At 39.7% G+C, this 117,343-nt stretch overlaps 7 protein-coding genes, 1 long non-coding RNA gene and 2 pseudogenes across 12 annotated transcripts; 5 read left to right on the top strand and 5 right to left on the bottom strand.

The window, feature by feature from the left end:
• Nucleotides 1-18,391: 18,391 nt before the first annotated feature.
• On the top strand, nt 18,392-43,213 carry LOC129777116 (uncharacterized). Of its 2 annotated transcripts, XM_055783188.1 has the most exons (5): nt 18,392-18,674; nt 18,736-18,850; nt 27,099-27,923; nt 34,725-34,745; nt 42,327-43,213. In XM_055783188.1, the coding sequence occupies exons 1-5, from the start codon at nt 18,538-18,540 to the stop codon at nt 42,915-42,917; spliced, it is 1,689 nt and encodes a 562-aa protein (XP_055639163.1). In that variant the 5' UTR covers nt 18,392-18,537; the 3' UTR covers nt 42,918-43,213. The 2 variants fall into 2 exon arrangements, with proteins under 2 accessions (XP_055639163.1, XP_055639164.1); XM_055783189.1 differs by lacking the exon at nt 34,725-34,745.
• LOC129777117 (uncharacterized protein K02A2.6-like) lies at nt 18,917-22,097 on the top strand. The gene is made up of 2 exons (XM_055783190.1): nt 18,917-19,167; nt 19,330-22,097. Exon 2 carries the CDS (start codon nt 20,807-20,809, stop codon nt 22,091-22,093), a length of 1,287 nt encoding a protein of 428 aa, XP_055639165.1. The 5' UTR covers nt 18,917-19,167; nt 19,330-20,806; the 3' UTR covers nt 22,094-22,097.
• Nucleotides 41,670-41,747, bottom strand: LOC129780864 (U4 spliceosomal RNA; annotated as a pseudogene).
• An 11,867-nt stretch (nt 43,214-55,080) lies between the features above and the next one.
• On the bottom strand, nt 55,081-58,085 carry LOC129773881 (uncharacterized). The gene is made up of 2 exons (XM_055777541.1): nt 55,808-58,085; nt 55,081-55,508 (listed from the first exon to the last, which is right to left on the bottom strand). The coding sequence occupies exons 1-2, from the start codon at nt 58,083-58,085 to the stop codon at nt 55,081-55,083; spliced, it is 2,706 nt and encodes a 901-aa protein (XP_055633516.1).
• Nucleotides 58,086-61,923: 3,838 nt separating this feature from the next.
• Nucleotides 61,924-72,636, bottom strand: LOC129778045 (ubiquitin-conjugating enzyme E2-17 kDa). Its single transcript, XM_055784694.1, has 3 exons — nt 72,114-72,636; nt 62,845-63,130; nt 61,924-62,788 (listed from the first exon to the last, which is right to left on the bottom strand). The coding sequence occupies exons 1-3, from the start codon at nt 72,155-72,157 to the stop codon at nt 62,663-62,665; spliced, it is 456 nt and encodes a 151-aa protein (XP_055640669.1). The 5' UTR covers nt 72,158-72,636; the 3' UTR covers nt 61,924-62,662.
• Nucleotides 63,595-63,672, top strand: LOC129780863 (U4 spliceosomal RNA; annotated as a pseudogene).
• A 4,165-nt stretch (nt 72,637-76,801) lies between the features above and the next one.
• Nucleotides 76,802-78,144, top strand: LOC129779586 (uncharacterized). Its single transcript, XR_008743709.1, has 4 exons — nt 76,802-76,900; nt 77,034-77,140; nt 77,198-77,642; nt 77,711-78,144. It is a non-coding gene; the product is annotated as an uncharacterized LOC129779586 (long non-coding RNA).
• A 6,995-nt stretch (nt 78,145-85,139) lies between these two features.
• On the bottom strand, nt 85,140-86,497 carry LOC129778179 (uncharacterized). 2 transcript variants are annotated; one of them, XM_055784918.1, is made up of 5 exons: nt 86,385-86,497; nt 86,074-86,210; nt 85,759-86,019; nt 85,651-85,701; nt 85,140-85,599 (listed from the first exon to the last, which is right to left on the bottom strand). In XM_055784918.1, the coding sequence occupies exons 2-5, from the start codon at nt 86,185-86,187 to the stop codon at nt 85,516-85,518; spliced, it is 510 nt and encodes a 169-aa protein (XP_055640893.1). In that variant the 5' UTR covers nt 86,188-86,210; nt 86,385-86,497; the 3' UTR covers nt 85,140-85,515. The 2 variants fall into 2 exon arrangements, with proteins under 2 accessions (XP_055640893.1, XP_055640895.1); XM_055784920.1 differs by having other exon boundaries at nt 86,265-86,402.
• Nucleotides 86,498-88,505: 2,008 nt separating this feature from the next.
• On the bottom strand, nt 88,506-100,074 carry LOC129776711 (iron-sulfur cluster assembly 1 homolog, mitochondrial). Its single transcript, XM_055782509.1, has 5 exons — nt 99,860-100,074; nt 99,754-99,807; nt 99,618-99,693; nt 88,877-88,951; nt 88,506-88,810 (listed from the first exon to the last, which is right to left on the bottom strand). The coding sequence occupies exons 1-5, from the start codon at nt 99,935-99,937 to the stop codon at nt 88,707-88,709; spliced, it is 387 nt and encodes a 128-aa protein (XP_055638484.1). The 5' UTR covers nt 99,938-100,074; the 3' UTR covers nt 88,506-88,706.
• A 90-nt stretch (nt 100,075-100,164) lies between these two features.
• LOC129776710 (protein prenyltransferase alpha subunit repeat-containing protein 1) lies at nt 100,165-116,355 on the top strand. Of its 3 annotated transcripts, none has more exons than XM_055782506.1 (4): nt 100,165-100,288; nt 100,354-100,483; nt 101,051-101,484; nt 115,236-116,355. In XM_055782506.1, exons 2-4 carry the CDS (start codon nt 100,386-100,388, stop codon nt 115,931-115,933), a joined length of 1,230 nt encoding a protein of 409 aa, XP_055638481.1. In that variant the 5' UTR covers nt 100,165-100,288; nt 100,354-100,385; the 3' UTR covers nt 115,934-116,355. The 3 variants fall into 3 exon arrangements, with proteins under 3 accessions (XP_055638481.1, XP_055638483.1, XP_055638480.1); XM_055782508.1 differs by having other exon boundaries at nt 100,184-100,293; XM_055782505.1 differs by having other exon boundaries at nt 100,191-100,483.
• Nucleotides 116,356-117,343: the final 988 nt, after the last annotated feature.

The following is a 117,343-nucleotide window of genomic DNA, read 5'->3' as shown; positions in this document are numbered from 1 at the left end:
TGAAAGATAGTTTTATCATAGAAACATTTATTGTCCCCTGAATACTCCATATGTCAAATTCGGTTCCGATTGCTCGAGTTATGCAGAAATTTGTGTTTCATTCGTATGGCAGCCCCTCCTTAGAGAGGTGGGAGGAGCGTTGAACCACCTTAGAAACGTTTCATGCCCTCTAAAACCTCCATATGCGAAATTTGACTTCGTTTGCTTTAACGTTATGAATAGTTATGCAGAAATTTATGCTTCATTTGTATGGCAGCCACCCTCAGAGAGGGGGAGGATATCTATTCACTATAGAAACGTTTCGTGCCCCCTAAAACCTTCACATGTCAAATTGGGCTCCATTTGCTTCATTAGTTCTTGAATAATGCAGAAATTTGGGTTTCGTTTCACGAGGGAGACCCAATTCCTGCACAAGAGATCATGGCCATCGACGAATCGACAAACTCCATGGATCCAGTTCCAGAAGCCGCCATTGTAACATATATCAGTTGACGGCCGCCGCCGTGTTCTACATCATCTCGGAGCGGTCGAGTCGGGCGTGAACAATATCGTCAAGTAGAATGTGTATACTCAATTTTGCGATTGACATGCTTATGTAACCTCAATTCGTATGGTGCATGGTGCATCGCCGGCGAGCTGGAAGCCTTTCTAATTGAGCACAATGAATTATTGAAAAACTTCAAATCACTCTTGCTACAGTACAAAATGAAAAATCCCAATAGAACACCTTGTGCGGGGGATCCTGCTCGGGTCTTCAAAATCTCCGACTTTCGCGCTAGCGGACGAAGGTCCTTTGTCGGGATTTCACTCTAACCCTTGAATTTGGGTCTTAATTTTTTTATTCGTCTAAAAAAAACCGCATTCCACTTTTATCGCGATTTTCCGACTTTCAACTTAAAAATTGAGACGCGTATAGCGCGAGTAAGTTGCCGCGATATGGCTACCCAGCAAACATTAAATCGTATAATTTTGCACGTGCTAAGTCTTACAAGACATCAGAATAAATCATAATCGCATATAATATCAATCAAAGTATGTATCGCATATTCATCCAAACTAATTCGGTAAGCATTTGCCATGTATGTATATGGCCTCCACTTTTGCATGCATATGCCAGTTAGGCGCATTATATGCCAACCAAAATTTAGGGCATATGATGTTATATATACGCTTGTTATGCGATTTAATGTGTGCTTTGCTCTTCTCTCACAAACATTATTACCCAATTTTCACACGTGGGTTTACCTATACTACTACAATGGCTAGCTTCCACCTTCACCTTAACCCTTTTCTTTTAGCGAATTCGGTTTTAAAACTGAGTTAGTGCCTATCTACCTGAAAAATGGATTAGTTTACTGTTTACTCTTTATGAATATGTTGATGGTTCTGAAAAGAACCTTTGGTGTTGTGTTTTTGTTATCACTCGATATTCCCATCTTGTTCGGTTAAACCTTCCTGTTTAGCTATTGCGTTTGCCACTCGCTACAGCTTTCACAGTTGGAAAATTTCTACCCATCCAGCTTGTGACATGTTGTTCAGTAAATTACATTTAATGCGACGTGCCGGAGAAACACTTTGCCACTCACTGAAACTAATTGTTGCCTTGATGAGCGCCGAACCGAAGCTGTTCTGTTCTTGATGCGGGTTTTCTGATTCTCGTGAGCAGCTTTGCAAGCCAACTCGAGCACTCCGACGGCCGAAGCTCTATAATCGCTGTTAGGTATACTGGTGCTCCGGGACCAATCCGTTCGGCCTAGTTACCCTTGCGGAGCAATCAGTGAATGCGACCAACAGGGAACTGGAGACCTGCACGGTTCGAGTGAGACTTTGCCTTTCCCTTAACTTGTCCTCCTTTGTTACGTCCACGATGCCGATGCCGTACAACCACACGGGTTTACGGTTTGAAAGAAAATAAGATATTTTTTTGGGGTCCGCGTGTTTTATACTCAAGCGGTACACACTCACAGGATAGAGACAAATCGGCAGACTTAAGCCGGGTTCAGACGGTGCGAGTAAGCATACGAGTCGGTCTAGTCAGTTACTGCAGTGCAGCTACTCACACCGTGTGAACACATCATGCCAGTTATTGTCATGTGTGATCCGGCGTGCGAGCTACTTCAAAGTTTTTTGAATTTACTCGCACTTGCATGCTTCACAACGTCAAAAACAGAATTTAGCGTTCGAATCAGTGATGCCAAATGTAATGAAATGTCTCTATTTTTAAGATATTTGAAAATATGTGAAGATATTTATAGACTTCAAAATTATTGGAAAAACAAATAAAACCCTCATAGTTTCTAAACGAAATAATTGTTATTTCGTTTTGCACGCTGGCGGGGCACGCTTTCTTTTTGAGATAGTTTTCTTGAGAATCTCTAATATAGAATCATTATCAGATCACAACTTACAAAAAAAAGTATTGTTCTAAGAAACAGAATACATATTCGATTTAAAAAAGTACATTTTCATTCATTATTAAAATTTTTGAAGCGTATTTATTGCACCTGCAAATCGACTATCATTTTCATTTCACAAAATAAATAAAATTAAAAAAAAATCTTTTAGACTACCATTTATAACATCACATCCTTTCGGAATTATCTGAGCTATGGATGTTTTCGAGATTCTAAAAAATATCGACAACAATCCCAACGATATTCCAAAACAAAGGCACATCAATGTCATTTCTAATTTAACTCTTGCAGGTACAGCATCCCTCATGACTGTATCTTGGCGTTGTATTCGTGGAGCAATTAAATCCAACAGTTTTTTCACTTGTTCAGGTGTTATTATCAACACTGCTCTGTAATCTCGGGGATCCTCATCGTAGAGTTCCTTCAATATTGTATTTGTTGCTCCTTTTCTTTGCATCTAATTCCTGGCCCGAATCCTTTTCTCTTTCTGCTTTTTCGGATAGTACCTTCAGTTCAAAGAAATTCAGCACAAAGTATGTATTTTTAAACACGATCAGCGTTTGTTTTGCTATAAAATTGTGTGATGATACATTCAACTGAAAACCTAAGATGAAAACTGCCAATAAAGAAGTCGATTTTGGACCAATCATTTGACAAATTCGGACCTGATTGCTGTTTCTGACTATTTGATGGACATTTGAAAAGTCGCCTGGCATCCCTGGTAAACCCGTGCCGTAGTATCTAGTTTCTCGCCAGCAGCTCACACTGTGTGAACGGACAAGGCGAGTCAACCAATTGTCAAGCGAGTCCACCGGGTCAGTAGCTGCTCATTGTCAAGTCAGCTACTAGCAACGTATAAATGGGCCTTTAGCCAAAGGGGCGAGTCCAACGAGACGAACGAATGAGCGTTAAAAGGCAGCGATGGCAAAAAAATACATTCATTACGATTTGTTCGCTCGTTGGATTCACATGCAGACTAAAAAGGGTCCTTTTCAGGATCACAAAATTATGTTCAATCTAAAGAGTTTATTGTTTTGTTAACACTCGATATCCCCATCTTCTTCGGCTGAACCTTCCTGTTTAGCGATTTGTTGCCACTCGAAACAGCTTTTACAGTTGGAAAATTTCTTCCCATCCAGCTTTGTGAACAGTGGTACAGTGTCGACTTTCAATGTGGGGTCATAATTTGGATCTCTATGTTTACAAAAATGTCCAACTAAATATGTCGCATTACATGTTCGTCCAATTAGCTAAATGTCGAACTAATTGTAAATTACTGTACACAATTTAAGAATTGGTGAAAATTGAATAATCAGGAAAGTCCCCAACTATCAATAAGCTCAGAACAACTGCCAAATTCACATACTCATCAGATCCTGGTCAACAAATTATGAAAAAATCAATTTGTGTTTTATTATTATTTTGGATATTATTTTAGAAAGCATTGAACTGTATTTCGTAAACTCTTTTTTGAAAGGTTTAATGGCCCTGATAAGCGCCGTGTTTTATGGAATGGTTCCAATTTAGAAAACTTAGTACTCGTGGTTTTGAAAAAAAGCCATTTCGAACACCCTCGCCTTGTTGCCGCCTTGTTCTGGATTTGCCACCAAAGCAGTTTGTATAAACAACAAACTTTTTTTCTTCTGCGTCTGCCTGTTGAGGTCTTGATGTCCACCGAACCAAAGCGCGAGCAGTTTTGCCAGCCAACTCGATCACTTCGGCAGCCGAAACTCTATAACGGCTGCTAGGTGGACTGGTGCACTGATACTAACGCGCTCGGCCTAGCTACCCTTGCGGAGCAATTGGCGAATACACCTACGGGAAACTGCAGTCCAACACGGTTCGAGCGGGATTTTGCCTTTCCTTTCACTTTTCCTCCTTTGCCATGTCCAGACATGGCTGCTTGTGTTAGTTTGATGATGTGATGTGATGCGAAACGATGTGGTGTACGGTTTGAATGAGAATTATCGTTACGGAAGGAAGGAAGGAAGGTATTGTATTATAGAGACTTTAAACTTTTGCAGTTCATTCGTCTCTAGCCTTGAGAAAGGCCCTTTGAAAACTCTACTCTACTCTATTACTCTACTCCAGCGCTACCACCTCCGCCCTCTTGCCTTGAGAAAGGCACTCGATCCCTCGCCGTCCAGCTCGTCCAGCAAAGATGTTGTCCAGTCGGTGTCCACACAAAGAATGATCGTTACGGCAGCGGAGCGGGGATTTTTAAACTGACTGGCTGGCTCGAGAATTACGCATGTGTGAGACTGCGACCAATGTTTCGTTCATTTTTTTCTTTTTCCTTTCCAATCGTGCTTCATTGTATTTCGCTGCTGCTGTGGTTGCCCGTTTTGGTCGGTACGATTTGAGGAGCACAAAATGGACCAATCAAAAATGGGCACATAGTGCATTTGGACAATGCTTGATATTTCACAATTATTCAATTATTTATCTCAAGAAAAATGAAATGTTATTCGTTATGATAGATGCGTAGATATATTTCCTATCAATTGATGAAAAAAAATTTGCGATCTATTGAGAAATGCTCGAGTTATAAGCGTTCCAAATCTTGCATTTTTTCCTACTTGTTCAGTGCCTAGATTTCCATTTCACCCCCTATATCTTCCGGTTAGACGTAGTCCTACGTCAAAAAACGTTTTCAGGTTCATGAATGCGCTGGTTTGTTGATGTGCGTTATGCAGTCTAATTTGTTTATATTTGCGATGACAAATGTAAAGTGTCGACGTCTGGTGGTGATGTTAGTGCTTGGGAGGTAATTTTTTCTCCATCAAATCAGAAGGGCCAAGTGCAGTTGAAAAATATCAAAATTTACTTCATATGGTTTGATTACCTAACACATATAGTCCAGACACTCACTTAACCATTTGTCGATGCATTTTCTGTTTGTTCCACAATTAATTACTTATATAATATAAATCATCATCAGACACAGTTTTCGTTCAATATGTTTTAGCAATTTCTGAAAAAAACCTCTTATTTCATCACATAAAATAAGTATTCGATTCGTTAAAGTAAATTTTCATTCATAATTTTAATTTTGAAAGCATGTTTATTTCACCTAAAATCCATAATTATTTTTGCCTCCCAAAAAAGCTTAATGCCGTCTACGCGAATATACTCTTCAAAATCCGAATCCGAATTGGATTACGATTCCAATAATACAAAAGCAAAAGCAGCAGGTTTTCTATTTTCATAGTCTTTATTTTTAGATTTTCCAAAAGAATACACGGAGCTTGTCAGTTCAGTATAGTTGTATTGGTGAACCCGAGTGCGGACCCGTGAAACATCTCAGTGCGATACTAAAAGCTTTCGGGTTGAAACTGGTGGGAAACTGGGTTAAAACTGAGTGAATAAAAAAAACGTTTTGACAGCAGTAAGTGTGGCACTGGGGTTGAAAATGAACAAAAACGAATTCGCTATATGTGTATCCTACTCGTATAAGGGTAAGGTGACATTGGTTCGGAGTTCGCACAAAAATTTGATTGTACGAAGAGAAACAAACAATTTTGTTCGATAGAAGCTGGCGAATTCGAATGAAGCAACGTAACCACACTCATACAACTCAATGTGTTGTTTACTTTCACTATTGCATACATTTCGTACGACCACTTTTCTGCATTCAGTGTCACCGCCGGCTAATAGTTTTCCCTACTATGGAGGGGTTGTGTGCAAGTATGGAAAAGTTCATTCGCTCATTTTTCCACACCTAATTATAAATCACTCTTGTGTCTGCTCGGAATAATCATGGCGAAAAGAATGCAGCAAGCAATCGTGAGATTGCACGATAAATCATTTTTCACTCTCCGACCATCTTCATTCGGGACTCAGAGTGAACATAACAAAACAAAGAGTGGAAAACAACATTTAATGAATGAATACTGCTTTGGAAGTAGTGATCCCCGAACGAATACTTTTCCGCAGTTTGTTATTCGATACGATTAATCGCCTGAAATAATCGATTAATCGTCACATTGAGAGAAATAAATAGTTAGACTAATATTTCTCATTTGCAAGAAAACCATCTGGAATCAAAAAAGTGTTTATTTCGCCTGAAAATCAATTATTATAGTTTAAGCTCTCCTAAACTCGTAAACGAAAGGGAACTCGGTTCGCGTTGACGGCATTGAGCTTCGTTTACGAGTTTAGGTGAACGTCAAAGATAATGAATGATTTTCAGAATAAAACTGCAGCGGCCGTACGTTTTTTTATCACTGGGTTTAGATCGATTAATCGACGTAAATTATTCGTTCGCTTCGATTATTGGTTGCGCAGTATTTTTTTTTATCCCATTTATTTATTTAAGGCTCATTAGCATTTTAGCTGTAACAGAGCCGAATTTTAATCGTGTACATGTCACATGGTTATCATATCTATAATTAGCACATTACACAGTTGCCATTCGCCAGTATTTCTTCTATACCATTACATATGGTACATTCACACAGTAGCCATTTAGGCGTAAGAGTATTCTTTCTGTTCTTCCATTATCCAGTTGGACCACCGGACAGCGGAGACAGTTGATTGATCATTGTTGAGTTATTTATAGAACAGCAGCCCGATGTGTCTGGCAGAGCAGAGCAGTTGTATGGATGAATCGATCTTATTTCGACCGTGGATCGATCTCCATCGCTGATGATTGTTGCGTGGACGTAGCTATTCTGTAACAACACAAAGATGGTCAATGAGGGCCCTGAGTTTTGAACTCACGATCGATCGCTTACTAAGCGAACGCGCAACCAATGTGGCTACGGAGACCCCCTGTTGCGCAGTATTCGTTCGAATAATAATGGATTTCTGTATGAAGTATTCGATTAATCGATTAATCGAACGATTTGGAAGGATTGCTCGAAACAAAATCTAGATCAACATGTCAAAAGGGTCTATCTTCTTTGATCGATTCTTTTTACCGACTTTCTCTTTCGATAACCACGGCCTTTCAAACAGATTTTGCTCCAGTTTTGTCATGTAGTTTGACAAACGAGGTTCCCTTTCACACTTCTTATCGTCGAACACATCAGGAAATTCTGTTACTGTTGAGTTCTTAATGAAAGAGAATATAGATGAAGAGAATCGATCAAAGAAGATAGACCCTTTTGACATGTTGATCTAGAAATAACGAGTGAGTCAAAATAGAGTACTCTTTTCCTTGTCAACATTCAAGTGCTGATGAATCTACCTTCCCGCTCACCAATAACTTGCGTTAATATGGTCTTTTGCGTTGATTTGGATCGTTTCATACTAGAAACAAATATATGTCATTGCAATAGGGCACAGGAAACAACTCGATTTCAACTATCTACCTATATTTTACTGCCACGATGGAGGCTTCAATGATTGCTATTTGAGTGAAAAACGAATGATTTTACAGACACTCGCTGGCTCAAGGAAAAGTTTCCAATTTGATTCTCTCACCATCTAACATCATTCCGAGAGGCAAATGAGAGAATGCAAAATTCTCTGAAAATAGATGGGCGGAATCGAGACAGTATTTTTCCGTTCAAATCGAGATTAAATTTTGCAAAGATGATAGGTGAATGTTTTCTGTCTCAAACAAAGTGAGGCATAAACGGATAATAGAAGGGTGAGTTTTATCTGTGAATAAGTGTTGTTGAACGAATTTCGATGCGATTTTGCCCATACCTGGGGTGACATTGCGCATTTCGAAACGAGTGATTATTGTTCGTTTCGACCATTTTGACATGCCTTTGACCAGCTTTGTTTACGAACCCAAAAATTTTACATTTCTCTGTGAGACAAATTTTGCTCTAAGGCTAAGCGCAAATTGAGAAGCGTATAGCGCTCGTGAGCTAGCACAAGACGACCAAGACGACTCATATGTACTGCAGGCGCTACACGATTCGTCCAACGTTTCACTCGAATGTTGGACTCAAACATTTGACTCGATGAATCGACAAATGTTGTGACGAATTCAATGCAATCGGTCCAAAAAATCGGCGAGTATTTGTGTTGAACTTCGATCAACAGGACTGAAGATTTCCGAAATAATATCCTCCGGGACGGAAATATAATTTACACGATCCGATTTTATATGGAGATATAATTTACCTATAAGTTAATTCATATTATAGTGATTTCGTTTATATATTAATTCAATCGTTTACGTTTAGTTTCCTTTTCAATTCTTCTAGTCCTTTGATTTCTGCTTCAACTAACTGACCAACTAGCGTGTAGTCCGTAACCTATATCATTAAGATTCAGCTTTTTATTATTTTATTTTATTTTGCTGTAGGTTTTAGAATTGGACTCACCACTAGTAGAATAATAGAAATTTTAATTATATACTATATATACTAAGTAGAATAATATAATTTTTAACTATAGAAGAAACGATCCTGTGATTCCAACTGTGATAATAGTTTTAATAGGCACTAACAAAAGACTCCTTCAACACGCAATGGTTTGTCTACTCCTTTATTCGGCTGTCATCGTTGTTTCCGCTTTGCTGTCAATTGTTTCATCGTTGACGCTAGGTGCAATACCTTTGACGGTAGGTGCGTATACAACAATTTGGATCGAATGTTTATTGTTTTTATTTACCATCAAAAACGTTAGGACGATGCGAGTATAGAAATTGCTGCCGTAGCAATTGTACTGATATCGGGTTGTAAATTAAAAATGCTTGAAATCAACATTATTAAACTGCAATATTTTGCCGAATATTTTGAATTTTATGAACCAATTTCATAGTTCCTTCATCTAAAACATGTAAACAAACCAATCTGTCAAAGATACATTCGGACGATTCGTGTAGCGATGTATCGAATGTCATCGAGTGTCGAATTAACGAATGACAAAAATTCTTTGACTCGTGCCACTCGCGTTATATTCGACGCGAATATTCGAATATTCAACTCTCGACATTTTCGTAGCTCGTCAGTCGACTACACGACTCGTCGAATCATCGAGCGTCCAGCATTCGAGGGTGTTCGTAGCATCTTGTAGCGCTGGCTTACCACAAACGCCGCGTGGCGGTGCGTATATTGAGCCAGACTCACAGCGCTACATGATTGTTCACCAACACAACCACCATAACCGGCACGACAAGCATGAAAAACCACAGTTTGGTTCAGCCACAGCGTCACGCGAGTCGTCTCTCACGAGCGCTGCGCCATCTCGGGTCTCCTCGCCAATTTGCACCGTTCTATCTGTTTTCATTAGCCACAAAAACAGGCGCTATATCGCGCCAAGTTACTCGCGCTATACGCGTCTCAATTTGCGCCTGGCCTAAATCTGGTACACCGAAAATATTAACTTGAAAAAGATACATGATACCAAAACCAATTCGATTTGAGTTCAAATTTTCTCGAAACGAGTTACTCGTTTCGAAATGCGCAATGCCACCCCTGGTTTTGTGCGCGATGGGAAATGAAAGGTGGGAAGATTTTTAAATCTGTGACGTCACAGATTTTGTTTATGTGTGTTACTTTTCTTATAATAGTCTACTACGTAGGAAAAGTGTTGTTATTAAAAGTACAAATAAGCAGATGAAATGAACGAAGTATTTTTTTTTCTTAATTCAATGCAAGCCATGGAATCCCAGATCATCTACGCTCCGATTATATTCCGCTGATATTTTCGTCAGAATATGGGAAAGTTAGATCTGATAAAATGTTCTTTACTGACGGTTCATGCATAAACGGGTCCACTGGCTTCGGTATCTTCAATGAAAATGCCAGTGCCTCTTTCAAACTCAAAGATCCTTGTTCTGTGTATGTCGCTGAAATGGGTGCGATATACTATGCTCTAGGGATCATTGGAACACTGCCCATCGACCATTATTTTATTTTTTCAGACAGTCAATCAAAAATCAGCTCAATAAAGGGTGTGTCATATCAAATTGCATCACGGAAAAAACGCTGTAGAAATTTAATTTTTAGGAATTATATCTTCAGCTTTCGCTTATAATCAGATAAGAGTGGATAGATAACGTTGGACATGCTTCACTGTCAATTTTTCGTAAATTTGGAAAAATGTCGTCGAACGAAAAAGAGCGTCGTGAATTAATCCTGCGCACTCGTTGTCACATCGGGACATCGGTAAGATGCTGGGAATCGTCCAATCCACGGTCAGCAGAGTACTTAAACGATACTTCGAGAACCTAACCATCGACCGGAAGGTGAAGAACGGCAAAAATGGATGCTCCGTCAGTGAAAAAGATCACAAGCGCGTAGTTAAGCAGTTTAGACGTGATCCGAGAAGTTCGGTCCGGGATGTCGCTAATAAGCTGAATTTGTCGAGTTCATTCGTCCAGCGGACCAAGCAGCGGGAGGGCCTGCGTACATACAAGGTTCAGAAGGCTCCTAACCGCGACGAAAGGCAAAACATGGTGGGGAAGACGCGAGCCCGGAAGCTGTACACCGAAATGCTGACGAAGCTGCATTGCCTGGTAATGGACGACGAAACCTACGTCAAAGCGGACTTTCGTCAGCTGCCGGGCCTGTTGTTCTTCTCCGCAGAGGACAAATTCAGCGTTCCGGAGGAGATTCGCAAGCAGAAACTATCCAAGTGTGCCAAAAAGTACATGGTGTGTACAAAGCGGAGCACCCCCTTCGTGATGACCGGCACGGTAAACGGGCAGGTTTACCTTAAGGAGTGCCTACAGAAGCGCTTACTACCACTATTGAAGCAGCACGAGGGCCCGACCATCTTCTGGCTGGATCTCGCTTCGTGCCACTATTCAAAGGACGTGTTGGAGTGGTACGAAGCCAACGGGGTCACCTTCGTGCCAAAGGAAATGAACCTGCCCAACGCGCCGGAGCTTCGCCCAATAGAGAAATATTGGGCGATTATGAAGCAGGCCCTCCGGAAGAACCCAAAAGTTGTCAAATCGGAGGCGGACTTCAAGGGAAAATGGATTTCTGTTCAAAAAAAACTACAACCTGACGTTGTACAGAACCTTATGGACGCGGTAAAGAGGAAGGTGCGAGCATACGGGCTTGGGCTCGAAGTATGAATAAAAAGAAAATGCCAAAAGTTGTTTAATAGTTTTTATTTTACTGTCTAAAATTTTCAAAAGGATCGGTCTACTGGGCGAATTTCTACAGCGTTTTTTCCGTGATGCAATTTGATGTGACACACCCTTTAGAGGCAATCGCTCATCTTATTTCCTAACAAGAATAAGACATCTATTGAGTGTTTTGGTCAAAAAATTATTCAAGATTACCTTAGCATAGGTTCCCTCTCATTGGTCGATTCCGGGGAATGAGAGAGCGGACTCGCTAGCTAAGGTGGGCGCTTCAGAAGGCACACTTTTTGAAAGGCAAATTGCTTATAATGATTTTTTTAACATTCCTCGTCAGGACACACTCGTTAGTTGGCAGCGCATGTGGAGTGAAGATGAGTTCGGTCGCTGGTTACACACGATTATCCCTAAGGTTTCGACGAGTGCTTGGTTTAGAGGATTGAATGTAGGTCGTGATTTCATTCGCGTGATATCTCGGCTTATGTCCAATCACTACAACCTAAACGCGCATCTCTATAGCATTGGGCTCGCAGCAAACAATCTTTGTGATTGTGGCGATAGCTACCACGACATCGAGCATATTGTCTGGTCGTGTATCCGGTTCCATGCTGGTCGCTCTCAGCTCTCTAGAGCACTGAGAGCAAAAGGCAGACAATCGGATATCCCCATCCGGGATATCTTAGGTAGCCGTGATCCAGATCTTCTGCTTCATCTATACCTGTTCCTCAGAAACGCCGATGTCAACGTTTAATGATGTTTCCTTCGTTGTGTCCCTGTTTCATATCCCTCCTATCCGATCTATAAACTTTTACTTAGTCGCGGCAATACATACACACACTCTTTACAGATACACGGGTCAAAGGTTGTGCAGTCCACTGATCATTCAACAAGAGCCAAAGGTTGTACCGCTCATGACAACTCTACACGAGCTGATGTTTGCGCCGGCTAGTGACCATTCCATTCTGGATTCCTCGAGTCGAGAAGACACACCACGCTAGATATGGGGTACAGACTAGGGGGCGTTGCTGATTAATGGTCAGCTGCATCCCAATAGGAAGTATCCCGTGTTGGGCACAGGTACAGAGCATTGAAGACAGCAACATCACAATTACGAAAACACTTGTAATACTAACCTCGAGCCAACCGCGAGTAATCGGTTACATATTACTAACATAGTTGTAAGGCAAATATTGTCGAAATATTGAACTCCCAGCCTCGTCAGGTTGACGCCATATGAGCCTTAATAAAAATATATATTTTGGATAAAAAAAAAATGCAAGCGTTCAAAATCATCAGGGCCCAACAGACATTTTAGCAGAAACCAAAATTTCAGTATTATTGAGGTGTTCTAAAGTTAATTTCAATTCATTTTTACTTTTCGTTACGTCGACCAAAAACGTAATTGGACAAAGTCAGAGTCACAGAATCGTTTGTTCCTTTGACGGAGAACCATTTGACAGTGCATGGGAAAAAAGGTTGCAAGTTATTTTCATGTAAAGTACACTTGAAAAATAAATTTAATTGACTCCGTATGACTTAGATTGAGACGAAAAGATAATTGCTGACACTAGATATACTTCCATGAAGTTGATGTGCAATTCAAACATAGTAGACATAGTACTAATTCTGATATAAGAAGAAATCAAAGAATAAATGAAACATTTTAGTTCGTGACACGTTCTGTTTTTTTAAAAAGATTACATATTCCATATAGTGCACCCGTGGCCGAGTGGTTAGCGTCTCACATTATCATGCCGGGTGTTCGGATTCGACTCCCGTCCTGGCCGGGGGATTTTTCGTCAGAGAAATTTCCTTCGACTTGCACTGTGGTCACGCGTACTCTAGAGCTTGCCCCTCTGAATACATTCAAGGCGTGTTATTTGGCTTAAGAAATCTCAACTAAGTATTAATAAATGACGCTAGTTAATGCATACGTTGAGACGGCAATAGTTCCATAGGGAACGTTAACGCCATTCAAGAAGACATATTCCATATAGGTTGTCTACTACTAGGCGTCAAAATTTACTAAAGTCTTTTTAAAACGACTATGCTCGTGTGAAGTCTCAATGCGCAAGCGTTCCTGGAATCATAGTAGGCGACTGCCTAGTGACGCTAGAAATTGTGATTCGAAGAAAAAACAATATTCTGGATTCCATCGTTGACACACTCGAACGACTGCGATTCCTACGACACAATCAAAAAAGCGACGTGAGGAAAAAGATATTACCGTGCGAGACACTATTATGAGTAAAGCCGACACAGTCTTTTCTATCGGCAGGCCAAAACGCAATAAATTGTCATGACATTACTGCGCATGTGTACAAACAAACAGTCCGGTTGCATACGATCTTACCACCTGGATGTATTCGGTTGAATGGGAGAAGTGAGGATTACCTCATACACATTTGAAATTTCGTTAGTTCAATAGATATTTGGGTGGAATGAACTCGCAAAAAACAATAATTTTAAATAAAAATAAGCTCTACATATTAAATATGTGTTCTATGTAAAAATGTAACACATTCTCTGCAAGTGGGGAAAAATGTGTCTGATGATGTTTTATATTGTGAATGAAGTTTTGGTAAAAATGCAAGAAAATTCATAAAAAAAAGTCACAGGAGGGTTGTGTCCGAGACACGACCGCATAGTTGACGTAGGATTCCGTTAGGCTGTCTGTTGCATATTGATTTTGGATGTGTTTGAAGAATTGCATCGTGAAACTCTTTGGAAATGATTTGGTGGCCCTGAAAATGGCCGTTTTGTTCGGTTGTTGGGTATTGTATGTTCACTCCACCAGTGTTTACAACCGAGTGATGATTGCAGAAGGATGGTAATGAGTCGTTGGAAGGTGCGTATCACGATAGAAGATGCCGAAGTGCAATGAGATATGATGAAATCCGCCCTCTGTGACCCTAGAAGAGATGCCTCCTGTGATCTGTATGGATCAAATAATGAAAAAAAAAATCACTAATGTATTTTTTTTATCTTCGCTTATTTTTCGTCGGCCTATTTCCGCCACTTCAGTGCCAATCACCGACATCAGGGAGGCGACTCCACCTGTTCCTACCTATCAGACTCAACAACACATGAGCCGGGCCAACTTCTTTTACTTCCCCTCCGAAGGAAGACGTAACCAGAGATTTTTCGCCTCAGAAAATCCCAACGACGCCAGCTGGGATTGAACCCAGGCCGATCGGATTGTGAGGCTGTTACGCTAACCACTCAACCACTGGCGCCGTCAATCACTAATGTAATATAAGATAATTATCAATACCGAACACAATTATCATTTTTCTCATCAGTAAAAACATGTGAATTCATTATAGAGAAAACATATTTGAAATGGAAAAGGTAATTTTCTTTTATAACTTTTACTTTCTGAGTGTTTATTCAACCCAATGCGAATTTCAATTGAACTAACAGCACCTAATACGATATGTAGAGCATATGGGAAATCACTTTTTCGATATTTCTTCACTTTTCCATTTTTTCTCGCCTTTAAACTTTCCTTGGGTGAAAATAAATACAACAAAACAGGCAGCTTAAACCGGACGACACGTTCTCGAGCGGGAACACACATTGGTTTTTATTTATGAAAATTGAAATAAGTCGTTTCATATTTTTAGTCATGACATATATAATTTAATTCAATGTAAAAAATTGTTATGAAGTGACGAAATCGATTGACGCAAAAATCTCATCAATCCATCATGAAATGACAGAGCAATAAACGTTTGAAATTGGACAATTTTCACGATGTGCTCGATTTTCGATTTTCAATTTGTACCCCAATATGTTCCCGAAAGACGTAATCCTACGTCAAAAAGTTAAGTTAGGATTAGGACTATGTCTTCTATGTATTTAAACGATATCGAGTGATAATTTTCATTCAACTTTCAGCAATTCAAAATTTTTTTCGGGTTTGCCAATCTGACAGAGAGAAAATTTCTCCACGAACACGCATGATCTATTTTAACGTTTATAGTCGTTGATAGTTTTTGTTGATAGCTTTTATCGTCTTGCATGACAAATGGAATATGTAAAAAAGCATTTTCATAGAGATTCCACCAACGACACGATCACAAGTGTAGGCGAATATCCAATATATCAACGAATAAATAATGATAATATTACTTTTTACTCTTTACATTTAACTTTTAAGAGAGACATTTAACCTGTCAGTTACGTTAGCGAAATATGTTGTACCAAGAAACATCATACAAACTTCCGTTCAGGTAATTTAATTCGTTCTTTTTTATCGATTGATTTTATAGATCACTAGCTGACCCGGCAAACTACGTCCCGCCTAAAATTTGTTTTTTTGTTATTAATACCTTCAAACATTCACGTTTTCTTACTATGAGCAAGTTCATGGGTCCAATCGCAGAACTGTTTATTGATTGATCTTCTAATCGACCCCGTTGAATTTACCTTTCACTATAAAATTCCTAGTATTTCTACCAAAACTCATCATTATAATATCAGATTATTTTCGAACACAATTCTCGTTCAAGATTTTTCAACCACTTGCAAATAACATGTTTCTCCGTTACATCGAATGAATGTTTTATACAGAAAATATGTTAGAATAAAGACAGCTCTAAATCGGACAATTCCTTCCTCGAGTTCTGCTCTTATCAACATATTCGGTGATACTTTTTTATTGGTTTAAATAGAATAAGATATAGGAGTGCGTTTCATCACATTAAAATCCATTTCCAGTTTCGAACAAAGATCAATTTTGCTAGCGCAAACATCAAATAGACTAACAGCACTTGTCACTATGTAATTGTAGAACATATGGGAATTTATTTTTCCGAATTTTCCCTTTTCCTTCAGAGTTTTCCGAAAATTTTCAATTGTCATGTTTGGTTGGAATATTTTTGGTTGAAATATGTGTCATATTTTTATGGGACCCCCTCTCCACTCCAGAGGAGGGAGGAGTATCATACCATCATAGAAATATTTCTCATACCCAAAAACCCTCACATCCCTAATTTGGCTTCATTCGCTTGATTAGTTATCGAGTTATGCAGCAGTTTGTGTTTGTATGCCCCCTATAATTTGTGTTTCATTTGTACGGCAGCTCCCCCTTAGAGAGAGGGGAGGAGTATCTAACCACAATAGAATCATTTATTGCACCCTAAAACCTTCACATGCAAAATTTGGTTCCATTTGCTTGATTAATTCTCGAGTAATGCAGAAATTGGAGTTTCATTTTTATGGCATATATATATATATATATATATATATATATATATATATATATATATATATATATATAAATAGCATTCAGTTATGGTATGTTCTGATTCTTACACCAATCTCCATACTCCATACTCCATCGATTAATGCGCTTTCATGTTTTTCCTTACTTTGTTTTTTGCTTTTAATCAATAACAGGAAAGAAGTCGAATTTCGTTATTTGTGTTGGAGTATCAAAAATTACTCTGTTTCGAGGAGGCTGAATAAGATAACTATTAAAACTGAATGAAGGCGAAGAAAACATATTTTTTGGAGATTTTTCATTCAATTATACCCTACTCTTCAAATAAATACCATTAAAGCCTACAAAACACACATTAGCAATATTACAGAGAAGTTCAACTTTCGGTCTGTTACACCGTGCGCGAGTATACGAGTTATGATTTTGCCAGCAAATACAGGAGGGTTAACACCCACATTACTTAGCAGAAAGTATTTATATGGCAGAACTACATTTGCCGGACCAGCTAGTAACTCTATATATTAGTTGTCTCCAAAAATGTGAAAACATTTTATCGTTTGTTTTAAAACCCTGTTGTAAACCTTTACATAAACTTAAGCTCGTTGGAAACTGGTTTGCCTTGGAACGAAACTGGAAGGTGTGATTGATAAAATAACCGAGATTCGAAGTAATGCATTAAGCTTGTTTTCCAACCCTTCACAATGAAGACAAATTTACTCGAATGTTTGCGAACTTTTTTGCAGAACGAAGCGCGGGATCACTTACTTGAACTTCCCAAGCTTTTGCTGCTAAAAAAAATACGAATTCGCGTTGCTTCAACAGTAGCCTCCATCCACATAATGTATCGATGGAACGATGTAAGCAGTATTCAAGCTTGCAGCAGGATAATAAATAATTTTTCGAATTTATATTTATACTCTACTGAATTTTCTAATATCAAATTGTATCGAGTTCGAGATATACCTGAACTCACATTTCTGAGTAATATGAATTTGTCTCACCAATCTCGTACAAATTTTTTTCGTTGTAGGAACGACAGTTTGACAAATTCGCATGACTTCTTAATTCAATGTGAATGGCTTTATCAAAAACATTTCGCAAGTACCAATTTCGTACCTGAAAAACTCGCTCATTCTATAATGCCTCCTTTACAATGCGGGATTTCAATTGCATGCGATATACTCACTCGCGATATTTTTCAGTGTAGCTCTTTACAATGGTGCGCGATATCGCGCGATAATATGTCATAATCTGTCTGTCAAACCTACATCCCTCTAATCATACTGCCATTATTCGTCATGGATAAAGTCGTACTAGATTATTGAAACAAAATCATATCATATCGCATTCAGCAAGTATCAAATTCAAGATAATTCATAATTGAAAAACTAACAGATTCAACCGGATATTAGTAAAAATGTGTAAAAATAATTATGATTGTGCAGCAATACGCTGTCTCCTGTCAAAGCAACACGATATTCGTAGCCAAAGCATGGAGAGTTCTATCTTTTATCGCACTTTCATGAGCAATTACGCGCTTTGCTCTGATTGGTTGGCGGATAAAAAACATTATTGAAGAAAAAAATCGCGCTTATTGTGAATGATTGTAAATCCGGCATAACAAGCATAAGCAAGCTTTATGCGAAATATTTTTTTCTTCGCGTTGGCACAGACCTACTGATCTATGTTTGCCAGTTGTTGTCTGCGAAATATTTACAGTGTAAATGTTTGAATATTCTTTGACAGCAGTGCATTTTGCATGACATTACCATCAGAACTTCTCTCGTGGATCAGCATCGTTTTTGTGGTGAATTTTTATACTCCTATGTTTTGGTTAACAGTAACGGTTGTTCCATCTATTGTTAATTGATTTGCTAAGACAAATTGTTGATTAAACAATGGTGAAACGCAATAAAAATAAGTTTAAATCGCTGAAAATAAAAATATCCCCCTCTGCTTTGTTTAAACCGTCAAGTGCCAGATCAGTGCGTGATATTTCCCCCAAAGTGCATCCGAGCACAAATGATTGCTATCCGTATGTAAATTCTCATCCTGAATTGCTTGAGTTGACTTTCAAATTGTACATTATTTTCCAGGCTGAACAAATTATGTAGGTTATGCCTACTCTCGAACACCAATATGGAACCGATATTCTCATATCCAGGTGACAACCTCTTAGCCCACAAAATCGCTCAGTGTACAGGTTTGGAGGTATGTATTTTTTTATCTTTGGGCACTCAAAATTAAGTCCGGAAATTGTATTTATCTATAGTGAAGTAATCCGGAAAATAATCATTTGTAGGGAACAATTATAAAAAAAAAAGTTGGTAGAAGCTCTGTCCCTACTTTTTTATGATACAATAAATATTCGCTAACTGGGCGAAAAGGGAAGATCAGTTATCGAAAATCACGTTTTAATTGGTCCGGCATGTAAAACGTCAAACAAAATCGAGGGGAACTTCAATGAATTGTTTGATTCTCGTTGATCTTGAAATTGGACAAACAAAAGGTTTCCAATGGAAAAACAGGTATTTGAGGAAATTAGGTTTCTGTAATTTAATCAATGTTTTTGTCATGCGAAAACAATGTCAATTTTAATAACATTTCAAATTACATTCGAATGCCCCTCACAGCAAATCTTCCATTTGAATATTGCATCTATTGTTTACGAAATTCTTCTTTTTAACCAGTTAACGTGCGCCCAGTTAAAAAGCAGACCAGTTAAACCAGGACCAGTTAGCGGACAATTACTGTTCATAAAAACATACGGTGGCAGGTATCCAGAATTACAGTTTTCAGCGTGGACATTTTCGTAACCCCTTCCCCCCTAAAGTTGTCCACGTGGTATGTGGACAGCCCCTAATGATATCCATAACAACTCGTCCAAGATTATGTGGCGAATCTTTTCTCGTTGATTCGTGCAAAACAACGGCGCTAAACTCCATTGCAATTCTGTTGAACAAGTTGAAAATTGTGACTCTTTCGCAATACATGACTTTAGTACCGAATGCTTCGTATACAGCCGATACACAAGAACATCTTGTTGGATTGATGGACTTGCTATCGGAGCGGCGAGAAGAATGTTCAGCCTAGAAATTGGACAATGAAGCAGCATCGACATCATATCGAATTTCAGCTTCATCTTATTTTAGTGAGAATGTGGATGACATGATTATTGAATTCGACTATGAGTACACCGTCGATGAAGCGAAAACTTTTCTCGACAGAACAGAACAAAATTCGTTCTTCTATAGCTGGTTACATCATCAAAATAAGTCAACGGGAAAGAGCATGTCAGCAGGAGCGGTATATGAAAACAGTACGGAAGCACGCAGAGGGGGAATTACTTGCTTGAAGCGTGAGAGAGACAGACTGATCACGAGCGAGCATGGGCACAGGCGTATTGTGTTTTGTTTACAAACAAAACACAGTAGACTTCCAAGATGGCTACAGAGTGGTTTTAGCATATTAGCCCACCTTAGGATTTACTTCTAGGCGCCTTGGTAATAATTAGTCCTAGGCAAGGATGCCAGGTGATTTTTTCAGATGTCTTCAAATGGTACGAAAAAATGTCTTCAAATGTCTTTACAATCATATTGGAGGAAACTAAAATTCATAATTTAATTTTGAACAATGTTTGATAGATTATTCAGTGTTTATTCTAATTGATATTGTTAAATGTCGAGTTTCATGAAACTTTCTTCGAGATTTTGAACTTTATTTCAGAAAATATATGAGTATGTTGCGCAACGGTGAACTAAATTTCATGAGTTTAGAAATTGTTGGAGACAACTGTATTCTGTTGGAGTGGCTCCACCTATGAGTGGCTCCCTACGACGCTGGGCTCTCGAGTGACAGTTGCCTGTTACTCCGACGATGCTGTAAGGCGCATAGATGTGTGTGATGACAGTTGTCACATTGTCTAGACACTTCCGTTTCAATCGTTAATTGTAAGGTCTGCCAATGTAATACCTCGTGTTCTTTTACAATAATAAATTATATTTTAATGTGTTAATGGCGCGTCAGTATTCCCAATGAAAGACCATTGTATTTACAACTTGACACCTCTCAAATACAAAAGTGGCGACGTTCGGTTCGGTTTTGTTTCGATTTTCGTGATAATTAATAATTCCGTCACCCCCGCGTAAACGACGGAGAGTAGAGAGCATGGAAAACGGACAGCAGCACCATTCGGATGCGGATCGTCTGCGGATCCAGCAGCAACATCAACAGAATACTCATGCAGGAAATCCCAGTCAACCGGTCCCCCACCAGCAGCAGCAGCCACCGTTTGTGCTTTCTCCTCCGCAGCATCAGCAGCAGCAGATCCCGATCCCGGCAGATAACCTCCTCACACAGATGATACACATGATGCAAAAGCAACAAATACATTATCAGCAGCAGTTGAACCAGCTTCTTCTCCGGCAACAGCAAAACGAGCAACGGGCGAAAGAATGGCAGCAGACATTCCTTCGCAGTATAACGTCTTCAATCAACGTTCAGGTTCCACCTAACCCCGAACAGATTCTAGATTCTCTTGCTGGATACATCAAGGAGTTCCATTATGAGGCGGAGAGTAATCTGACCTTCGCTTGCTGGTATTCACGCTATGATGACCTCTTCGAAAAGGACGTTTCTCGTTTGGATGACGAAGCCAAAGTACGTCTACTTCTACGGAAAATGGGTACCGTGGAACACGAGCGGTATGTCAGTTATATACTTCCACGGTTGCCAAAAGACTTCAGTTTCGCGCAGACAGTAGAAAAATTGAAAGGACTGTTTGGACACCGGGAAGGATATTGTACCAGCGCAAAGAAGTCGCGTGGATCTGCGAAGAAACGGAAGAAGTTCTCGGTAACCAGCAAAGTGGTTGTAGTAAAAGCATGCAGTGTGGATAAAAGAAGGAAATTTGTTCCTGTTTTATTCCCCGGAGGTGAAATAAGGTTACAGCTTGATACAGCCTCGGATATAACAGTGATTAGCAAGAAGAATTGGCCGACGATTGGAAGTCCAGTGTTAGCCCCAGCTACAGTGAAAGCGAAAACCGATTCGGGAAATGTTTTGCCTCTTGTAGGCGAATTTAGTTGCAATGTTAGCATTGCAAAGAAAACCCACAAAGCAGTGATTCGTGTGACTGAAAAACATTTGCAACTTCTTGGATCTGATTTGGTAGACAGTTTTGATCTCGGATCCGTGCCGATGGACACATTCTGTTGTCAGGTATCCAGTGCACCCGTGTCTACCAATTCCCTGAAGAAAACATTTCCGAAGGTGTTCAGTGAAGAACTTGGTTTATGCCATAAGATTAAGGTGAAGTTGAACCTAAAAGAACAGTGTAACCCAGTTTTCTGTCCGAAACGCCCAGTGGCGTATGCCATGCAGGATGCTGTGAATCAAGAGCTCGATCGTCTAGAGAAGATAAATATCATTTCACCGGTAGATTATTTGGAGTGAGCCGCTCCGATAGTTGTGGTACGCAAGGCTAATGGTTCGATCCGGATCTGCGGAGACTATTCGACGGGTCTAAATGCCGCCTTACAGCCTCATCAATTCCCGCTTCCCCGTCCGGAGGACATTTTCGCAAAGCTCGCTAACTGTAAAGTATTCAGCCAGATCGATCTCTCCGACGCATTCTTGCAAGTAGAAGTTGATGAAGCAAGTCGTGGTATGCTAACAATAAATACGCATCGTGGGTTGTTTCAATACAATCGCCTTCCACCGGGCGTGAAGATTGCTCCAGGAGCATTTCAACAATTGATCGATACTATGCTCGCCGGTCTCGAGGGAACGTCTGGTTATATGGACGACGTCGTAGTCGGTGGAAAAAGCGATCATGAGCATGATTGTAATCTGAAAGCAGTTCTACAGCGCATCGAAGACTTTGGGTTCATGATTCGATCGGAGAAATGTTCATTCCGCAAACGTCAGATCCAGTATCTGGGCCATGTTATCGATCATCAAGGGCTACGTCCAGATCCAGCAAAAATCGAAGCGTTCGCAAACCTATCGCCTCCCATTGACGTTTCAGGAGTCCGTTCCTTCCTAGGCGCAATAAATTTTTATGCGAAGTATGTGCCGAATATGCGGATGTTGCGCTATCCACTTGACAACCTACTCAAATCGGATGCAAAGTTCGAGTGGAACAAGGAGTGTCAACAAGCATTCGAAAACTTCAAGAGAATTCTCTCTTCAGCTCTGCTTCTCACCCACTATAATCCGAAGTTAGACATCATCGTGGCGGCTGATGCTTCATCCATTGGTCTAGGAGCAACGATTAGCCATCGATTTCCAGATGGATCAATAAAAGTGGTACAACATGCTTCAAGAGCACTCACCAAGGCGGAGCAGAACTACAGTCAAGTAGACCGTGAGGGTCTGGCCATAATATTCGCCGTCACCAAGTTCCATAAAATGCTGTTTGGTCGGCGCTTCCGTCTACAAACTGACCACGCTCCACTACTTCGAATTTTTGGATCCAAGAAGGGCATTCCCGTCTATACTGCCAACAGATTGCAACGGTTCGCTTTGACTTTACTACTGTAAGACTTCGAGATTGAGTATGTGGCGACAACAAAATTCGGTAACGCCGATATCTTGTCACGTCTCATCGATCAGCATGCGAAGCCAGAGGAAGACTACGTGATTGCCAGCATCCGTTTAGAGAATGATATCAGGTCTGTAGCATCATGTACAGTTAACGCTCTTCCTCTCAGTTTTAGAGTCGTCGCTCAGGGTACACAGTCCGATCCACTCCTACGCAAGGTATTCCGGTATGTGAGAGATGGTTGGCCGCAAACGCAACTCGCTCAGTCTAGTGGACGGTTGTATTCTGTTTGGAGAACGACTCGTGGTCCCCTCGCAATATCGGAAGCAATGCCTGAAACAACTACACCATGGGCACCCTGGAATCCATAGGATGAAAGCGCTCTCAAGAAGCTATGTGTACTGGCCTTCGATCGACGAACAAGTGAAGGACTTCGTCGAGACTTGTCAGCATTGTGCGTCAGTAGTACGATCTCCGCAATCAGATCCTGTTCCATGGCCCAGAGCATCTGGTCCGTAACAACGTGTGCATATTGATTTCGCCGGTCCAGTATATTATCTCGTCGCCGTCGACAGCTTCTCCAAGTGGCCTGAGGTGGTTCAAACTCGACGGATCACTTCCCACGCTACCATCAGCATTCTCCGTGGACTATTCGCTCGTCTTGGGATGCCCACAACCTTGGTATCGGACAATGGAACCCAGTTCACCAGCGCTGAGTTCGCAAACTTCTGCATGGCAAATGGAATAGAACATGTAACTACTGCACCGTTCCATCCACAGTCGAACGGGCAAGCCGAACGATTTGTGGACACGTTCAAACGCACCGTTAAAAAAATTCGAGAGGGGACAAAAGCTATCGAAGAAGCCTTGGACATTTTTCTGCTTACGTACCGGAGCACGCCAAGCCGCTCCCTGCAGGATAACAAATCGCCAGCCGAGGTCATGTTCAATCGTCAAATCAGAACGTGCCTCGAGTTGCTTCGTCCACCAACAGTTCATAAGCCGGAATCAACTACAAAACCTGATAAACAGCCGAGGTTTTATAGCAAAGACGATCCAGTTTATGCCAAGGTCTTCACTAGAAACAGTTGGAAATGGGTACCTGGCATCGTATTAGAACGACTGGGAGACGTCATGTATAACGTATGGTTAGAAGGCGATCGACTGCAGCGCTCACACATCAATCAGCTACGAGGTCGAACCGTGACTGATTCAGTACCAGATCAGTTGGCAAATCCAGGGAGCAATTGCGATTTAAAGCTACTCTTGGATGTTTTACTTGAAGCCTGGAACTTACCAGAACCAGGTTCGACTACTCAAGGTTCATTTCCCACTCCTGCAATACCACCATCTCAACAAGCATCCTTATCAGGCAGAACATTGCAACCTTCTATTTCGCAACAAGCATCGTCTACTCCGCGGCATGACCAGCTGCACAGTCCTGTGTCTAGTCCTTTGTCGTCTGGCCAGTCCCCATCAACGTCAACATCATCAGCTTCAACCGAATTTGAATCAGCAGTTGAGGCAGATCTGGTGGTAACAGTTCCTCGGCGATCTTCTAGGAATAGAAGGACGCCGAAGTGGTTCAACCCGTACCACATTTATTAAAAAGGGGAGATGTTGGAGACAACTGTATTCTGTTGGAGTGGCTCCACCTATGAGTGGCTCCCTACGACGCTGGGCTCTCGAGTGACAGTTGCCTGTTACTCCGACGATGCTGTAAGGCGCATAGATGTGTGTGATGACAGTTGTCATATTGTCTAGACACTTCCGTTTCAATCGTTAATTGTAAGGTCTGCCAATGTAATACCTCGTGTTCTTTTACAATAATAAATTATATTTTAATGTGTTAATGGCGCGTCAGTATTCCCAATGAAAGACCATTGTATTTACAACTTGACACCTCACAAATACAAAAGAAATGATAATTGTCTTGCTGAACCATTGATTGAGCGAATGTCGCTCCAATTCTTCCATAAAAACGAAACTATGATGTGTTCTATTAAGGTGGACTGAAATGCCCAAAAATAGAATGGATGACTCTCAACTCTCAATGTAACTCAAACCTTGTCCTTCTTCTTGAATGGCGTAAACGTTCCCTGTGGAACTTTTGCCGTCTCAACAAATGCATTAACTAGCCATTTATTAATACTTAGTTGAGATTTATTAACTATTATATTCCGAGGGGCAAGCTCTAGAATACGCGTGACCACAGTGCAAGTCAAAGGAAATTTCTCTGACGAAAAATCCCCCGGCAAGCACGGGAATCGAACCCGAACACCCGGCATGATAGTGTGAAACGCTAACCACTCGGCCACGGGTGCATTTATCCATATAACTAATTATTGAAATGGTATGTAATCGGAGCACCTTCGAATTGTGAATTGGTTGGAAAAAAGCGAGAGAAGGACACGGAGACAAAAGCCTTACTTCTTTTGACAATTTTCGACCAATAATAGGTATTTTATGGAAATAATATCTTCCAAAAATCAACATACACTATCAGACTGAAATGTACACATACTTCACATATAATGTCTTCAAAAATCAAATGTCTTCAAAATGAAGACATGTCTTCAAACCTGGCATCCCTGGTCCTAGGTTCCAACCAAGGTGCTTATATAAATGTATAATGTGGTATATATATATATATATATATATATATATATATATATATATATATATATATATATATATATATATATATATATATATCTATCTATCTATATATATAAAAATGGAGTGATGTCTGTCTGTCTGTCTGATTCTTATAGACTCGGAAACTACTGAACCGATCGACATGAAAATTGGTATGCAGGGGTTTTTGGGGCCGGGGAAGGTTTTCGTGATATTTTGAGACCCCTCCCCCCTCTCTAAGTGGGGGCTGCCATACAAATGAAACACAAATTTCTGCATTACTCGGAAATTAATCAATCAAACGAAACCAAAGTTGGCATGTGGAAGTTTTAGGGTGCAATAAATGTTTCTATGATGGTTAGACAGTCCTTCCCACACTCAAAGGGGGGGCTGCCATACAAATGAAACACAAATTTCTGCATTACTCGAGAATTAATCAAGCAAATGAAACCAAATTTGGCATGTGGAGGTTTTAGGATGCAATAAATGTTTCTATGGTGTTAAGATACTCCTTCCCCCTCTCTTAGAGGGGGCTGCCGTACAAATGAAACGTATTATATATATATATATATATATATATATATATATATTTATATATATATATATATATATATATATATATATATTTATATATATATATATATATATATATATATATATATATATATATATATATATATATATATATATATATATATATATATATATATATATATATATATATATATATATATATAGGTGCCTTGGTTCCAACCTGTTCATCTCTGAGGCTGGTCCAACGGGTAATAGATTCAGGATGCTCAAGTGGCCTTTGTCCCCATCTAGCATTTTTTTCCATCTTTTGAGCCTTAGAGTGCTTTTCTTAGCCTCTCTAGCTGAACATGTAGGTTCAAAGGTAAGGATGAAAGATGAAGAAAGGTGAAGGATAGCCTCCAATACCTTTGAGGGTGTACTTCGCTTTGCTCCTGTTATTGCAACGCATACCTGTCTTGGAGTTTGACTAGCTTTTTTGTAGCTATTGTCTCCTTAGTCTTTGGCCACCATACTGATGAGGCATAGGTTATCCTAGGGCGCACAATGGAAGTGTAGACCAACATAATCATTTTTGGTTTAAGGCCCCATGTTCTTCCTATGCTGGCCTTACTGATGATTGAATCTAAGTGTGCGTTCCAGTTCAATTGAGCATCTAGAATTACGCCAAGGTATTTCACTGAAACATTCATATAATACGTATATTGACATTCAATCACACACTGTTTTTTTGCTTATTCATTACAGATAACCGAAAATACTGACCAAGGAATACCATCTTCGATCTGTGGTCAGTGCAAGAAACAACTTGAGCAATGTCACGAATTTCGTCTTCTATGCTGGAAGAATAATGAAGTTTTGCATAATCTCCACGCGATCCTCAGCCCGAAGAAACCCAAGCCACCAGCGCTGCGTGCGAATCCTGTTGTTCAATTGGAGAAACTTGATCTTAATAGCAGTCATTTGAATTGCAAAGAAATAGACTTGCAGCAACTGTATTCTCCTGTTAAACAGACTCGAAGTGCTGACACGCCTCAGCCCAAAATACCTAATCTTAAAACGCCTAAAAAGAATGAAGAACAGCAGGTGAGAAAGCTGTACTCCCCCCTTAGTAGCAACAAAAAAACCAAGAATGCTCCTGCTCTTTCAAAAGAACTGGTTGTCTGTCTTACTCCTGTGTCCTCGGCATTGATCAACAAATATAAGAAAGCCCCCCTAAAGCCAGTAACCCAAACAAAAGCTGCTGTTAAATCCTTCCCTCTGCAGATAAAGAGCAGGGGAAGGCCACTTAAAATTGTTCGCAAGCCGGTTATTAAAATTGCAAAACGTACATTCAAACCGCTGAAGCCATCCAAGCCCGCCAAGCCAGCCAAACCAGCTAAAACTCCGGCTACACAAGCAAAGAAACAGAAGGCGAAACAGGTTGAAATTGCAGTGCCACCGAAAAAGAGGAAACAGAATTTTGAATCTACACCTGCAGCAGCTAGTGTTGTTACCGTGACCTGCACACTGTGCACGCAGACGTTCAACAATGAAAAGAATCTGAACCGTCACATGGCTACCCATGAGAATGTGAGTAATACATAGTACTAATAACTTTTCGATTTAAGTTGCAATGTTGTTACTTTGCTGTTTGAACTGTCAGAAATGTCAGAAAATAATGCTAATTGGCACAGTTTTATTTTGATATTGCGATTCATAGTTTTCATGATGTTTAAAGATGTCTGTAGACTTTTGAAAGCGTGTGAAATTTAGTGATTTACTTACGTATTTGAATGAGTGTTATTCTCTGGGGATTTCTTAAGAATAGGTAGGCGCTGTTTATTCATGATCAACAAAATCAAATGATCCGGACGATCAAAGACCTTCCCCAATGTACTGGAAAAAAGGTAATGAAGATGGTAGAGTTTCGAGCGACATAGCATGCGCTGCCATAACTATTTTCAAGTAGTGTCGTCAGTCGTTGTGTTTATCTTTGATTGCCCACCGCATCCATGTGAAAATGCTATTTTCAGGAAGTAATTTATCAATTAAAAACGTATAATTTTACAAGAGTTCCCGCTGAATATGAGGCTAATGTGATAGCTTGCAGTGAATATTTGTGAAATCACGTCGAAAAAGACGGATAAAAGTGATATTTCCATGTGCCATTTTCACTCCCTCACGTGCATAGAAACAAACGAAGTTTCATTATTTTAACGTTATGAAGTGATTGTTTCGAAGGCTCTCAGTGTCGGTGTGTATGATGTGAGAGAATAATCGCCAATTATTCAAAATTTCACCGAAAATGCTACTGCTCTCGAGAACTAAGCATACGACTGCTCTCTGGGCCTTTTTACCACATAGATAATCTAAATAAGGCACGATACAATTCTCATCTGTTAAAAAACAAACAGTTGAATGATTTCGTAAGAATTTTGGCTTAAATTATCATGCAACCATGACTACTTTCAACATTGTTTTATTTCTCCATATACATTCCAGATTGAATGCAAATATTTACGACACAATATTCTGCTTGCCAATACATATATACTTCGCCTACCGCTCCATCTTGATATGTCCCTCGTTGGACCTTCCCCATATTTTTAAACAGATTTCTAAAAGATTAATTTTTTCTTTATATCAATAAGCCAATAGTATAAAAATAATTTATTGAAGCTTAATTACACAAGAAAAACCTGGGAACAGTACCATTAATCGTGTGGCAACCGAACACGGAATCAATAGGAAGACAACGCGTGGGTTTTTTTTAAAGAGTTGTGGAACGCTCTACCAACCTTATCTGAAAAGGGTTAACCCAGACATCCAGTGGGGCTCTGACCCACTAAAACCAAAACCTCTACTCGTAGCCTTATTCCCCCCAGAACCACATCTAGACTACTTCGGGGGCGACTGTGCTCTTGCACTTCAGCTGTTGTTATTACTCTTTTTCTTTCTTTTTTCGTGTCATTCCTTTTATGCCAACATCCGTTTACTCGTTGACATATACACCAATTAGTAATTGACCTCCAACATGTCGCGCAGCCCATCATGGCCACCTTTGCGGATTTCTCTGCCCAACAAAGCGCCGATTAGATGGCGTCCTCCATCATGACGCGCACGCCGTCACAGCTACTCACGTGGGGTACCACCTTTCAGATTAGGCGTTGTCAGCACGCTGGGCGATCCTCCACTTCCGCTGCAGTTCAGACATGATTTGTGTGATGGCACTGTTCACTGCGTTCCAATTGCCCTCGTTACGACACATTTCATCCACTATATTCCACTATATTTGCGGTGATTCTGGAGCATACGAAGACGACGTGCTCCGCTGTTTCCTCCACATCTCCACACTTCGGACGAAGGGGTCCCGAACCGATGTAAGTATTGCCTGAAGCAGCCATATCCAGACAGGAACTGCGTCAAGTAAAAATTTACTCTCTCTCTCTGCCTCCTGTTCAACCAGATTGATAGAACCGGTAGGAGCCTGTACGTCCATCTACCGTATCCCATTCCTGCTGCCTTTGGTCCATCGACACCACTCTCATTGTTTTCCGGATTCCTCCGGTTACCCTCCGCTTGTAGCACTCGCTGTCTTCTGCCAGAGTGATGCAGATGGTAATCATCGCGGCGATTACACACACAGCTTCTGTCGAAATTGTCCTATAAGCGCTTACGACTCGCATGGCCATGAGCCGGAATGTGCTGTTCAGCTTCCTTCGATTTCGGTGAGTTTCCAGAGCCGCCAACCGGGCAGGGCTGCCGTACCTCAGTATCGACGAAAATACACTTGCCAAGCGCCTCTTGCTGCTGCTTGGACCAATGATATTTGGCATGATCCTTTGTCGCCTTCACACATGCATATTCGACGTGCTGGTCGAAATTTAAGCGGTCGTCGATCATAACTCTGAGGTACTTCACTGCCCACCTCGAATCGATGGTATGTCCTCCGACCGAGACTTCTGCCCGCAGCACTGCTTTGTGATTGCTCACTAACAGCACCTCTGTTTTGCGGTAAGCCATCTGGAGCTTTACACTGTCCATCCAGCTACCGATCTGCCTTAGTCGCCAACATTTCCACTTCCTGTAACGTCTCGCCGATCACTGTTGTTACAATGTAATCCGAGAAAGCTACGATCTCCACACTTTAGGATAGCTTCAGCATTAGTACACCGTCGTACATCGTGTTCCAAAGCGTTAGACCTAGGATGGAACCTTGTAGAACGCCGGCAGAGATGTTCTTCAGTATCTGTCCCCTGTCTATGTTGTATACCAGGATTCTGGAAATAACTCCTCAGTAAGATAACTCCTGTAAAGGTAGCCAGGGACCTTTAATCGGTGTAGTGCCTCGGCGATGGCCTCCCATTTGGCACTATTGTAGACGTTCTACACGTCGATCAAAACCACCGCGCCGTAACGATCACCTCTTCGATTTGTCTAAACATGACCTGAGCTTTTTCGGACATAGCGTCCACTGTCGACTTTGCTTTCCGGAACCCGCACTGCATTCTCGACAATCCATGATCACCCTCCCTGCATTTCCCCAAGCCCCTTTAAGTTGCTATACGCTGATGATCTTAAGTTATATCGTACGATCAACTCGATGCTTGATTGCTGTGCACTTCAAACTGATATTGCTCACCCTTCACTCGTGGTCAGTCGCCGATCAGATTCGAATATTCGATGGACCAGTTGACGCTTACGATTCTATAAACGATCTTGGACTGATGTTGGACAGCAAACTACGATTCAACGAACATATATCCATGTCGATCGCGAGAGCCAATGCCATATCCGGTTTTTACGTCGCAACACTGCGCAGTTCGACGACGTTTATGCACTTAAAACATTGTATTGTTCGTTGGTTCATAGTGTTCTAGAATATGGACTACAAGTTTGGGCTCCATACCATGCTGACATTTCACGAATTGAACGGATTCAAAAAAGATTCATAAGATTTGTGTTACGCCGACTTCCATGGTCTAGCCCTGACAATTTGCCTCCATACGAGCAGAGATGTGCGCTCATCGGACTACAAACGCTATCGAGTCGACGAGACGTTTTACAGAGACTCTTTGTTTTTGGCGTCGTTCGTCATTATATTGGCTGCAGTAGTCTGCTACAGGACATCAATTTCCATGCTCCAGCCCGCCAGCTTCGCAACACTAGCTTTTTATGGATTCGAAGACACCGTATTGCCTATGCCTACAATAGCCCACTTGACAGATGCGGCAGACTTTTTAATGACGTATGTAGATTTTTTTGAATTTGATGTTAATAGGGCAGTTTTTAAGAATAGTATCAAGTGTCCGTAACCAATCTGTGTGACTTTGTGTCAAAGATGTCGATAAATAAATTTCCATCCCGTTTCGTCCATTTCTAGGCTACGTTGGGGATTCCATCGAGGCCGGGTGCTTTTTTCACCTTTAAACCTTTTGCCACCATGATGAGTTCTTCGTTAGTGATCTCAGTGATGAGTTCTTCGTTAGTGATCTTAGTGATGAATTCTTCGTTCTCGGATTCGGCCTCACTGTACAGTGTGGGTGGCCACGTCGGTGGGTCGTGCTGTGGAAAGACTCCATTCACGATGACCTCGAGTTTTTCCGGACATAATTTTTTCGAGTCGTTGAACCACGGATTTTCGCCATCCCGATTCGATATGCTCCATCCCATGGATTTGCATCGATGTCTTGACACAGCTGCCTGTAGCAATTTGATCTGCTCCTACGTATCTCTCGCTTCAATGCGGTTCTGGATGCTAGGGACAACATTTGGTGCTCCTCTCTTTCTACGTCTGATCGTGTCCTCTGCACTCTTCTTCTGGTTCGTAGACAGTTAACGCGAAGGATGCTGAGTGTCTCGTTCCACCAGTATGCTGGGCGTCGTTTATTCATTGGGTCCAGTCTTCTCGGCATCACTGTGTCGCATGCCCTCACCAATGTTCCTGTCAGCTCATTGCCGCTCAGACGAGGAGTTCTGCTATCTATTTGTAGTGCATAGACGAAAATCTCCTTGTCAAAACCTTTGTCCTCAATTCCCGCTCACAGGTTGTTGGTCTTCGTATCACCGCCGAATTCCGGTGGCCGACGCTATACAGAATTGCCTACAGTCCATAGCGACAATGTGTATCCATCCGACATTCTCCACTTCGTGTTTGCCACCAGTGATAGACTGCAGAAAGTTACATGGATGATGGATTCACGGCCATTCTTTCGAAAGGTGCTGCTGGTGCCTACGTTCAGAAGTTTGATGTCTAGTTTTGCGAAGGCTTCTAGTAGACTGTACCCTCTGGCGATGGTACATCTGCTTTCCCATTCCTCAGCCCAAGCGTTGAAGTCTCCTCCGATGATGACTGGATTTCGGCCGAGGACCTTACCTGTGAATATGTCCAGCATCTTATGAAGCTGCTCCGCTGATCATCTCGGGGTTGGATAGCAACTACACATGAAGATTCCGTTGATTTTGGCGATCCTGAGACCTTCCTGTGAGCTATCTACCACTTCTTGGATATATATGGTATTATTTGAATATGAGGTATCTTTCCATCACCAGTGTTGCAGCCATCCCTGCTTTATCCCCCCAGTTACCGTCGCAGTGAACTCGATACGGTTCTGCGATCATTGCAACGTCACACTTAGTCCTCGCCTAACGACTTCTCTACGAGATGTTCGAACGCAGATCACTTAACCGCTGGGTCTCAAAGAGCATCTCGCCTTCCTGGGTGCACCTAATTTTCGCCACATTCTCGCCCAATTCCTGAAACTCCGGATCGGCTATAACTTTCCGTGGGATCGCTGCGTACGTCACTCCTTTTGTCACTTCAACGATCATTGCATCGCCCTTACTATTCGAGGCATAAATTTTTTCTTCTCTTGTTCCGTTTTTTTTTATTTGCCTTCTGTTTTTTACTTTTTCCGTCCGGTTTTCGACAATACGCCAACCACTGCTTTCATTTTCTTTTGCATTACCCAGATTCTTCCTCTTCTGGTGTGTCACTCTTTCTCTTGTCCGATCGCGGGTTCAGAGGGCCCTTCGGCGTCTCCAGTACCTCTACGGTTTTCTCCTTAGCTACAAGCAGTGCCTTTTCAGCAGCCTCTGTTCTCAGCTGCAGCTCCTTCTGCTCGCGTTCAGCGGACATAAAGGCGGATTTAATGCTTGTCACTAGCTGCTTAACTGGACGTTGTTCTTATCTTTTGCAAATTCATAGAGCTCGCTCGCCTTTCTTCTAACCTCCGTTATATTGGACCTCCAAAATTGGAACCCTTCTTGGGATGTGGTTTGGTTGAGGTCGGCGTGAATACCTTTCTTGGTACAAGTTCCTCCTAGAGTGCTTGCTTCTCTCCTAGTAGTATGTTACTGCTGGCACTCGTTGTGGCCACTCGCACAATTCACCCATACGCCATTTCTGGAAGATTTCATTCTTCCTTACTCAGGGAACAGGATAGCACGACTGTCAGTTTTTAGCGTTAAAGCTCACTCGTTTCTATATCATGCACGGCTCTCTACGCTGGTGAAAATTTGTTTGGATGTAATGTACACCCAGCAGTTTCTTAAGTACCCGGAATAAATCCGATTCGAAATGGTATCTTTGAACTAATAAATATAAAATAATATAAATAATATAAAATATAAAACATGGTTTTCGTGTTTGCACCTCAGTCAGCAGCACATTAAAGCACTTAATACTGACATTGCGATTATAATACAGCAATTCCATGCCAAACCAATATAGTGGTTCTCAAATTTTCGTGAAAAGTGGTTCCTTAGCGCATAATATTAGCCCCGCTTTTTTTCTATTTTTTCATTAGAGCGCCCATGCTCCAAAAAATAATTTTCCTCTTTTTTTTCAAAAATGACTTATTTTTTTAGTTTATGGCTTCTGCACTACTAGACAGATTCAGATGATCGACATATCAAATTTAAGCCAATTAGCCAGGTGTCTATGGAGAATGGTTTTCCAATGCCTAATTCTGTCTAATAAGCTACCGCAACCAAAACATCTGAACTAAATCTAAACTAAACATTTGTCTCGCTATAAAAAATATAGCGCCATGTAAGCTATAAAAAACAAATACAATCAATAATGACGAAAGCAAAACCTTTTTTTTTGCAAGTATAACATTTTTCGAAAAAAATACTAATTGGCTTTAATTTGATACGTCGATCATCTGATTTAGTGGTTCAAAAATTGTGATATTTTGAAAATTTCTTTTTGGACAAAAGGGGAAAAAATAACCTTTCGGACCACCCTAATATTTGGCGATAAGGAGCAAAACCTTAAATTTTCACGAAAATCTGAATATCACTATACAGGTTTGGCATGGAATGACTGAATATCTATTAGTTTATTCTGTTCCGTTCAATATCTACTAATGTTTGATATTTTTGTAGGACTTGCTTATTGATATATTGGTGAGTGTAAATCATTTAGTTCACTATTTTCTTCTATTACTGCTTAGACTCCACAATGGTCCAGGGAACACATTTAAGTGCAAAGTTTTAGCATCTAGAGCTCGACAATTATTTTCTAGACAAAAACTGTCTTCGACAAAATTGTCATATATTACGGAGCGCTCATTTTCATTTCATGTTGTCAAAATTAGAGTGACTAATATTTTAGGTGAAAACAAAAATCTAACTCTTTTATCTCTATAGATGCAGAACTTAATCCTAATCCTACTCAAAGATATTCATATTTTTCCCCAAAATTACGTCCTTTTTGATTTGTTTGTCGTTGTAGTAGTATTGCGACCCACCCTTATGCAAATTAGAAAACGTTAAATGTATCTCTTCAAATTCGAGAAATACTAGATAAAGTCATGCCCATGTTACATAAATGTTAAACGTTTCTTCAGTCGCAACCTATTTTTCCTCTATTTTTTCTAAATAAAACTAATCTATAAAAACATTGAACAACCTAATTTCGTTGGGAACAATTCGATCTTCCGGCAATGTGGCATGGATTTTGAACGACTCGCTGAAGATCAAGTGGAAGAAAAGCCGAAACCCATAACCATTACAAGCTGAACCGCTTTCCAAATACAAATTTCAAATTTCCAAAAATGGAATATGGGAATGAGAATGATGACATGACAGGTGTTTTTCGATGAAAAAAGATCAAGTTATTCTAGCACATTGAGCTATTTCAGTTCTTGAAGAAACTCAACGCTGAAATGTGCAGGAATAATCAAGGAGTCATCTTGACGAACGGATGTGAGGTGGTCGAAAGGTGGAGAAACCTGAACATTACGCAGACATTGTGCGCCAAAACATACCTCTTCGTACTGCTCAATTTATTTGACGATTTGAATCTGTGGGGACTTCAAGGCCACTGTTGGCGGATGAAGCAGGGATGGCTGCAATACTATAATGGGAAGGTACCCCATTCAAGAAATGGTAGCTCACAAGAAGGTCTCGTGATCGCCAAAATCAACGGAATCTTCATGTGTAGTACCTCCCGAGATGGTCAGTGGGGCAGTTTCACCAGATGCGGGACGTACTCACAGATAAGGTCATCATGCTTGGGCTTGGGGAAGCTGATGTATCAACGCTCTGTGCTCCCGTGGCCGAGTGGTTAGCGTCATAACTAACATGCCGGGTGTTCGGGTTCGATTCCCGTTCTGGTCGGGGGAATTTTTCGTCAAAGAAATTTCCTCCGACTTGCACTGTGATCACGCGTATTCTAGAGCTTGCCACTCAGAATGCATTCAAGGCGTGTTATTTGGCATAGAAATCTCAACTAAGTACTAATAAAAATGACGCAAGTAATACTACGTTGAGACGGCGAAGTTCCTCTAGGAACGTTAGTGCCATTGAAGAAGAAGAAGAAGATGTATCAACGCCAGAGGGTACAGTCTACTAGAAGCCTTCGCAAAAGACGTCACACTTCTGAACGTAGGCACCAGCAACACCTTTCGAAAGAATTGCCGCGAATCCATCATCGATGTAAGTTTCTGCAGTCCATCACTGGTGGCAAACACGAAGTGGAGAATGTCGGATGGATACACATGGTCGTTATGTGATGGATTGCAAGCAATTCTGTAAAGCGTCGGCCAACGGATTTCGTCGATGGTACGAAGAACAAGAAATTTGTGAGCGGAAGTGGAAGACAAAGGTTTTTGACAATGAGCTTTTCGTCGAAGCACTAGGTATAGACAGCAGAACTCCTCGTCTGAACGCCAAACGAGCTGACAGGAAAATTGACGAGGGCATGCGACACAGCGATGCCGAGAAGACTGGACCCGACGAATAAATGACGGCCAGCCTACTGGTGGAATGAGACACTCAGCTTCCTCCGCGCTTACTGTCTACGAGCTAGAAGATCTTTGGAGTGGAGTATATCAAATCGTGATGGCGAAAATCCGTGGTTCAACGACTCCTATCGGGTTGTGTCCGGAAAAACTCGAGGTCATAGTGAAAGGACTTTTTCCGCAACACGACCCACCGACGTGGTTACCTGCACTTTACGGTGAGAAGGAAGCAGAGAACGCACAAGTCGCTAACGAAGAGCTTATTGCGGTTGCAAAAGGTCTGAAGGTGAAAAAAGCACCCAGCCCCGATGGAATCCCCAACGTGGCTTTGAAATCGGCGATCCTTGCTTTTCCCCGACATGTTCCAGATGGTACTACAGAAATTCCTGGACGACGGTCACTTTCCTGTGAATTAGAAAATCCAAAAGATGGTGCTGCTGTCGAAGCCAGGAAAACCACCAATCTCAACAGATTGGGGAAATGCACGGAGGGTGTTCACGGATTGTCGAGAATGCAGTTCGGATTCCGGAAAGGAAAGTCGACAGTGGACGCTTTTCGAACAGTTATCGAAAAAGCTCTGGTTCCGCTGAAACAAAAACGAAGACGTGATCGTTACTGCGCGGTAGTTTTGATCGACGTGAAAAACACCTTCTATAGTGCCAGCTGGGAGGCCATCGCCAAGACGCTACACAGATTGAAGGTCCCTGGCTACCTTTACAGGAATTACCTTACTGAGGAGTTATTTTCAGAGTCGAAACATGGTATACAACACAGACAGGAGACAGACACTGAAGAACATCACGGCGGGAGTTCCACAAGGTTCCATCCCAGGTCCAACGCTTTGGAATGTACGATGGTGTATACACGCTGAACTACCCAAAGGTGTGAAGATCGTAGGCTTCGCGGACGACATTGTAACAACGGTGATCGGCGAGACGTTCCTGGAAGTAGAAATGCAGGCGACTAAGGCAGCAGTAAGCAGTAAGGCAGTAAGCAATCGCAAAGCATTGCTGCGGGTAGAAGTTTCATGTTTCGGTCTGTCTATCTGCATCACTCTGACGGAAGATAACGAATGCTACAAGCGGAGAGTAACCAGAGGTATCCGGAAAACGATTAGAGTGGTGTTGATGGACCAAAGGCAGCATGAATAGGATACGGTAGATGGACGTACGGGCTCATACTGGTACTATCGACCTGATTGAACAGAAGGCACGGACAGGTAAATTTTTACTTGATGCAGTTTCTATCTGGACATGGCAATTTCAGGCAATACTTACATAACTTCGGGCACGCAATGTCACACCTTTGTCCGAAGTGTGGAGATGTGGATGAAACAGCGGAGCACGTCGTTTTCGTATGCCCCAGATTCACCGCAAGGCACGATGAGATGTATGGTTACTTTTTGTGTATTAGAGATAGGAAATTGCGTTACGTAGGGGGGGAGGGGGTCCAAAATTCGGATTTTTAGCGATACGTAATTTGTGCACGACGCCTTATGTTGCCGACATTACCAACCCGTCTTTTTTTTGTTGCATTTCGAAAGTCCAATACAATATACACATTTTGAGACAGATTGTTGGCAAAAAATGAATTTGTATCACTTATGATAGATGATTTTTTTTAAATAAATTAGATACAGTGTCAGACAAAAGATTAATACCTCAAGCAAAAAAAGTGACAAAACTTTTAGAAAAAATAATCAAATCCAGTACTTCAATCCGTTTATGATAATTTGATGCAGTTATGATAATATGCATTGTTCGAAAAAAAATCGTAACATGTGTAGTTAAAACAATAATCATTCATTAAAAAATGCGTTTTAAGCCTACTTGGGGGTCTCCGTAGCCACAATGGTTGCGCGTTCGCTTAGTAAGCGATCGATCGTGAGTTCAAAACTCAGGACCCTCATTGACCATCTTTGTGTTGTTACAGAATAGCTACGTCCACGAAACAATCATCAGCGATGGAGATCGATCCACGGTCGAAATAAGATCGAGTCATCCATACAACTGCTCTGCTCTGCAAGACACATCGGGCTGCTGTTCTATAAATAACTCAACAATGATCAATCAACTGTCTCCGCTGTCCGGTCTAACTGGATAATGGAAGAACAAATAGAAAACTCTTACGCCTAAATGGCTATTGTGTGAATGTACCATATGTAATGGTATAGAACAGGAATGGCCAGACGGTAGTCCGCGGTCCACCGGTCGCCCGCGTAGGTATTCCTATGCGCCCGCCTGTGGGTCTAGGATAGTATCTCTGCAATAACATTGAGTAAATATCCCTTCACCTTCTGCCGTGATCAATTTATAATGTCTATCGATCTCAACAAGACATATTAATAGGGAGATTTTTTCGTGTAAGTTTCTAATTAAATTTTTTATGCTCAAATTGTTATTTATTTGATTCATACACATCCAGTTGTTCGACCAAAACAACTTATTATCTTATTTTGACTAATTGTGTAAAGTGTTGCTATCGATGTATATAGTTTTCTATTCATGACGGTGATGAGTGGGAATTTGGATTACACTAAAATTAAATGTTAATAGCATGCCTCTATCTTCATATTTTAACATATTCAACGTATGTCAATGATTTGGATGTATTTCTAAAGCCCTGCCCTGGTTACGAAATAAAGAAAATTTCACCCATGACGGAATGAACACCAATTCGTGTAATATCTCGAATTTGCATTCATTCCGTCATTTGTATTTGTATTTATTTCTTAATTCAACTGACAATTCTCGCCTTGCTTTTGAAAAGGTCCTATGTAACGAATGTAAACAAATCGAGTTAATGGGTGCACGCTATTAGTTTTCAATCATTGAACACATTACAAAAACAATGGTTCACGTATCTATCTTCTTCATCTTTTTATCGCCGATACAAAAAATATCCAATGTACAGATTCGGATTTTAAGCACCTCCGATGCTCGAAAAGTCCGAAGTAACAGAGCAGTCAAAACAACACGAAGTCGTGCTTCGGTCGTTTTGAGTTTTTGTTTCTTTCGGATGTTGTTAGCGATTTCAGTGCAATTCAACGAGTGATAACGATAATAATCTGTCTCTAGAACAAAATGTTGATATCTGGATTGTTATTTAGTAGTTAGTTTCAAATTCTTATCGTGCAACGTAATATGTCCAATGTGCAAACGCGGCAGTCAAAACGTCCAATGTAACATTTTTCGCTCCGAGGCCTCAACTTTAAGCAAAAGTGTGTATGAATCAAAACTACTTCACGTTCAGAGGAAAGTTTTATCAACAAACGTTTGGACTAAGCATGGGCAGCAAACTTTCCTCACTTCTAGCTGAAGTTTTCATGAGCGATTTCGAAGTAGACCTACAAGAAGAAAAGCTTTTCCTCCGTGTTTGGGGGCGCTAAGTGGATGATATTTTTGCAACTGTAAAAGAGCGCTATCTGCCGCAGACTATGACCATGTTGAATTCTCGGCATAGCTCGATTAAATTCACAGTTGAGAAAGAGTCGGATGGAAAACTCCTTTTCATGGATCTTAAGATCACAACAAAAGAGAATAATACCTTGAAATATGGCATCTACCGAAAGCCGACCTACACGGTCCGGTATATAACATCCGACTCCAACCATTTCGGCGCACAAAAGCAAGCTGTCTATCATTCAATTTCACATCGTCTTTTCAACATTCTGATGGAAAACCACGAATTTGAAGCAGAAATGAAGAAAATTCGCGAGGCTGCTTTCCTGAATGGTTATAACGAAAGCTTCATAAACAAGATCCTCCGGAAATACGAAAGGGAAAAACACCGCCAAAACGCTACCACACTTCAACCGCAGAAAGAGGAGATTCAGAGGAACAGTCTTCCGAAAGTGACAAATGCCATTCAAGGAGTCCTTAAACAACACGGGTTTCAAACAGTCTATCACGCCGGACGAAAAATCCGGTATTTACGAAATTCCGTGTAAATCTTGCCCGGCGATGTACATTGGCCAAACCCGTCGTAAGCTAAAGGTACGTTTGAGGGTAGCAGCTCACAACGCGAGACTCAAAAAGTGGATCAGGAAGGCCTCCCATCTAAATGCATGGGATTCCTTGTACATTCAAACTGCTGAGCCGCCGTTTATGAATGAGTTTGAAGCTCCGATTACATCGAATTTATTCAACTTGACCAAACAAAACATCCAGTGAAAACATTCTTGACGTGTACTATACCAGTACAAAGCTGTTTTTTTGTGTTGTAATCAGTCGGATATCGTCCCGTAGATGAGCAGCATCGAGCCCGAAACCGGTCGACTAAAAAGGTAAATTTACCAACCTTTTTTAATTTTGTAAGAACCATAAGTGTTGTGTTCTGTCGCGTTCCGCTTTTTTTGTGTGTACAGCAGTTCTTACGTTAGCACAGTATCTAAAAGTACTATTATTGTACTTTTTAAAAACTCAACAAGAAACGTGCATAAGTTCGCACAAGATGAAAAATAAAAGTAAAAAGTGTGAGCAAGTGTGTTTTACATTCTCTGTATTTGATAAATATACGCGTTTCACTATGAAGGAAGTCATGATCAAATTCATGTCCAAACAAACATAACAAGCTCTTAGGTTGCAAAATCATTTGCGTTCTGGAACTCATTGAAGCTTGAATGATACGCTCATCTTTTTAATTAATTCAAAAGATTACAGCATTATCTCCCTTTCTCTGAATGTTTTATTCGTTTAACGTTACGGGTTTTTCCGAAAATTAATTTCCTACTTAAGCATTTGTAAGTATATTAAGTATATTATTAATAATTAATAATTATAGTTGATATTTACTGAATTTAATGTCTATTTTTGATGAGAAAATGATGACAAGTTTATTCACTTAACCAACCGAAAAGTTTTTAAACTATGTACTAAGATTTTTGTATGAATTGGAAAAAAATATTGATAGAATTTTTAAAGAAAATTGGCTATAGGAGTCTGAGGTATCACTTCATTCTGAAAAGTGGGTCTCTTGCTCAAAATAGTTTCAGAAACCGTGATCTGGATGAAAGAACAGTTTTCCCTCTCTTCTCCCTATTCTCCTTTTCTCCTATATTTCCGCTAATAATAGCTCTTATACCTCCAAGTATTTTTATTTCAACTAGGAATAATCGCACCTCGGTAAAACCTCGAAGGTTACGATATCGCCACTGCGCAAAGTTTCTCGAGGTAATTAAGGCAAATGTATTTTATACGAAAATAAATGTTTCATGAGCATACAAAATGCCGATGACCTTCAAACATTTTCTGATATTTGATTTTGAGACTCTAAAAAAATAATATTTGACCTAAAATTGTTTATAGAATGATATATCATTGATTATTTATTAGTATTATCTATTTCTCCTTTAATTTTAATTTTGTTTCAGTACTATATTTATTTTCTAATAATTCGTTAATACAGTCAATGTTGGTAGACCGCAGCCTGACATTTGAACAACTAGTCGCCCACAATGATCAAAAGTTTGGGCATCCCTGGTATAGAAGGAATACTGGCGAATGGCAACTGTGTGTAATGTGCTTATTATAGATATGATAATCATGTGACATGTACACGATTAAAAAAATTCGGCTCTGTTACAGCTAGAATGCTAATGAGCCTCAAATAAATAAATGGGATAAAAAAAAGCCTACTTTACAAATAAATTGACGCAACAAAAAATAAGCTTAGCCACTCTCTCTAAACATTAAAGTGAACGGCACCCAGAATAATATTCTGTTCTCTCTTTTACATGTTCCAGAGCCGGAAACAAAATCGTGTTTTCAACTGCGATGTCTGCAACAAGGAATATCTGAAGGCATCTCAACTAACGGACCATTTGCGCAGCGCCGAACACATTAAGAACGCAGGAGCCAATGTACTGGATGAGGCGGATGTGTCAATTTTGCCGGATGAATCGGCTGAGATATCGATTCTACCCGACAATGACGAGGAATCAATCGGCCACCATGATCTTTCCAGTATAAGAGCTCATGATTCGGTGGGGCTATCGCGCGACGAAGAAATGGAAGATTATCAATCTGCGATTCGTTCTCCACCGTCACCAGACACGAACGACCTTTCCCAGCAGCCGGCTTCGATTGAAGACGAACAACAAGGTAATGGTGGCTTTCAGTCGGAGATCATTGAGCCATCGATAGAAGAGGATAATGTTGTGAGAGACGTAAGTCCCGTTGTAAGTGAGTCGTACATATCCCGAATTGGTGGGGTACAATACAGCGATGTTTGCTCCACAAACAATGCGGAGAATCTTTTCAATGGAAGCGGAGTGGAATCTTTGAATTCGTCACGCCGAGTAACATTTTCGGATATTACAGAAATAGTTGAATAACTATTGCGTTAGATTTTACCAACAAGAATGATAAAGAAGGGTAAATATAGTGTCGAGGAGATAGAGTATTGTGAGTTAACGTGATTCTAATGTTCAACATTTTAATCAACTTCATTGAAGCGAACATCAGTATCCGCTGTAATGCCATAGAACTAACTTAGGGCAGAATCTTTGACGAGGTTATTTCTTTCATGATTTTTATGATTTTCAGAAATTCTTAAGTTGTTAAGTTCAATTCATGTAATCATCTTGAAACTGCAGAAAACAGTCTGAATAAAATGACCCAATAAAATATATCTCAAGCGGTTATCTTCTTATACATAAAAGAAAGTCCCGCACAAAAAACTCAACATCACAAGTGATTGGATCGTCAGAATAGAGCTGTCTTTATTCCGTTGTGTCCGTCTTCGCCCAAATTAGAATGATACGGCGAGATAAACAATTACGATTTGAGCTTAAGTTTGTTGCGTCTCTGCCCGTAGAAAAATGGATTCCCAGAAAAAATCCCAAAGGAAATGAGTCTAACGGAAATAGCTTCAGAGAAGAAAGCACAATGCCACAAAAGCATACAAGAATATTATAACGCGGAAAAAACCTCATGGATATGAATGCCACGCAGAAAAACCCCAATGTGTTAATTAATCTCACATTTCCAAAACTAAAATACCTATAAGTGTGGAAATTTCCTCATCCTCCTATAAGTGTGGAATCTTCCTCATCCTCGTTAGCTAAGGTCTTCACCTCCATCACATTGACGTCAGAATAAATTTCATTATGAAAAAATAAATTCATATTAAATTTTTCTGGTCACGCACCACCAGATGTCGACACGATACCGTGTCATACAAATCATGGTGGAGTAGTAGGCGAAGTGTCAGTGCGTTGCAACAGTTTTCACTCACCTATGTTTATGCTGCGAACCCGTATCAGATTTTTTCCTCAGCCTGTAGTGAATCTCAATTGACGATTGCCGGTCGTAAACCCGGCAATGAGCAGCATTAGAGTTATTTGTCCCATTCTTCATGAAATCATGTGCGCAGTTGCGTAGTGTACAGGCGACAAACCCGGCATTTGCAAGGGGTGCAGGCACTTTGGGGCGCCAAAGACCAAAAATTTTCAATTGCAATTTCATCTTTCAATGGAGTAAAAAAACATCCATAATGAGTAGTTGCTTCTGTCCGTACATGAAACCAATAACCTTTCTCTGATTTTCGTAAAATTGAAACAACATCACATCAAATTATATAAATACCCTTTAATTTTTTTGCTACGTACGCCTGGGCGCCCCTCCATGCTATCCGTTGTTTTACAATTATTGCTTGAAGGCGGGCCCCTTTCTGGAAGGTCGAAAAATCATGAATTATCGTGATTTTTTTCCGGATGTTAGGAATAAAATGAAATATACGGGTATTTTGGTTATTGTTCAATGTACGAATGTCTGAAAATCGGTACCTTGGTATCGGGTGTCGCAGAACGAATTCCAATAAATATATATCTAAAGCGTCACATAGGGGTTTTTTGGAAAACCGGAAAAATGTCAAAATTGTGGCCATTTTTGTTAAAAATGAGTTATTTTTCATCAAAAATCGGTGTTTGAAAGCTCATAAGATTGCATTGTGCTCCTGTGGCCGAGTGGTTAGCGTCACTACTAACATGCCGGACGTTCGGGTTCGATTCAGTTCGGTCGGGGGAATGTTTCGTTGAAGAAATTTCCTCCTGAAATTTCATTAAAACATGCGAAGCCTTTTGATGACGATGAAAGGAGTTTTATTAGCGATCGTTCGTGAGTTCTCAAAACTCAGGATCCTCATTGATCAACTTTGTGTTGTTACAGAATAGCTCCGTCCACGCAACAATCATCAGCGATGGAGATCGATCCACGGTCGAAATAAGATCGATTCATCCATAAAACTGCTCTGCACTGCAAGACACATCGGGCTGCTGTTCTATAAATAACTCAACAATGATCAATCAACTGTCTCCTGTGTAATGTGCTAATTATAGATATGATAACCATGTGACATGTACACGATTAAAATTCGGCTCTGTTACAGCTAAACTGCTAATGAGCCTTAAATAAATAAATGGGATAAAAAAAAGGAGTTTTATTGCATCAGGAGAATTATTGTTTGATAATCTGAACAATGAATCTGAAATAATTGCTTTGATTAACAAAAAAGTCGCTGTCGTGACACACAATTATACGTAGAGCAGAAGTTAAAAGTTAAAATTTGGATGAGATGCTGATAGAAAGTATTGATGATTTCCGGTTGCATTCTTACAACTCGACGAATCAACTGATACCACATAGTTATGTTTATCCGAAAGGATGTGTTTGCAGGATATGTCTAATAAAGATGTATTTTAACAAATTTTAATCAATGAAGGAACAAACGACATATACAGCTCGTTCAAGTCCTTTATCACTAAAGCATGATTTCCAATACAAAAATTGGTATCGATTACGACTTATGGAGCTAGGTTGGAGGTCATAATGGATTTATGAATCATTGCAAAATTCATGATAATATCCCAAATTTTATCAACTACCATTGTATCCGTCAGCAAATACTGTACGCAAAAATTATGGAGTCCGATGATGTGAGGAATTTGACACTCAAAATAGTCAATATAGTTAGTTAAAATAGTAACTACGTATAAAAAGCAGTTTGCAGAAACGCGAATTCAGGGCAAGAGAATTGTGGATAAAATATCGGAGAATTATTATTACACCCAAGGTGCCAAGTATAAAAAAAAAGAATTAATGGCAACTGTCAATAAATCATATTCTTAATAAGTGGGTGCATGATTTCGTTTTTCATTGTGTCATAAAAGCGAATCAAAATTAATTAAATTTGAAATATCAAGGAAAAAAACTGAAAACATTCTTAAAAGCACAATTTAGGAGACGAAATTTAAAGCAATTCAAAAATATTGCAACTGAATAAGCGGATTAAAACACATGAATACCTATGAATACGATCGTTATGCAGATTTAATTTCTTTGTTACAAAATGACTTCGACAGAAGGTTTGAAGATATTTCAAAAATAATATAATTAATAATATAATTCATTTCATTTCCATCTAATGATGGAATCAACATAGAAGAAATGTCAATGAAATTAAAAAGCATTGATTGAAAAAGAAATCCTCAATTTTCATGGATATATATTTTTAAAATCAAGAGAGATGAATCTCTTGATTTCAAAAGTATTTCAATTCAAAAATATATTTACTGTACTTATTGGAATCTACTTTGCGAGGAAATATGTTGTTGATAATTTCTTTCGGATATACTTCTACCCGAAAACAAAACATCGCTCTCCTTTGATTGATTACTATTTGGCAGCCTGTTTGCAAATAAATTTGACTGCATTTGAACAAAAATTTGAAAAACATGTCGAAAATATAAAACCTAATGTTTCCAGCGTTTATCAGATACAAAAGAAACATTCAGGATAAAATGTGTTTAAAATAAAATTGTTCTAGTTTTTGAAAAGAAATTATTATTCTCGCCACCTAAAACAACATTCTACAATGAAACTACTACTTATGACCGGTGACTCAAAAAACATACTGTATTGGTAGGAAGGGGTGGTTAGAAGTTTGGCGGATAAACTGCTCAAAGTGAACGTTGGTATAAGTGAGTAGTTTTCCTCATATTTATACAAAATATCACAATCTCAAAACTGGTGAAAAATCGAAAAAGTGGTACTTTTTGGGGCGCCATTTTCATCCTTTGCCGAGCCGCTGTCTACCCTCACTGCGCCGCTGCATGTGGGTAACCCCAATCACAAGGGAATCGAACCGAGGGATTTTAAAAAATACTTTGGCGTGTCGCAAATGAAGTCCGATTGAGCTAATATTTTGCATAGGATAGTTTTTCGTGATAGGATTTTTGATGATGTTGGTCGCGTCTTCTTTGCCTACAGAGATTTGCCATCTGACGACCATTTTCATTGGTACTCTAATGTACAAAAATCAGAAAGAAGAGCGGAAGAAGCGAGTCCAAACAAAACGTCATCGTTCCAGACGAAAATTGAAGACAAGTATGATGGCTCTTCAGCTACTGCCAATACCTCAGGTAACTTCAGGTCCGCTGAGTATGATTCAGTGGCGGCATGTCATTTCTATTACTGCTCCATAGTTTTCTGATTGAACCGTTGAGGGGAAGTTAGGTGCCAAATCTGCTACTAGCAACTCTCCAGATAACATTCAGTTCACCTGACACGACACAGTGGAGACGCGTCTCCTCTTTGATTGAAACACGATTTGTACTGAAACCATAACTGAGCCTCTAAAAGCAAGGCTCTTGTCTATCCAGCCACTAACAGAACCTCAAGTAGCTTTTGAACGACTAGATTATAGAGCGCGGGAGACAGTAGCGAAGATGCAGGAATTGAATTTCAGGATTTAGAGTATCCTCCCTACTCCCCAATCTGAACCGAACAGATAATCACTTGTCTACGTTTATGCACAATCGTATGAGGAATAAGGAATACACTCGTGTCTATTGAAACAAACCAACACTGACTTCGGAAGAGAGCCACCCAGTATGTGGTTGTTCTGTCACGTACTCATCTTACGTAGGCTGCAAGATTGTGCTCTGCCTTGTGAACGCCCCCCAAGCACGGTCAATGCTCTGTCTATTGAACAATGACCCTTCCAAGACACACCTAGGTACGAAAAATATACCGAGAAGAAAATGATGGTACGACGGGCACTGTTACCGATTACGTTGAGTGAAAATTTCTCGATCGAACAAGTTGTCCCAGCTAGCGGTAGAAGTCTAGCAACCCATCCCATCAGTGATGGCTATAGTGAGCTAAAATAACTATGCGAGTAGACGTTGGCGATTCCATGTTTTACACTATTTAGAGGGGATAGCAGGGTATAGCGTGAAGAATGTGGCATCACACGTTAGGTAAGCCCTATTCTGAGATCCTGAGAGGTGCTGGAATGTGAAGTATGTGTGTTGCCGCTGGGTGCACTGTTCCAAGTATGCGTTCCAAATATGGTCACCCTAACTCAACTTGACGTCAAATGTCATCGACGAACGCGCGGCGTTAGAGCTGTCATCGAAAAGGAAGAAGAGAAAGAGAAAACGACTTCGGGCAACGAACGCTAAAAAGAATACAAGTTCGAATTTGAAACAGTGAAAAATATTTTTGTTGGATTTAAAACGTAGATTACAAAACTCGTATTTGCTCGCATATTGTAGTTGAGATACCGTTGTATTTGTTGAATCAGTGAATTTCTTCCAAATTTATTTATCGTAAGAACACCGAATGTGTAAGTAATTGAAAACTCCACTATGGAAGCCATATTTAATAAAATATATTTGCAGTTTAAAGCTGCACTAAACCTGGAAATAAAGTGTTTATTGCTGCTAAGAACCCGGTGGCCAAGTTAAAAATATCCGGTTTTCGCCCCAACAATGTGGTATCAGTACTGTTGCCAAGAACAAATGGAACAAAGCTCCGAAATTTTATTCGTTTAGTGCTCGGTATAAATTAAAAATTTCTTGCATGATAGGCTATGTTATTTGAAATACAATATACAACTTACGTTCGTGAATTCATACCTAAACTGGTGATGAATGTGCTATTCAGCATGGTGTCAGGCACTAAGGAGACGATTGGCCATAGAGGGTAAGAACTTTTGGAACAACCTAATAAGTTATGAGCATCAACCTTCCTTTGGCACGATCGATGTTGAACTTCGTGATTCCAAATTTTTCGGCCACATTACGAACTGGTATTCCTTTTTGCACAAAAGTTTGCTTCGATACATGTCATCGAAGAAAATCTTCTCCCCGTATTTTCTGATTGCACTGCATACCTTTTCACACCAACGGGCACGGAACGACATGACCATGATTCTGAGACGAAAGAAACGCCAACAGCAGGAGTGTGATCATGAGCAGCTGGAAGAGTTGTTCCATGTCAATGAAACGCGGAAGTTCTACGAGAAGGTAACCTAATCCCGCTGAGACGATGTGCCGCAAGTCGACACATGCAAGGATGTGGAAGAGAACCTGATCACGAACGAAGGCGAAGTGGTCGACAGGTGAAAACAGTACTTCGACGAACACCTGAACGGAACTTTGTGACGGTGGAGAACATTTACACCAGACTAAAAGCAGAAGCCAGGCGTATCGGACTGCTGATTAATGTGTCTAAAACAAAATACATGAGGGCAGGAGGCTCCAAGGAGAACAACATCAACCTCCCACCAGATAATCTTCTTTGTTATATCGAGTGTATGGAATTGCGATTGGTTTGATGGGTTGATCTAGCAGTCTAGCTTGCCAATGCGGAATTTAGGTATGTAAATCTATATACAGCCAATCACAAAATTGAGTATACAACTCGTGCTGGTTTGTTATTGTTGAGTTTTTCGGGGTTAAAAAATAAATGATTAAATGCGACTTATATTCATCGTAAAATCGATCCATTTTACTCTCATGTAGTGATTAGGAAAAAAAAAATAACATGGTCACATTTCTACTTCATGTTTAAAATACAAACAAAAAATCTCCAATTAAGACGTTGCAAAATTGAGTGTACTGTTCAAGTTTTTCTTAAAACGAAGATTGAAATCAGTTCAGAAATGTTAATAGATGATGACAAAAATCAATCCCCTAGTATTTGGTATAGCCCCCCTTTGACGCCCAGCACTTCCTGCAAGCATAGAGGCGAGATTTCTGGTCACTGTAGACGGAAGTACCTGCCAGATCTCCGTAATCGTCGTTTTGAATTCAGCTTCGTTTCCTGGGTTTTGATGGATGAATGGTTCTTGATTTTCAACTATATATACTTAATAGTGTTCAAGTTCAGTGATTTCGGAAGTGGAAGTGCTACCATACAAATGAAACACAAATTTCTGCATTACTCAAGAATTAATCAAGCAAACGAAACCAAATTCGGCATGTGGAGGTTTTTCTGCATAACTCGAGAATTAATCAAGCAAATGGAAACAAATCTGGCATATGTAGGTTTTAGGGGGAAACAAATGTTTATATGGTGGTTTGACACTCCTCCCCCTCTTTAAAAGAGGGGAGTGGGTGAAAAACTCGAGAACTAATCAAGCAAATTGAACCAAGATTTGCATATGGAGGTTTCAGGAAGCAATAAATGTTTCTATGGCGGTTCGACAACACAAACAAATGAAACACAAACTTTTGTATAACTCGAGAATTAATCAAGCAAATGGAGCCAAAATTGGGATGTGAGGGTTGTTGGGTACGAGAAATGATTTTACGATGGTATGGCACCCCTCCCTCCTCTGGAATGGAGAGGGGGTTCCGTAAACATAATACACATATTTAAACCAAACATGACAATTGAAAATTTTCGGAAAACTCTGAAGGAGAATTGTGTCTGAAAATAATCTGATATTATAATGACGAGTTCTGTTAAAAGTACTAGGAATTTAATAGTAAAAGGTAATTTTTAAGGATAGATTAGAAGATCAAGAATGAACAGTTCTGCGATTGGACCCATGATGGTGCGCTTAGTAAGAAAACATGAATGTGATAACGAAAAATAATTTTTGGGCAGGGCGAAGTTTGTCAGGTCAGCTAATCCATTATAAATACTGATCAGAATTGATGAGGAAAGGGATTTTGCCAACTAAAATTAATAGCTTTAGTTATTTACCTACACAAAAAAGGAAAATTATAAGCATAATAGTTTCACCCTTCTAGTCCCGTTGACTACGACTCGTTTAACTTCAGTGATAAATACTCAAAGGCTTCTCTACGGAGTAATGGTAATAGTAATGGATCATAATCATCGATACTCTATGAAATTGCAATGCATAACAATATGATTTGATTGCATATAGGTTGATTATAATTCAATGATACGCGCGAGTACCAATTCATATTGAAGGAATGTTGTCAGCCGAAACTCCCCAATCCTGAACTGTTATCTTGTTCGTGTAATTAGCTTGCGTTGACCACACTAGATCCACAAATCGACTGTTTAAAAACCCCGAAATCCTGCGCACGATTTAGTATAGCGTTCATAGCTATGGAAAATTGTTTGTTCATGGTTTTCCAACAAAATTGATTCGACCATTATATTAGCAGGGGAAGCATCTGGCCTTCCCATACAGCTGGGCGGTCCAAAATGAGAAGGATAAAATATTGCCCTTAGCTCGCACCAATGACGATAAAGAATTCTACGCGCAGCTACAGCGTGAATATGATCGCTGCCCAAAAAATACGACATCAAAATCGTCATCGGTGATCTGAACGCTCAGGTCGGCCTAGAGGAGGAGTTCAAACCGATAACTGGTAGGTTCAGCGCCCATCCGCAAACCAACGGAAACAGTCTAAGACTTATCGACTTCGCTGCCTCCAAGAACACGGCCATACGTAGCTCCTTCTTCCAGTACAGCCTTCAATACCGTTACACCTAGAGTTCACCTCAGCAAACGGAAACACAAATTAATCACGTTTTGTCCTACGGTCGGCGCTTTTCGAATATCATCTACGCCAGGATTTATCGTGGTGCTAACATCTATTCAGACCACTACCTGGTGATGGTCAAACTGCGTACTAAACTGTCAGTTTCCAATAACATAAGACATCAACGCTGACTACGGTACCACCTACGACGACTGCAGAAGCCGAACATTGCTGCAAAACTTGCAAAACTGGATGCTGCTCCCCTCGATGAATGCTGGAAATTGAAAGCAGCAATTAGTAGCATAGCAGGGCAGGGGCCGTGACGGGTGTGAACAACGAGGACAACGGAACGAAGGGTTGACGACGAGTGGCGAGCGCCAGGTCCATTTTAAAATCTGCATCTGCAAACATACATACTAGTTTAGTCGTGAAGTCGTCTCGTCTTTTGGAATAGGTCCCTAAATCTATATATATATATATATATATATATATATATATATATATATATATATATATATATATATATATATATATATATATATATATATATATATATATATATATATATACTGCACGCTGAGACAACTTGCAGACGATGGAGTTATTTCCATCACGGGTACTAATCCCGCCATTCTGCAAAAATCCTTGCAAGATACCCTGAACAACCTGTTCACGTCGGCTCTCAAGCTGGGTATCGAATTCTCTACGAATAAAACCGAAATGGGGTCGTTTTTTCTAGGAAGCACGAAACCGCCCAATTCCAGCTTCACCTATCCGGTAAAGCGATCAGGTACTCGATGTTTTTCAAATACCTTGGAGTATTTTTTGACTCTAAATGTACCTGGGGAATACACATTGCGTATTTGAAACAGAAATGCCAGCAAAGAATCAATTTTCTCCAAACAATAACCGGAACATGGTGGGGTGCCCATCCAGGAGACCTCATTCAGTTGTACAAAACAACGATATTATCAGTGTTGGAATATGGCAGTTTTTGCTTCCGATCAGCTGCCAGGATTCATATTCTCAAGCTGAAGAGAATACAATATCGTTGCTTGCGTATAGCAATGGGGTGTTTGCATTCGACACATACGATGAGTCTCGAAGTCTTGGCAGGAGTACCCCCGCTTACTCTTCGGTTCACAGAATTATCCTACAGATTTCTCATCCGCTGCAAGATCATGAATCCATTGGTGATTGATAACTTCGAAAATCTACTCCAACTGACTCCTCAGTCAAGTTTTATGTGTTTGTACCATGATTTCCTTACCCATGAAGTGCACCCTTCACCGGGCATCTCCAACCAATTTTGCTTCCCATACTTTTGCAATTCCTCTGTCAATTTTGATCTGTCCATGCGACAAAAAATCCATGGAATCCCAGATCATCTACGCTCCGATTCTATTCCGCCGATATTTTCGGCAGAATTTGGGAAAGTTAGATCTGATAAAATGTTCTTTACTGACGGTTCATTCATAAACGGGTCCACTGGTTTCGGCATCTTCAATGAAAATTCCAGTGCCTCTTTCAAACTCAAAGATCCTTGTTCCGTGTATGTCGCTGAAATGGGTGCGATATACTATGCTCTAGGGATCATTGAAACACTGCCCATCGACCATTATTTTATTTTTTCAGACAGTCTCAGCTCAATAGAGGCAATTCGTTCAATGAAAGTTGATAAACGCTCATCTTATTTCCTAACAAGAATAAGACATCTATTGAGTGTTTTGGTCGAAAAATTATTCAAGATTACCTTAGCATGGGTTCCCTCTCATTGCTCGATTCCGAGGAATGAGAAAGCGGACTCGCTAGCTAAGGTGGGCGCTTCAGAAGGCACACTTTTTGAAAGGCAAATTGCTTATAACGAATTTTTTCACATTCCTCGTCAGGACACACTCGTTAGTTGGCAGCGCATGTGGAGTGAAGATGAGTTCGGTCGCTGGTTACACACGATTATCCCTAAGGTTTCGACGAAAGCTTGGTTTAAGGGATTGAATGTAGGTCGTGATTTCATTCGCGTGATATCTCGGCTTATGTCCAATCACTACAACCTAAACGCGCATCTCTATCGCATTGGGCTCGCAGCAAACAATTTTCGTGATTGTGGCGATGGCTACCACGACATCGAGCATATTGTCTGGTCGTGTATCCGGTTCCATGCTGCTCGCTCTCAGCTCTCTAGAGCACTGAGAGCAAAAGGCAGACAATCGGATATCCCCGTCCGGGATATTTTAGGTAGCCGTGATCCTGATCTTCTGCTTCATCTATACCTGTTCCTCAGAAACGCCGATGTCAACGTTTAATGATGTTTCCTTCGTTGTGTCCCTGTTTCATATCCCTCCTATCCGATCTATAAACTTTTACTTAGTCGCGGCAATACATACACACACTCTTTACAGACACACGGGCCAAAGGTTGTGCAGTCCACTGATCATTCAACAAGAGCCAAAGGTTGTGCCGCTCATGACAACTCTACACGAGCTGATGTTTGCGCCGGCTAGTGACCATTTTATCCTGGATTCCTCGAGTCGAGAAGACGCACCACGCTAGATATGGGGTACAGACTAGGGGGCGTTGCTGATTAATGGTCAGCTGCATCCCAAAAGGAAGTATCCCGTGTCGGGCACAGGTACAGAGCATTGGAGACAGCAACATCACAATTACGAAAACACTTGTAATACTAACCTCGAACCAACCGCGAGTAATCGGTTACATATTACTAACATAGTTATAAGGCAAACATTGTCGAAATAATGAACTCCCGGCCCCGTCAGAGTGACGCCATATGAGCCTTAATAAAAATATATATTTTTAATCAAGCAAATGAAAGCAAATTAGGCAAATAAAGGTTTTAGTGTGCAATAAATCCTCTGGAAAGGAGAGGGGGTCCCATAAAAATAATGTACATATTTCAACCAAACATATTCCAACCAAACATGACAATTGAAACTTTTCGGAAAACTCTGAAGGTAAATGGGAAAATTCGAAAAATTCGATTTGCATGTGTTCTACAATTACATATTGACAAGCGTTGTTAGTCCATTTGATGTTTGCGCTAACGAAATTGATCGCTCGAAGGTGGAAATGGATTTTAATGTGGTAAAACGCACTCTGTTTTTTCACCAAGCAGTGGACTGTATTCTGCGATCATGTTTGTGCGTGTTCGATTGCAAATTTTCCACAGCCGCCCATGCGGCTGACACGCAAGATCAACGAATCTGCAAATCTCAACCAAAGTAGCAGTTATGCTACTTAGGAGAGAGTGCGTTTCCACGGAATGATTCCGAGCGGCCCAGTGCCGCGTGCAATGCGAGGTATGGAAAATTCCATACCACTTTGGTCCTGTTAGGGACCAATCCAAAACACAAAACTGTACCACGGACCGAATAAGGGATTAACTAGTTGATAGCAAATTAAAGTATTTATTACTTTGTACACATTTTATATTTACAGCAAAATTTACAAGATCAAATATCAAACTTTCTTTTAAGCTCTTTCTTCTATCGTGAGTTCAGCACATAAAATAAACCTCTTCCTTTGGCGGTTGAAATAGAACTCCCTCCCTGCACGCAGTGCAGTTTGCTTGCGCTCGCAATGCACTCTCCCACGGGTGGGGCGTATGTTGGTGTTTGTGTCCTCGCGATCGTCCTTTCGTTGCGTTCCTTCCTCTGCCATCCTGTCGGTCGTACTTTCAGTGCGCTGCGCTGAGCGGTGGACTGAACATACTCCCACGGCAGAAGAAAAGTCATTCTGTTGAATTATCCTTGTCCTCAATCGATGCGTTGTCCAAAATAGGTAGTGGCGCTGGTTTGTGGATCGGTCTTCTAAAAGTTGAATCGCCAACACCTATATCCACGACTTGAACTAGGCCATCAAATCCAAGGTCGGTTCGTGCGACTCGGCCTATCTCTCTTTGTTGAGTTGGAACCTTGTATTTCTTTGGGAGGACGACTGTATTGATAACCACGTTGAATTCCTTTTTTGTCCATTTTGCTCTCAATAGGAGGTCTACCAAATGTTCATGAGACCAGCGATTCCAGAAATACTGTCTCAGCTGCTGGATGCGTTGCAATCGGTACAATCGATTTATGGGAATATCTTTATAGGAGAGTTCGAGTATGGATATTAGAGAGCTACCAATAACCATGTGTTCAGTTATCAAAACTTCTGGGTCTTTTGGGAACAATGGGAAAATAGGGGTCATGAGTTCCTAATAACATAAAAGAGTCGCAAATTCCATTTTTTAAGGATAGTTTGTTTATAAACATGATTTAGAAGAATCGTTAAACTTTTTATTCCGGCCTCCCAATGAAGCGCACTTGAGGGAAAGGATGTCCATTCTTTTGCTCTAGTTTTTCGCTTGCGTTTATTACTCCTAGCATCTCTTGATAGTACATAAGTTTTGATATTTTTATCATTCTTCTTTTCGAAATTTAACTTTTGCTTGCAAAGTTGCCACTTTAGAATCCTACTTGCATCTGGTTTCTCATTTATTTCATAAAAGTGTTCTGAGCGTACAAACTCTTCTATGAACTTATCATATTGTTGTTGGCCTTCCTGTTGCTTGTATAGCTTGTATTTCTTTAGAACTCTATGCTTAGAATCTTTTAGCTGTCTATATGTCTTCTGCGATGGTAGTTGAACCATATCATAACCTTGAAAGTTGCGACGCAATGTAGACTGAGAGTGAGCTTCGCACTCATCAATCTCGATTGGCACACATTGCTTAGTGGCCACGTGATCCAATTTTCCAAAATTATGAATCTGTTGACTTAATTGCTTTGTTGAAAATGTTACTGTATGTGAATGAAAGGTAGAACCAGATACAGATTCGCTTTTAACCTTTCCACCAATTAGCCATCCAAATTGCGAGTCCATCAAAGTTGGCAATTTTTCTGAAAACTTCACTCGTCCGGGTTTAATGAGATCATCGAACCACTCCATTCCGATTAGCAAATCTATTTGTCCAGGTTTGTAGAATGAAGGGTCAGCCAATTGTGTTCCGGGCGGAATGTTCCATGAGGCTATATCTATCTCGTAAGTTGGCAGAATACCAGTGACTTTATGAGTAACCAAGCAATTCAAATCGATTTCGAAGTTGCTATATTTAGAGCATACTTTTATCCTAGCTTTGTGTTGAGCTTTGGATTTGATGTTGCTAACTCCGTTTACTGATATGTTTGCCTTTTCTTTCTGCACTCCTAGCCTATCAAGCATTGACTCTGAAATGAAGTTGATTTGCGAGCCACTATCCAAAAGTGCTCGACTTGTATGCGGATTTCCGTCTTTATCCAAAACTATAACTTGTGCTGTTAGCAAAAGCACTTGCTGAGCTGGTTTTCCATGCGTGTTGGAATAAGCAGCAGTAATATCCTGCATTGATGAACCTCTCGAAGTGCTGGGAGTGCAATGCTGTTTTTGATTCTCTAATGCTGTATGTCTTTTACCCATATTTGATGAACGAACTCCTTCCCTGTGAAGCAAACTGTGATGTCTACGCTGACACTTTGAGCAACATTTAGATGATGGACAATCTAACCCACGGTGACCTCTTCTCAAACAATTGAAGCAAACTCGTTTGTCACGCACCATTTTGAGTCGCTCATCAATATCCAATCCATGAAAACTTGAGCATTTGAATGCGAAATGGTTACCTTCACAAAACTCGCAATTAGCCGAAACTGTAGCTGTGTTTACTCGCGAATTTGGTTGTTTGTTCGATACTTGATTTCTTTTATGTGACATAGAATCTAACAGTTTTTGATTGTTACTTGTATCGGACACCTGACATCTTTCAAGAATGGAAATGCGATTTTTAAGAAATGAGATTGTATCATGATAATTCGGAAGCGACCCATGTTCCATTGTTGATTCCCATGCTCGTTTGCTCTCTTTGTCTAGAGCGCTAGTAAGGATGTGTACGACAACCAGTTCGGACACACCTGAAAATTCCTGACCCAGAAATTTCAAATTTTCGACATGACCCACACATGTATCAACAAGCTTCCGTAATTCGCAATGATCTTCTTTAAATATCTTCGTTATGCTTAACAGACCAACAATATGCATATCAATCATGCGCCTCTTATCCTCGAACCTCTCTCTTAAAATTTCCCATGCGCGATCATAATTGCCATCAGCAATTGTTTTCGCATCAATCAAACCGGCAGCATCCCCAATCAATGCTTTCTCCAAATGATAGAGCTTGATTCGTGGTGGCTCATTTGACTTGTTCACCACATCCCCGAACATAATCTTGAACTTTTCCCACTGCTCGTATTTGCCATCAAATGTAGGAATGGCACGAGGAAGCGATTGTTGCACAATCAACGGCTGTTGACTTACTGGTTGACCAGTAGCAGGACGAGAGTCAGGTGCGGCAAAATTCTCGAGCCACGTCTCGAGAAAAATCGACACATTATCGTATAGCGTCTCGAATTCAACGTACTCACAGTCTTGATCCTCTTTCCGATCATGCGCCACCACCGCCACGATCCGTTCATGGTAGTTGTGAAATTCCTTATAGGCAGCATCTAGTTTCTTTATGTACACCTTTACCTGTGGCGATGTTAGCTGCGTTTGTTCCTCTTCCACTCTCTCCAACATGTCGTATAAGCGGATGATTTTCCCTTTCGCTAGTCCTCGAAGATTGGACAGCGTGTTGTACTCTGCCATGTCGGCGCCATCGCCGCTACCGGATTGCGCACCGGTCCCGCCAGCAGCTCCACCTTTAGCATGCGTGTTCTTCATTCTGTAGCACTTGAAATCACTTCCACTTTAAGCTTTAATAGTTTTTGTTGCACATTAAATGTTTTCATAAATTTACCAATGTCCAATATCTTTTTCCACTAATCCAATATTCACTTTTTGCAATTTGCAAGCACTTTTTCCAGTCTTTTTGCGATTCACTATTTCAATTTTGTTTGCTACCAACCAGCTAATCCACTCACTCAAATCCATGGCACAGTTTGCTTGCCAAATCGTTGACCAAAATCCAAACGCCATCCATATGTCATCCGGCCTCCATCCGGCTCGAAGGACCAAATGTTTTTTCACCAAGCAGTGGACTGTATTCTGCGATCATGTTTGTGCGTGTTCGATTGCAAATTTTCCACAGCCGCCCATGCGGCTGACACGCAAGATCAACGAATCTGCAAATCTCAACCAAAGTAGCAGTTATGCTACTTAGGAGAGAGTGCGTTTCCACGGAATGATTCCGAGCGGCCCAGTGCCGCGTGCAATGCGAGGTATGGAAAATTCCATACCACTTTGGTCCTGTTAGGGACCAATCCAAAACACAAAACTGTACCACGGACCGAATAAGGGATTAACTAGTTGATAGCAAATTAAAGTATTTATTACTTTGTACACATTTTATATTTACAGCAAAATTTACAAGATCAAATATCAAACTTTCTTTTAAGCTCTTTCTTCTATCGTGAGTTCAGCACATAAAATAAACCTCTTCCTTTGGCGGTTGAAATAGAACTCCCTCCCTGCACGCAGTGCAGTTTGCTTGCGCTCGCAATGCACTCTCCCACGGGTGGGGCGTATGTTGGTGTTTGTGTCCTCGCGATCGTCCTTTCGTTGCGTTCCTTCCTCTGCCATCCTGTCGGTCGTACTTTCAGTGCGCTGCGCTGAGCGGTGGACTGAACACACTCCTATATCGTCTTCTATCTATATAAATAAAAATGGATCGCCGAATGTGTGGATAAGAGCAAAATTGGAGAAAGGAATGGTCTGATTTAGGGCTGTCTTCATTCTATCATATTTTCTGTATCAAACATTCATTCCATGTAACGGTGAAATATGTTATTTGCAAGTGGATGAAAAATCTTGCACGAGAATTGTGTCTGAAAATAATCTGATATTATAATGTCGAGTTTTGGAAGAAGTACTGAACTTTTATAGTAAAAAATAATTTTAAAATGTAGATTAGAAGATCAATCAATCAATGTTCTGTGAATGGACCCATGCGCTCAGTAGGAAAACGTGATGTGATAAAAAAAAATTTTTTTTGCGGGACGAAGTTTGCCGGGTCAGCTAATAACGAATAAATAAAGGGTTTTCAAGGCAATCGACTATTATTCAATCCGAAATGACGTTTACGAATTGTATGATTAACTCACATTACCCAAACTAGTTCCACACATCGACAGTTTGTAAACCCGGAAAACCAGCGCACGATTTAATATATCTCTTTCTCTTCCAAACGAAGCGACGGTAGGCAGTGCCAAATCGCGTAATTTCAAGAAAATCACGTAATTTGGAGTAAATCGCGTAAAAAATCGTGAATTTAAGAGAATCGCGTACAAAAGTAATCTAGTGCAGCGGCGTAGTGAAGGTAAACAGCGCCCCAGGTAAACTATGAAAATGGCGCCCTCAAAAATACATTCTTTTCGATTTTTTCACTAACTTTAAAATAATGATATTTTGAGAAAACTACTCAGTTATTTTCATCCTGAACAATTTATTCGTATTTAGAAGGCTAGTAATATCGTTACCAGCTTCGCTTACTCTCAAGTCAAATCTTTGCCTTGCGTGCTTTAACTGACGCAAAATGATCTACAATTGCATCTAAATCAAGACTTGCTAGCGATTCATTCCAAGCCATTGAGTCGGTCATTTCAGAGCGCAGAAACTGCGTTCGCACGATGTGCGATCTGTGCCTTTTTTCTTCAGTGTAAATCAGACTAGCTGGCTCTTTGATTTCAGTACAGAAAAAGGTTCAGTCTGGCCACGTTGCGAGGAAGGGTCAATAAACCCTAATGCAGCTTAAGCAATGAAGTCTGTTTCAGTTAGAATTTGGTCGCTTATTTTTATTTACTGCGGCGCCCCTAGTTGTCACATCGAGAAACTATTGACAGCGTTTTGATCTGGATGTTTTGTTTATTCAGTAGTAAAAATTTCATCAAGATTGAAGGACACATTTAAAAGTAATCGACGTTGAAACATGAAAGGCAGGAAAAAAAATTGCATAATCACGTCGAATACCCGACGTGGTCAGGAGAAAAGATTGCAAAATTCCTTAAATTTCCAAAATCGACTGTAAATACCATACCCGGAATCTACGAGCAGTCCAGAACAATCCTGGGCGAGCCACACTATAGCCAGGCGAATTAGTATGCAACAAGCGTAAAATACGTAAAAATGGCTTTCGGACAAATAGCCGGGTTCAAATTTGTTTACGCAGATAAATATGCCCGATGATTTGGCAAGGGAATCGTAGTTGTGGAGAGAAAACAATGGACCTGATTCTCGAATACACTTCACGGTGGAAAAGAAATAAACGGCCCGCCATTGAACTACGTGTTACGAGTTAGTGAAGTGTCGAAGATAATGATGAGTTTTCAGGCAGAATGAGCACTTTTCAAATAAAAAATCATTAATGAAAATTAACTTCTTCGTGGCTAACTGGTATTCAATTTGAGTGGAAAACTTTGTTTTCTTCAAGTAATATAATAATAACATACAAAAATTTAATCTGAAGATAATTTGATATTATAATGATAAATTTAGTGGGAAACTAATCTCGCATCCAGATGTCGACACCGTACCGTTGTCATCGCAAATGCGTTTCATACCGTTTCCGCCGTGAAGTGTATTCGTAGTGTATTCGAGAATCAGGCCCAATGCTTTTCATCACTGAGAAACGATGAAAGGAAACATTTACAAGGAGGAATGTCTTCAGAACAGGATTTAGTCATTCATTCGATCACATAAGGGTCTGGTGAAGTTTTGGCCTGACTTGGCAAGCTGCCATTACCGCCAGGATGTCATCTAGTGGTATAAGGAGAACAAGATCCATTTAATTGAAAAAACTATCAATCCACCAAATTGTCCGGTTGTTCGTCCCATAGAAAGATATTAGGCAATTGCCAAAGGCAAACTGAAGAAATGGGACAGAACCATAAAAAACCAGCTCAAATGGAAAAGTAGAAACCATCTCAATCAAATATATGTTTATCGGCAGTACTGTGCAGAAAATAATGGGTGGTACCACACGAAAAGGTCGAAAATTCATCCGAACAGCTGGAGAATAATTTTCATGTTTTTTCCCCTTAAAGTTCTTTGAAAAACCTACAAAATGAAATCCTTCCCTTTTTTTGTATGTTATTTCTATGCTAAGAAGTGTCCTATTCTATGCGACCGAATTCTAACTGAAACTGGCTTTAACTGTAAAACATCACGCAGCATGGAGGGGCGTCCAAGCATATGTAGCGAAAAATCAAAGGGTATTGATGTAATGTGATGTTGGGTGTTTCAATTTTGCGAGAATCAAAGAGAGGTTATTGGTTTCATGTACGAACAGAAGCAACTATTGACGGTGGATGTTTTTTCACTCATTTGCTATACAAAATACTAGCTGTAATGCCGGTTTTGCCACCCGCACACTACGCTGCTGATCCAGTGTATAGTGAACATAGCTATGGCAAATTGTTGGTACAAGATTTTCCGACAAAATTGATTTAACCATCATGCTAACAGGTCTTGCCCGCCCAGCTGGCCGGTCAAAAATGGAGAAGACATGGTGGTAGTCCCGGTAATTCCAAATTATGTGACAGTCAAATGTAATGTTCTCTAGATATTCTGTGTGAATTATACTCTTTTTTGCTTTATTTTTCTATTTTTGCCTTGAGTTTTTATAGTACATTCATTTTTTTAAATTAGTTGTTTATGGTTTAAATAAGGGTTATTACCTCAACGTTTTGACATTTCATTTGAGTCTAATTATAGATGTTTTAGAGTTCGAAAGTAGTATCATCTTGATTCATGTCCTTTTTCTTTCTTTTTTCGTGGTTTTTCTTTCTCTAGTAGTACGCATTTCTGGGTTTGCTCATACATATCAGTGTAAGCTTTTCTATTACCTTAACACTGCCTAGTCATCACATGAACATGTTTTTTTTTATTCTCATGTCAACTGTGATTTTGATAATCTTGTTTGTTTGTTTTTTACTTTTCTTAAATGTTTGACGAAAGTGGATAATGTCAAACAAATATTTTACAGCTTTGTATTCGCTCATAAATAACTGTATGACTTGAATATTACTGGTTTTATTAGTACTTGTGTTTACCCTTTTTCTGGCATTACGATTTGACAGTTTTATTTTTGTCACTACCTGCAACTACTAGCTTCTGCGTGTAGATAAGTATGAATTAAAACATTGGAAATCATTTGCAGGGCATGTTCAATTGTCAGATTTTTTTTAACTGAAGGGGACGTATATTAGACAGCAACGGGGGGATTGGGGAAAGGATGGGCAATGAGTAATTGCTGTAACAGCATTGCTACACGGGTATTCGTAACGGCTCCAGGGGGAAAGGGGCTAGTCGATAAAACTCTGCTCGACACATGCTTTCACTCGCTTCTCATACTCTCGGCGATTTTCCTTGTAGAGTTGTGCGGCCATCGAATTTGCAGGTGAGTTTGGATTAGGGTCGCTTAGAAGAGACTGCAATGGAAAGTGTCATTCACTGTTGAACTGTCCATAAGACATAAAGAACTCACCTGTATCGAGGTCAAAATAGCTGACACATCATATGTTGGACTCCATCTGTTCTGCAAAATATCCAAACAGATGCCGCCATCCGCATAAACGTTCGGGTGGAACATTTTCGACACGAAGCGTACTGTCGGGGGTTTATTGGGATATTCTTCTGTGAATTCTATCGTTAGCTTGAATGTCCCATCCTCGAACGGTGTGTCGTGTGGACCAAAAATCACAGCATTCCATATCATAATATTGTTGTCTGTGGGCGCTCCGGAAACACCGGTTGGTGGATCTTCCTGGAGTCTAAAACGAACAAAAATAACCAAGTAAATTATCATTGTTATTTGGGTTGGGTTTTTTTCTACTTGAAATAAGCAAAAGAGAACGATATATTGTTTATAATCTTTTTGAAGCTCTAGAATGCTATTTTTTCATAACCAGAAAGCACGTAGAACAGGGATGGCCAAACTTTTGATCATTGTGGGCGACTAGTTGTTCAAATGTCAGGCTGCGGTCTACCAACATTGACTGTATTAACGAAAATAAAATAGTACTGAACGATGAAACAAAATTAAAATTAAAGTAGAAATAGATAATACTAATAAATAATCAATGATATATCATTCTATAAACAATTTTAGGTCAAATATTATTTTTTTAGAGTCTCAAAATCAAATATCAGAAAATGTTTGAAGGTCATCGGCATTTTGTATGCTCATGAAACATTTATTTTCGTATAAAATACATTTGCCTTAATTACCTCGAGAAACTTTGCGCAGTGGCGATATCGTAACCTTCGAGGTTTTACCGAGGTGCGATTATTCCTAGTTGAAATAAAAATACTTGGAGGTATAAGAGCTATTATTAGCGGAAATATAGGAGAAAAGGAGAATAGGGAGAAGAGAGGGAAAACTGTTCTTTCATCCAGATCACGGTTTCTGAAACTATTTTGAGCAAGATACCCACTTTTCAGAATGAAGTGATACCTCAGACTCCTATAGCCAATTTTCTTTAAAAATTCTATCAATATTTTTTTCCAATTCATACAAAAATCTTAGTACATAGTTTAAAAACTTTTCGGTTGGTTAAGTGAATAAACTTGTCATCATTTTCTCATCAAAAATAGACATTAAATTCAGTAAATATCAATTATAATTATTAATTATTAATAATATACTTAATATACTTACAAATGCTTAAGTAGGAAATTAATTTTCGGAAAAACCCGTAACGTTAAACGAATAAAACATTCAGAGAAAGGGAGATAATGCTGTAATCTTTTGAATTAATTAAAAAGAATGAGATTCAAGCTTCAATGAGTTCCAGAACGCAAATGATTTTGCAACCTAAGAGCTTGTTATGTTTGTTTGGACATGAATTTGATCATGACTTCCTTCATAGTGAAACGCGTATATTTATCAAATACAGAGAATGTAAAACACACTTGCTCACACTTTTTACTTTTATTTTTCATCTTGTGCGAACTTATGCACGTTTCTTGTTGAGTTTTTAAAAAGTACAATAATAGTACTTTTAGATACTGTGCTAACGTAAGAACTGCTGTACACACAAAAAAAAGCGGAACGCGACAGAACACAACACTTATGGTTCTTACAAAATTAAAAAAGGTTGGTAAATTTACCTTTTTAGTCGACCGGTTTCGGGCTCGATGCTGCTCATCTACGGGACGATATCCGACTGATTACAACACAAAAAAACAGCTTTGTACTGGTATAGTACACGTCAAGAATGTTGTCACTGGATGTTTTGTTTGGTCAAGTTGAATAAATTCGATGTAATCGGAGCTTCAAACTCATTCATAAACGGCGGCTCAGCAGTGTGAATGTACAAGGAATCCCATGCATTTAGATGGGAGGCCTTCCTGATCCACTTTTTGAGTCTCGCGTTGTGAGCTGCTACCCTCAAACGTACCTTTAGCTTACGACGGGTTTGGCCAATGTACATCGCCGGGCAAGATTAACACGGAATTTCGTAAATACCGGATTTTTCGTCCGGCGTGATAGACTGTTTGAAACCCGTGTTGTTTAAGGACTCCTTGAATGGCATTTGTCACTTTCGGAAGACTGTTCCTCTGAATCTCCTCTTTCTGCGGTTGAAGTGTGGTAGCGTTTTGGCGGTGTTTTTCCCTTTCGTATTTCCGGAGGATCTTGTTTATGAAGCTTTCGTTGTAACCATTCAGGAAAGCAGCCTCGCGGATTTTCTTCATTTCTGCTTCAAATTCGCGGTTTTCCATCAGAATGTTGAAAAGACGATGTGAAATTGAATGACAGACAGCTTGCTTTTGTGCGCCGAAATGGTTGGAGTCGGATGTTATATACCGGACCGTGTAGGTCGGCTTTCGGTAGATGCCATATTTCAAGGTATTATTCTCTTTTGTTGTGATCTTAAGATCCATGAAAAGGAGTTTTCCATCCGAATCTTTCTCAACTGTGAATTTAATCGAGCTATGCCGAGAATTCAACATGGTCATAGTCTGCGGCAGATAGCGCTCTTTTACAGTTGCAAAAATATCATCCACATAGCGCCCCCAAACACGGAGGAAAAGCTTTTCTTCTTGTAGGTCTACTTCGAAATCGCTCATGAAAACTTCAGCTAGAAGTGAGGAAAGTTTGCTGCCCATGCTTAGTCCAAACGTTTGTTGATAAAACTTTCCTCTGAACGTGAAGTAGTTTTGATTCATACACACTTTTGCTTAAAGTTGAAGCCTCGGAGCGAAAAATGTTACATTGGACGTTTTGACTGCCGCGTTTGCACATTGGACATATTACGTTGCACGATAAGAATTTGAAACTAACTACTAAATAACAATCCAGATATCAACATTTTGTTCTAGAGACAGATTATTATCGTTATCACTCGTTGAATTGCACTGAAATCGCTAACAACATCCGAAAGAAACAAAAACTCAAAACGACCGAAGCACGACTTCGTGTTGTTTTGACTGCTCTGTTACTTCGGACTTTTCGAGCATCGGAGGTGCTTAAAATCCGAATCTGTACATTGGATATTTTTTGTATCGGCGATAAAAAGATGAAGAAGATAGATACGTGAACCATTGTTTTTGTAATGTGTTCAATGATTGAAAACTAATAGCGTGCACCCATTAACTCGATTTGTTTACATTCGTTACATAGGACCTTTTCAAAAGCAAGGCGAGAATTGGCAGTTGAATTAAGAAATAAATACAAATACAAATGACGGAATGAATGCAAATTCGAGATATTACACGAATTGGTGTTCATTCCGTCATGGGTGAAATTTTCTTTATTTCGTAACCAGGGCAGGGCTTTAGAAATACATCCAAATCATTGACATACGTTGAATATGTTGAAATATGAAGATAGAGGCATGCTATTAACATTTAATTTTAGTGTAATCCAAATTCCCACTCATCACCGTCATGAATAGAAAACTATATACATCGATAGCAACACTTTACACAATTAGTCAAAATAAGATAATAAGTTGTTTTGGTCGAACAACTGGATGTGTATGAATCAAATAAATAACAATTTGAGCATAAAAAATTTAATTAGAAACTTACACGAAAAAATCTTCCTATTAATATGTCTTGTTGAGATCGATAGACATTATAAATTGATCACGGCAGAAGGTGAAGGGATATTTACTCAATGTTATTGCAGAGATACTATCCTAGACCCACAGGCGGGCGCATAGGAATACCTACGCGGGCGACCGGTGGACCGCGGACTACCGTTTGGCCATTCCTGATGTAGAACGAATTATTTAGATCGTCATTCAAAAAAATCGTTGAGCATTTCGATGCAAGTTTTTTAAACGTCATCAAAGTCGAACAGAAAACGAAATTACTTGGCACTCAACAGATGGGTTGGTTAATATTTTGGAAAGTGTTTTACAGAATCATAATGGTAGAGAGCATCATTTGTTTCCGCATTTGTATCGAAAACGATGGGGAAAACGAAACAAGGGCATTAAATTTTTAAAAAATAATAATATATTGATTTATTGGAAAAGAGTACATGTTTGCTGTTCATCTGTGTTATGAATGAACCATTTTTTCAACACTACGCAGCCAATACGTAATTAAACAGTGCAAAAGAAAACTAACACGGGATGCACGGTTAGACGACAGAGATTTGAAAAAATAAATATAAATAAACTTTGGCCACACGTTTCACATCATCCCACTCTTCTATGCTGTCGTTGCCAAATGTAGGTTTTTCGTTTTGCTTCATGGTGAGAAAGAGCGATACATCATCACAGTGAACAACGTATGTTTCACTGCTCAGCTTTGTTTTCTGTGTCACTGTGCCTGTGTGTTGTGTGTTGGTCCGTTTGGTCCGAATCAACGCAAGCATCTGTGTTCAAGTATCGAGCTTAAGTTCAATGCTACAAAGGATGAAATCGAATGTCAATGCTATGTTGAGTCTGTGAATATTGTGACTATTTTAGTTGTAGTGATTGTAATAGGCACAGATTGATTACCTTTTGTGGGCACCTAGTACTAGCATCATACAATTCTTGTTTGCCAATTGTCCAATAAATGATTTCGATTGAAAATATAACTATGATAATTAAGGGCACGCGTAAAAATATATATCAAAATGGTTCTTAGGTGTACGGCCCCCTTTAACAATAATTAAATTCACGTATTGTGTAGTTCTCCAAAACATTCCAATATTAATTTATCGGATCTGATGTACTGACAACTGTAAGAACGCTAGTTCCCTTTGTACATATTTTTTAGGAGGATAACGTCCCAGCAAGAATAAAAAATATCCAGAGAAAAAGTGCTATGTCGATGAATATTAAGTCGTCGACACAATTTCCCTAGATCGCAATAAGGGAGACAAAGATTGTGACGAAGCAGATATGATGCACATTTTTCCGACAGTAAGAGATTTGTTTCTGGAGGACATCTCACCTTTCAATCACCCGATGTTCAATTATCACGATCTTGGTAGCTTGTGACTAGTGGGCGGAGGAAATGGCTTCAATATAGCCAATGTTTTGCATCTTGCATACTCGGATACAGTCTTGTTTTACACAAAATCGAAAGAATAAAAAATCGAATATTAATGCCAATTAAATGAAATCCATGTTGTAACAAACAGGAACAATATGATCAATGTAATGGGGCGAAGTCGCCATTTAACGAAGATGAGGAATCGAGGCGGTCTCTCGCACGCGAACCTATGTTCCACTGATTGCCCGGTTAGTTTGATAATTAGGATAGCAAGGACTGACCGAGCTTAACCCTTTCGCTACGGCAATGTGCTCCGTCGAAATGATACCGCTGAACGGAGCACTGCACCGAAAAGTGTGCCTATCGCGCTGATGTGATCGATGTGCAGTATCACCCTGATGTCTATAGGCTACGCTCGTACACACAAATCGTCGCGCGGATGTCGCCTATTGGCGACGCTTGTAGCGATAGGGTTAAACGAAATTATAATCATGATCGGCGACACAAACCAAACCTCCCTGGGCCTTATCAAAATGTTGAAGTCTGCGTCTGGTTAAACTTCCGCAATTACAGTGTAAATGTTCCTAGGATTCGCTCTCGGCATTTCAAAAGCGACTCATATTATCTTTTTCGAAGCCCAAGTTTATACTATTATATTTGCTCAGACAGTGTCCTGTTAAAAGACTCAGAAAATGTGCTTAGGCGCGATGCACAAATTACGTAAAGCTAAAATTGCGGTTTTTGGTGTGACCGATTCTGGCAAATCAGTCGGCCGCTTCATTCTTTGCGATGCCGTTATGACCGGGGACCAACATGAGTAGTGTCGGGAAATAGGTACTTCCTTAAGGCCTGTACCTATGGATGTTTGGATCTGGTCGCACCGATGCCATCAATGGCGCTCGCCGAATCGAAGACGATCAACAACGGTAACTAACCAATTCCGTCACAATTTTCACTGTCAGCTTATTGAATGTGATGGTGTAAATATAACTTGTGACTTTTTAAATACAGTGACGTTTCGTTTATATCACTTTCGAATTTATCACTGAAAATGTTTCGCTTATACCACGTTTTTCAACAAATACGGATTAAAAACTTCTAAACTTTCTAAAACAACGAGAACTTAACCCAACCATTTCTTCTGAAGATATTCACTTACAGACTGAAAAGTTTGCACCCAATTTTGAAGTACCTGCGTCGTTTAAGTTCAGTGGTGCAATGATGCGCAAATCATGGGAATCATTATTTGTTAGTTTACGTGTACATGTGATAAATATGGTAATAAATATTTTTCTATGAATATATATTTCACGGAAGATAATGTTTAAATCATACATATTGGAGAAAGAAAAAGATTTTTCTCTTAAAAAAAATCTGTTTCGAATATATCACGTTCCCATTATATCACGCGATTTTTTTTTGAGCGTGATATAATCGAGACGTTACACTATAACTTGTTTTGTAATGACCAAACATACAGAACGATTTCTCCTCAATTTACGACCACTAATTTTACAATCTTGAAAGGGATTCATGTTTGTCATCCCAGGTGTTTTTTGTGAGATTCAAATCATTGTTCATTGAAAAACATATTTACAAAATTTTTTTAAGATCGGATCGATTCTTTGTACTCCAAAAATCGTGAAGATCGATCTTTCCGATATTTTTGTTCATAGATTTTTTTTTTGTAAATTTGTTTTTCAGTTGATTTTAATCTCACCAAAAAACCACCGGACAAATTTCATAAACATAGAATCCTTCTTTCAAGGGTGTCAAATTAGTGGTTCAAAAGAAGCAGTTGTATTCAAGTATGAAAATGTTCATTAGCTCATTTCTCCACACCTAATTATAAATCACTCTTATATCTGCTTGGAATAATCATGGCAAAAAGAATGCAGCAAGCAATCGTGAGATTGCACGATGAATCATTTTTCACTCTCCGACCATTTTCGTTCGGGGCTGAGAGTGAACATAACAAAACAAAGAGTGGAAAACAACATTTAATGCATGAATACTCCTTTGGAAGGATCGCACGAAACAAAATAACGATTGAATCAAAATAGACTCAACCTACGTGTATGTATGATTTTAGTTTCTCTTGTACTCTTTTCCTTGTTAGTATTCAAGTGCATTTGTTATCAGCAATGCACATGAACCTACCTTCCCGCTTACCAATAACTTGCGTGAATATGGTCTTTTGCGTTGGCTTAGCTAATTTCACACTAGAAACAAAAAAATGTCATTGCAATAGTGCACAGGAAATATCTTGATTTCAACTATCTGCCTGGTGTGGCATTGCGCATTTCGAAACGAGTAACTCGTTTCGAGAAAATTCGAACTCAAATCGAAATGGTTTTAGTATTATGTATATTTTTCAAGTTCATATTTTCGGTGTACTAGATTTAGAGCAAAATTTGTCTCGTGGAGAAATGTAAAGTTTTTGGGTTCGTAAACGAAGCTGATCAAAGGCATGTTAAAATGGTCGAAACGAACAAAAACACTCGTTTCGAAATGCGCAATGTCACCCCTGTATCTTACTGCCGCAATCGAGGCTTCAATGATTGCTATTTGAGTGAAAAACGAATGATTTTACAGAGACACTCGCTGGCTCAAGCAAAAGTTTTTTGATTCTCTCACCATCTAACGTCATTCCGAGGGGCAAATGAGGGAATGCAAAATTTTCTGAGAATAGATGAGCGGAATCGAGACAGTATTTTTTCGTCCAACTCGAGAATGAACTTTGCGAAGATGATAGGTGAATGTTTCCTGTCTCAAATAAAGTGAGGCATAAACGGAGAATAGAAGGGCGAGTTTTATCTGTTGTTGAACGAATTTCGATGCGATTTCGCCCATACCTGATTGTATTACAAAACAAGTGGCCACATGTTATATTACACCATATCCAAAAATCGATTTTTTACAGATCGATTCTCTAGTATCGATTTAATAGTAAATCGATAGCTACGCCGTTTAGAAAATCGATCCGCCAAAGTCGATCTTTTTCTTTTTTCGCCCAATCTTACAGCAAGTTGTTTCCGGTTAATTATAACTTTCGGAGGCCAATACATGCTAACAATACAGAGGTTTCGACTTCTATTTTTTATATGACAAGCAACAGCTTTGAGCCCTCCAATAGATGGGAGGTCGATTCTAAAAAAAAAAATAGGTGGCACTTATTGATATACAATAGCACCCCTCCGTATGAGTCAACACGTTCCAAGTGTAGAATATTAAAATCGCGAATTGTGGTCCGTGACATTTGGGATGCGATCTTGTTATCAGAAATGGCGCAAATGGGAAACCGTCATGCAATGTAATTTTCTAATTCCTCGATTTAAAATCTCTACGTTGACTAACCACGATTGATCACGGCTAATTGTCATTTCTGTAATTTCGAAGCAGAACTTTGGAATATTTTCTTTGTCAATGCAGTATACTAATTCAGCGAAGACTGCGGATTCTTGGAAAGGGCATTCTTATGCGAGATTTGGTCTGCCGAACCAAAAAAGCCAAGTAACTCCATAAAGAAAGTCATACCTTCGTGGGGGAATATGCAAAGTCCTAGTGCGACTATCACTTATTCCCTGTGTGATGGAGCGAATTGACAGTGCACATATAGAGAACTGGAGTGCACTATAATAGAACAAACTAATGGTCGCAATGGTTCAAAGCTCTTACAGAAGAAGAAATCACGGTTGATCATTATCCGTTGAGAACCCTTGAGATCACTTGCGCGTAAATAATCAATAGTTCTCTGGCTTTGTTCTGGATAGAATGCGGAAATAATACTTTTTTTTGTACCCGTTGTATAGGGAAATTGTACAAGTTGTACAACGCGTTTGAACTAATAAAACAAGAATATTAGAATATTCACTCATTTTGGAGTTATTACATTATAATTTTAATTTCATGTCAAATATACACACATCATTCTTCATATTGCGGTTTTGGACTTATCTGTGCAGATGTTTGGCAACACTGAACACAGACGTATGAATGACTGAACTGAACGATCGCTTTTCATCTCAATATATAAATATGATTTTAAGGGAAATAAACATTTATTATAAAATAAAATCTATTCATCATTCCACAACGTTAGAGAGTAAACAGAACGGAAAGTCCCAATGATTAGTAGATGTTGTGAAAGAAGCAGCTGTTTTCGATGGAATGCAACAACAATGTAGTGTCAAGATGTAATGCAAAAATTGAAATAAATAAGAACGCAACTTTGGTTCATTGCGCTGTTATGAGTCATTACCCCTTTCGTTAGCAATTTACGTCTGTATGCCCAATAACCAGTCAGATGAACATTACCTTTTGAAATCTCTCATCAAACGTCTGCGAGCAGGAGTTGACATTTTGTAGCTTCGTGCAGTAGCTTGCTGGTTTCTTCTCGACTATTCCTGATTTGCTGCAAATTTGTGCAGAAGAAACAATGACGACTCTCAGCTGATGATTTGTTTGGTTGAAGGAACTGAAAACTCCTTGAGTTTTCTTTTTCTTTATATAATTTCCCCCTTGCTTCCTTGTTTTTCACAGCGTTTACACACACTGAGTGTGGCTAAAGCTTTCATTCGATTTTCCGAATGCTGCCACCTCCCCCAATCCGCTGCTGCTGGCCTGGAGCTACTCAATATCACAATTCCAATTTTCCAATGGTTCCCAAATATATATCAGCACATTTCTCGACAGAAGAGTTGATAGCTAACACCGATATCGCGGATCTGTTAACCTTCCACAAATGCTTATATATGATACTAAAATAACCTTTCTGTGGAAGATATAAAATGAACGAATGACGTTTTGTGTTGCAAATCCGAATGATGAAAATGAACAGCCCTGCAGGAAAACCGATTTTTTCTACTCATCAAAGTTTGATCGATTTACGTTATCAGACGTCAACTGTCAGATTGGTCCAAAATGCGCAAGTCTGATTGGCGATCTAACGTACAAATCTATACCTAGGCGGCGCTGCGGTGAAAGTGATGATGGATTTAAATTTTGCCATGTGAGCTTATGGAAGGTTTGTAGTTCTTTCCATAAATTACAATGTTATAATCATAAAATATTATTTGATTGCGATGAGTTTGTAAGAAATTTAATTCTGCGCAATTTTATATATAACATGTTATTTATTTACCTCTTTCAGTAGTGAAAATTATAAAAATGTTGACAATGGTTGAATTAAAGAAGGAAATTCGAGAGCACAATCAAACACAAGTAGAAAAATGCACGATTCCTGCATGTGAGAACCTGTGAGAACTACCTTGGAAAGCCCGGAAGTAAAATATACGTGATTTGTTTTTGGGTTTTAGGTTACATTAGCATTATTTTCTTAGTTCAAAAACAAAATCCAGATGTCGCACCGATCGTTTACGTTTTGCGTTAGATCGCCAATAGCATTTTTCATAAAACTCGTTGAAACAATTATGAATCGTACTTTGGTTTTAAAGAATGATTATTCGGACGAAATACATAACAGAAATAATTCAACGCATTTGGTATACGTTTCTTAGAATCAGTCTTCTAACAATTTTTGCGCTATTTGTTTCTACTGAGTTTAAATTATGTATACACTCAAAAAAATAATTAGTAAATGACCCCTATTCTGAAACCCGATCGGATTTGAAACTGGACTGGATTTTAGAATGCAAAAGTTGATCTCGTTTGGAATGCAGAATACAAAAGCCAACCCCGATCGGATTGCAAACTTTTAAATCAGTGATTATAACTAGATTTGTGTATATTTTAGCGTTTGTGAACATGAATGGTTATTTGCCTCTGCGATCATATCGCTTGAAATATGAATACCACGCATTCTGAGATCTGAACTTTCTGTGCCGCCGAGAAGACGACCTCTCGTTGATGAACCGTTGATGCATCCGTCGTTTCGTAGAATTAAAACATCAACCGCCAAATGGAAGGACCTAGCCAACACGTATGAGCAGCGAATTCTCTCGCGTCTTCGCATCGGGCATACGTAGTTGACTCATAACTTCCTAGCAAAGAAAGAAGAGCCCCCTGCCTGTTGCGACACCCGCCTGACAGTGGGGCATATTCTAATGGAATGCATGCGAACTGCGAACCTTCGTAGGAGGTACGGCTTAACCGGTGGCCTAGATATCGTTTTGCAGAACGACACACGGAAAGAAAGAGACACTCTGGATTTTCTTAAAGAGGCTAACCTGTACATTTGATACTGCAATCAAACTTGAACGCTTACACCCTGGTATTACGTAATAGGGTAATCTAAAAGAGACGCCTGCGTCCACCTGAAATCACTACCTACAAGTATTGCGTAACTTTGAGCGGTTGCTCCGGCGTGTGAAGGGGAATAAAGAGACGAATGACTGTCATACAGCACAAAGTCTCTATAATGCAAAACAACAACAAAATCAAGACGTACGTGGTCTTCGCACTCAACGATCTGTTTTTCGCATTATCCAATAGTGTGGGTGCGTATGCTTGTGTGGGTGCGATGCCAGATAAATCGAATTGAAGGAATTCAATGAAATTTTCTTCGTTATACGCTTGATACAAGCCTGGCCGTAGGCTTGTAGTCTTCGAGGATTTCGGGTTTTAATGATGTGTTCGGACTGAAGTTTTACACAAGAATATATTTCTCTTACCAACTAACTTACGAGATAGCCTAAAGCGGTTGCATAATTTCCTACCCGTGAGGTTTATAGTTTACTTGTTATCGGTTTTTCTGTTTTCTGTTCACGACAAGCGTCGAGCGGGGTGTTTGCTTTTATTGTTGTTATTTTATTGAAGGTCGCATAATGGGAAATGTTGGGACAGCTGGCGCATCATAATTAGCGTTCAGCCGGGGTTATTTATTTGTTTATTTGAGGGTCGTTAGCGGAATTTCCGTGAGGGTTATTTTACGGAAATTCCTTTATTATTTTAACTCAGGCGGAAGCGTTTAGCTTACCTGTGTTATGATGAGAGTTGCTAGAGAAGAAAACGGAAAAGTCTTAGACACGGATGTTAATGTGGTATACGGAAAAGTGGTTATGTTTGTTTTGGGATTTTAGGAATGCGGAATTGGGTCGCGATGGTTTTAGCGAAGAATTGGGTTGAAGTTAGCCTGTATGCTACACGCTTTGCTTGTTACCGTGGGATGGCTACCACCGTACGAGCATCGTTGTGTTCTGATACACATTCCAAGCTTGACGAGTAGACGGATTCTTCCATGGATGCTGTTTATTGATCCAAAATACAATAAGAGAATTCTGGTTGGACATCATCTGATGTTAACCTATATCATCACCATAATTAACTTCTATGGATGTTATAAAGGTTTCAACGGGTTTTCTCATTATTTAGATTAACGGAACATTGTTTGGAATTAGAAATAATTGTTATATGAAATTTGCCTAATGAGATTCGAGCCGGAGTACTTCTGCAACATGTGTTTTACTATCGACTGTCGAAAGAATCATCGACTTGATTGTCGCAACCAGTGCTTGGAAGTATCTGTTTCACATCAATCTTTTCAGCTGAATCTCCGACCACATTCGATCATTATACCATTGCATTTGGGATACCGAAGATGAACCAACGCCAAACCTCACAATCACAACAAGCCACTCAGAGTTGATTCATTCAGTTTCGTTCATTATCTTTTTCGTTCGGTTCTGCGTTCACGGGATGTGAGCAAAAGGAAACATTCCTAGTTTTGTCATTGATTGATATTAATATACCAGTTCATTCACTATTCGCAACATCCAGCTTTTCGCTACTCGGATCGATTCTGCAGAATGCTTCCTTGCCGTCCAAGCCTATGCAATCCTTAGCTGTGAATGTGCATGCAGATCTTGCTCTTTTGTAGACATTTCCGCTTGCGCCACCCATTTGTGTTGCCCTTCCGGAGTAACTTCAAAAATAAATGGCACAAGGCACTGTCTCAATGGAAAATTCACACACTTATCGGGATATTGAAAATGAACAGTCACAACATTCCTGAAAATTCAATGGCAATGAATAAATGTGAATGAATTCTCATGGCTCGAGCTTTAAGGAAAGCTCGATAGCACAGAATGGATATGAATGAACATAGTTATAAATTTGTTTGACGTCGAATGAATGACAGCAGCATCGACAAGCAGAATAAACGCATTACACTGGTAAAAATATATTTTCAATATTACTTAACAAGCTCAATATTACCAAGCCCTGGTAGCAACTATCGAGCTCAGTTCTGCGAATAGCAAGCTTGTTTTCAAGAGAAGCGCTCCACGACGGACCAAATGTTTACCCTGCAACAGATCCTACATAAGTTCCGGGAATACAACCTGCTGTTAGGCCGATTACACATTATCCGGTTTCAGCCGGACCGGCAAATTTCCTAAATGGCAAATTTCGACCGTACCAACCTCTTTACGGCGCCGTGATGCAGCCGTCTACTGCGACTACAATGTCCGGCGACCGAACAAGAATGATACGCGATGACAGTAGCACTGTGTCGACGTCTGGTGGAGACTTCGGTTTGGGAAAGCAAATCATTCTCTATACGCTTAGCAGATCTTAAGACAGTTTTAAGTTGTTTAAATTTTTAATGAAAATTTCTACTTTATGTTATTTGATTACTTAAAACCCGTAGTACCGATTCTTAATTAACCATTTTTGTATAATTTTCTTGACATTTTCACTAAAACTCATTGTAATATGAAATCAGTATCAAACACAATTATTCTTCAGGGCGTTTTCCCCACTTGCAAAAGAAGGTGTTACTCTATTACATAAAGAACATATTTCATAAGAAGAAGTTAATTTTCATTCATACTTTTATTTTTAAACCATGTGTTTACTGTACCTGAAAATCCATTATCACTATCATTTCCCAAAAGCGGAACACGAAACTCCATGCCATCAACGCGAATTGACAGTTGTTTGTCATGTCTGTTAGTATTAGTACAATTCAGGCAATTTTTATCCCCTTGAATTAGTATGTGTGTGTGTGCTATTGACGTTTGTTTGTTGATTTTGAAATCAATTCAGAATTTACAAGTGATATGGATGTCGAAATTTTCATTTCGCTTCTTCGGCAACGATCTGTGCTGCGGAACAAATTCGGTGATACAAGTTGCTGCACGAAGGTAAGCAATGGTCACAGGCGCACGAGATCATCATGGAGCATATTGCCGTGGACTGTGTTATCAACAGTGGGTGGTGTCTTTCGACAAATTGAACGAGTTCTTAAATTAACTTCCGTTTTTGTTTTGTTCACAGATTCGCTACTGAACGAGTTCGATGATGTCAAACAAATTTCCAACTGGTTAATCAAGGGGCATGTTTTGAGTGAGCTTATCGAGACTTTATGAGGTGTTTAGTTTGTGGTAATTTGAGCACACCAAAAATAGCTCTCTCCTAATATTAAATTCTTATTCTTTCAGACGATTTGACCTGACTCGAGACGCGATCGACTACGAGGTGGACGTGGCTCGGCTCGAGGATCTCAAGCCCTAAATGTCCGATCTGTGATCGGTGATCGAGATGTTTCCCTGTCCGACGCCGAAGCATCGGTTCTGTCAGAGCGAAATCACCCAATATATCTGAGTCGGACATTCTTTGCCCAAGATCCGCGTATAAATAGCTGTGCGTAGATTCACGCTCGAGTAGCTACTCCTGCCCCAGGAGTACGTGCTCGATAAATTGCGGTATATGCTGAGCACGTTTCTGGGCGAGGACCTGCGTAAACAGCAATGAGATAGAGTTCGAAGGAAAATTATGACGTTATTTTTATCATAAAGATTGTCAGTGCAATGGTGAAATAAAGAAAAAACACAAAAATATGGGCACACAATACATATAAATAACTTCATCGAGCTGATTGTGAAGGTGAGTTTTTGTTGATTTGGACACACCAAAATAGTTCCCTCTTCTAATATTCTTATTTGGTATTCCAGACAGTTCGACCTGACCCGGAACACGATCGACGATGAGGTGGCCGCAACTCGGCTCGAAGAACTCCAACCCAAACTGTCCGATCTGTGCTCGGTGATCAAGATGTCCCGGCGCTGAAGTATCGGTTCTGTTAGAACTAAATCACCCAGCTGTTGGCATATATATGATTTGGCCATTCTTCGCCCACGATCCGATGTGCGTTGATGCGAAATGTGCTCCAGAAGCTGTCCCTGCCCCAGTTGAACGTGTTCCAGGAATTGCGACACATGTTCAGCGTGTTTCTGGACGAAGATCTGCGGAAGCAACAATGAGATAGTGTTTGAAGGGAAATTATGTTTTTTCAATTAATTTATTTGTAAGGCTCAATCGCGTGTGAAATAAATTATGCTATTTGTGTATGTTTGAAAATAAAATAATTTAGCGTAGTACACCGCAACTGGACCAAAATTAGTTTTTGTAAGACTGTTGATGACACCTATGTGTTTTGTCCAGTAAGTTTTTCATTTTTATCATTACAAATTTACATTGCCGCTGTTGTGGGAACTGTTGTAGAACCATATGTGGCCAAGATAAACGTGTGTGTGTGTGTGCTGAGCGAATTACGGAAAATGCTCGTAAACGTATTCTGAAGTGGGCGTAAGAACACCGTCCTGATGCAGGGTGCGCGTAATGTCCTGGTTTGCCACACTCCAACATTCGGCCGTCTTTTCCAAGGGACGCAAATACGAGAAAGCTCGTAGTTGCCGCAGCAGCTGTGGTTTCAATATTTTTCGTATACAGTGGAACCCCGATTATCCACGAGCGGATGATAGTTTGCCTCATACAAACGTCTTAGATACAAACTAATGTCGTATCCAGACCATTCACCATTCCGCCGTCATCGCGGATATTTGCAGCAATGTTTATCTGTCATTCCGCTATATAAATGAATGCATGTATGTGTATGTGAAAGATGTACGGTTTTGTGTAGCGTGAGGTCTCTTTTACATTGTTATCCGGTTATCCGTCCAAACCCAGCGGCGCTTTTTGAAACCGGTCCGGCTGAAACCGGATAATGTGTAATCGCCCTTACGGTACAAAAAAAAGCAACAAAGAATCTGAGAGTAAGTTCAAATCCCTTAATATTACTAATACTTACCCAAATCCTTCCATCACCTACCTACCTGTAAGGCATTGCACGATGTCAACGCAAATTCAAAATGAAAAACATTGTGAAACTAAAACAATGTTAACAATGATTTGTAATTTGGATCTTTTTGGTCCTAAAGACAAAAAGGAGTAGAGGAGACATAATGGGCACCTTACACGATCAACCGGATTGACAATAAGTGTCTTCAATATCGTGACAGCTAGGCTTTCAACATCTGATCTAACCTCAATCAATATTTTTCCACCTTACACGGTCAATATCGCCCTCAACCCGAGACAACGAAAATATCCGCGATGGCTAGTGGCGACATTCGAGTTTGGGATCCAAACTATTCTCTGTCAGATTAGAAGGCTAAAAGGCAATTTTCATTTGGTAAAATTTGAATGAAAATATCTACTTGGTATTATTTAATTAGTTGAAGCGCGTAGTCCTAACCTTAACTTAACCTACTTCCTCTGAATTTTCAGATATTCCTCCTAAAATGTATTATTATAATAAAACGTCAATTTCAGACATAATTTTTGTATGGGATTCTCTCACCACTTGCAGAAAAAAAGTGATTTGCATTCACATAGAATACTAATTTGATTCGTAAAAGTTAATTTTCATTCATAATTTACACTTTAGAATTCGGTTTTTCTTCTCAAAAATACATCATAATACTCGTTTCACAAATACAGACTGTTCCTTTCAGTTTCAGAGATGCCAGATTATTTTAGTTTGCGAAAATATATGCAAGTTATTTTATCTGCAAGCAAATGTTTTTATTCCATAAATGAGACTATGACAGTAGAACCCCGATTATCCGCGAGCGGGTGATCCGCCCTGCGGATTATTCGTGACTGCGAGTTCCATAGTAAATCAATAGTAAATCAATAGAATAACAAATTCCGGAATTTGTTAGTGCCCATGCTCTTTTGTTGTGGTCATGGCTTTTACATTATTTAGCCACTGGTGTACACGACCTTATAGATGGATAGTTGATTGATTTTTGTATTGATAGAACATAGTTTTTATGTTGAAACATCTCTTTTCGTGTTTGCATTTTTTTGTCCTTTAATGGGTCATCGGGATATTCGTTAATCGCGGTGAGTTTGCCCGACTATTCCGCGGATAATCGGGATTCTACTGTAGCTTGAATTAACACATGATGTTTTTTCATCTGTGATTTTCCCAGATCTTCTCATTCTCCAAATTTTATAGCGGAGTGTGAAGAAACACACAACCCGCTCACTAGCGCAAAGAATGACCGAGTTCAACGTTAAAAAATTCCTAAAACGTTGTTAAGTTTCATCCACTCTCTCACCATCACATTGTCAGTTTACTTTGAAGTTTTGATTTGTATCGTGAAAAGTACCGTATTTTGCTATTCAAAGTATCGGTTTTCCAAACCAAAAGCTTCCATTTATGATTCCTACAATTTCAGTAGTTTATAAATTTTAATTGCAATCGCAAAAAAGACTAACAAAAATTAAATGTGCGCTTGCATATCTGGCAACTCAGTCTGGAAGTCCGTGAGGTAAAACGTCAACATCATGCATCTATATGAAATGTCACGATATTGATGCTCGAAAATCAGAAAATCCGGATTTCTGCGTCGTCGGCCATGTTCAGCTGTCATTATGCTCTCAAACGTCATCATATTGTCAATAAAGTTGACCGTGTAAGGTCCGCTTAAGAAAGAGAGAAAGCGGATAGAGAGATGGGATGGAAGAGAGAGAGGTGAAAGATGAATTCGAGCCGTTAAGGAAGACCCGAAAGGCTGGAATCGGTCTTAACTCACGGACTGTCAAATAAACCAGACCGATCGGAGAAAAGAACTTAGAAAAACTTTTTGTAGATCTGTGTTTACATCGATTTTACTCTCACCAATGACACTCTAAAAAATTTTTGAAGCATAATGCCAACATTTGAATTGCCCCTTTAACGATTTAATTCTGTACAAATGCTGACCGAGACAGAACTAGCGGCAGCAACTGAGGGGATTTGCTGTCACCAGTGGCTTATAGGATCACTGACATCGATTCCAGACGAAAGGTTATTCTTAAAAACTGGTGCTAAAATCAAGAATCGGCTTCGTGATAAACGTATGGCACAACTGGCTTTAATGGAATCGTCAGCTGAGTTACGGACAGTTATCAGTTGTTGGATTTAAAGTAATGTTTAATTAATGCTTAATAAAACGACTCCATGAGGTCACAAAATGCTTTGTAAAATATATTTTTTTGGACTTTAAATTGTTTTGTGGCATCCATGCTGAGGAATAAAACAAAATGCTTTTGATATTTGAAAAGAAATATGAAATTTGTATTCCATGTCTAAAGAAAACACGACACTCCTATAGAATAAGCAGATAAATTAGAAAAAAAATCTTGATTTTTCGAAGATCGATTCTTTGGTACCGATTTAATCAGTGGATCAATCCCTATGCCGTTTGAAGAATCGATTCGACAAGATCGATCTTTTTATAAAGATCGCCCAATCCTTGGACAGACGTACAGCTGTACTAGCGTTGTACGTGTACATCGTTTTACAGATTGTACAGGTACCATCGTAGCATGACAGACATACTTTTGGTGTACATTGTACCGCAGGCCAAACTGGCAATCAGGAATTTGACCAAATTTCACCACATATTTCAATAAAAAATGTTTTTATTTAGCATTCAAACTATCAAACACAACAAATTAATTTCCAATCTGAAATATTAACTCAAGAGAAAGTCAATGAAAAGAATGTTTATACCAGGGACAGACATACAGCTGTACTAGCGTTGTACGTGTACAGCGTTGTACAGGTACCACGGTAGTATGACACACATACTTTGGTTGTACATTGTACCGCATGTCAAACTGACAATCAGAAATTTGACCAATTTTCACCACATATTTCAATGAAAAAGTTTTTTATTTAGAGTCTAAACTATCAAATGCAACAAACAAGTTTCCAATCTGAGTTATGAACTCAAGAAAAAGTAAATGAAAAGAATGTTTACCAAGTGTTTTGATACAGTTTGTTAATGCTATCCACCACTAACCGTCTATGGCGCTGCATACAGTAGAACTGTCGCTATGTACAACGGTGAAACAGGTCGGTACAGGTACAGCGATTGTACCGAGATGCTTGCATGGTTCTAGCGCTGTACATGGTGACAGACATACAATTTTCGAAGTACAACGCTAGTACAGCTGTATGTCTGTCATAAGCAGACTTCCTGCGCGCGCTTTATTTCCGAGAGAAGAGTATCGATTTTCTCTTCCTCACAACCCTTCCATGGGGGTCTCCGTAGCCACACTGGTTGCGCGTTCGCTTAGTAAGCGATCGATCGTGAGTTCAAAACTCAGGACCCTCATTGACCATCTTTGTGTTGTTACAGAATAGCTACGTCCACGCAACAATCATCAGCGATGTAGATCGATCCACGGTCGAAATTAGATCGATTCATCCATACAACTGCTCTGCTCTGCAAGACACATCGGGCTGCTGTTCTATAAATAGCTCAACAATGATCAATCAACTTTCTCCGCTGTCCGGTGGTCTTACTGGATAATGGAAGAAAAATACAATACAGAATACTCTTACGCCTAAATGGCTACTGTGTAAATGTACCATCATATGCAATGGTATAGAAGGAATACTGGCGAATGGCAACTGTGTAATGTAATGTGCTATAATTATAGATATGATAACCATGTGACATGTACACGATTAAAATTCGGCTCTGTTACAGCTAAAATGCTAATGAGCCTGAAATAAATAAATGGGATAAAAAATGGGTGGGTTACATCTATGATATAACCGCAAGGTTGACGTGGGACTATCTTAGCTTAGTAACCATTTGTATGTATTGATTGCAGTTTGCATGTATTTGCAATGGCGATTTCCCCAGACACCTTGGTTTAGAAGTCTTTATAGGTAATCAGATTTCAGTCGGAACAAAAATACTCCCGACCTGCATGAATTTGCAATCCCAATTTCCCTGGACACCTTGTTTCTGAAGCCTGTGTTGGGGAAACATATTTTAGTCGGAACAAATTGCCCTCGACTTGCATGTATTAGCAATGCCAATTTTCCCTCGCTCCATGGATTTGAAGTCTGTGGTAGGGAAACACATTTCAGTCGGAACAAAAATGCCCCCGAATTGCATGTATTTGCAATGCTAACTTTCCCACGCTCCTTGGACTTGAAGTCTGCGTTAGGGAAACGCATTTCGGTGGGAACAAAAGCTGCCCCTACTTTCATGTATTTGCAATGTCGATTTCGCCAATGCTGCTTGGTTTTGAAGTCTGTGTTAGGGAACATATTTCGGAGAGAACAAAAGTCCCCCTACTTTCATGTATTTTCAATTCCGATTTCCCCAACGCTGCTTGGTTTTGAAGTCTGTGTTGGGGAAACCGTAAATCGGGCCAATCAAAACGAGGCAGTTATGGCGTTTAGATAACGCTTAACATTTTACAGTTATTCAATTATTTGTCTAATGAAAAATGACATTTTATTAATTGCGATAGATGCGTAGAAATATTCCCTATCAATTGATGCAAACATCTTTCCGATCCAGTAGAAAATGTTCGAGTTATAAGCATTCGAAATCTTGCATTTTTTCCTGCATGTTCAGTGTTTATGTTTTCATTTTACCCCCCATATATTCCGGTTAGACGTAGTCCCACGTCAAAAAAAAAACCCTTCCCTGTACAAGCGATGATATCTGGCTTTAGCACGCGAGCTTGGGATTGGCTCTTTCTCTTTTCTTTTTTGAGAGGTTTTCAGACTTCCTGTGCGCGCGGCCAAATTTCGAGAGACGAGTATTGATTTTCTCCTCCTCACAACCCAACATGACATGTGCAAGCGATGAGACTGGGTTTTAGCACACGAGCCTGGGTTCGGCTCCTTCTCTTCTTCTTCGCAAAATATTGAGGTGTGCTCAAGAATACTTCGTTGCACCTCAATATGAGTGATGCACATGTGTTGGTGCTCGCGAGACATTCTCGTGTGCCTGCCTCAAAGTGACATTTGGTGCTGTCGGGAGAAGTAATGCTTCTGGTGTTAAAATTTTAATCTTCGTAATATGGCACGTAGAACAATTAGTGATGAAGAACTATTTCACATAAATAATGCTGCTAGAGTCATCCAATCAATTCATTCATTTGTTGCACACAGCACGCAATGATTGTGTGAGATATGAGGTTGAATAGGGCAAAGCACATTGTATCTGCTACGTACTGTGCGAGATCTCAGAAGGCCTAACCAAATGTCACTTTGAGGCGGACGTTTCGGAGGTCGCAGTGCGGTGAGGTCTAGCCCCCTAGCCCCCACTCATCGTCACTTGGACCGACGAGACCCCGTGTGAGTAGAAAAAAACCCACCAAAACCCTCTCTCTCTCTTTCGCACAAAACCAACATACTTACCTGGAGTCAACCTGTTCCTATTCGACCGCAACGATTTTCTAACATACTACCATACCTGAAAAGAAAAGAAAAAATAGATATAAAAAAAATTACTATTCCTTTCTTATTATTATCATACTATCAACTATATCCATCACCAACAGCTTCCGTTGTATTCGGGACTCATTCTCGTTCCTAGGTAAGAGCCGACCCTGAGGTAATTATACGGTACAATCATCACAAAATCTCACATACTTCATGGTTTTGCGGATGACATCGATATCATGGGATCGACCATAAGGCAGTAGAAGAGGCATTAAGGCCCTTTAAGAGAGAAGCGGGAATCATAATCAACACTACCAAAACGAAGTACATGGTAGCTGGTAGAGAGCGTGGAAGTCCAAGTAGTGTTGATGTTGAGGTCGAATTGGATGCGGAACGATTCGGAGTGGTTGAGGAATTTGTATATCTTGGCACACTCGTGACATGTGATAATGATGTGAGCGGTGAAGTCAAAAGACGAATTGCAGCTGCTGAAAACATGAATGATGAAAGAAGCTGATCGGCGAGCATTTGGTGTATTTGAGCGTAAAGTTCTGCGTTCAATGCTCGGCGGTAAACTGGAAGATGGAATGTGACGCAGTGATGTGAATCACGAGCTGTCGTAGACTCCTGGGTAGGTCCCGCGCGCCCGATGGTTATATGCTGTAAAGAAAGATGCACGGTTCGTCGATGTTCGAGGCGATTGGAGAACGGCTGCCCAAGACCAACGGTACTGGACTTCGATAATTCATTCGGCGCTGGTTCGATAATCGGAATGTTGCCGCATAAGTAAAGTAAAAAAAAAGTAAGTTGCATAGGATGCTTATATGCTAATAAAAGAAAAGCAACAGACATTGTTTGAATAAAACAACTTCATTTTATTGTTTCGATGCGAAATGATGTCATTTCGAGTGGAATATAGTTGTCTTCAACACATAACTTACTATATATGTAGTTGTATAAATTGTTAATATATTTGTTGTTCTAAAAATATATAAAAAGAGCAATTGCAATAGTTTTGGACGGTACGAGTTGTTCAGTTCTATAGCTCAAATGGTTCATCAGTGTAAGTTACTAATTTAATTTAAAAGTACGAATGTTATATTGCTTAATTGCTTATTTTTTCCTTTGAGTGGCAAAAGTGCAGTGCAGTAAGAAAAAAATCCTCAAGCATGTTAACTTTAAGTTGTCACTCTTCACAAAAACATCATATTATTTGAAAATCAACGCTCACGGCATCAACAGTTCAATATTTGGAGATTGCATATCAACGAATATTTGATACTGCGAATAAACGCACATCCAGCAATAAATCTGAAAAAAAACATTATTAGTTGTTGTTTGAACATCCATTTTTACACTTACATTGTAAGCCATCCACAGCCAAAGGATTAAGCTGGAAAACGTTTGTTGAAGCTGAAATATATAATTATAGATGAATGACAACCCTTGACTGATTATTGGAAATCTTACATAAATGTAATAGCCTCCAATCAACCATAAACCAAACACTAATTGGAATAATATGCCTATGCCAAATAATGTTAGCCAGGGCAGCATCCAGCCTCGGGTCGTAGTTTTTAATGAGTAGCATATTCCGAATGAGGACAATATAAGTAATATGAAATAGGCAATAAATAATCCTCCTATCACTTGCATTGAGTCACGAATATCTGTTTCAAATAATGGTGTATACAGCTGGGAAGAATCACCCCCAGCCAACATATACGAAGTCTGAAAGGATATTTCAGCGTAATCGTTATAACATCATTACTAATTGATTCTTACCATTGTTATTAAAACTATACATATTGCTACAGTGTATGCTGCTACCGCATAGCTTCCAGTTTTGACAGAATTTGTCCATATACAAGGAGACCAACAGGATTCCAACCAGACCATTTTCACGGTTCTCTAAAACAAAACTAAAACCCGAAATTAAGTAAAAAAATTATTCATTCAGTCGACAAATTCATTACAATGGCTACGTGACGACAGACACGCCTATTAATGAATTGAAGTTTCTAGTCTCGCCAGTAATTACAATTTCATTCAATGAAATGGATCTAGCCAGCGCTCATTGTGCATGTTGTACTCACCACAATGTAAGTTAAATTGTTTTCCAAATACGTTTTGATTCATATAATGTATCTGCGAAATCTCAAGCTGCTTACGCTTGCGTATCGTTACGTTGTAAATAAACAATTAGTATACGGTTGTTCCGAGTCGACATAACAACTGTCAAAACAAAGGAGTGGTACTTTTCAGACGACATTGGTGAGCTAGCATATACTCTGAGAAATAATTAGTAAATATATCCCAATTTTGTGGTACCTATCATTATTTCGGTCAATAATACCGATGATTCATTGACCATCATCTCGATGATTTATTAGGCTGACCAAACGTATCGTTTTGAACGAAACGGTGCCATTCTTTCGATAATTTTTTTGTCATGTCTTTTTGTTAATTTGTACCGTATTTTCAGTATGTTTTAAAAATATTTTTTTTTTTGATTTTCAATAAATTATTTTCAAATGAACATCTTCAAAATGTAATCGAGTATTTGGCATTTGATATTGAAAGCATCGTTGTAAAAATTTATTTGAAAATTCAAAAGAAGGGATGTACTGTTACTGAAGTTGCTGGAAATTTTGATGACTCTATTAGAACTCATCAATTTAAAATAGAAGAAACCATAAATTAATTGTATATTCTTGAATGGCCAGATATTCAAAGTAGCATTAGTATAAAAATAGATTGTTTTCTACGATGACATCTTGGATGATGAAACCTACGTTAACATGAACAACAAAACTCTTTCTGGGGCACAACATATAGACATATAGAAGATATTTTTTGTGAAAAATGCGAGAAGAAAGTACTGGGGTGGCATTGCGTATTTCGAAACGAGTAACTCGTTTCGAGAATATTCGAACTCAAATCGAATTAGTTTTAGTATTATGTATCATTTTCAAGTCAATATTTTCAGTTTACTAGATTTAAAGCAAAATTTGTTTCGTAAAGAAATGTAAAATTCTTGGATTCGTAGATAAAGCAAAGTCAAAGTATTTTTTTTAAATTGGCCAGATGACGCGAGGTGGTAGAACGCTCGTGAGACACGAATCGCGTGACGCTGTGGTTGAACCGCAGTTTCTCGTGCTGGTCGTGCCGGTTGTGGTGGTTGTGTTGGTGAACAATCAATTATTGTATTAGTAAATAAATATATCGCGCAACTCTGTGTGAATCAGATATTGTAGACGAGTGGCACGTTATTTACACCAAACTGCGACTCAATATGCGCTCCACCACGCTACGTTTGTGGCACGTATGAGTCGTGTTGATAGTCTCGTGTTCGCTTACGAGCGCTATATGCTTCCCAATTTGAGCCTAGCCTTAATGTGGCATGAAAACATCTCCGTTTCCCTCTCGGGAATATGTATGGCGAGATTTACCGGAAGGAATGTCTTCAGAAGCGTGTGCTACTGCTCAACCGAAAGCACACAGACTGGACAATTTTCTGTCCTGATTTGGCATCATGTCACATGCTCGTTCGACGTTGAATTGGTATCGCGCGAACAATATCGAATCCTCCGAATTGTCTGCGAATGTAGCCCATTAAAAAACGAATAAAACAAATAAAGAATTGAAAAGTTAATTAAATAAAACAAATTCGATGTCTTAACCTGGACAGAAAATCTGCACTCTTTCTCGCTCTCATTGATGTTATAACTAGGGTAAAAGGGGGGGAATTTGGACCACCTAAGCAAATCGCCTAATATTTCCAAACCAATACGGTCTAAATAAAAAATGTCACATTGTATACTGAGCTACACTTGTTTTCTCTCAATAAATAATCATTATATAAAGGTTCAATCTACCAAATATATCATAAAATAAAAGAGATGATTTTTGGACATTAAAATTTAATGCGGGGCACCCCGTGTTACCCTATATAGTAAAATTTGTCTGAAACGCGATGGAAATATTGACGCAGCCTGAAAAATATTGACGCAGTCTGGAAATATTGACGCAGTCGTAAACGTATTTTAATTGTCGATGGATTTTATCCAAAAACCCTCTGTTTTTTGTCGTATGTACCTGAATCTAGAAAACCGTAAGACAAAAAAAATAGTGTAAACCATTTTCATAATTTTTAGGTACTGCTTAGTATTTATTTAGGAGACTTCATTATATATGCAACAAGACTACAGAGTATCTAAATTAAACGTATTGTATCTACATTTCACACTTTGCTTGTACTTTTCTTATTTTTGGTAAACTATTACATAGAAATAAATACATATAAACTATGTTTGCTATAAGCATCGTCGACTCTTGCTTCGAACCACGAAATGAAGCACAATAAATGAGCAGCCCGTTTATTTAGATTTTGGATATTTCAAATCACGCTCTAAATTTTAGATACTAAACGATTCGCCACATCCGCATGTTCCTTTGATGTTGGGATTATTAAAAACAAACTCCGCCGACAGCTTATCCTCTATGAAGTCCATTTCTGTTCCTTTAAGAGAGAGAAAGAAAAATATTACAAATTTGTAAAACACACATCGACACTTAAACTACTTGCCTAACAATGATAGTTGAGCCTTCTTATCAATCAACACTTTGACGCCGTCCTGTACAACTTCTTCGTCCATTTTTTCTGAAAATGAAAAAAAACAATGCATTAAAAGATCAGTTTGTTCCGAGAATGAAGCTTGATTCATTTAGAATCACGGTACCAGTTGCATCACGGGATTGGCCAATGATACAAAAAATGATTTAACCCTTTGCGATCGTTTGTCTGCCCTCAGCCACCACAGCAAAGAAGTATACTAATCTTGTACTTTATGCAACAATATATCAATTCACACTTTTTCTAGAATAAGTTTAGTGTCTAGTGAATCTGTTCACAAATCCAAACGGTGCTCCTATGTGTGATACATGACGGTACTCAGTATAAACAAAAGTTGTCACCCATGCTTGAAGAAAGGCTTAATGGAAAACCCCATATATTGTAAGGGATTGCTGAGATGGCCGCCTTGTCGTAGCCGGCATAGAAAATCATGAGCATATAATCATAACCTAAAATTATTAAACATAAAGTGCCTCGTGCGATCGTGCTGCAGTATTTTAATCGTAAATCGCAAAATAAAGCCTCCGGATGTATATCCAGGGTGTCGACTCAAAAACCGGGAAAAAATTCTCTGATATTCCCTGATTTTCCAGTTACTTTCTAGACTATTTCCTGATGAAAAATAGTAATCGAAAAGACCTTCTTAAAGTTGGCGCTTTAACTGTTGGAGCTCAAAAAAAAAAAACACTAAATCGATCAATATAGTTATGAGCGTTTCAAATGTTTTTACAGACCATTTTTAATCGTAGCCAAAGTCAAAATGATCAAGAGAAGATGCTGCTTTTGTTACAGGATAGTCAACGGCTATTGCTTCACGAACATGAAAGCCAGTGCTTTTAACATTTCTTTGTATTCCAGACGAAATTGCAGGCAACTAATTTGAAAAGGTCAGCTTAGTCAGGAGTGGCGAATTTTCCAAGCACTCGAATACATCAACGTACGATTGGTCCTTTTTGACGTAGGACTACGTCTTTCATTTCTATACCGGGGTGTAAAATCAAAGTTTCGAAAACGAAAGCGTTACGCCGAAGACCGAGATTTTGAGTGTTAATAGCTCCTAAAAAACTGAACGAAATGGTATGATAAACACTTCATTCGAAAGATAAAATGTCTACGCGTTCTATACTTGTTACTTTCTGATCCAAAAACTTGTTTCAATAGTCTTGAATTTGCTTTGAAAATAGGCTATTGAAATCACCAATCGATATATAAGCGAGCGCCGCTCGGAAATCCACTCAGTTCTAATTGAACAGCGATTGGAGCATGTTGTCGCTGTTGTGGTGAAGCTCTTCATTTATCATGAAAGCGCGGATGAACGGTGTCACCAAGAGCCTGTTTGTGCACCTTAGGCCAGAAGGGAATCCATCAGGAGGAGAGTGATGCTACAAACGGTTCCCCGGGAAGATCTCGAAGCAGCCGCTACACACACACACATACACGCACGGAATTCTTTCCGTTTGGATCGAAAAAGATCCGGAAAATAATCTGCCAGTTCCTCTAGGAATTTAAAAATACATTCATGTGAAAGAGTTTATTTGAATGTTTTCTATCCATGTAACACTGTGACCAAATATGTTTCAATCAAGTGCTATTAACAGATGGTTATCGAGTTAGCATTAACCACTGGTGGGCTTCCAGTATCGAGGAAAATGTGGAAATATCTAATCGTTACTGAAAATAATCTGCCAGTTCCTCTGGGAATTTAAAATTACATTCATATGAAAGAGTTTATTTTAATGTTTTCTATCCATGTAACACTGTGACCAAATACATTAGGTTTTGTGATTTTTCAATCAATCGCAATCAACAGGATAGCTTCTGAAGATTATTCTTCCCCATCAGTAGGATATTTCCGTATCCAATATTGGATGCATAAAACCTTGTGCCTCCAACGTAACGTTCTCGTTTTCGAAGTTCTCCAAATATTCATTCATTCAGAATGAATTCAGATTCAACTTCATACAAATGATCTCTAAATCAACGATAGTCCTACGTCACCCTTGCGGTTATACCATAGATATAACCCACTTCCTGTTTTTATATTTTTCGAACACCCTCAACAAACACGTAGCTTTACAGCTCTCTGAGCAACTTCTACATTTTCGAGTCCATCCCTTTGCCCAATCAAGAACTTCCTGGCAAATTTATCAACGAAAATGAACTTAAATTTGCTGGGGATAACTCCTCTGGCAGCCATTGGTTGCGCGTTCGCTTAGTAAGCGATCGATCGCGAGTTCAAAACTCAGGGCCCTCATTGACCATCTTTGTGTTATTACAGAATAACTACGTCCACGCAACAATCATCAGCGATGGAGATCGATCTACGATCGAAATAAGATCGATTCATCCATACAACTGCTCTGCAAGACACATCGAGCTGCTGTTCTATAAATAGCTCAACAATGATCAATCAACTGTCTCCGCTGTTCGGTCTAACCAGATAATGGAAGAACAGATAGAAAACTCAGTTTTCCTATCATTATTTTGAAGACTCCTGAATTCCATAGCTATCATCATTGTGACCACTGTTGCCACATTTTCATCTGCACTGGAAGGGTAAAAAACCTTTCTCATCTGTGCGGACAAAATTCAATTCTTTTCAGGCATCCAATTTTTGTTCACTAAACATGCATATGTGGGTTTTCTGCAACAGTGATTTTATCACGGAGCAATTTCTCTTCTGGGGCACGGTATTCGTTCTCAATCTCTTGTAAATCCCCATCGTAGCGACACAAAAATGATTCCATTATTACATTGATGCTTGTTAGATTGGGAGTATGGTTCGAATCATTGAAATCTAATCTCTTTCTCATCTGCTTGACCAACCCTACGTATTATAAATTTACCAATAAAAAAATCTGTACCTATCTGTACATTAGGACGAAAATCTGTAATCTGTACCGTACAGAATCTGTACTGAAAAAATCGAAATAATCTGTACCTTTACAGATACATCTGTATGTGTGATTGTGACCTCCTTTCACCGAAGGATCCAAGGTTCTTTTGATGGTCAAAGCAACCAGGCTCAATCGTAGTAGCTTCGCGGAGCCGCCGATTCAATTTTTGTTTATACATATTTATATCTAAATTCTACGTTCAGGATTCGACCGATTACTCACGGTTTACACGAGGTTAGCAAGGGTAACATTTTGAGGGTTTCAGGTCAGGAATGGGTCAGGTTAGGGATGTAGAAATGGGACAAGGTTGTCTCAACCGAGAGTTGCCGCACGTACTGTAGCGTTGTGCATTATAATCAGGGACTGCATCTGACGTTCGACTGGCTGTCGAAGGAAGCAACGGAGAGATGAGGGAATAAGAGAAACGAATTCACGAAATAAATTAACACTATTCGACACCAAATTCGACTGTCTATAGTACATGGCATTCGTTCTTTGTATTGTCGTTGATGAATTTTCTATGCAGTTTGCTGAGATAAAATTGGATAAAACTGACAATTACGGTTTTCGACGTTGCGACTTTACGGTGCTGAACACTATCATTTCCGCTATAAACTGAGACATGATTTTCCACGGCCATGATACAGACGAAACGGTATGTTTATTTTATGACAAAGTGTATGAAATTCTGCATCAGTTTGTTCCTCGTAAACGGTTCAGACAGCATTCTTGCTGGACATCCGAGCTGCAGCATCTTCGCAACGTTGTACGAAAATCTCGAAAGCGCTTTTCCGCGCAAGCACAGACGATAATCGCAATCATCGTTCAATGAAAACTGGGCTGATTCGCCTCTGTAGTGACGGCAGTAGACATTGCCGCAAGGAACAACAACTAACATTAAATGTACATAAAATGACTGCATAAATTTGACCTTGCAATAACAAAATTCAAGGACAAAAAAAAAGGACACACTGAAATATTTTTAATATAATTAAACAAAAAAATACTGGTTTTTGGCCAATTGCCACTTGTTTGCTGAACCAGATGGTAAGGATGTCCTCGGACCATGGTTCCAGGCCAGTGGAGAGGAAACCGTACCGTTGAAGATGCCGATGTGTTCTTATGCTCCTTCATCATGGAGAGGAAGGAACAAGGATCTTCGTGGCTGAACCATTGTTCATGCGATAGATCCTGAAGAATAGTTCGGCATCTTTTGAATAGCAAAAAAGTGCTGCTACTCTCGCTGGGTCATCGCTTAAGATATCTCGTACACTCCCGCAGATTCCGTAGAGATTTCGCAGATCGTCATATTCCGGACAACCACACAGGAAATGTTCGACGGAGTTGTGGATTTGGCAGTGGTCGCAGATTAGTCGGAAAGGTCCTCCGTTGAAGTCGTGCGAGACCGAGCGATGACCGATTTCAGTCAGGATTCGTTGTTCTCGCATCAGTTTTACTTCCTCGAACCCTGCAGTTGCAATTTTTTTTTTTTGCTGGAAACTAGTCTGTTGTTACCGTCGCTTACCGTAAATCCAACTCCTGATGGTTCTTTTGAGCCGTCCGTATACCTGATTTCGTGGAGACGGGCTGCTATAATGGCCTTGAAATGTTCTGGCAGACCGGTTTATGTTCCCGATACCTTTCTCCACGAAAGTCGTTGGGAACCTCCAATCGCTCCTAAACCAGGATTGTTTTGCCGCCGGATGAAGGTTGGAATGCACCACCCGCTGCAGGATCGTGTTGCTAAGGGTGGTCAGGTGGGTCTCCCCCCTACCATTGGTTTTCGACAAAGAACTGTCAGTCCTAGATACGATGACCAAGATGATGATAAGGTTGAAAGGAGGTTCTCCAATTTCAACTTAGACAGAGGCAGCTGGCGTTGATGACAAGAGGCCGGAGACAGTCCGTAGTGCCTTGTTATAAATCGATGTCAGAGTTTTTGGGAGCTTGTCTCCGGCCAAACACGTCAGCTCGAGGCCATAGGTGAGGCGGCTGCTGATGATAGCTTTGGCTAAGATTGTCGACTAAGTCGACCAACACTCTTAGGATCCTTAAGGTTTTCGACGAGGAATGTATACTTTGTATAGTTGGATCCTGGAAGTGGGGTCCTGATGTCTGGGGCCGCATATAATCAGAGGCGTCTCGTCCGCCTGTTCAAACTGTTCATAGGACAGGTAGACAATCTCAGAATAAAATGTATATTATTTCATTTTTGTAACATGTATGAGGAATTATCGAAGGTATTTTTTTGTGATTTCCATGTTATGCCGAATATCCTTATTATATTTTCTATTTCGGTGGAACTCAAACCCACCGTGAAGAATATAATCTGATAATTACATTTGAATACACCCCAACCCGCGCGCAACACAGCTTTAACGCTACGAAATAAACAGTAATGACTACCGGGTTCAAAACATTCATTTGAACCCACCGTCATCCAAACCCAGGGCAAACACAGTCAACTAAGTATGAAACGATCACTACTACTGCAAACGATGGAAAATACACACCACCATTCTTCAGTGTTTGTTCGTAGTTGCATCGTTTCCCTTTCTGTTTCTTTTCCTATTCCTGACGTCATTAAAATTTGAGAGAGGGCACGAGGCCGCGAGAGTACACAGCACCAAACACCCCGAGCGAGCATGATACAAATATGGCGCTTGCAGCGTGCATATGTATTAGTGATCTGTTGGGCAGGCAAAAGAGATCGCTGCATAGGATTTTGATTGAGATTGAGCTTTGTTTAAATAATTATTTTGGCGGAATAGTTATAGAAATTACGCGCTACACTATATTAACAACATGCGAATATATGTCTCTTTACATAAAAATATTTACTTTTAGCGTCAAAGCCATATACACTGAGAAAAATAGAAATTTCTGTTATGGCTATGATCCATATCAATGGAAGCAGATTGATTATTCAAAAAGTTTCACAGAAACAATGCAAATCGCACATTGCGATTGTGTAGCCGGATTAGGTAAAGTGTGCTCCCATTTAGGCTTTGTGGTTTTTGCCCTGGTCTCGTGAAGAAGTAAACTATAATGAATATTCGTATGAAGATATCCTTAATCGGTGGTTATTTTCGCCAAAAAAGCAGATGATTATGTTGAAATTAAGAACATATTCAGCCAGAAAGATCAACCAACCCTCAGATATGATTTTCGGGTACCTGAATGCTCTGCGTAGAAGTGAAATATGGTTATAAGATCGGAAAATAAATATGGTTATAATGATCGGAAACGAAGAAAATCTATCAATTGGCTAATTCATGGAAAATACAAGGAAACATTCGAACGTAAGCTCTAGCCTCTGTGTCTTGAATCTAGGCCCGAACATGCTGATAATCCTTTCCTGTTATTTTTCGATTCAAATCTAGTGGGAAAGTCGTCAAATGAACATCGCGAAATAGGTGCTAGTAAGTTAAGCAATATGCGTCACACAAAAGCTCTGGTTCGGTAAATAGCTTGCCTAACTGTTTCACAAAGTTAATGTTAGTTCTATGAAATATTTCGCGCTAATAGAGAGATTGCAACTATATTTAAATCATCTACAATAACGTCGATTGATAATGAATCCGCTTCTGCTGCACAGAAGCTACGAATGTAAATAAATTATGTTTGCCCAACATATGCTCTGCATGTATGTGTAGCAAGAGCTCTATAAAAGAACGAACCAATTCATTCATGATTTCTGTAGATGTGGTGGTGTTCTTCGTTGATGTGTGGTTTTAATTCAAGCGTTTTCATCGATTTTGTTCATTCGACAACTTGAACCCGGTACAAATAGTACACGTATATCTGCTTACGTTGTAGAGAGGAATGAACTCCCAGGGTTTAAAGTCTCTTTAATCCATCATCATCATCATCATTGCTTACGTTTCAAAACCTCCGATGCATTGGCCGGACATGTGGATGAAATAGCTGCGTACTTTGGTCTTAATGCTGACAAAATTGTGGCCCAGAGCTATGATGGCGCTACTGTAATGTCCGGAGATAAATCTGGTGTGCAAACATTGGTTATTCACTGGATATATTCACTGTCGCGCACACGTATTGAACATGGTTTTGCTTCACTCGTGCACAAACAACAAGAAAACGTCAAGGTTTTTCAATACGATCTCATCTCTTGCGGCATTTTTCTCGCAGTCGTCAAAACACAGCGAGACATTGAAGCAATTTATGGAGACCAAAATAACAAAAAATAAATGATTTGAATTATGCACCTATCAATGAATGTTTGGGTGAGATTTAGCTTGGTGACAGTGTCTTTGATGCTGAAACTTTTACTACATCCAGAGGTCCTCACGCATTCATGCTTGAGTTCAACACTGTATACTTGCTAAAACTTTTTTCGAATATTTTTGCACATACGGATGTTCTTTATCAAATTTTGCAAAAAAAGGAAATAAACGTAGTAGAATTTGTGCGTATCGTCAAGGCTTGCATTGCTTCTACAGAGGAGCTCAAAGCAGGTCATCATTCCGATAGTACGCTCAAAGATACAATTGATGTATCTGGAGAAACTATGATTGACAGTAACGTCATCAATTGTCGTCGTTTATATGAATCGATTACAGACAAAATTATTGACGAAATGACGAAACGGTTTAAGGAACAAGATGAATACAAATTCGTCGCTTTGTGGAATCACAAAAAAATTGCCGACTTCGATATCGCATTACCTACTGTGAATTTGAAAATGATTATTCCATACCACTCGAAATTCGATGAAGCGAAGTTTTGTAAGAAGCTGACGGTTCTTTTTGAATTAAAGTCATTATTCCGATTATCGTTGGCCAAAACCTGCATCAAACCATCTCCGAAACGGCTGGCCAGAATTATATTGACATTGCCTAATACAACGGCATCCGTTGAAAGAACTTTTTTTTGTTGTTCGACGGATCAATTATACTGTTATTTTAATGTTGCAAATGAAATTGAACAGGTAGCTCAGTTGGTCACGCGTCGCCTCTGCATATAATGGCATAATATGACCGCTCTTCTGCACTGAAGGTTTGAGTCCTCTCTCGGCCGCCCACCGACCGATGACGTTAGTAACTGCCTGTATTCTATTGCGTGGAATCGTGTGGATGTCACTCACTGCTATCAGAAAAATGTCGTCCGCATAGACGAATAAGACACCCCTAGGCTATTCATGGCGACGAGGAAAAGGGGTGACGGCTAGGACGAAACCTTGAGGTACTCCTGTCTCGTGGAAAACTTGGGAGCTGATGTTCCTAATTTTGATCTCAAAGGTTCGGTGTGTGGCGAAGTTCTTGATGAACTGAAATAGTTTACCATCAACACCCTAACAACAGAACATGGATTCCGTTAGTGCGAAAAACTCTGGCAGATGAGTTTTCCGCACTAACGGAATCCATGTTCTGTTGTACGCCTTTTCCAGGTCCAGTACAACCATCTCCATGTGCTGACGGTACCTGCTGGCTTCGGCTATCCAAGGGTCGCGAAGTAGATGTTGGTGCCGTAGGACGTACGGCGACGAAAAGATCCTCGATGGTGAAATTCCGGCTGGAAGGATTATTTGAACGGCTCACCGGAATCTCGAAGTTGCTGACTGGTGTGGTATTCGCTCCCTGTCGGCGTATGAACTCGGGATGATATTCGGAGATAGAGGACAGTCCCGTAAAATATTCTCCGAGCGTGTTCGAAGCATCTACCGGGTCGCTGAGGGTTATATCGTCCACTTGAAGAATAGGGTTGTTAACTCTACGCCAAAGATCCGCCGAGGACTTGTTTTCGTTGATAGACTCCAGAAAACAAGTCCAACTGTCTAATTTCGCCTTTCGGATTAATCGCCGTACCGTGTTGCGCTCAGTACCTGTTCATGGCAGCTTCCTTCATAGGGTATCCGCGTGGTAGTCGTTTAGCCGCACGGAGGAACTTCCTCCGCTTCCTGACCTCCCCTTTGATGTCCACGGACCACCAATGCAGCGCTTTTTTGCCCGGAGTGGGTTTCATTATTGAGATGGAGGCTTCGTGGCGTTGTGATCGGATTGTCCCTAGTTAGCAGCACGTCTTAGGTTGTTCGATAAGCTACCCAGTCAGCCCTTTCGAAGATCCGTCTGGGTCTTCGAGTCGTTAGCGTCAGCGAGCCGTTGAAGCTAACGTTTATCGGGTGGTGGTCGCTGCCATGAAGGTCATCGGCTTTGTTCCACTCTAGCTTATCCACCAAGTTAAGACTGGCTACTGAAACATCAAATGGCTGTGTTGCTGGTGCCTCTGCGGAAAGTATCCGTGCCGTCGTTTAAGACCGAGAGCTCATCCAAGAGGTTGGCGTTGATATTCCTCCTGACGTCTGGTGTTTGCATACTCCAATTGCGGTGATGAGCGTTTTTGCTTCAAATCGAAATCGAGTTGCTTCTTGTGCGCAAAGGCCAGATGAATATATTGGGTTGGTGGAAAAAAAAAAGTCGTATATTGTCAATATATGGCAACACTTAAACATATCTTGTATTGTACTTATCGCATCGGGTCATATTATACGGCTATTTAAAAAAGACAATCTGTGCTACAAGTGTCGTTTTGACAGTGTTGTGATTGTCCTTTTCAGTCTTAAGTTATAGATGGAGTCCACCAAGCAAAAAATTCGCCATATTTTACGTTTTTACTACCTGCGAGGTAAAACTGCAACGAAGGCGGCCGAAAAAATTCGTGTAGTTTATGGACCCAATACTGTAACGATTCGCACAGCACAGCGTTGGTTTGATCGATTTCGTTGTGGTGTAGTGGCTGTCGAAGATACACCCCGTACTAGTAGGATAATCGTCGAGAAAACCGATAAAATCGTTGAAATCATCCAAGTAGACCGGCATGTGAGCACTCGCTCGATTGGCCAGGAACTGGGTATAGACCATAAAACCATTCGGAACCATTTGCAGAAGATTGGATTCCAAAAAAAGCTGGATGTATGGGTGCCACACGAGTTGACGCAAATAAATCTTTTAGACCGAATCAACGCCTGCGATGCACTGCTGAAACGGAACGAACTCGACCCATTTTTGAAGAAGATGAGCCGGCCCAAACCATCGCCAAGCCCGGATTGACGGCCAGGAAGGGTTTGCTGGGTGTTTGTTGGGATTGGAAGGGAATCATCCACTATAAGCTGCTCAACTATGGCCAAACCCTCAACTCGGTTCTCTACTGTGAGCAGCTTGACCGTTTGAAGCAGGCGATTGACCAGAAGCGGCCAGAAATGATCAATAGGAATGGTGTTGTTTTCCACCAGGACAACGCTCGGCCTCACACATCTTTGATGACCCGCCAGAAGCTACGGGAGCTCGGATGGGATGTCCTATTGCACCTACCATTTAGTCCAGACATGGCTCCAAGTGATCTGAGTTTTTGCTAATAAGGAGCAAGGTTTTAATGAGGGGGGGGGGGCTTTAATGAAGTTGCCTTCTAAATGGCAACAAGTTTGCGAACAAAACGACGCATATTTGACTTATGTTGGCTTATATTGGATAATTTTAAGTATGTTAAATAAAGCATCAAATTTCGATCAGAAATACATTTCTTTTTCCCCAACCTTATATGTGGAAAGCAACGCTAGATAATCATTTGTTCTTTCGTTTCTTGTGTTATTGAGTTATGGTCAGATGCTGATTTACCATTATTTATGAATGGCTATTATAGAATATTTATCTGATACGGAAATATAATTAATATTTTCAAATGTGTTTCCCCAAAATCCATCGCGAGAATAAAAACGATCACGCGCAATACCATCAACGCGAAGCGAGTGCTCCTTCTTATATAAACAAATTTCTTACCTTTGCTAGTAGCGTAGTCTAGCGTATAGGATAACCCATTGCATCCTCTTTGACGCACTCCGACTTTCAGTCCAATCTACAATAAGACAAATATGATATGCTTCGGGTTATGCACGAAATAACTTTAGAATCATACATATTCGGGTTTTCCTTCCAACAGTTGTTTTACTCGTGTAACGGCAGCCGGGGTCTAGAAATGTCTAAATGAATCAAAACATAATTTTCATTGAATCTTACCTTACTAGAGTCAGTGCCGCACGGATAGGTCTACGACCTTTCATCGCTCTCACAGTGGCGGTCGCCACAATTTTTGAAGCCATTGCACTATTCTCAACAATAATTTTCTAACTTTCGTATTTATGTGCTCAAAACAATTGCTCTGTTACGAAATTCTTCGAATCGAACACCAGCTGATTATCACTTGACGTTTATTCTGGCAGTTCAATTCCACCGATTCCACCTGTTTCAAAACATTTGGCGAAAGACAGAGAGACCACCAATGTCGGCAAAGCTGTTGTCCCGTTCTAATGTCAAACACAAATGCCTTCCTCATTGGATGCAGCATAGGTATTATTTATTTGGTACGTGCGGACCGCAAAGTGAACCGCAACATCACATATATTCGGAATATTCACGACAATGTTGATCATTATTTTGTAGAATTTGGACCTGTAAAGTTCGTTTGCTTCGCTTACAGAAGCAGTGTTCTAATTTTAACATTTATTTTTTATGTTAGAAAGTTTTACAAGAAAGAGCAAAACTGACAAGATGAGTTTGTTGGAAGCTGTAAATTTGGACGATAGCAATGCATTTTGCGAAAAGATCATCAATGAAATTCATTCGGTGTTTCTCAATGATACCGAACTGTGAGTATATTCAGGGTCATATAGAACTTTAAAGCAGTCAACAGTCAATTGAAATTAGTTATTTAAAATTGATATTGATAACTGAGAAGAGATTTTATTTAAGAAATATTCGGAATAGTGAAAATAGTTCATGGATTGTCATATCAATAAAATTCGTAGTTTGAGACCAGGCACGATAACGGATAACATCTAGAAACTGAACGATACCATCGATCATTTGATCATGAATGAAGAGGAAAATTAACTTCCCATCTTCATTTCTCTTGATTCATTTTCTTGTTTACGGTTCGTTCGAGTCGAGAAACCCGCGAGCATATTTCAATTGACCGTGTCACAGCATTTTCGTAAATTGGAATTAATTCAAAATAATTGGTGATACAATTTGCTTCGTTAACGTTTGCGTAGGTTTGCCGCGAAAGAATACGTTGTTCCTAGGCAGCAGCGAATACGTTTCTGCTGAGATCAATCTGATAAAAAACTGACTAATAATGAATCGGCAGTCTTATGATATCTTAAAGGGAATGATCAGTGTTTTTCTTCTAATTGTGAATCCTTTTTTTATTACAGGTCAGGTTTCGAAATCATACCGATGCCTTCCAATACGAACAAGTCGCCCGTTATTCACGTAGAGCACAATTTAGGGTTGCAATCTTGGTGCGTAAAATACATTTACGAATACTCTCATCGAACAATTCTTCGGCATAAATCTGATTATCAAAAAATCTCAGGCGGGTCTGTCCCTGCGAGTGGTGCCGCGAACAGCAGCGGACACTGCTCACTGTTGATGACCGGAAACGGCAGCAATTCGATCGTTAAGTACCTGAATTGCGCTATTCTGATTAACCCAGATGTGGCGACATTTTGGAATTTGAGGAGACAACTTTTCGCCAAGAACAGACTCGACATAACGAAGGAATTTCAATTCTCGACGGTGGTGTTGAGCAAAAAACCGAAGTCAAACGAAGCGTTCGCCTACAGGCGATGGTTATATCTTTTCCAGAGTGAGTATATCTAAGCCATCATTGTTTTCAATTGAACCAATTAATAAGATCAGACCTAGTCTGTTTTTTAAAATCTTTACGTATTTAACAGTTGCAATTTTTGCCAATCGCTGTGCGAATTTATATATTAGGTGTACAAGAGAATGATTTAACGTTTTTATAATGTGTGACCAATGTCATACTATTGGCATTATGTTGAAGTTTGTAATTCATATAGTACAGATCATTTTAAAGTGTAAACAATCAATACTTTTATCGAATTAGAAACGGTGAAGCTTCTACCAGAAGAACACCTTTTGAAGGAAGTTTTATCACATAATTGTTTAAAGAAAAGTGCGGTTGATATTAAACGTTATGTTGTTGAAGCTTAAGGCTGGTGAACGGGAACAAATACTTTTTTAAAATAATTCATCAGTTCATATATAAAACGCGAGGAAAACATCTTGAAACGATAGGAAGAAATATTTTCTAGTTGAAAAACATATTTAAACGAAATTCATATTGATAAAAGTGGATTAATTCTATATTTCACAACGATTCTGAATTTCCACCGTGGAATCGAGATGTTGGTGAACTCACTATAGACTTCGGTGAACCTGAACGTGAAAACAGTAGTAAATATGAACGTTAAAATATTTCCCCGTTTATGTTCACATTCGAATGTCCCAAGGCATTCTGAAAATTATTTCGCCGTGAACTGTAAAAGGATATGTTTAGCATCTCTCGAGTTTTCAATAAAAATTTCGGTATGGATGCAATTTCATTCAATCGGATCTCTGCATGGGTTGAAAACTTAGTTGCTTCGGGTTGATTCGTGAACAACTGTATATTTTATCCGAATTACTTTATTGAAGTTCGATGTTTATTTACTTTACGTTTACTGGCGAACATTTAATATGAACGTGAACGTGAACGAAAACATTATATTCACCCCGATTTTTTGAGTTGTTTGTCTGCAATGTCGTTCACCGTGAAATGATCATACTATTCCACCACCTGTTTATGTTCACGTTCACGGGAACTCTAAACCGGCCTTTGCAATGAATCTGTTTAATGAACAAGCATGTGTGGAAAGTGACATACCATCCCCTACGATAAGTGAAGTTAAAGAGACCAATAAGCAGCTAGAGAACCACAAAACAGTTTGCAAATGAAAATGATAGTGCGACAAATGTAAGGATAGCCTTGCAACAAAACTCTTAAATGGAGATCCGGCAAAACTTAAGCGGTATACGAACTAGTTGATAGTCAGCATCTGGGACGCGGAAAAGCTATCGGAGGAGTCCATCTGCCCCATCTATAAAAATTGTGGCTAGGTGACAAGAATGGTCCTACAAAATACTCTTTCAGAGTTTATTGCCAACAGTGAGCCGAATTGTTCGACGGTTGCTCGACGACGGACGACGACGGAATAGATTCATATACTGCGGCAGATCCTCTAAAAGTTCCGCGAATATGAAGTCCCTACACACTATATCTTTATCGACTTCAAATCCACATATGATACTATTGTTCAACGACAGCTATGAAGAATCATGGAAGAACACAGTTCTCCTCGTAAGATGCCAAGACTGATTCAGACAACGATGAACGGCTTTCGGTGCAGTATACGGATCTCAGACAAGTCCAATCAGTTTATCTACTTCGTCGATGCGACGGTTGCGGACTTGTATACCCGACTGAAACGGGCTTGGAATCAATGCGTCTTTTTTTTTTATCTTCGCTTATTTTTCGTCGGCCTATTTCCGCCACTTTAGTGCCAATCACCGACATCAGGGAGGCGACTCCACCTGTTCCTACCTATCAGACTCAACAACTCATGAGCCGGGCCAACTTCTTTTACTTCCGCTCCGAAGGAAGACGTAACCAGAGATTTTTCGCCTCAGAAAATCCCAACGACGCCAGCTGGGATTGAACCCAGGCCGATCGGATTGTGAGGCTGTTACGCTAACCATACAACCACTGGCGCCGTCATCAATGCGTCTTTGTCTTCATATAAACTAACCAGACGTCCCTCGTTGCGCGGGAGAGTCCCGCATTTCAACAAAATGTCCCGCGTAAGATTACGTCCTGTGAAACGTCCCGCATTTGGCGAAAAAAAGAAATCGTCGAAAATGTCCCGCAATATCAATATATTTCAATATTAGAATTTAATCATGTTGATTTTCTTAAATGGATGAACCTCAAAAAAAAATCTTTTATTCCTCAGACTGTTCAAGAACGCTTCCAATGCATCCGAAGATTAACACGTTGAGCTGGTTTCATCGCTCCGACAGTGAACTTTTTGTTTATAGAGTGTCAACTGGGAACGACAGCAACAAAATTGGAAAATGATTTGAAAGCCGGAAGAACTGGTGTATGCTGGACAGGAAGAGGCAGGGTTGTTGTTGAAGTATCGTAAATGAAGTACCGGGCGGCCTTACTGAAGTTGTCCGGAACCTCAACCATGGTCGATGAAAATATGTATGTCGGCGTGTTCTTTAGCCTTTTCGTTGCTTTAGTGGTTAGCTGTGGCCATTCGCTCAAAAGTTTTCTTGACGGTCTTCCCTACAATCTCTAGCCGAACCAGTGATCTTTTGGCATAATGGGGTGATGCCAGGTTCGGCATAAGGACCACATCACCTTCGCGTGATACTTATTAATGAAGGCGGCAGCTTCCGGTAAGCACTTCGTACTGTATATTACCATAAGACTCGAAAGAAGAGCGGCTTGGACATTCCCTTCTCGTCTGTCAGAGAAGGACCATTTTCGAGAACTTGGTGTGGAAGATATATTTGACGTCATCACTTACTTGGGCAACGTAATGTACCCGGTTTCTTGCCATTCGTTGAATTCGTCAAGTACGTCTCGTCTTTCATTATGAGCACGACATAGCGTTTCGCCGGAAAAATGTTTTTCTTCAACACTTGAGACGCTTCTGATGCTTTCGCATAAAAATGTCCATTTTGGCTAGATTTTTCTTCACCGTTTGGCCGGTTGCTTCGATCTCCCATCTTAAAGAGCGGTTGGGAGAGGATGTTGTTAATACCAGATCGGTGATATCCGGCGGATGTCCTAGGATGTCTAACTCCTTCGCTGTGAAAGTAGGTTTAGAGTTCCCGTAAACGTGAACGCGGACAAACACTTTTTTGTTAATAATTCATCAGTCCATATATAAAACGCGAGGAAAATATCTTGAAACGATAGAAAAAAAAAACCATTTCTAGTTGAAAAACATGTTTGAACGTAATTATATTGATAAAAGTGGATTAATTCAATATTTCACAACGATTCTGAACTTCCACCGTGGAATCGAGATGTTGGTGAACTCGCCATAGTTCACCGACTTCGGTGAACGTGAACGTGAAAACAGTGGTGAATATAGACGTCAAATTGTTTTCCCCATCATGTTCACGTTCGAATGTCTCAAGGCATTCTGAAAATTATTTCACCGTGAACTGTGAAAGGATATGTCGAACTCTCGAGTTTTCAGTGAAAATTTCCATATGGATGCAGTTTCATTCTGTCGGATCTCTCCATAAGTTGAAAAACTTCGTTGCTTCGGGTTGATTTGTGAACAACTGTATATTTTATCCGAATTACTTTATTGAAGATGGATATTTATTGACTTCACATTTACAGGCAAACTTTTAAAATGAACGTGAACAAAAACATTCTATTCGCCCCGATTTTGTGAGATGTTTGTTCGCAACGTTGTTCACCGTGAAATAATCGTACCTTTTCACCACCTGTTCATGTTCACGGGACCTCTAAACCTGCCTTGAGGTGGAGCTGGCAGTATGAAAATATCATCAAGTTAAGGCTGGTTTAGAGTTCCCGTGAACGTGAAAACGAGCAGGTGGTGGAATAGTACGATCAGTTCACGGTGAACTACATTGCGAACAAACAACTCAAAAAATCGTGGTGAAAACAATGTTTTTGCTCACGTTCACGTTCATATTAAAAGTACGCCAGTAAACGTGAAATAAATAAACATCGAACTTCAAGAAAGTAATTCGGATAAAATATACAGTTATTCACGGATCAACCGGAAGCAACGAAGTTTTTCAACCCGTGCAGAGATCCGATTGAATGAAATTGCATCCATATTGAAATTTTCATTGAAAACTCGAAAATTGCAAAACATATCCTTTTAGTTCACGGCGAAATAATTTTCAGAATGCCTTGGGACATTCGAACGTAAACATGAACGGGGGAAAATTTTGACGTCTATATTCACCACTGTTTTCACGTTCACGTTCACCCAAGTCGGTGAACTATGGTGAGTTCACCAACATCTCGATTCCACGGTGGAAATTCAGAATCGTCGTGAAATATTGAATTAATCCACTTTTATCAACATGAATTGTGTATAAATATGTTTTCCAACTAGAAAATGTTTCTTCCTATCGCTTCAAGATGTCTTCCTCGCGTTTTATATATAGACTGATGAATTATTAACAAAAAAGTGTTTGTTCACGTTCACTCTAAACCTGCCCTTACTTGATAGTGCTACAGCTGCGAATCAACAGCCATGAATCATTTTTGATGTAGGCTGAATAAACGTAAGATTTAAGGAAAATTTGTTCATTGAATTATCTTTTGGAGTTTTTCTTCAATCGCCATCCGAAATTAGTCCATTTTTTAATGCATGCTTTAACACTAAAATCGATGATTTTAGTGTGTTTCAAGTATTCCATTCGGTAATTTGAAGAAAATGGTAGAATTTGAATTTGAATTTTTTTTCAGGCGTGAACAAAATCTAGACCACCAAAAGATCACAACTAAGTGCCGATACTTTGAAAGAAATAATACAGATAAGGTTTAATTGCATGGACACATGTCAAGAGTTTCACGAATAAATGAGATTCGCTAAACTATGGCTTATGCTAAGATAACGTATACACATAACGTTTTTTTTGGTGTCCCGCATTACACATCTGATCATCCGGTCACTCTATCTTAATACATATTAGCAAGAGAGTCTGACCATAACAGAACTCCTCTTGGTAGTATTGTTGTAATCGACGGCGACGAGCTAGACGTGGTCGACGAGCCTATCTACCTCGGCTTGTAGATAATAACCGTGAAACCCTCAACGGAAGTCATGTCTATTATGGGCATCACAAATCACTAAGATCTAACAAACTCCGACAAATCCCTGATACGACCTCTAGTCCTCTATGGGCACAAAGCATGGACGATGCTCGAAGAAGACTCGGCATAAACATCAGCTCGTGTAGAGTTGTCATGAGCGGTACAACTTTTGGCCCGTGTATCTGTAAAGAGTGTGTGTATGTATTGCCGCGACTAACTAAAAATTTATAGATCGGATAGGAGGGCTATGAAACAGGAACACAACGAAGGAAGCATCATTAAACGTTGACATCGGCGTTTCTAAGGAACAGGTATAAATGAAGCAGAAGATCAGGATCACGGCTACCTAAGATATCCCGGACGGGGATATCCGATTGTCTGCCTTTTGCTCTCAGTGCTCTAGAGAGCTGAGAGCGAGCAGCATGGAACCGGATACACGACCAGACAATATGCTCGATGTCGTGGTAGCCATCGCCACAATCACAACGATTGTTTGCTGCGAGCCCAATGCGATAGAGATACGCGTTTAGGTTGTAGTGATTGGACATAAGCCGAGATATCACGCGAATGAAATCACGACCTACATTCAATCCCTTAAACCAAGCACTCGTCGAGACCTTAGGGATAATCGTGTGTAACCAGCGACCGAACTCATCTTCACTCCACATGCGCTGCCAACTAACGAGTGTGTCCTGACGAGGAGTGTGAAAAAAATCATTATAAGCAATTTGCCTTTCAAAAAGTGTGCCTTCTGAAGCGCCCACCTTAGCTAGCGAGTCCGCTCTCTCATTCCTCGGAATCGAGCAATGAGAGGGAACCCATGCTAAGGTAATCTTGAATAAGTTTTTGACCAAAACACTCAATAGATGTCTTATTCTTGTTAGGAAATAAGATGAGCGTTTATCAACTTTCATTGAGCGGATTGCCTTTATTGAGCTGAGACTGTCTGAAAAAATAAAATAATGGTTGATGGGCAATGTTTCAATGATCCCTAGTGCGTAGTATATCGCACCCAGTTCAGCGACATAAACGGAACAAGGATCTTTGAGTTTGAAAGAGGCACTGGAATTTTCATTGAAGAGGCCGAAGCCAGTGGACCCGTTTATGAATGAACCGTCAGTAAGGAACATTTTATCAGATCTAACTTTCCCATATTTTTCCGAAAATATCGACGGAATAACATTGGAGCGTAGATGATCTGGGGTTCCGTGGAATTCGACAAAGTGCAGTAGATTGAGGCGATCTCATTCGAGCGAGCAATGGGAGGAATGGCAACTTTGGTTGCAAATTCTGGAGTGGAGTGAAGTGGAATCCGTCAGCGTACCCATGAGTTACCGAATAAATCAAGCACAGCCGAACAAATCGAAGCACAACTAACGAGCATGCCTACCTCCGTTTTGAAGAAAATGGCGAAGTGGAAAGTGCGCTCGTATGTGAGAAAGCGAAGGTAATTCCATTGCGATTCGCGTCGATTTCCATCCTTCTAGCAACAGTTATCGGAGCCTGCATGGCGAACCGCATCGTGAAGTTTTATTTATTTATATATTTGCAATGATGCTACTTCGCATGAAGAGATTGGATCTTATTCACCATATCGTTTCCCCATGAAACCCGGTCCATGGCTGCAGTTCTTCAACCTCTGTCGGTACCTCAATTTATCCCAAATCTTGCTCTATCTAGTCCAACCACTTCGCTCGATGCGCTCTTCTTCTTCTTGACCCCATCGGATTCGATGCGGACAACATCTTTGCGGGACTGCTGTCCGGTAATCTTGCAACACGTCCCGTCCATCGCACTCGGTAGACAAATTCCTCGACCACAGAGCTTCACAGATACATTTCGTTCCGTTCTTCTTAATGTTAAGACAGTGCTTTTCTAGTAATTTTATACGAAACACCTCGAGCAAAACAAAAGTATTACAATTCGGTTCATTCTGCACCCTTAAAATCATGCACCCCTCCACGACCGCAGAAAATCCGAAACGAATAGACGCTCGAGCAAAACGACCGTCCCGATGCAGACGTCAAATCATCTGGAAGGCGCGGCTGAGGTTCGCGAAAGATCACTTCGATTAGATCGCATTGGAGAAGGAAAAGCAGGGGCGAAATACTGTGAAGAAGAATACTGTGGTCGGATGAGACGAACTCAACTCTATCGCAGAAGGGGATATAGTCATTATAGTTGACAATGCGTTACCAAGGAACTGCTGGTCGAAATGACGAATGGTACACGCAATTCGGTCCAAGGGTGGACAGGTTCGTCATGGGTAGGTACAGATCTCGACAGGAGTCCTAGAAAAACTAGCCATGAAGAACGCTGTGTCTAACGTAGGTGCAAGTACATAGGATCAATGCCTCTAAGCGTGGACCGTATGTGGCGATACACCCACTTCCAAATACCTTCTTGGCAAAAGTAACATGTTCCTTGAGACTTCTCCAACTTTCGGCACGTTACTGTGTTCATCGATGATCAAAGGACGAACACCAACAATGAGAAAAACCCCAAACAATTACCTATAAATAGTGTGAGAGAGTCTTTTATGAAAGCCCCATTCGTCATCACCACCATTACTGTGAACATGAAATGAACGTTTAAAAATTTGGAAAACTGTTTCTCTTTCACTGCGGCAGCAACAAATGTAGCAGTATGTATTGTGTTTAAAATTAATGCCAGTTTATCAAAATATCCGTGAAGTTATCCTTCTTCTTCTGTAGTAGCCTTGAACCACTGCAACCATTAGTTTGATATATTGTAGCGAAAGTCATATGTGCTTCCGTAGCCGAGTAGTTAGTGTCAACCTAACACGTTCTGGTCGGGGGAGTTTTTCGTCAAAGGAATTTCCTCCGACTTGATAGTTGATGAAAACGGGACACGTAAGCAAAAAAATAAGCAAAATGCAAAATTAGGAATTAGTAAATATAACCGGGAACAAAGCCAAACAATCAAACTTTCTTAGATTTATCTACTTTGTTCTCTACAACAAATTTTATTCATTCATATGGAAAGGCTTTGTGAAGCAGATCAGAATTTCTAGAAATTATATCATAGAAATTGTCACATTTCAGATCGTAGTTTTGTTTCACAATTAGCTATGCTATCAGGGATCCAACATTGAGTCGCGACTTTTTCGTTGCCCACATAATGCTCATTGTACAAAAATCCTTTCAACTGGACCGTTACTACTAGACAGACACAACATATAATTAGTAAGTTTCACGAATTCAGTACACTCTACAAATTTGTTTTCCATTTCTGAAAATATTTGCACCCAACGATTTGGAACTAGTACAGATTCTTTGTTCTAATTTTTTATCTCAATTATTATAATTTCTCTGATCATTGTCCACTAATTATACAATATGTTCATATCTATCTCATTTGAAGTCTTTTTTTACAAACGCTACTTTCAATCTCTCATTTATACTTTAGTGTTTCTCTAGGCTAGCCTTTCATTTTTCAATGTAGTCCAACATAGTATCGTAGAAAACTTCCCCCTTTTGTACAACTTCTATGTAAGTGATATTGACAATTGCCTTACACAAAATTGTAGCTTAAGACAACTTGCAGATGATGGAGTGGTGTCTGTCGTAACGAGTCCGATCTGCAAGAACCCTTACAAGATACTTTGAACAATTTTTCAACCTGGCCATTGGGCTAGGGATCGAATTCTCCACGGAGAAAACAGAGATGGTGGTTTTTTTTCTAGGAAGCATAGACCAGCAAAACCAAAGCGTCAACTTTTGGGTAAACCGATCACTCATGCTATGTCATTCAAGTATCTTGGGGTATGGTTCGACTCCAAATGTACTTGGGGGCCCATATTAGGTATCTGAGTAAAAAATGCCAACAAAGAATAAACTTTCTCCGTACAATTACCGGCACCTGGTGGGGAGCACATCCAGAAGATCTTATAATGTTGCGAATGCGAATTCAGTATCTTTGTCTCCGTATTGCGTTGGGATGTATGCCCTCAACGCATACCATGAGCCTCGAGGTTTTGGCAGGCGTACTCTCACTAAAAGATCGCTTCAATTTATTATCTCTTCGGTTCCACATCCGGTGTAAGGTTATGAACCCAATGGTGATCGGAAATTTTGAGCAGCTTATCGAGCTAAATTTTCATTCTGGATTCATGAGCTCATATCATGATCCTTCTTCGTACACTTCCAACCGTGTTTGTTTTCCTGACTACATCAATTTCTCTGTACATTTTGATCTGTTCATGAAGGAGAAAATCCATGGAATTCCAGATTATCTTCGATCGGGGATCGTTCCTACGATCTTCAATGCAAAGTATGGGCGTATTAATTGTGATAATATGTACTTTACTGATGGGTCCTCTATGAATGAGTCCACAGGATTTGGAATGTTAAACGAATTTTTTTTAGCACCTCCCACAGTCTTCAGAATCCTTGCTCAGTGTATATTGCTGAATTGGCAGCAACACATTGGGCGCTGGACAGCGTCGCCTCACGAAAAAAAAAGAAATGAGAAATGTCGCCTCACGAAGATAGGCCTGAGAATTAAATATGATGAACGTGAGTGCGAATTTGAGTGTGAACATTGTCAACATATCCTTATATCCCTTCTTTTTCCTGAAAAAAAAATTGTCACCCTTCTAAATTCGAGCAAACCGCGAGTAATCGGTTTTCTACTTCATTAACATTAGTATTAATGAGAAATGTTTATATATACTTGTAACAATACAGATAGGAGTTTGGCTCCTTCAAACTTATGTAACTGAGCCTGTAAAAATAGACGATTCAATAAAAAAAATCTGCGTCACAACAGCGAAAGCGTTTGCTGCATTCGGATTTGTTCGTCGTACCACAATTAACTTCAACGATGTCTACGCTATCAAAACGCTATACTGTTCGTTAGTCCGCAGCATTTTGTAGTATGCTGCCTGCGTGTGGGCTTCGTTCAACACCACGCAAATCATTCGGATGCAGAGAGTGCAACGTAGCTTCATCCGATATGCTCTCCGACGATTGTCTTGGACTGAACCAAACCATCTTCCGATCTACGCAAGCCGGTGCAGACTGATTCTTTGTTCTAATTTTTTATCTCAATTATTATAATTTCTCTGATCATTGTCCACTAATTATACAATATGTTCATATCTATCTCATTTGAAGTCTTTTTTTACAAACGCTACTTTCAATCTCTCATTTATACTTTAGTGTTTCTCTAGGCTAGCCTTTCATTTTTCAATGTAGTCCAACATAGTATCGTAGAAAACTTCCCCCTTTTGTACAACTTCTATGTAAGTGATATTGACAATTGCCTTACACAAAATTGTAGCTTAAGACAACTTGCAGATGATGGAGTGGTGTCTGTCGTAACGAGTCCGATCTGCAAGAACCCTTACAGGATACTTTGAACAATTTTTCAACCTGGCCATTGGGCTAGGGATCGAATTCTCCACGGAGAAAACAGAGATGGTGGTTTTTTTTTCTAGGAAGCATAGACCAGCAAAACCAAAGCGTCAACTTTTGGGTAAACCGATCACTCATGCTATGTCATTCAAGTATCTTGGGGTATGGTTCGACTCCAAATGTACTTGGGGGCCCATATTAGGTATCTGAGTAAAAAATGCCAACAAAGAATAAACTTTCTCCGTACAATTACCGGCACCTGGTGGGGAGCACATCCAGAAGATCTTATAATGTTGCGAATGCGAATTCAGTATCTTTGTCTCCGTATTGCGTTGGGATGTATGCCCTCAACGCATACCATGAGCCTCGAGGTTTTGGCAGGCGTACTCTCACTAAAAGATCGCTTCAATTTATTATCTCTTCGGTTCCACATCCGGTGTAAGGTTATGAACCCAATGGTGATCGGAAATTTTGAGCAGCTTATCGAGCTAAATTTTCATTCTGGATTCATGAGCTCATATCATGATCCTTCTTCGTACACTTCCAACCGTGTTTGTTTTCCTGACTACATCAATTTCTCTGTACATTTTGATCTGTTCATGAAGGAGAAAATCCATGGAATTCCAGATTATCTTCGATCGGGGATCGTTCCTACGATCTTCAATGCAAAGTATGGGCGTATTAATTGTGATAATATGTACTTTACTGATGGGTCCTCTATGAATGAGTCCACAGGATTTGGAATGTTAAACGAATTTTTTTTAGCACCTCCCACAGTCTTCAGAATCCTTGCTCAGTGTATATTGCTGAATTGGCAGCAACACATTGGGCGCTGGACAGCGTCGCCTCACGACCTGTTGAACACTATTACATTGTAACGGATAGTCTGAGCTCTGTCGAAGCTATTCGTTCAGTGAGGCCGGAAAAGCACTTGCCGTACTTCCTTGAGAGAATACGAGAAATTTTGAGTGCTTTATCCAGACGCTGTTATGTCATTACCTTTGTCTGAGTCCCTTCACATTGCTCAATTCCGGGTAATGAGAGGGCTGACTCATTAGCAAAGGTAGGTGCAATTGAAGGCGAAATTTATCAGCGTCAAATCGCCTTCAATGAATTTTATTCTTAAGTTCGTAAAAATACCATCGTTAATTGGCAACGCAAATGGAATGAAGATGAATTAGGCCGGTGGCTCCACTCAATTATCCCTTAGGGTAGTCTCAAACCATGGTTCAAAAGTCTGGACTTTATTCACACCTTCTCTCGACTCATGTCAAATCACTGTTCGTTAGACGCGCTACTCTTTCGTTTTAATCTTGTCGATGGCAATATCTGTGCTTGTGGCCAAGGTTACCACGACATCGAACACGTTGGTTGGTCGTGCGAGGTGTATCTTGTTGCCAGATAGAATTTAGAAAACTCTCTTCGGGTTAGAGGAAGGCAGCCCAATGTGCCGGTGAGAGATGTGTTGGCTCGGTTAGACCTTGATTACATGTCCCAAATATATATCTTCCTAAAAGCTATCGATATTCGTGTGTGATTGTCCTTATATCCTTATATTCTCCTTATCCTTTTCCTTCGTGAGAAATCAAATCCCTTCTTACTAACAATAGAATAAGGTGAAATGTAAATACATATTATATATAAAGCCTGGTTTAGAGTTCCCGTGAACGTGAACTTGAACAGGTGGTGGAATAGTACGATCATTTCACGGTGAACTACATTGCGAACAAACAACTAAAAAAAATCGTGGTGATTAGAATGATTTTGTTCACGTTCACGTTCATATTAAAAGTTCGGCAGTAAACGTGTAGTAAATAAACATCGATATTCAATAAAGTAATTCGGATAAAATATACAGTTGTTCACGAATCAACCCGAAGCAACGAAGTTTTTCAACCCGCGCAAAGATCCGATTGAATGAAATTGCATCCATACCAAAATTTTCATTGAAAACTTGAGAATTGCTCAACATATCCTTTAAAGTTCACGGGGAAATAATTTTCAGAATGCCTTGGGACATTCGAACGTGAACATGAACGGGGAAATATTTTGACGTCTATATTCACCTCTGTTTTCACGTTCACGTTCACCGAAGTCGGTGAACTATGGTGAGTTCACCAACATCTCGATTCCACGGTGGAAATTCAGAATCGTTGTGAAATATTGAATTAATCCACTTTTATCAATATGAATTGTGTTTAAACATGTTTTTCAACTAGAAAATGTTTCTTCCTATCGTTTCAAGATGTTTTCCTCGCGTTTTATATATGGACTGATGAATTATTAACAAAAAAGTGTTTGTCCGCGTTCACGTTCACGGGAACTCTAAACCTACCTTAAGATAGGCCTGAGAATTAAATATGATGAACGTGAGTGCGAATTTGAGTGTGAACATTGTCAACATATCCTTATATCCCTTCTTTTTCCTGAAAAAAAAATTGTCACCCTTCTAAATTCGAGCAAACCGCGAGTAATCGGTTTTCTACTTCATTAACATTAGTATTAATGAGAAATGTTTATATATACTTGTAACAATACAGATAGGAGTTTGGCTCCTTCAAACTTATGTAACTGAGCCTGTAAAAATAGACGATTCAATAAAAAAAATCTGCGTCACAACAGCGAAAGCGTTTGCTGCATTCGGATTTGTTCGTCGTACCACAATTAACTTCAACGATGTCTACGCTATCAAAACGCTATACTGTTCGTTAGTCCGCAGCATTTTGTAGTATGCTGCCTGCGTGTGGGCTTCGTTCAACACCACGCAAATCATTCGGATGCAGAGAGTGCAACGTAGCTTCATCCGATATGCTCTCCGACGATTGTCTTGGACTGAACCAAACCATCTTCCGATCTACGCAAGCCGGTGCAGACTGATCGCATTGGAATCGCTAGTTACTAGGCGTGCCAACCTTCAAAAACTTCTTGTGTTCGACCTATTAAATGGTAATCTTAGCTGTCCATCGTTATTATATAATGTATCGTTTTATGTGCCATCTCGACAACTACGTGACCGTGATTTATTGTTTGTTAGTCGCCACAGGACTTCTTATAGATTTCACAATCCCTTGGATATTTTTTCGTGAATTCGTTTCATTTTCGTGAATTCAACGGTGTATGTGCTATGTTTGACTTTAATATGTCCAAACCCGTTTTTAAAAATAGGATTAAGACCTCATTAGAGCGATACAGTCTGTAGAATTGATAAACAAATCGACACGATGATAAATAAATAAAAAAAATATGAAAAATCTAGAATCTAGAACTGATAAACAAAAATTATGCTTTCAATTTCAGGTTACGACGCCATCGATTGGTCATTCGAGATAGCCCTGTGCGAAAAGTGTGCGGATAAAAGCACCACAAACTATCACGCCTGGTGCCACCGGCAGTGGGTTGTCATGAAGGCTCCTTATCTGTTGAAATTCGAAATTCACAAAACGGAGAAATTCATACGTAAACACGTTCATGACTATAGCTGCTACAATTACCGCCAGTTTGTGCTTGCGAAGATGCAGGAGAGATTACATTTTGACGATGACGAGGGAAGTCATTTTAACGAACTCTTGCGGTATGTAAATGCCTTGGTCGATACACCAATGGAAACAGTGGAAGAACTACTCAGGTGGTTGGCTCCAGGTGTATGTAAAGACAAAACTGTAGATATCAAATTGCGTTCATTTCTGTTTTGTCTGAATGTTGCTGCCAATGATTTGATGATGTGCGAAGAGTTGAAATCGTTACACGGTGAATCACAAGCATTCGAAAATCATCGTCGCTACATGACAAGGTTCATAGTTGATCGTTGTCGTAGCGCCTCTTGCACACTGACGCGTGAAATGGGAGGCCAAATGTCTTCGTGTACTCAACCGATGAATAAAATCACCAAATTGGATGAACAGGATAGTTTGTTTGTACAAACAATGATACAGAACGAGAAAAATCGAGAGCATCCTCAGCATCAGAAATGGTGCGAATTGTTTTTAGAGGGCTAGATATCGATTGAGTGTTTGAATCTTTGCGACTATCAATACTGCTAAAACATGCTAATCACTTTAGACAGGTTATTTTTTCAAGTTCCTAGTCTAGTTTACGTTCTCACTGGCCCGTATATATTTTCATTTGTATTGAATATTTTAATTTTAATTTCCGTTGGGTAGTTAATATTGTTTTGCGTTAATCCTGAAAAGAAAAAAAATGAGTACGGTTATCTTACTTGTCTTATCTTGTTTGTCTTATTTTTATTGTTCATTCTCTATTATGCAGTTTGTACAGAAAAATGTTAAGTATATATGTACATCTAAAATTGATATGAAGTAGTCATAGAGTCATTACATTAATGATGGTTATATCACAACGAACTTCATTGTGTCTTTTGTTAAATCTCAATCTAAATGTTTTATAAAGCCTTTTTACATACAAAATGAGTATCCCTCATCCGAAATTCTTGTTATCAAACCAAAAACCATTAAGACTGATATCACTTTCCTGTGCGTCAATTTTCCTAGGTCTTTCTTGTTGCATGCAAGTTTGTATAAAAATCGAGCAGGTTGTTTCGAGCATACGATACGTAAGCCCCCCGCAAAGCCAATAAACAACATGACAAGAGATGAAACAAAAAGGACAAATCTCAGGTTTTCAATCTTTCTGAGTATCTGTGCGTTCATCCGTGTGTTGAGTATTGCTTAAAACGTCCATCGGTATTCTATATCCTTCAATCGGTTCAACAAATTAATTCGTCTAATTATTAATTGTATGTTTCAGTTCTTAGTTTAAATTGGTCTTCCAGCATACAGATCTAGTGTAAAATAACCGAAAGTAGAAAGCTGGAACTTAACTCGAATCCCTGATCTATTGAGAGGAGTGAAAAGAAAATATATTCACAGGACGATTGAAACAAGTGTTGAAAAAGTGGAATATATCTGCTTATCAATTGAAAAGATTTATCGTTAAAAGTGTCGTGCTTGAGTAGCAAAAATAATCGCTGATATCAGAAGGTACGCTCTAGAATTTATTATTCGAAGCGGGGGTGTGAACTGTTTTACTGGAAATGCACAGAGTGGTATCAACAGCATCGCGATATCCTACAATTCTTTAGTTGGACAGAAAAAATCTAATGTCAACAAACATGACATTGTGCGAAACTCAAACTTTTCTTTCACCGTTTCGTTGTTTTGTCACAAAGCTACAGATTAATATGGCTGTCGCTATCAACCACCTCAATTTACCTTAATAATAATTTACATATTTATTGAAAACATCAATTCATATAATTTACAACATCTTGAACTTGTTAGGTAATTTATATTTGTCAGTATAATGTTTGAACCCGGACATCAAGAGAGTGTGTATAATTAGTAATTTAGCAGTACAGGTCGGACTCGATTATATACAATTTGAAAAAA

Source organism: Toxorhynchites rutilus, chromosome 3, assembly GCF_029784135.1.
Source record: "Toxorhynchites rutilus septentrionalis strain SRP chromosome 3, ASM2978413v1, whole genome shotgun sequence".
In the NCBI taxonomy this organism is placed as follows: Eukaryota; Metazoa; Arthropoda; class Insecta; order Diptera; family Culicidae; genus Toxorhynchites; species Toxorhynchites rutilus.
The sequence above is the reverse complement of the archived record's forward strand: the minus strand, read 5'-3'. Positions and strand labels throughout refer to the sequence as shown.

Bases quoted from the DNA above. Each gene is read 5' to 3' on its own strand.
- LOC129776711 (XM_055782509.1), bottom strand. From the start codon at position 99,937: ATGGCTTCAAAAATTGTGGCGACCGCCACTGTGAGAGCGATGAAAGGT. The intron at 88,952-99,617 runs GTAAGAAATTTG...TTTCATTTTCAG, and splicing joins AGACTACGCTACTAGCAAAG to AAAAAATGGACGAAGAAGTT. The intron at 88,811-88,876 runs GCAAGTAGTTTA...TCTCTCTTAAAG, and splicing joins GGCTCAACTATCATTGTTAG to GAACAGAAATGGACTTCATA.
- LOC129773881 (XM_055777541.1), bottom strand. From the start codon at position 58,085: ATGAAGAACACGCATGCTAAAGGTGGAGCTGCTGGCGGGACCGGTGCG. The intron at 55,509-55,807 runs GTAGGATTCTAA...TGTTCCCAAAAG, and splicing joins AAATGAGAAACCAGATGCAA to ACCCAGAAGTTTTGATAACT.
- LOC129778179 (XM_055784918.1), bottom strand. From the start codon at position 86,187: ATGGTCTGGTTGGAATCCTGTTGGTCTCCTTGTATATGGACAAATTCT. The intron at 86,020-86,073 runs GTAAGAATCAAT...ATATCCTTTCAG, and splicing joins GTATAGTTTTAATAACAATG to ACTTCGTATATGTTGGCTGG. The intron at 85,600-85,650 runs GTAAGTGTAAAA...GTTTTTTTTCAG, and splicing joins GGCTGTGGATGGCTTACAAT to ATTTATTGCTGGATGTGCGT.
- LOC129777116 (XM_055783188.1), top strand. From the start codon at position 18,538: ATGGTGAAACGCAATAAAAATAAGTTTAAATCGCTGAAAATAAAAATA. The intron at 18,675-18,735 runs GTATGTAAATTC...ATTATTTTCCAG, and splicing joins AGCACAAATGATTGCTATCC to GCTGAACAAATTATGTAGGT. The intron at 18,851-27,098 runs GTATGTATTTTT...TATTCATTACAG, and splicing joins CTCAGTGTACAGGTTTGGAG to ATAACCGAAAATACTGACCA.
- LOC129777117 (XM_055783190.1), top strand. From the start codon at position 20,807: ATGGAAAACGGACAGCAGCACCATTCGGATGCGGATCGTCTGCGGATC.
- LOC129778045 (XM_055784694.1), bottom strand. From the start codon at position 72,157: ATGTCAACTCCTGCTCGCAGACGTTTGATGAGAGATTTCAAAAG. The intron at 63,131-72,113 runs GTAATGTTCATC...TGTTCGTTTTAG, and splicing joins TTGATGAGAGATTTCAAAAG to ACTCCAGGAAGATCCACCAA. The intron at 62,789-62,844 runs GTGAGTTCTTTA...TTTCCATTGCAG, and splicing joins CTATTTTGACCTCGATACAG to TCTCTTCTAAGCGACCCTAA.
- LOC129776710 (XM_055782505.1), top strand. From the start codon at position 100,347: ATGTTAGAAAGTTTTACAAGAAAGAGCAAAACTGACAAGATGAGTTTG. The intron at 100,484-101,050 runs GTGAGTATATTC...TTTTTATTACAG, and splicing joins TTTCTCAATGATACCGAACT to GTCAGGTTTCGAAATCATAC. The intron at 101,485-115,235 runs GTGAGTATATCT...TTTCAATTTCAG, and splicing joins ATGGTTATATCTTTTCCAGA to GTTACGACGCCATCGATTGG.